The following is a 123,592-nucleotide window of genomic DNA, read 5'->3' on the forward strand; positions in this document are numbered from 1 at the left end:
CGATAAAGGGGCCACCAGCTGTGCGCCCAAAATTTGTTCCTCCATGGTACTGCATCAGATTCAGAACACGCAAATGTGGTCACCACAGCTACAACTACATTCACTGCAACGGCAGTACTGGTGTGACCAGCATGCCTTCCGAAATTCTTACCATGTAGTAGTTCACGAAGGACCCTCCCTTTTGAATGAACCGTGCCACAGCAAAGGCAAGGTCCTCCACAGGCCTGTGAGGCACTGCACCTCCAAACTTTGTAAACCTTTGACATGGTGAAATTGTAAATTTAGACATGCTTTCACAGGATCGAAGTGACTCAGTAATGAATCGGGTGAATTGGATGAAGGGAAGTACCATCCAGTCCACGCCTCGGTCCACATGGTCGGCTTGTACTTCTTGTTCGGGGTGAAGTAGTCACAATAGAAGCCATTGCAAGTATTAATCTGTCATGATCAATTCACACAAAGTAAGAATTGAAACAGCCAGGCTACATAGCAAATTCAGTTATTTGACACCAGATACACTGCCATTCAAGGTGCAGCAGTGGTGTGCAATGTAATGTACCACAGGGTCAGGGGCATCATCCTGCTTGCACATCACCCATGGCACACCGGTGTTGGTCCCAACCGCCATCTTGGCTGCCCAGTTTGCATAAGGCTTGGCGCCGCTGCCAACAACGGACTCCATCGGCCCGAACTCGTTCTCTACCTGCACAGTCGACGAAAAAGCTTCTCGGTTGAACTCCAAGTTCAGTTCCATTGCAAAGTTTACTCAAGGGAACCGAGAATTCATTCATTCACCTGAGCCATGATAATTGGGCCTCCCTGCCACTCGAATAGCCCCTCGGACTTCATCATCGACACTATCTTCTCGACGAACTTCTGCATTGCGGTCTGCAGTACACAAAAGGAATCAGACGCATCCATGGGTCCTGGCCCCAATCGGTGAATAATCAAAGACAGTAGTTTACTTCAGTGTCACAAAAAAAAACATGAAAGTAGTAGACTACATACCTTGAAGGGCCCATTGTCCGTCCTGAACTTGATGCCAGGCACATACTTGAGCCAAACAGGAAAGCCACTGAAAAGAGCAGACGACATCGATTGAATGAATGCCACCGCCGTTCTAAACAGAATCTAATTCAGAAAACTTGGAATTACAGGACCAAGAACAAGCCATGGGGGCGTTGTACCCGAAGTTCCATTCGGCGCAGACGTAGGGGCCGATGCGGAGGTGGGCGTAGAGGCCGGCCTGCTTGACGAGCTTGAGGAAGCGGACGATGTCGTAGCGGTCGGCGAAGTGGTACTGCCCCTGCGCCGGCTCGTGGCCGTTCCAGAAGACGTAGGTCTGGACGACGTCGAGGCCGCCGTCCTTGGCCTTCTGGATCAGCCCGGGCCACATCTGCGTTCGATTATTCGATTGCTCAGAGCTTCTGGTGAGCAGAGCGGAGCGCCGCCGGCGGCCGGAGCAAGCAGCATTTGGGCGCGGGGGGCGGGCAGGTATACCTCGGGCGTGCTCCGCGGGTAGTGGATGGAGCCGGAGATGAGGATGCGGCGGCGGCCATTGATGACGAGGGAGCGGTGGTCGTACGAGACGGCCGCATTGGCCGCGGAGGCCAGGAGGGAGGCCGCCAGGAAAGCGGCGAGCAGGACGCGCCCGCCGCCGGCGACAGGAGGAGGCGGCGCCGCGGCCATGGTGTTGGTGTGGCCGCCGCCCACCTCACCGACCTCCCCCACTCCTCCAAGAAGGAAAGCTAAGCTCCCTAGCTTTTCTCGAGCGCGACGAGCGGTTGCTTGGCTTCCTGGCCGAGCGGAGTGGCAACGGCAAGGGCGTGAGCCGGTGGGGAGTGAGGTGGCGTTTTTATCGACAGGGGCGGCGGCAATGGCGAGTGAGTGCGCGAGCTTTATGCTGCTGCCTTTGTTTGTTTTTAGTTACCCTCCCTTTGTTTGGTCTCTCCTTTCGCCGCCGCTTTTGGGTGGTTTACCGCCGGTGAGCCGCCGGCCGAGCTCCGAGCTCGGACTGTGGAGTGTGTGCGTGCACGGGACTCCGTGTCCGTGGTGGAGTGTAGACCTGGGCATCCTCCGGGCCGGGTCGGGTTCGGGTCGGGCCAAAAAAAGCCCGGTGTTTTTTCTAGCGGCCCGTGCCCGACCCGACCCGGTGGCCGGGCCGTAAAATTGAGCCCGCACCCGACCCGACAGCCAGTCGGGTCGGGTCGGGTTCGGGTCGGGTCGGGCCGGGCCTATGTAAAATGTCGGGTTCCTTCGGGTTTTTCGGGTTTCGGGTCAAAATTTTTAGCCCGTGCCCGGCCCGTTAGTCATACCGGGTCAAAAATTTTGATCCGAGCCCGCCCATCAAACTCTTCGGGTCGGGTCGGGTCGGACTATTTTCGGGCGGGTTGGGTCGGGTCCGTCGGGTCGGGCAGCCCATGCCCAGGTCTAGTGGAGTGGGTGGTGTGCCAGAGAGGGAGGCTTTTATGGATGCTGCCAAACTTGCCAAGTTGCTGAGCAGAGTGAAGGCCGCGAGTGATCGAAAAAAAAATGAAGGCCGCGACGAGGTGAGTGGGCCCTGTTTAGTTTAAATTTTTTTTACAATACCCGTCACATCAGATCTGTTGATATATGTATGGAACATTAAATGCAGTTAGAAAAAATAACTAATTACACAGTCTAACTGATTACCACGAGATGAATCTTTTAAACTTAATTAGTCAATAATTAGATATTATTTGTCAAATAACGACGAAATGTCACGGGAACAGGGTTCCCTGACTTGCCTTCAGAAGGCAAGTCAGGGAATCCCGATTGGAGTTTGTGTGTAAGCAAAAGCATGTGTTCATGTTTGCTTGTTTGTTCTTTCAAAAAAAAAGTTTGCTTGTTTGATGCCAATGGGATCAATGTAGTCCTCTCTAGTATTTCCCTGCTACTACTCTATAGGCGATAGCATTTTACAACCTTGCCTGAACCGTACTCCAACTTTGTATTTCTTCCAGGCTTGGCCTTGACTGCTTTGGGCTGTATGTAATCGAAAACTTTAAAGATCTTCAGAGTCAACCAAAGGCGCCACATTGTGCGTGGATGGTCCACGGGTAAAAGAAGACTTTTCCTTTTAAACTATACCACCTGCTATTAAAAGAGCAAATTATGTTCTACCTCTTTCAAAAAAAAAAGTGCTACTTTAGCTTTGACTCGAGTCAAAATATCTTAAGTTTGATTAAATTTATAAAAATATCAATATTTATGATACTAAAATATATCTACTATGAAATGTCTTGCATACAAAATCTTTTTTTAAGAACAGGTAGGAGCACTGCCAAATCATTTAAGAAGAAGAAGCAGAGTTTAACAGTTACTTAAGTCGATGTTACATAAAACAAGGAGCACTCATACTCATCAGTGAACAAAATTAACATAAAGAACTACGTGGCACTCAGCTCTCTCAAAGCTGCTTGCCGCAGACCCATTTCTTCCAACTTGCATACAAAATCTAACGATACTTACTGGTACCATAAGTATTTTTTGCATTTATTACTCCGACGCGTTCGCATCATGGCTTCCCTGAAAAAATTCTTATGTGATTTTCTCTCCAAACACTTAGTCAAACATAATATGGTTCGAATTAGAACAAACCTAAAAGAGCACTGTTTAGAGGGGGGTATGCTACTTGCTATCTTTATGAGTATCTATATTGCATAAAATAAAACGTATTTTATCTTCCATAACATATCAAATGTTTTTTTAAAGTATGTCGCTATGGTTTTAGTAGCTCCTTGAAAACATATTGATCCTAAAAACACATGGAAAAGCAACCGATAAGATGAACTGGGGAATCAATAATATATCCCTATATGAGGTCTACACCTTTTTTTTTTTAAAAAAAAGAGAAACTCGCTATCAATGGATATATACTTCTTTTTCGGATTTAACAAAATAGCTGAAAAGGACATCCGCCAGGGAACTCTGACACGGGGGTGCGCTTTCGGAGGCACGAAGCGCGTGCCAACCCTTTTCCCCGTGGACGCGACCATGGCTGTGTTTAGTTCCCACGAAATACACTGTAGCGCTGGGGTGAAAAGCACTGTAGCAGATTCGTCTCGCAACGTACATCAAAACTATGCAATTAGTTTTTTTATTTACCTACATTTAGTACTCCATGCATGAGTCATTTGCTACATTTAATGTTTCGATGTGATGGAGATGCGATGGAAAGCGATGTTTTTGTGGGGGGTTTTTGGTGGAACTAAACACACCCCATGGCATGTTTGTGCTCTCCCAGACAAGCAGATGATCCAAACCTGAAAAGAAACACGGACAGTGAGCTGAGCCATGGTGCTGCAAGCCTGCACGCTGCGGGTGGGCTCCGGCCAAACATGTCTAACAATCCTAGCTAGCTAATCCATACAGCATTTTTTAGGAACTAATTAAACTTAATAGCATGGCACATTTTGAAAACTAGCTACACACACATGCATGCATGCATTATTATAAAATATTTTCCTTTTGGATTTCCCTAAAACGATCTTGACTCTACTCGATCACCCTGTGTGTACTCTCCACGTAGCGCACAATTATTCACTCTATTATGATGGCAACTATTTTTCTCTCACATTAAATAAGCACCAGCTACCAGTCAGCCAACTCACAACAAATTAGCACTCGTCACCAGCCACAGCCAGCTGAACAGAGTGATTATTAGGACGCATGCATCCTAATAAGGATGGACATATATATACTGTATGTGTTGTCCCGTACCAAGAAGACAGTCGTACTCGTGAGCAAGTATTTAACGATTTTCCAAATTCCACCCGAGATAAGGCGAAATCGGCAATGCTGTAGTATGTATCATGTGTGTCCGATCCAGATCCGGTTTTGGCACGTGCTAATCATCAGAAGCGTCAGGTTTTGGCACACGCTAATCATCAGACGCGTCACATGCTAACCATGCACGTGATGTCGATCGTACAATTTTATCATCATTTATTTTTTCATATAAAGAAAGAGGCATCAAAGATGGATGAATGAATATCAAAGCTATTTTATCATTTCAGTATTTCACCCACTTTTTATTATCTGCCATGTGAACAAAGCATCCAAGATGGATGAACCAATATCAAAGCTATGGGTGAACGAATATCCAAGTGTGCTGTGGATAAATTTCCCTAGACTTTATTTCTATCACACCGTGGATTGGAGCTGCATGGTCGATTATCAGACCAGGAATTCAGGAAAGACATCAAGCAAGCCTGCAGATAACCTTTACTTGCGGCACGTGCCATGGTCGATTATCCCTGGCCTGCCTGGGTATTCATCACATCACAAGACACACTAGCTAGGTGCCTAGCTCTGATCGATCAGCTCTCACCATGCCACGAGTCCATGACACTAGCCAGGCCAGCAGATCTGCTGCGGCCTGCAGGTACGTACGGACGACGCAACAGGTCCTTCCATTTCTTTTTTCTTTAACGAGATCTGTCGCTGTAGGATGCAATTAGATATATGTTAGGTGCTTGGATTCATCTAGAAGATTGATAAAATGAGTTAGAATGATATTGTGCCTAAATAATTTAGGAGGAGAAATAAACTAGAGTGTCATAGTACCGTAATTCTTGCACCCTCAGTCGCCGGTCACTCGCTCCAAAGAAAAAAAAGATTGGGTGCATGAGCGCGTGGTGAAAGTGAAACACCAAGGAAGAAAATTAATTAAAGGGAAAAGTCCAATTTTCACCCTCGAACTATCGCAAAAGTCTGATTTTCAACCTTCAACTACAAAACCAGACAACATAGGCCATCCAACTGTCAAAACCAGGCAAATTTGGCCCTTGGGGTGATTTTGAAGATGGTTTTGAATTTTCTAAAAAAAATAAATCTAATTAGATTTAGAAAATCAAAACTAATTCACTTTAAATCAGAAAAATATGAAACTAGTACCAATTTTTTTCTAAAAATGTAACCTATCTAATATTGCTCCATCTGAATCTTAGTTATTAAAAATAATAGGCATAACTGCAAGTAGACAAATATTATGAACATAAAAAAATTAGTCACAAGTCATGTGACAATAGATAGGTTATATTTTTAGAAAACTTTTGATACCAATTTCATAATTTTTGATTTAAAATGAATTACTTATAAATTTTTAGTGTAAAATTGAATATTTTTAATTCTCACAAAATGGAAAACCACCTTCAAAACCACCCAGGGGCCAAATTTGTCCTGTTTTGACAGTTGGATGGCCTATTTTGTCTGGTTTCGTAGTTGAAGGTTGAAAATCGGATTTTTGCGATAGTTGGAGGGTGTAAACCGGACTTTTCCCTTAATTAAATTAAGCACACCCTTGAATCTTGATTGCTCATTGCTCCATGCATTTACCAAAAAGAAAAAGATTGCTCCATGCATGCGTCCTGCCACGTACATGATTGGTTGGTGTGTGTGTGTGTGTATGTACGTGCTGGTACCATTGACAAAAAGGAAGCGACGGCAATTCGCAACAACCAGTGCACGGCGAGTGATTACAGTTTGGTTTGCTTAATAATCAGGGGCCACTTGGATTGGCTCCAGGCAGATTAATTAGCATGGCGTGTTAAGACGGCCATTGATGGAGCTCGATGAGTACACTGTACATCGTCCGGCATAGATGATCATAACACCAGCCGGCCGCCGGCAATGCAGATGGACGGGGCAAGGATCGATCAAGCTAGGTCTCACGAGTTCATAAATTCTTAGGCGGGGCCGTTTGAATTGGTCGGTGATATCACGGCGGCCAATCAAATCCCCCCTTTTCCCGGGCATCTTTGTATTTCTTTTTTATAAATAAATCCGCATTAAATGTTCGAGTTTTTTTTTTCTCCCGCGACAAATTAAATCAAAGGAGTGGACATTGGACACCATCCAATTCGGAGATATTTTTAGCCCTAATTAGGTTGTTTTGTAGTACTAAACTTTTTTTTTGCTAAAAGTAGTACAGATGTAGACACGTGAAGGAGAGTATTACGAAAAAAAAACAATACATAAGACTTTAACAGAAAGGTAAAGAAGAGGGGTTAAAGATGCGTTGTCCTCCTAAAGAAACGACAATCAGCGGTTTAGACATCAACCATGGTCTCTCGTTGCGTCCTCTACAAATTTCATCCCGGGCTACACACATGTAGAGGTAACATGCACGCTAGGATATTTTCAACGCTTTCACGTGCAGTTTGTTTTGTGGATGGCCGTTGCTCGTATTGGGGTTCCCAGCACAGTACGTACCTTCCTGTTGCCGCGATAGACAAAAATGGTCCAGGCCGGACAAACAAGACCAGCGCAGACCGTAGAGCAAATGCGAGAGGAAGATACCAGCACGTACCTGCCGTATGACACACGGGTGCCAGCTTTGGGCTTGTACTTTTAAGCAGGTTACTGTATCCACAAGGGATGTATGCCTCCTACACACACAAAAAAAGAAAGAGAGTGAAATCCTCTAAAAGAAGAGTGAAAAGAGAAAAGAGAGTTGATGGCTCTAACGTGACAGGCTTAATTCGAAGCAGATATTCTCAATGTTCTTACGTGTCAAATTTAACAGTCACATCACATGATCAGATGCAACCGCAGCCAGCGAGACCAGCATATACATGCTCTAAAACTGGCTATGGTATTCTTGTGTTCCAAATAAACAAGCTCTAAGATTTTGATCCGACAAGTAAACTGGCTCGCTACACACTATATGAACACTAGATAGTAAACCGTTTTTTCGATGCCAAGTAACAACCTCTGTCTCCCTAAGCCTAATCTTAATTTGTTGTGTCTAGAGGTCTAATAAGAGCACTAGCTCTCAACCATCTGCCCCAAAGTTGGACAATTGAACCAAAAGCATGCTCGGCTAAAGAGAACGCTTGAAGCACAAGCAGGTCACTGTCAGGGGACCATGTAAAAGTACTGCCCCGAGGAAAGATATTGTCCCTATGAATGTTCAGTGTTATCACCGTCATGCTTTTGTTCGCTAGATCAATGAGCACAAAAGGATTGTAGAGCTTTTGAGGAATCGACAGGTCCAGGGGCATATATATCTAAAGGACTCCGAAAACACGAGAAAAGATCAACTATAGAGCGGCAATCCTCAAAAGGGGAAAAAAATACAGGTGCCATCACTTGACCTCTAAGCTTGCTAAGGATTGGGAATAACGGAATCGTCAGCTGCCCAGCTCACGCTAAATCTCCAGGATGCATAACTTAGTCAAACAAAAGAAAGGCTTTACGGTATTCTCTATCCAACAATTAAGGATATGAGTCTCGGAGGATTTGAGTAAACGATAAAAAAATGTGGAACAAAATGAACATCTTTATATAAAAAAGCCCAACACTAAATTAAATTGCTGCTATTCATTGCATTTTTTTAGATAAGGTACTATTCTATTCATTGCATAGAATAAAAAGAGAACATTTCATATGATGAACAAAGTTGTCAAAGCTATTACCTTTCGTTCTTGGTATAAATCATCAAACATATTCTACACCCTCTAGTTAAAGTTAGTAGAGTTTATTAGACCTCGAACACAAACATTTATGCTCACATTGCTGCCCCCATGTTACTCTACTGCGAAGTACCAATGACACGTGAGTACTTCTGACCACGAAAATGCCCTTTCTTGTTGTTTAACCTCGCCTTGGGTATAGCACAGTCCCTTCCTGGACTCTAGCTGTTTGGTGGCCTTGATAGCAGTGTAGGAAAACTAGCACATACTGTACCTAACAAAAGCGTTACTGTACCAACTCCCAATCTTGCTCTGTTATTATCCATATATTTCTAACCAGCTAGATATCTTTGATGTAATCAACTGATCCTAAACTTTTACTTTTCGTATTCAAGCCATTGTTTTATGTTGGTGTCTCTTTCAAGCACAACCGTAGCTGACTGTCTTCTCTAAAGTCTGAATTTTGGAGCACCTTTTCACTGGAGCAATATAGAACTCCAGGAAAGCAAGATTGGTCTTCAATAAAACTAACTATTTTCAAGCACTTCATGTTTGAGTCCCCAGCCCTCACGAGTCAGGACACTACAAAACCCAAAAAGAATCATGCACCTCAAAGTGTCTCTCGATTCAATCCAAAACCAACTACAGATTGACAGATGTTCATCTATTCCTCCATGTGCCCTTTCTGCCTAACTCTCTAGCTTGCACAGAACACTATACATGCTCTTATGATTTCCTATCAGATAAGCCATATCATACATATATTTTGTTCATACTGACGGAATTCCGTTGAACCAGTATAGACAAGATACCAGGAAACATAGGCCAAAGAATACGTACCGGCATAGGTCCTGGACAAGGCAACTAGCCCCACATAATTTCCATTTCCTTTTGTGAAATCATTTATGAACATGCAAGTAGGCATCCACTTCACAGTTCCAGAAGCCACATCTTTCATAAGGTATTGACCCAAAAGTTTTAACCTAGCTTGCCTGTACAGAAACTGGGATTGCCAGATAGGAATCTGAAATCTGAACATCCACTGAGTTTTAGTGATTTGACTTCCAGTTCAGACCAGCACGGTAACAGTCATGCATAGATGTCAACACATTTGCCAAAGATTCAGCGCCAGCACCCAATGCACAGGTATGCAGTTGCCATAGCTGACAGTTTGTACCATGGTTCATCTCACAAGGCCCCCATCAGACACCCTAATGCAAACAATTCAAAGCTTTGAGCTCAAAAGCAAGCCGGTATGCCAGCCCTTCATTCGTACTAGCACATATAGCCAATAAGCCAGCATCTGATGAATCCAGAAAATGCCAAATATAGCATGTCCATGCTCAAGCTGCTCATCCTTACGATCCAAGGATTTACTTTTGCCCTTTCCTGCTTTCCAACTGCATACTTACCTTTCTCAGAGGCTGGTCCGTACCCTTACATATCTTCCAGTGAGACACACACCAACTGTAAGTCAGTAGAAACAACAAAATCAGCTCCTATAAGAATGTATAATATGCCATACAGCACATTTTATCTGGAAAACTTCATCATCTAACCCACAGCAGTTATTACAGAGCATCCAACAAAGAAAATATCTGACGAAGTGGCATGTAAGTATTTGCTAGTTGGGTAAGTGCTGACTGTAGATCACTGGGACCACCTTACCTTAATGGAGAACAGCATAGATAGCACAGAAGCTTTTCCTCAGTTATCATAACAACCCTGACAATGACTTGCCATATACTGATCCTGCCTGCAAAAAGTATCATGCAACAGTGCACTCCCACTGCAAATCTAAAGCATTCTCTGTAGTGTGCAACAAGCACTGAGCTGTCCTGAAATCAGATCACTCTGGATAACATGTCTGGTAAATGCAACCAACACTTTATCTTTGCTTTGCTTGAATACTGTTGTATGTGAAAGAAACTCTCAGCATAAAGCAAGAGAATATTGATGGATGGGATGACACTAAGGCTTGCTGCCAGATGCCAGGACCAGAACAAGGCCAGTAGCAACAAATCTATTTCAGTAACTCAGGACCCGGGAACAGGGAAGATGACAGAACTGAATGTAAATAAGCTTTGTTGTCATCTGTTACTTATGACCATTTTTCCATGCACGAGCCCAGTACATGGGGAAGACCAAATCAGAGACATTTAAGAGCATCCTCTATTCATCCCGCTCTTGTAACAATGCATACACAAGCACAGTCAGAAAACATAAATTTTGAAGACAACTGTAAAACCTTATTCACACATAAAGTTTGCCCCAGAAACCATAAGTTGGATGGAAAACATGGCACTGGCAGGTTGGGGTGGTCTGTGGTTACACTTGTGCCCACCCTGTAAGCTGAAACACTCACGTGGAAGTGGTAAAACTGTATTGTAACTTGTAAGGCAGTCAGCATGTGCATACTTGACTAAACAAAAGTTGCAGCTTCAATGTGGCATTGCTGCACAAAATTACGTCAAAAGTATACATGGCTGTATGCTTTCTGTAATGCACTAAACTACAGTATGGTAATGGAACGCAGAAGAAGTGCTTCTTAATGATGATCATTTTCCTTGATAAATATATAGTTACAGTATATATTTCTTATTTTGCACACAACAAATTTACAGACTAATCCGCATGCAAACAGGTTTTCTGTAAAAAAAAATCTCATCATGCAACAAGCTTCAGAAATTTCAGTATTGACCTATTATTCTTTTCATCCAAGACCTGAATATGGATATATTAATATTTCAAAAGCTGCATGCAGAAAAGCTCTACTCAAATATTCATCAAAACAATCAAACTGATCCAGATAAGTGATGCAAGAGTTGTAAAACATATAAGAACAGAAGGTGCATACAAGAACTACATACATCAATTTTGAACCAATTCTTATAGACAGTAACAAAATTTAAAAAGGAGATAAAATAAAAAAAGAACCTCCAAAGTTTGTTCTTTTCTATTTTGATCCCTGTCTCTAGGGGGTTAGTATGATTCAGTGCTCTGTGGAAGAGAATGGCGTGTGAACAATACTCTTCATAGTGCCTACATTGATAACCAGGTTGAAAGTGCCAACAATATACCCATTGTTCCCAGACCATACAGCACAACAGTGTCAGTATTCTTGCCCTCCAGCTGTTCAAGCAGAACTTCTGTCCATCCATGGGGTATTATTTGTGCCTCCTACATGTTGTAACTTGTAAAGTATTAGCTTCTAAAAAAATATCCAAAGCAGGCACGACCCCATTTCCATTATCATGATAATGGAAACCCAATAGTAAATTGGCAGAACTAGAGAAAGTAGAACCAGATAGCATAAGAGAACAAGGACTCTAGGCTACTCGAATTGATTGAAGCAAATAACCTAGATGCCATCTCAAAACTTTCTCAAGCTAATATTCACCTTTTCTTTGTTTGATCTTCTTGCTCTAGCCTCATTCTTTGACATGAAATGATCATGTTGGTTATCTCTGATGGACATGGGAGTTTCATCGTCATGTGCAGACAAGAAACCTGTGTAGGCTGAATCTGTATGGAGAGTCTTCATGACTGATCCAAAGAAATTTGTCACAGGCACCTGGTCAATGAAAGAAAATAAAGAGAAAAGGATATTGTGTGAACAATCAAATGGTGAATTACAATCCAGAAATATATATTATTTCATAAATACCTCATTTAAGGGCCGCTCATAAAGATCCATTCGATAATATGCAGTAGACATCAGCATGGAACGATCATATGAGTTGAAAAGACTGTAACGTAACAAAAATGAACATTATTGAAATACAATATGAACACAAGTGCATTATTATGTGGAGTTACTCGGCTACACTATTTTTGACATGTGAAGTGAATATAGTTCAATGTTATCCCAGAAAGTTTTAGTATAGTATGACACAACATATTCCCAAAGGTCAGTAAAGTCAACCAAAACAATGTTTGAGAATGGTAATAGCAGTAATTTGTTTGGCAGATTACTATGGCTTCTTTCAGTAGATATTCAATATAGTAGTGCATCCTCTTTGATCTCTAGTGCCATTTTCATCTTTGCCATGCTTGTTGTAAAAAAATAGATGCTATTCTTATGTCCCACAATATAGGCCCCAATACGACCACAGAATAGCAGATATGATAAAAGAGTTTGCCAATTGCCATCAGTGAATTTCAATTTCTTATATGGTACCAAAGAAAGTGTGCCGATATAGCCCTTCTACATTATTTTATCACTTGAAAACCATCAAATGGAACAATAGATTCAAGCGCATGTTATATTTAACGAGCCAAGTTTTTTTTATTCAATTAACATCATTGTAGGCCCTAGAACCAGAACAACACATTCTATATGGAAAAGTTTACCATATCGAAAACTTATTAGAACATCAGTACGCATAACATAAGCAAGAGTATTTAAGCTTGTGTTGCACTTTTACCTGTTCAATGAGGCATTGCTATACATGTTCAGTTTCTCAAAGAAAGCAAGTGTATAATAGGTAAACCTATCAACAACAGAAACACCAATCTGCCAAAAAAAAATCGATGATCAGATTGATAAGCTTCATGAAAATAGAAAGGCAAAATACATTCGCAAAGAATATCTGCCAACATTGAAAATGGAAAGCATTTACTCACATCTGAATCAAGATGGTGAGAATAAGAGTTTTCACCCTTCATGCTGCTACCGATCGCCAAAACACCAGGTGAATGAAGCTGCAGTTATAAAATATATATCAGGTATGGCTATGGAGATATAGTATAAAATTTATAGTAATGCGAAATAAGTTGCCATGGCCCAAGTGTATATTGCAAGAGGTATTTCTACCAGTGAAACAAACCTGTGAAAAGAGAGTAGCAGCTTGGCAAGTATCTACCATTATCAGCAGCTCTTTAAATCTAAAAGACGGACAAAAGAGAAGAGGTCAGAACCAACTATTCTAACCCGAAGAGGGTAAGGCAGCATCTGATTGTTGAAATTCCTTGATTTGTACCTATTGGAGTTTTCTACATTAAAATGAAAACTATAATATAATAAATTGATGAAGAATAAACCACCTATGTTTCTCCTTCATCTGCTTCACTGCATCTGCTAAGTCATGGCTCTGAAGCTCTTCAGAATCTTGGAACTTCAAAAACTCATCACCTCCATGCCCAGTCATGTACAGAAGAATATGGCTTCCTTCATCACTTAGGAGACGCTTTGATCTTGGTACCGCACTTTCATGTCTGCCAGTCAAAACTCTCAAAAAGTTTTCCACTGTGACCTCGTACCCTCGATAATCAACCTGTCATGAAAAATGAAGAAATGGATAAAATGAAAGTATTTCATTTTCTATATTTTTTTATCATCTACAGACAAGCATAGGCACTGTGATGTTCAGTAACAATGTTTTCAGAGTGCCGAGGTTCACCTCAACATTGTCACCATAAAGATTTAGCTGGTGGTTCTCATTGTTGAAAACTTGGGCAGGATAACTGTTCCTAGGATTGCAAGCCATATCATCCGCCAACATAAGTATGATTCGCTCATCAGGTATTCCTAATCTCTTAACAGTCCTGAAAGGAACCAAAAAAAGAAAAGAAAAGATACAATAAGGAATAATATGTAGACAGGACAACCCCACATGAATCTAGTTCAACATGGTACCTGTACAAAGACAGAGTATTCGCCATATGTCGATAATTAAACCTGGGGAAATCAACAATAGTTGGTAAGAATTATGTGCGGATAGTGCCAAAACATCAGGAACCTAGCTGAATGCTATTGCCATATTACATTATAAAGCTTAACAAGGATAAATCACCCTATAATTGAACAGACATGCAAAACTATTGGCATCTAGAGCAGAACTTTCTGTGGGAATGAATATGAAATTTGTAGGGCAGTGAGTAGACTTGCAACAACATAGTTGAAGCATTTGAACTCCGCCCGAACAGAACCAACGGATGATCGAAACAAGCAGCCCCCATCACTGCTCGAATGCACCGACACTGATCCGGTAGTAGCTAGTAACAGGGACGCACAATTCCAAATACAAAATCCAGTAAAGCTAGGACGAATCAACCGGCGCGATCCGGTTCCAGTCGAGTCGGAAACTCGCGTCAAGCGCGCCACTCGCGACGCTCGCCCGAGAGCACGCGCACGCGCCCCGCGGACCGATCCAGCGCAGCGCGGGGGGGGGGGGGGGTGCGGATCCCCCAGCCCAGCCGGGCAGGTAGTGGCCGACGAGACGAGGCACCGGAAGCGGAGGAGGAGGGGATAGGGAGGGGGCGCTCACCAGAACCGGGAGGTGCATACGAGCACGGCCCAGTTGTTGTTGTGCATCGCGGCGGCGGCGGCGGGGGAGGGGGAGGAGGAGGCGAGGAGGAGCGCGGGCAGCAGCAGCAGCGGCGCGAGGTGGGTGGGCGCGCGAGGGGGCCGCGGGGGCTCCGGGCCCCGGGCGCCGGACGCCATGGCCGGCAACGGGCGAGGGGTCGTGCGGGGCAGCTGCTGCAGGTCGGGGATCAGCAGGGAAGAGGAGCTCCGCCGTGGCCGCCGCCCGCGACGCGACGCCGAGTTGCCGAACACTGCTCGTTGGGGAGGGCGGCGGCAGGCCGGCTGAGAGATGGGATGGGCCAAAGAGGGCCTTGAGCGGGCCGTGTTGAGGAGGAAGAGCGGTCGGCTGGCGGGCTGGGCCTTTGGCTCGATGGCTGGGCTGCTGGCCTTTTTTATTTTTATATTTAAAAAAATTAAAATTTCAAAAATATATTACCGTTCCAAGAAATTTCAAAAATGGATCTCTGTCTATCAAATTTCAAAAATGGGTCTCTGTCGCCCAGATAGGGGGCGAGTGGTCTTTTTTGTAAAAAAAAATTTACAAATCGGTCCTCGGTCAGCGCGGCGCGAGGACTCGACGGCCGGGGGGTCCCCCCAACGGGCGACAGCCTGTCGCACCCCCTCGGGCGATAGGGTCCCCCCTCTATATAAGCCCTCCATCCTCATTCCCTCCAAATTTGAGCTCAAAAATTCCACCAAAAATCCAGAAAAAAAAAAGAGAGGGGTGAACACAAGGAAAGCGGCGAAGCCCTGCCGGATTCCGCACTTGTGATCTGCAGATATTTATATTTAACTTATGTATTTTCCCATTGATATTGTAGAGTAATTAAATTTAATTAGTGCTATAGTAGAACCAATTTAAGTAGGAGTTTAAGGATACACGTTTATTATTAGTTTAGGAAATTAAGACTACGCGTTTATTATTATTATAATTGTAGTACTATTATAGACGTGTTTATAAATTAATTACGATTTAGAATAGAATTTCGCATATGCAGTATAGAATTTGAGTGTCATCACGTAGTTATGAATACTTAAATGTTGTAGTTGAAATTCATATTTAGTTTTTACGGATTATTAAATAAGGTAGTGAAGTAAAGAGTATAACTCGATAAGTATTCTGTGATATACAGATATGTCGAGCAAGATGCAGTTTGAAATATTTTTTGGTGACTACAATGTTTTGTATGGGCCAAATAGAGTAGACCTTTCTGCCTTTAAGTGCACATCTAGCGCCATAGATAAACCTCTGTAGAGGAGTTTTGGTTCCATATATAAGTGGCTGCAGCGTGGGTTCCGTGTTGATCCGGAGACACATGTGATGACCGTCCATTCTCTTGTTAATTGGGAAGTAGAAAGTGATTTATGGGAATTGATGATGATACACAGCACTGATGACTGGAAGAAGTACATGCAAGCAGCTATAGAGCGTGGGTGGCATCTGGCCATTCTTGTTCAAACTCGGGAGAAGACACAAAATGAAATCCAACATGGTGTAGATCAAGCAACTCCGAGTATTCGAAGAGAGACCAACTATATTAAGCAAGATGAGTCAGAAGAGATAGAGAACCAAAACATCGGACCACAGGGCCTTGCTGATGAGGGAGAGATGATACATAGCATCATGGACGAGATGGAGGCAGAAGACCAAGCCGCAATAGAGATGGAAGAATATGAGGGCTCATCTGATGACGAGCAGTACTCATTGCCAAAAGAGTGGAAGGAACATGGTTTTGGCAATCATGTCGTAGAAGACGTACGAAATCAGGAGTGGGAGTACAGAGGGAATGCGGTAGTGTAAGGTGCAACATATCCAAACATTGAAGCCGTAAAAGATGCTGTGAAAGTATAGGCAATATCATTGAAGCGAGAATTTAGAGTCGTGAAGTCTGTCAGTAAAGAATATGAGGTGAAGTGTGTGAATGATAGATGTCCATGGCGAGTACATGCATTCAAGGGAAAATGGAAGTCGAACTGGAAATGTTCCATTGTGACAGAGCACACTTGTTTGCTGTCAGAAGTTCAGCCCTCGCATCGCAATATATCATGCGACTTTGTTGCAAAGCAAATATATGGGTTGATTATGGACAACCTAAATTATGAGCCAAAAATAATTGTTCGACACATTGAGCAGACTTACCAGTACACCATTAGTTATTTCAAGGCATGGCGGGCTAAACAAAAGGTGTTCGAGATGCGGTTCGGCACATACGAGGCATCATATGATAACCTACCTCGTATGTTATCCCAGGTTGCTGCTAGAAATCCTGGAAGCTTTTATGACACATATCTCGTACCAGCCGTGACTAGGGGCAAAGCATTCTGCAACGAGTTTTCTTTTGCCTAGGTGCCTGTGTTAGGGCATTTCAGTGTTGTCTTCCGGTGATCTGCATTAATGGCACATTTCTGACTGGAAGGTATAAAGGTCAGATACTCACCGCAATCGGGGTAGATTGCAACAACCAAATAGTTCCGCTTGCATTTGCATTTATTGAGAATGAGAACTTAGACAGTTGGTATTGGTTCCTTGAATGAGTGAAGGTTCATGTTGTTGCTGCACGTCCAGATGTGTGCCTTATTAGTGATAAGCATGCAGGTCTGCTACAATCAATAATGAAATTGCAATGAGGAACTGCGACAACGCCTCCATTATGGCCCGATGTCCACAACAAGTGGTGCATTAGGCATATGGGTGTAAACTTCTATGACCACTTCAAGAACAAGGATCTTAAGAACATGTTTAAGAGGTTGTGCATCCAAAATCAACAGAGAAAATTCAATGCTTTATGGCAGATGCTTGATCAGTTGACTGCAGAGCAAGTGAAGGTAAGGGCATCAGGAACCAGCACGAGTCAGGCTGCAGAGGCTAGGAATTCAATTGAGAAGCCATTTTCACACTGTATTCGAGGTGCACCTAAGGAGAAATGGTTATTTCTTTATGATACTAACGAAATGCGGTATGGTATTCAGACAACGAACCATGCAGAGTGTTTCAATATGGTTATGCGGCGTTGTCGTGCCTTTTCTCTTGTGGGAATTGTTGAGTTCATCATGTATGGGTGCATGAAGTATTTCAGAGAGCGTTACATGGCTGCAAGCATAAACATCAGTAACCCCAAATTCAGTTTTGCACAAGAGTTACACAATATATGCAACAGAAGATAGAAAAAGCCAAACTACACCGCGTCATATCGACAGGTACAATGGAGCATAGATTTGAGGTTCTATGCAAGGATAGAACTGGTCGTGGTATCCGTAGAGATAGGGTGGTACAGGAGAGTTTGATTACAGTAGATGGCAAAGTCTTCTGCTCCTGCATGAAGCCTAAGTTATTGCATTTGCCATGCTCGCATCTCATTACGGCATGTGCAGAGTCTGGGTTGCAGCTAGAAGTATTTGTTTCACCTTACTTCAGCAAGGAAACAGCTGTATCCACCTGGGGACATGAGGTATACGGGATTGGAATAGTGGGACCTTTCATTCAGGATAATGAGGTTAAGATGTTTATTCCTGATCTAGCCACTAAGAAAGGCAAATGCCGCCGTCAGACACGTCGTATTCAGAATGGTATGGACGAGTCCGAGGCAAGCAAGGCACAAAAGCATTGCAGCCAATGTGGAGCATTGGGTCACAACTACAAAAAGTGTCCTCAGAATGCACTTCACGATGCTGCTGATGCCGGTCCTTCCGGAAATCCCAGAGATGGAGCACCTCCTATGTTCAGACGACCATCGGCGAGAATTGCTCGTGGAAGGCACTCGGTGTCATGATCCACCAGTGTGCAGTTTGTACCTATATACTAATCGTGCGTGGAGTTTGTATCGAACCTATCTGTAATATATAGTAATCGTGCGTCCAGTTTGTATGAAACATATATGTACCTATGTATCAATCATGCGTACAGTTTGTATGGAACATATATATACCTATGTATCAATCATGCGTCCAGTTTGTATCGAAGCTATCTATAATGTATAAATATCGTGTGTCCAGTTTGTGTGGAACATATATGTACCTATGTGTTCTCATATATTTTTGAATGTAGGTATGGAGATGGACTCCTTGCTAAACCCAGTTATCGACTCGAGCCACAGGTCTTTCTTTGCAGCAGTTGAGCACCGAGCCTTAGAGGTGCTACGTCCTCGTCCACCTAGAGAGAAGATCTCTATACACCACGATTGGGTTAACAGGAATGTAATGAAATATTATTGTTTATCACTTATGTATTCGTTGTTATTCCTTTGTTTCGACAATTTTGTTTATTGCAGGTTACGTGAGTCCGGTCTACTGACTTTGGGCCGTCTTGTCGAGGGTGGACTTGTTCAGCTCGACCGATCCCTGCTGATGGCGCTCGTTGACAGATGGAGGCCGGAGACACACACGTTCCACCTCCCGTGTGGGGAGATGACTCCTACGTTGCAGGACGTGGCCTACCTCCTGAAAGGCGCTTGTTTGGTTTTGGTAATTGAGTGACAACTTAAGTGGACTAATAAGTGTTTATGTTGAGATACACAGGAGATTAGTCCACACAAAGACACTAGTATGAGCAACATCTGCCATGGAGGAGAAATGGCTAAAGGGTTGATGCTATGCTCATATAGTGTGATCGAGGAGCTCGTTGCATATGAGACATGACATGGAGTTATGTGACCAAAATGGAGAAGATCAAGACAAGGCTTGGCTTGATGGACCGGTTGCAATGGAGAAGGACAAGTCAAGACTTTGAAGCGAGGGACCGCGAGGCGGTGAAGCTTGGGCAAGATTTGGCGCTGATGGACCGAGGCAACGGTGAAGAGCGAGCAAGGTCAAGATCGATGGACCAAAGAGGTCATGTGATGATATGGAGTGGTTCATATCATTCAAGGAAGATCAAACCAAGTGTTGACTCATGAAGATGATCAAAAGGCTTGATGGAGTTTGGTGCTTGTGTGGCATCAATATTTGGGAAGATGAAATGAAATGCGCAAGGCAAAGGTATGACTTGTAGGGCATTTCATTTCACCAGTCAAAGGTTGTGTAGAGAAGTGCTTGACCGGATTTAGGATAGATGGCCGTACTATCAAGAGGGGCAAACTTGTTTGCATATCGGTCATCTAGTGCCACTTGAGCGATCTAACATTTCGATGTTGCTAGGATCGAGTGGCGTGGTGAGATCAAGTGAAAATCCTTTGAAAATGATTGTGAAATGCTAACACACATGCACATGGTGTTGTTCACGTGGTGATGTTGGCACATTTGTAAAGGAGAAAGAGTTGGAGTTGATGTTGATCAACTTTGGGAAGCAAGAAAGGTTTTTCGGTTTTCTCCGGAAATTAGGTGGTCTCTTGGAGTGGAATACTGCTTTGATCCATTGTGTCTTGGATCAAGTATTCAGTTGGGTTGTGTATCCCTCTGAATTAGCTTTCCATAGAGTCCAAGATCACCTAATTTGGACTTTGGAGCTAAGAGTTATGGCCGTTTTACCGAGATGCATTTCTGCTGGAAATATACCTGCAGACGGTCCGCCGTTATCTCGGATGAGCTCGAACAGAACCGTTTTTGGCTCTGTTGGTGGTCCAAAATGAACTGCGGACCGTCCGGTCCATGGGGGTGGACGGTCCGCCTTTAAAAGCTGAAACGGGCGCAGAAACTTGGTAGTTCTGTCTTGGGTGTCCATAATGAACTGCGGACCGTCCGGTCCTTGGGGGCGGACGGTCCACCTCCTACTGAAAATTCTGGACAGAAACACTGCGGTTTCTGTGTGTGCTCACGTTTTGAACGGCGGACAGTCCGCCCCTGGGGAGCGGACAGTCCTCCGGTCACTTCCAGATTTAGTCAGAGACGTTTGCAAATTGGTTGGTTCGAAGTTTTGAACCGCGGACAGTCCGCCCCAGGGGCGCGAACAGTCCGCCCGGGGCTCTAACGGTCGACTCTGACACATAATCATTGCAGTTCTAGCCGTTGGTTTTGAATGGCGGACGGTCCGGTCTCTGTGAGGCGGACAGTCCGCGAAAACTCTATTTTCACGGGATTTGAGTGAGGCGGACAGTCCGCGAAAACTCTATTTTCACGGGATTTGAGTGTAACGGCTAGTTTGGGGCCATCCTCTATAAATAGAGGGTGTGGCCGGCCATTTGAGATTGTGAGCACCTTGGGGACTTGGTGTCCATGTGTGAGAGTGCTTGAGAGCCCTCTACTCACTCTAACTTGATAGTAATCATCCGATCGAGTGAGAGAGCGATTCTAGTGCGATTGCTTTAAGAGATTGCATCGAGTGGCACTAGGTGATTGTGTTGCAAGCCGGTGTGCTTGTTACTCTTGGAGGTTGCCACCTCCTAGACGGCTTGGTGGCAAGAGGCTCCGTTGAAGCCCGCAAGAAAATTGTGCGGTGCTCCGGAGAAGAGATTGTGGGGGATATTGTGCTCACCCCGCGGGAGCCGCGAAGAGCAACTCTAGTTGAGCGAGACGTGAAGAGCAACAAGTGGTCCGGCCGGATCATGTGCTAGAGCTCGGTGTGAGCACTCCATGTGGGAGAGTGTGACTTGAGAGTCACCACTAGCAAGAGGATCGGCGGCAACCTTGGAGCTTGTCTCAACGGGGATTAGCTTGGTGGCAACCAAGTGAACCTCGGGATAAAAATCACCATATCAATTTTGTCTACTCTTCTCGGTGGTTTGCTTTCTCCAAACCACAAGCCTTGTATTTACATTCATCTATATTTTGTGCTTGTGTAGTTGCTCTCTAGTGTAACTAGTTAGCTTGTGTAGCTTAATTAGTTGCTCTTGCTTAGATTGTGTAGCTAAGCAAGTTAAGCTCTTGGATTTGGATTGTGTATCCTTGTCCTTGAGCATCTAGTGAGCTTAGGTTTGGTTTTGTGCTTTTGCTCATTAGAATTGTGTAGGAGCTCCCCCGGTTTGTGAAGTACTAGTGCTTAGACTTGTGTGGCTTGGCATTAGAATTATTAGGAGAGCTCTTGATAGCTTGGCACTCCATTTGCTCTGTGTAGGATCTTTTTGGAGGTGCCTTAGAGTCATAATTAGAGGGGTGAAGTCTTGGCTAAGCAAATAGTTTCAATTCCGCATAAGTTTCGGTTAGCCGGCGCAATTAGTTTTAGAAAGGACTATTCACCCCCCTCTAGTCCGCCATCTCGACCCTACACCTCCTCGGCCTCCCTATCGTCGAGGAGGCTGTAGGTCCGCGTGTGGTGGCGGCCTCGTGGAAGAATGACCTGGAGACCCGTTTTGCCCTGGTTCACCACGTGGAAGATGCAGATCCGATCAACCCGCACCCGCGAGCAGCAGGTCCTTCGAAGATCTGGTTCCTACAGTTTACAGTACGTATTCATTGCATATTTAAGTTTAATTGTTACAATTCACATGTTGCATTATCAGTTGAAACCATTAATCTTAATTGTTTATGTAGCCTACCCTGTTGCCTGCGGATGCCGACGAGTACAGTATGACCAGATCGCTGGAGGCGTACCTGCTTTGGTTGTTTGGTTACATCATGTTCAACAACACTCATGGCAACTCGGTCGATAGGATTCTCCTTCCGTATGCACGGGAGATTGCGGATGGGGACGATGACGTACCGCCCTACAGCTGGGGTGAAGCAGTACTTGCAGTCACTTGCCGTGGACTCTGCGACGGCTGCACGAAGACACATGGGAACGCTATCCTAGCGGGGTGCCCACTACTGCTGCAACTTTGATCGTACGAGAGGCTAGCCGTTGGTCGACCCATCGTCAGCCACGAGCCTTACCATGAGGCCATGTGCGGCGACGAGGAGAACGACAGGCCCACTATGGGAATTCTCTGGAACTGGCGTCAGGAACGCCTGGGCGACAGGGGGTTGTCGTCCTCCCCATGGGCGACAAGGGCCTATTTTTGAAATTTATTGGAACGACCATATATTTTTGAAATTTTATTTTTTTAAAATATAAAAATGAATAAAGGCGGGCTGCTGGCTCTTGCTTCTTCATTCCCCCGCGGAAACACCCGCGGAAATGAACAAGTGGACAACGGATCGGGGGGCTTTGCTTTTCGGTTTTCCAACGGGGCTGTGTTCACTTCTCCAAACTCCTCCAAACTTTCCATCATATTGAAATCACATCGAAACATTAAATATAGCAAATGACCCATGCATGGAGTACTAAATGTAGGTAAATAAAAAAACTATTTGCATAGTTTTGATGTACGTTGCAAAACGAATCTTTTGAGCCTAATTAGCCTATAATAAAACAATATTTACCACAAACAAATAAAAAGTGCTACAGTATGCTACAGTGTCCGATGTGACTTTTCCTACCAGCTTTTCGCGGATCTAAACACACCCCCCGCGGGTGGCCACTAGCTCGTGTCGAGAGCTGGAGCTCGCCATGTGCCTGGCTGGCTTGACGCAGGTCGCTCCGAGATCCATGGTGCGTGCCCCCGCTCCGTGTCGCCGGATCCTTCGCGCCCGCCACGCCGGCGAAAGGCGACGGAGCCTTCCACTCTCTCGCGGCCTTTACGCGACGAGAAACACTGTTCGCTTCATCTCCGTTACATCTAGCCAACAGTATTTCTCACACACACAAAATCGGCACCAGCCACCAGCACCAGCCAGTCAGCAATATTTTTCTCTTATAAAAAATCAGTACTACTACCAACATCAGCCAACCGAACACGCTCAAAGAAAGCGGCAGAAGGAAAGGCAAAGCACGGTGCCAGCGCGGCTGCGCCAGTTCCAGAGAAAAGAAGGCATGGCACGGACGGAAGCGCACAGCGCCGGCGATCCCCGGCATCCATCCATCTGGTAGCTTCTTAGGGGAGGCAACAAAAAGTCCTGTGCCCTTCGCGCTCTTTGTTTTAGGGCGCGTTTAGTTCTCAAAAATTTTCACCTCGAAATTTATGCCTCTCCTTTTGGGCACGTGTATGGAGTACTAAATATACTTAAACAACAAAACTAATTGCATAGTTTGGATGTACACGGCGAGATGAATCTTTTGAGGCTAATTAGTGCATGATTAGCCATAAGTGCTACAATAACCCCCCTTGTGCTAATGATGCGGTGAAAGGCCTCAAAAAATTCGTCTCGCGGTTTCCAGATGAGTTCTGAAATTAGTTTTTTAATTAGTGTCCGAAAAATTCTCTCAACATCTAATTAAACTGTTGATTTGACAACCAAAAATTTTTTATTTGGAAACTAAACGCGTCAGTCCCTCTCCTCGAACCTCAGCTCGTCTCGCAATCTCGTTTTCCCGGCCCTGCTGACTAACCGGTCAAAGTTTGACTGGAACCAGTACAAAAAGCTCTGACCTCTCGTCTTTTAGCTCCGAACAGGAACAGCACGGACAGCTGAAACGTAACGCGCGCTCGCTCGAGCATGGCCATGCATCACAAGGGAACGCCACACAAAGAAAGCAAGCTGCTCACCTGCGCGCCCGTGCGAACGCGTCATCTGTTACCTCTGCGTTCACACGTGTGGCATGCCGCGTACTCCACACGGCGACGGTTTGGGCGGTTCTAGTACGAGCGAACTGACCGGTGCCTATCGAATCCCACGCCACGCGCACGCCACGCGCAGTGGGCCACCCCGAACGAACCCTCCCCCGGCCCCACACGTCAGTCTCCCATCGAAACCCCCGCCACCTTTCTTTCCCCCAAAGCCCATCCGGCCAATCCGGGCATCGCCACTCGCCAGCCACCGCCACACCACCCCACCCCTGCACTCCACCACCACCGCCGCCGCCCAAACCGCCGCCGCCGCACTCCCGCCGCGCGCCATGGCGGTGAGCAACAACATCACGGCGTGCGTGACGCTGCTGGCGCTGATCTGCGCGGGGCCGGTGATCGCGTCGGGGGTCTGGTTCGCCTCCGCGCAGGGGGACGAGTGCGCGCGCCTGGCGCGCTGGCCCGTCGCCATCCTCGGCGGGCTGCTCCTCCTCTCCGCCCTGGCGGGCTTCGTCGGCGCCTACTGGAACCGCCGCGGCCTCCTCGCCTTCTACCTCTTCGCCATGGCCGCGCTCATCGTGCTCCTCATCGCGCTCCTCGTCTTCGCCTTCGCCGTCACCCGGGGCTCCGGCGCCTACCCCGTCCTCGGCCGCGCCTACGACGACTACCGCCTCGACGGATTCTCCATGTGGCTCCGCGGATACGTCTCCGACGACCCCGCCCGGTGGGAGAAGATCAAGGCCTGCCTCGCCGTCTCCGACACCTGCAAGAAGCTCCAGCGCCAGGCCGCTTTCGTCAACGCCGAGCAGTTCTACCAGTCACGCCTCTCCCCGCTCCAGGTGACGATTCATCAGCTCACTGCCTCACTACTCCTGTCATCCTGATTCCTGCGCGCGCACACATTATTTTTTCACCTCCTCATCAGACATCAATCACTGTTGATTGAGCTCATCATGAGATTTCATTACCGCAATATTTTTTCTTAACATAACTCTTTTTAAAATGTAGTAAAAGGTTACACAAAGCTGTGATTGTGAACTAGTAGTAGTAATAGGATGGCTCAAATGCAAAAAAAAAAATGTCAGCATTTGATGGAGTTGCTACTTTGAGCATGCACATTGGTAGGTACAGTAGCTTGGCCCATTGGTAGGCCTAAGAAAAAAAGAAAGGAATGATTTCTATGCTTCAGGATCCATCAATCAATCTGGACCCATCTAGAGATGCTAGATGGTAGCACTACTAGAACCTGATGATAGGAGGAATCAGATGACAAGCTTTGTGACGGGGCTTAGGAAAAGGATGCGGTTAATCATCGGCATCTTTACAGTGGCTGCGGCGTGGGCCTGCTCACCTTTCGCCAGCGCGCTAATGCCAAATGGTCTAAAGGGGCATCCATGTGTAGGTCCAAATAATTAAGCCTTTTTCTGGAACGAATCGGAAACTGATGTAGACCGGGAACATAATTTCGTGGGCAGCGATTACTTGGTCGGGAAAAAGAACTCTTTTGTGCAATTGACAGCACAGGGTTTTTTGAAACTATACTAGCTTTAATCAGTTTTTTTTTAAAAAAAAGTACATTAACATCTGCAGTACCATATTTCATGATATTAAACTGGCTGCTATAAATGTTTGATCTTTCTATAATCTTCATCAGAGTTAGAAATGTTTGATTTGTGACAAAGCTAGCTAGAGTGAAACTGTACTACTTTAGAGCGGAGGTGAGTACTAGAGTATTCTCCGAGATGCGTACAAGTGTAACTCTGATAGTGTAATAATAGGAACATGGTCAGAGACAAGGGTCATGGGACGGTGCCTGGGGGACTGAGATTTATACTCTTCTTGATTGCGGATCTCCGTGCTGGTGATAGCAATTTCTACTAGTGTGTGTTTCCATCGGCATCACCTCGTTCTGGGGCCAAGAACACTTGACACCCTGTTGGTTCTTGGATTGGAGCGAGTGTAGCCTACGCTAATGCCTCTGGGCGGGTACAATGATAGTATTCATCTCGATCGGTGTCCGCATCCGCGCAGAGTTATGTCTGTCCTCCGCGTGCCCGCGCATTCCGGGGGGGGGGGGGGGGGGGGGGGTGGTGGTCTCGTTCACCCATCTCCAGGAACCACCTGCTTGGCTCGATCTCTGAACACTGATGCAACCAAGAAGAAACTGAAAGGAGAAAATCGAGATGATCTGATCTAAAAATGACCAAAGGTTTCCAGCTGCCATTTTTTCTTACAATACTCGAGTAATGGTTTAGCTGACTGGTGACCAAGGTCGTAGCTTCAGTCATCTGTCCTGACGCTGCATGTGCAGTTTTCAGAGTGGACGATGTTCAGAGTACATGTGTTAGCTGATGAAACAATCAGATGTTCACTGATTGTTTTTTTTTCCTTTCCTTGCAATACCTGACGCTGCTGCTTGATGTGCAGTCGGGCTGCTGCAAGCCGCCGTCGGTGTGCGGGTACACGTACGTGAGCCCGACGGAGTGGACGAGCCCGGCGCGGCCGGCGGCGGACCCGGACTGCGCGCTGTGGAGCAACCACCCCGGCGAGCTCTGCTACGAGTGCGAGTCCTGCAAGGCCGGCCTCCTGGAGGCGCTCCGCGACCAGTGGCACAAGGCCAACATCGCGCTCGTCGTCGCCACCGTCTGCCTCGTCTTCCTCTACCTCATCGGGTGCAGCGCCTACAAGAACGCCCAGGCCGCCGCCTTCTTCCGCCACTACAAGTAATAACTGATCAGTCCGTGACGACGACGATGAGCTGGCTGGCCGGCCGCAGCGGCGGGATGCCGGTCGCCGGCGTGGCGTCGCCGTCAGGTTGGTTCAGCAAGCTACGTGTGGGCTGTGTTGTGGACAAGTAGTTGTGATTGATGTGCTTTCTTCAGACTCTTCTTGCTTTGTGGTGTTTGGTAGCAGTAGACGTGTAAGATGTGTAACAATGTAAGGTAGTGGAGATGTAAGATTGATGAGAGTCGATGTTTTTTAGTTTTCTGCCATCGATTATCAGCAATGGTGCTAGATCAGTGACCAAGTGAGATGTACTATATGGATCATGGGATGGCTGGTCGGTTCAGATTCGTCGCTTCTGGCGTGCTGTCGGGTCGGGGCAGTCAGATTTGCTGTTATGTTAGGCTCAAGTCAGATTTTGTTTCCCCGGTTGTGAAAGAGGATAGCCAGCGAATCAGCGAGACCTGTCGGCACGTTCCTCCATTTCATCTTTGTTTTTTCCCCCTTCCAGCTAAGCGCACTGTTCTTGGCCTCTTGCGCCATCGGATGCCACTCTGCGCTAGCGTCCCGACATCGACAAGGCCTCTGCTAGCGTCCAGATCCTCGAGATCAACCGAAGAAATACATTCTGTTCGGGTGGACGTGGCCGGTGGCCGATGTCGATTTTGTTCCGAGAAAAAAATACTACTGATTGATTGTGGCTGATGCTAGTTTGGTGTGTGAGAAAAATATTATTAGTTTACTATATGTCATCAGCTATTTTCTTCCATGTTACTTTTATCTGCATAAGAATCGAGCGACATGCATGGCCAATCAGTCCATCGCATCTTCAGGTTATTGGCTTATTGCAAAGCAGCAGCATAGACAATGACTTGTATAGTATTACTGACTCTCATACTCTATCGATTGCTTCAGTAGAACAGCACAGCACAGATTGCTGCATCCAGCAGTGCCTCAGGCAATCAAATCATCAGCATCATCAACACCACCAGCCTGCCTAGCTACTTCCCTTGCTCCGGCGCGTGCTTGGGCTCAAACTCGGAGCCGTCGGCGGCGGAGACGACGCCTGGGGGATGGCACTTGCTGAAGACCCGGTAGGCGGAGGCGAGGGAGAGCGCGACGAAGCAGGCGAGCGCGGCGGCGTGCAGCGCGAGGGACACGGTGGCCCTGCCGCAGAACCGGCCGAAGTAGGAGCACGCCTCGCCCCACGACACGTCCCGGTCGCCGCGGCGAGCCAGCTGCAGCACCTCCGCCGCCGCCGCGGCCGACGTCACCAGCAGGTACGCCGACGCCTGCATGCATGTCCCGGCCGGGCAACGTCGTCAGCGCCGAGTCTTTTCTTCTTCTTTTTTGAAAATAAAAATCGGCAACGGTTTGGAGGAGCAAGAATAACGTCGTGTGATTCTCTCAACGGATGATAATTTCACAGCAAAAAAAGGATCAATTGTGTGTTGCTTGTGTCCATCGGAAAACACTTGTGGTATGGTACCTGTTCTGAACTTTTTTCAGTTTTCAACTTTGCTCTGTTCTGTACTCGCATGACCCTATATATCCTATTCCTAATTCCTATCTGCCGCCGCTGCTGCTACTACTCCTGACCAGTTTCTCGATGATCCATTGTCACCTCACGAACGGACTGAACAGCAACTACATAAGATTGCACGCGAAGTAGCCAATCTAAAATCGGAAAATACAGAGAATTCAGATGCTTAGTCAGACTCGGACCTGATCCAGGACGAGAATCAGCCAGTCATGCCGCGGGAAGGACTTGAAGGGCGACAGCAAGATGGAGGCCACCGCGTAGGTAGCCGTGACGGCGTTGATGCCAACCAAATAGCTGAGAAAAAGAACTGAATTTTGTTAGCATCAAGACCGTGATTGATGAATAATCCTAATTTTGGTCAGAAACTCCAAATGGTATCGCTGCAGAACAGTGAAGGAAAATCAAACGAGGGGGGACGGATTGTAACACGATTAAGTAAAGAGCCCAGCTAAGAACTCAATTCACTGACGAAAGTTGATCTTTTGGTGCTAATAAGCTCTCATACATACTCGCTGATTCAGCCAAATTCTACCCAAACCTAACATGTACGCCGAAGAGAATCGAACGAATTTTAATTTGCAGGCAGCATCGAGAAACTTACGTGAAGCCGGAGAGGTCGGAGAAGCTGACCTCCCCGTAGGTGTCGTCGGCCTGCCGGTTGGTGGCCATCTCCCAGAGCGAGGCCACGGCTAGCGGCACCGCGCACAGCCGCAGAGCCAGCTCGGGGAGTCCCATGGCCGCCATGGCCTTTCCTCTCCTCGCTCGCCCTGCTGCTTCACTTCAGTTCAGCGCTTGGCTGAGTGAGTGTCTGAGTGGAGGAGCTAGGACCCTCACCGCCACCGCCTAATACTTTTTTTTCCTTTTTCTTAATTGGTGCGCGCGTGAAGCAAGGGGACGAACGGCGAAGACGACGCCGTGGACTCCGGCGAGCTAGCGGCCAAGGCGTGGAGAGCGAGCTGGGGCGCTGTTTGGTTTAGGTTAGTACAAGTAGCATAAAAATTTTGACCAATAATTAAGGGTAATAAATAAAGTTAATTTACAAAACTAACTCCACAGTCGTGTTCTACTTCGCGAGACGAATCTAATGAGGTCTTTGACCGCACGATTCGAGGATGGTCACTGTAGCATCACTGTAGACAATCATCGATTAATTACTATCATTAGATTCGTCGTGAAAAATTACACCCATCCGTGAAAAGGTTTTACAAATAAACTTTATTTAGTACTCCATGTATTGAAGATTCTTTTCTCGGGAAATGTGTGCTAGTAGTACTAGCAGTAAACCAAACAGGGCGTGGCTATATAGCAACATCGCCGTGTGTGTGTAGCGTGTTGTGGGGTGGTTGGCGAGATATAAGAATAATAAAGATAATAAAAAGGCAGTTTTGGTTTCGGCCCATTTCGGTAGCGGGGGAGCCCGGCTGCCTTTTTCTTTTTCTTGCTGCGAGGAGTGCGAGCTATGATGAGGAGAGGACGGCGAGGACGCCGGCCGCGGCGTGCGCGTGAACGGGGCGGTGGAGCTGCGAGCTGTCGAGTGTCGAGGGATGGGGTTGCCACGTGGCGGCAGCTGCGGCGAGCACGCGCGTGCTCACTCACCCGCCGCCGAGCCGCCCGCTCCAAGTGCCGCCGTGGACATGTGAAAGCTTGCACACCGGGCGGCCGGAAAAGGGACGGCGCCGTCCTCCCGCCGCACGCGGGATGCACGAGCATGGCCGCGCCGTCGTGGGAAGTGGAAATCGGCACCACGACCGGCAGCCACCGTGTAACATCCTAGAATAATTAGGTTTATTATAATATCATACACATCATCAAATAATTTCAAAAAAGAGTTATCCGATTAAATTCGGAGTTTTCGGATTTATACTCGGAGTTTCCGGGTTTAGCAGGACATGTGCGTGTCAAAAGCGCAGAATTTGAACACCATGTACCCCACTTGGGCCCACGCGAACACAACAACAGTTATGAATGAACATGCAAAACCAAGTAGGGAATGTTCTCTCTCTAGTCAATCTGTCCCATCAATAAACATTACAAGGGATATTTATAGGTGGCGTTACGCCTCCAGTGTACAATTATCCTTTTACACCCTTACAACGGTCATATTCTCGGAATATTCCTAGACGCACACATAATTTGCCCGTTACAATATAAGTGCGCTATAGCTCAGCAGCGGGCCCGCAACCCTAGGCAGTCCTCTTCGTCCTGAGCGACAAAGATCATGGGTCCGCTGCTTACTCCTCACCACGGTACTGTGTCGCCCGGTCCTCGCCCGTCTTCGCCTTCCGACACGAAGACGGGCGAAGATGGGCATCTTCTCCACTCGCTCCCTTTCGTTGACTTCAGTGTTCCTGACGTCTTGTCTTCGCGCACCTTCAGCGACCGGACCGAATGTTGTGTCTCCAACAGTAGCCCCTCGGAGCCTCGGTCCGATCTTCGAGAGGTGCGTGGCTTCGAGTCCGTGGGCGCCCTCGGCGTCCCGAAGCGCCACCCTTCGGGTTGGGCGCCGCGATGGTAGCCAGCGAAGCACAGTCCGTGCCCACCTGCAAAAAAGTTGTACTCCCGTCGAGGAAGCAAAAATTTTCATATTTAAACCGTTAGTTCGCGCCCAAATTATCAGATTCACCTTTTGGCAGGAATTCTTGCGCTGGTTCGAAGACTTGAAAGGACAAAGTTACCCCTCGGTCTCTTAATGTTAGACGTGTAGCGCGGGGCGCGGGTGTCTTTCCACCTCGCGGCGCCGACGGTGTTGGGTTTCTCGCGGTCGCCACTCTTTAAATAGCGGCACCACGAGCTGTGTGCATTACCTCTCGTCGCATTTTGCTTTGCAGCCTCCTTGCTTCTCCTTTCGCGAATATTCTTTCTAGGCTCGCTCTTCTTCAAACTCCTTTTGTGCAACACTTCAAGAGTGGCGACTTCGGAATAGTCTGCATCTTCGGAGATGGCTCCGAAGAAGGATTCATTGAAGGGGCCGACGACAACTGAACTTGGCATGTCGAGGATGACGCCGTCCCTCCTCGACGACCTGGCTCGCCGAGGCTTCGTCTCTACGGACGATGTCCGCCCACCTCCGACGGGTGAGACCATCGCTCATCCCCGCACCGATGAGGTGGTCATTTTCCGCGATTTGTTCACCGTTGGCCTTCGGATGCCCCTCGACCCCGTGGTGGTGGACATCTTTCGCTTATTCAAGGTGTACTTGCATCAAATGACTCCTACCTCGATTGTGCGACTGAATCTGTACATGTGGTTGGCGAAGACCTGCCGCTTGTCTCCGAGCGCCGAAGGCTTTGCTCGTGTATTCAGAGTACATTACCAACCGAAGAAGATTTCTGTACAATCGACGGGAGGTGCGGAGATATCGGCCATTCCTCAGTATGGCTGCTATACCTTCGCCTTCCACAAGAACTTGCCATGTCCGATCACTGCAAGCAAGAACAATTGGGCCAATGATTGGTCGTCCCACTGGTTCTATCACAAAATGGCATTGGATCCAGAGACGAAGACCCATCCCCTTGTCATCGACCACATCCCCGCTCTTGGCGAAGTGCCGAAGGTCACTTCCCACGCCCGAGCCGAAGACGAGGCTCGGTACGCACTGCTCCGGAAGCTGTCAAAGACCTTCAGCACCCGGGATCTCATCGAGGAGTTTGTCGCGTGCAGCTGCTACCCTGTCAGGGCCGGCTGGACGATCTCCAGCTGGTTGACTGAAGACCGCTGGATAGAGGGTATTCCAGTACCTGATTTTGTGTCCATCTTCAGCCTTCGGGCCGATCGTGAGTTTTCGTTCCTCGTTTGCTTTTCTGCAGAAGTTAACGCCCCTTTTGTTGCTTACGTCTTGTGCTTCTTCGACCTTGCAGGAGTTGACCCTGTTGTGATTGAGAGCCGGGCCGACGAAATGGTCGGACCGGTCTTGAAGGACGAGTACAAAGCTTTGGTGAGTCACTTCAGCGGAGTTCGACAGAACCGGGTGTTCCACGCTTTGGGCCTCTCCGCACCTCGGCGGGCGGCCAAGGTGAAGCTCGCCGAAGGCCAGGGCGCCGTCCCCATGAGTGCCTTGGAGAAGGCGAAGAGGAAGCGGGCGTCTTCGACGGCGGCACCAAAGAAGAAAAGTTGGATCCTGGATGAGATCTTGCAACAGTCTCCTCTGCGGAGCAAGGGTGACTCCGAAGATGGCCTGAGCGGAGACAGTAACCATCCCTCCACCGAAGCGCCTCCCTTCGCTGCGGAGAAGGTGTCACCACTGAAGGCGGTCCCCCAAGCCCGGACCTTGAATTCAGGACTGCCCAGGAGAGTGACGACGATGGGGGCGGCGACAAAGTGCAAGTTGAGGTCGTCTCCCCGCACAGCTCTCCCGCCGCTCGCGAAGCTGATGCGCTTGGCCATGATACCAAAGCGCCATCCCAGCACGACACATCCTCCTCTGGTTACGGGAACGAAGGCAATAGCGGCGACGGCAGTAGTAGCTCTTCGGATAGCAGCAGTTACTTCGTCCGTAACGCTGATCCGGAGGCCGTGGCTACTGAGCTGGGTGCACAGCCTACGGCTGTGCATCTCAGTGGCAACGTCGTCAAGTCTCTTCGCTTCAAGAGCAGGGACCGCAAGCGTACTTTGCTGGCTGCGGCAGGGGAGTCATTTTGCTTTCCGCTGATGGAGAGGGACCTGATGGAAACCGGGCTTAAGAACATGCTTGAGAACGCCCAGGACCTATCTCTCAAGGCCTTCGTGGCGGCACATTGTGCGGCTCGGCAGCTGAAGGCCGAAAGCAGCTCGAAGTCTGCTATCGCAGACCTCGAGGTGAAGGTGGCCGCCCTCGAACAGGAGAAAGCTGCCCTGCAACAGCGCCTTGAGAAATCTGCTGTGGAGAGGGATACCCTCGCCACAGAGCTGTTGGCGACGGCCGAGCGAGCGGTAAAATCCGAAGAAGCTGCGAAAGCTACGAAGAAGCTGGCCGAGGACGCAGAATCCTGTTGTGAGGTGATGCGTACCCGGCTTCGGACCTTCAAGGAAGCCATAAAGATCGGGTTGGAGAAGCTGCAGGAGGAGCTCCCGGACCTCCTTGCCAAGTATGGGCTCGTGGCTCCAGACATCTTTCCGGAGGGCATTGATACTGTTGGCCTAGGATCATTCTTCCAGTGGCTTCGCGCCTACGTCGCCATGGTCGAGACCGGGGTGCGCTTCCACAAAGACATCAGTGACGAAGCCCCAGCTCCGCTCTCTCCGCGCCGCAAGTTGCCGCTAGCCAGGCGAGGAGGCCGTTCGCCCAGAGACGCTGCCAGCCTTGGCCTAGAATATCCCAAGAACTTCATGGATCACTTATTTAAGGGAGAAGGCCATGCTATTGTGCAGTGCGAGGTCGAGCGTATGAAGCCCCAGGTGAGACGTTGTAAGCATCTAGGCCCTCAAGGTATGTTTCGGTGATTAATGACAACCATTATTGTGACTAATGAGTTTGTGCAGCTTAATAGATCATTATCGCTCATTTGGTCATATGTCAAAAGAGGCCCCTCAATTTCATTATTCAAAAAGGCGATCTCGGTATTCAACTCAATTTTATGTCAAGACTAAGGATCTTTCTAGTCCTAAGTGTCATAAGGTTGAGAAGGACACTTAGGTTAGTATAGGTTTTATAGTTTTGTAGTGATCGCACTATTAAGAGGGGTTAAGGCTAAGTAACTTGAGCATGGACATGATCATTTGAAAATGGATGCACACTATGGTCACTCAGGTTTCTAGAAGTTCAAATAAGTGGTTCTCAAACTATATCTCAAGAATATTTGGATTTCATTCAAGACTCAAATCAGAAAAGACAAAATCAGAAAAAGTCTATACACCGGTTTAACCGACGCTCTCAATTTTCTATACGTCGGTTAAACGAAGTCAGCAGAGTCTGGACAAATTCAATACACCGGTTAAACCGACGTGTTTGAATTTAACGTCGGTGCATTGGTCCAGAGTTGGTTTTTTCCAGGGAAATTCAAGTTCTATTCACCGGATTAACCGACGATGTTTGAAACTAGACGTCGGTGCAATTGACCAGTGAGATGGTTTTTCAGAGGATTTTAAAAGTTGTACTCACCGGTTAAACCGACGATAGGTTTGAGTTAACGTCGGTGCAGTTGTCCAGAGACTTGGTTTTTCAGTGGTTCAGTGGACAACTACACTCACCGGTTAAACCGATGCTACGTCGGTTAATCTGCCCCAGTTGTAACGGCTAGTTTTCAGAAGAGGCAGTTTACATTCACCGGTTAAACCGACGATGACAATGGGGGGTACGTCGGATTAACCGGCGCTACGCAGTTTTCTGGCAGCTTTTCTCCAACGGCTCTATTTGTGTGAGCTGCCTATATATACCCCTCCAATGGGTCATTTCGCCTACTCTTGACACCAGGCAACATCCAAACACTCATACCATAGTCAAGAGCCACCTTGAGCTTCATCATTCACATACTTGTGCATTCAATCAATCAAGAAGCAAGATTAAGGACTTGAGTAGAGAGAAGCTAGTGTGCATCCGTTCTTGGTGATCGGTTCTTGCTCAAGTGAAGGCCTTAGCTTGTTACTCTTGGTGATTGGCATCACCTAGGCGATCTTGGTGATCGAGGTGTTTCTCGCGGAGCTTGCCAAGGATTGTGGGAGCCCGGAGAAGAAGATTGTACGTGGCTTGATCTCCACCACGCCGGGATGGTGAACGGAGACTCTTAGTGAGCGCCCTCGTCTCGGTGACTTGGGAGGTGACAATACTCTTTGTGAGTGTCACAACGTGGATTAGGGGTGTGTGCCAACACATCGATACCACGGGAAAAAAATCCGATTGTCTCTTGTTCATTCCTTTTATTCAAGCATTTTCTTTCATGCAATTTACTCATGTGCTTGACTTAGAGATCATAACTTAGCTCTACCTTGCTAGGCTTTACTTTGTTTTAGCTCTCTTAGCTTGTGTTAGAAGCTTAGTTATCCGGTTGGTGAATTGGTGCCCTACTAGCATTGCATAGGTTAAGGTTGCTTTACTTTGTTTTAGAATTTGAAAAAGGCCCAATTCACCCCCCTCTTGGTCCATCGATCCTTACAATTGGTATCAGAGCCTCGTTGCTCATTTGGATCATTAGGCTTCACCGCCTAGAGCTATGGCCAAGATGGGTGGTTCGCCGCCTCACTTCGAGGGCAAGAACTTTGCCTATTGGAAAGTTCGCATGGCCGCATACCTTGATGCGATTGCCCCCGAAGTATGGTTGGCGACTAAGACCGGGTTCACCGGAACTCCCACCACCGAACAATTAAAATGGAATGCTAAGGCTAGAAATGCAATTTTCGAAGCCATTAGTGAGGAAGTCTTTGCTAGAGTTAATGGCATGGACTTAGCAAGTGATATATGGAAAGAACTAATTGAAATTCATGAAGGCTCCACAAAAGTCCGTGAACAAAAATATCACTTGTTTAGAGCTAAGTATGATTCTTTTAAAATGCTAGCTCATGAAAATTGCAATGATATGTACTCTCGCTTGAATGTCATTGTCAAGGACATTAATGCACTTGAAATATCCAAAATTGACAGTGCCTCCATCAATCGCAAGATTCTCATGCTCCTCCCGAAGCCCAAGTATAACATCATCAATGCTATGCTTCAAAAGGAGAATCTTGACACAATGGAAGTAGGAGAACTTGTGGGCGAAATTCGCGCTCATGAGATGAGTATCCTTGGTATGTCCGAAGAGCCAACTTCAAGCAAATCAATTGCTCTAAAGACCAAGGCAAACAAAGCCCGCAAGCTCAAGATGATCAAGCAAGATTCTAGCTCAAGCAATGAAGAAGATGATCATCATGAAAGCTCATCCGATGTTGAAGATGATGGAGAGCTTGCTCTTATGATGAGAAAGTTCACCCGCTTGAATGACAAGATCAACAAGAAGGGGTTCAACTTTGACTCTAAGAAGGGAATGTTCCGGCCAATGGATGTCAAGAACAAAATTTGCTACAATTGTGGAGAAAAAGGTCACATCCGTCCAAATTGCCCCAAGCCGGACAAAAGAAACAAGGATCACAAGAGCAAGCATCGCCATGATTCAAGCGATGATGATGAAGAAGAAAGGAAGAACAAAAACAAGAGACTTGGGAAGAAAAAGAGCCATGACAAGAAGACCAAGCTCTTCCCAAAGAAGAAAGGGCACACCAAGAGAAGCTTCTTGGTGGAAAAACAAGAGTGGGTGACCGATGTCTCATCAAGCGAAGATTCAAGTGATGAAGAAGACATAGTCACCATCGCCCTCACAAATGAAGAACCATCACTACCTCCACCTCCAATGTGCCTCATGGCCAAAGGTAACTCTAAGGTATGTGAGAGTGAAGATGATAGTGATGATGAGCTTGACCCTAATGAGTTTGCTAACCTCATTAATGAGTATACATCCGTCATCAAGAGGGAAAAGGGCAAAGTCAAGATTCTTGAGAGCACTCGTGCAAAGTTAGAGCTTGCCCACTCCGATTTGCTTGGCAAGTACAATGACTTGCTCAAAAAGCACAATGAGTCACTTGTACTTGCTAAGCAAGTTGAAGAGAGCCACAAAAAGCTTAAACAAGAGCATAGGGAGTTGGCTCACAAGTATCAAGAACTTGAATTTGCCTATGAAGCAATTGACCCAAGTCTTGAAAACTTTGCTCATGAAACTATTGAGAAGGTCAATGCTTCTACTTCATGTGATGACCTACTCATTAATGCAAATGCTACTAATGCTTTGCCCAAACTTGCACCTTCTAGGGAAAAGGAATTGATGGATCAAGTTGCAAGCCTCAAGAGTAGTGTGGAGAAGCTCTCAAGAGGAGAATACATCCACAAGGAAATTCTCTTCAACAATGCACGTGACTATGGCAAGAGAGGTCTTGGTTCATTTCCGGAGCCAAATCAAGGCACTACTCCTTCTCCGGAGATCAAGATAAGCTTCATCAAGGAAGTTGGTTCATATTGCCAACATTGCCAAGTCACCGGGCACCACACTAGGGAGTGCACTTTACCATCACGTCCTCTTCCTAAATTACCCAAGAATTATTCTTCAATGTTTCAAAATAACCATTTTCTCTTGAGTAAAGTGAAGGGCAAGGTGAAGGCCAAATTCATTGGCAAACTCACTAAGGAGTCAAAGAAGAAGCTCCCCAAGCAACTTTGGGTCCCAAAAGCTCTTGTCACACATGTGCAAGGCCCAAAGCTTGTTTGGGTTCCTAAAACTCAAAAGTGAATTCTCATGTGTGTAGGTGAACTACAAAGCCGGTGGAAAACATTGGGTACTTGATAGCGGTTGCTCTCAACACATGACCGGTAATGATAGCATGTTCACCTCCCTTGAAGACCCCGGCGATCATGAACACATCACCTATGGTGATAACTCAAGGGGAAAAGTTTTAGGTTTGGGTAGAATAGCAATTTCTAAAGATTTATCTATTTCTAATGTTTTGTTTGTAGAAGCACTTAGTTTTAATCTTATTTCAATTGCTCAATTGTGTGATCTTGGACTAACGTGTGCCTTTGACAAGAATGGTGTTGTAGTAACTCATGAAAAAGACAAGTCATTGGTATTCACGGGGTTTAGACATGGCAACATTTACTTGGTGGATTTCTCTTCAAAGCAAACAAGTACCATGACATGCCTCTTCACCAAGTCTTCTCTTGGGTGGCTTTGGCATAGAAGAATTGCTCATATTGGCATGAGCAACCTCAAGAAAGCCCACAAGAGAGGGATGATCACCGGCTTGAAGGATGTCACGTTTGACAAAAACAAACTATGTAAAGCATGTCAAGCCGGGAAGCAAGTTGCAACACATCATCCCATCAAGACGATGTTGTCTACCTCCAAGCCGCTCGAGCTACTTCACATGGATCTCTTTGGTCCAACTACATACAAGAGCATTGGTGGTAACCTCTATTGCCTAGTAATTGTTGATGATTTTTCACGTTACACTTGGGTTATGTTTCTAGGCGATAAGGGTGAAACTCCGGAACTCTTCAAGACATTTGCAAGAAGAGCTCAAAGGGAGTACAACTCCCCAATTGTGAAGATCCGGAGTGACAATGGCACCGAGTTCAAGAACATGAAGATTGAAGAATGGTGCGATGAAGAGGGCATCAAGCATGAGTTTTCCGCCACCTACACGCCTCAACAAAATGGAGTGGTGGAAAGAAAGAACAAGACACTCATCACCCTAGCTAGAGCAATGTTGGATGATTATGGCACGTCCGAGAAGTTTTGGGCGGAAGCAATCAACACGGCGTGTCATGCATCCAACCGAGTATATCCTCACCGACTCCTCAAGAAAACTCCATATGAGCTCATCACCGGGAAGAAACCAAATATATCATACTTTCGAGTCTTTGGTTGCAAATGCTTCATCTATAAGAAGAAAAGGCTCGGTAAGTTTGAAAGTAGATGTGATGAAGGTTTCTTTCTTGGTTATGCATCAAACTCCAAAGCATATAGAGTATTCAATCAAACCTCCGGGTTAGTTGAAGAAACATGTGATGTGGAGTTTGATGAATCTAATGGCTCCCAAGAGGAGGTTGTTGGCTATGAGAATGTAGGTGATGAGGAGATTGATGAAGCTTTGAAGAATATGTCCATTGGGGATATCAAGCCGGAAGAGATGCATGAAGACAATGATCAAGGGGGAGGACCTTCCTCATCTACACCAAGCACCTCCACGGCGCCCCAAGTGGATGAAGATCAAGAAAAAGATGATACACAACCTCAAGAAGATGTGCCAACGCCAACACCCCAAGTTCAAGAACAAGAAGAGCAAAGTGTTCCACCACAAGCACAAGTCACTCATGATCCACCCCAACAAGCATCAACGCAAGTACCGCTAGTGAAGCATGGTCGCATCTCCAAGGATCATCCAATTGGCCAAATCATTGGTAGTCCTTCCAAGGGAGTAAGAACTCGCTCTAAACATGCTTCATTTTGCGAATATCACTCGTTTGTTTCTTGTATTGAACCCACTAGCATAGAGGAAGCGTTTGAGGACTCGGATTGGGTGATGGCCATGCAAGATGAGTTGAACAACTTCACCCGCAATGAAGTTTGGGTCCTCGAAGCTCCTCCGAAAGACAAGAACATCATCGGCACCAAGTGGGTCTTTCGAAACAAGCAAGATGAACATGGGGTGGTGATACGCAACAAAGCAAGACTTGTGGCAAAAGGGTTTTCTCAAGTCGAAGGTTTGGATTTTGGTGAAACTTTTGCTCCGGTCGCAAGACTTGAAGCTATCCGTATCCTTCTTGCTTACTCTTCACATCATAACATTAAGTTGTATCAAATGGATGTGAAAAGTGCATTCTTAAATGGCGTTATTAACGAACTTGTTTATGTTGAGCAACCTCCCGGGTTTGAAGATCCGAGGAATCCTAACCATGTTTATAGGTTGCACAAGGCACTCTATGGGCTCAAACAAGCTCCAAGGGCTTGGTATGAGAGGCTTCGTGACTTCCTAATCATGCAAGGCTTCAAGATCGGGAGGGTGGACACCACGTTGTTCACAAAAGACGTCAACGGGGATCTTTTCATTTGTCAAATTTATGTTGACGATATTATCTTTGGCTCAACTAATGATTTACTAAGCCATGAGTTTGCTACCATGATGTCTAGGGAATTCGAGATGTCCATGATTGGCGAATTGACCTTCTTCCTTGGTTTTCAAGTCAAACAAATGAAGGAAGGGACATTCATCCATCAAGAAAAGTATACTAAAGATATCTTGAAGAAGTTCAAGATGGATGAGTGCAAGCCAATCAAGACACCCATGGCAACCAATGGGCATCTCAACTTGGATGTGGACGGTAAACCGGTTGATCAATCCCTCTATCGTTCTATGATAGGGTCTTTGCTTTACCTTACCGCATCTAGGCCCGATATAATGTTTAGTGTGTGCTTGTGTGCCCGCTTTCAAGCTAACCCAAAGGAGTCACACCTTTCGGCTGTGAATAGGATCCTTCGGTATCTCAAGCACACCCCTAGCATAGGCTTGTGGTACCCCAAAGGCGCTAGTTTAGATCTCTTGGGATACTCGGATTCGGATTTTGCCGGAAGCCGTGTGGATCGCAAGAGTACCTCCGGGGGTTGCCACTTGCTTGGGCGTTCTCTAGTTTCTTGGTCAAGTAAGAAGCAAAATTCCGTGGCTTTGTCCACCGCGGAAGCGGAATATATAATGGCCGGTGCATGTTGTGCCCAAATCCTATATATGAAGCAAACCCTTTTGGACTTTGGTGTGAAACTAGATAGGATCCCACTCCTTTGTGACAATGAAAGTGCCGTAAAAATTGCCAAGAATCCAGTTCAACACTCTCGCACAAAGCACATTGATATTCGCCATCACTTCTTGCGTGATCACGAAGCCAAGGGGGACATTTCCCTTCAAGGTGTGAGATCCGAGGAGCAATTGGCGGATATATTCACAAAACCTTTAGACGAGAGTACCTTTGTTAGGCTAAGGAATGAGCTTAATGTGTTAGATGCGGCAAACGTCATGTAAGTTGCCATGTCATATAGAAAAATGCATACATATAGGACACTTGTCTAACCATGGTAAGATAGTGATGAGCAAGGGTTTAGCTAGAGGTGGTGGTCCACTTGTTTTCCTCTAGGCTTGTAGAAAGACTCATCATGAAGAAGCTTCCCGTGGGTTCAAACTTGACAAGTAGATCTTAATTTCTTGTTATGCATTTCTTGTCATATAGATGTGCACTTCATGTTTACTATACTTTCGCATGTGGTTGTAGCTTGCATTATCATTGCATGCGTAAGGGTCACAAAGGAGATCACTTGATGAAAATGAGACTTGTTTTCATATACAAGATCTTAATTCATGAAAAGTGAAAAGAGCAAAGTGTTAGGTGCGTTATTGCCTAGTGAGCAATGTCATGATGAGTTTGAAGCTTTCTATCTTCAATATTCCTATGACATGGCTCATACATTTTATTTGGCGTTTTGTCTCTCTTGCGGCTTTTCCTTGTGTTTAAAAAGAAATTTATTTAAGCAAGTGTGCTATCCTATTTATTTTGAGGGGTAAAGTCGCCTATGCAAGTCCATTAACTTGAGTTCTTTTGAGTTTTATAAGTTTATTGGACTTAGCATAGAAGAGTGAGCTGAGTGTGGGGTTTTTGGCTTCACCGGTTAAACCGACGTTCAAAGGATCTATACCCATCGGATTAACCGGCGTTACTAAAGTTTGTCTCAGCTCAGTCAAGCTTCAGGCGTTCAACCGGCGTATACAAAAGTCAGAGCATCGGATCAACCGGTGATAATAAATGCAAATCAGACCTAGCAATCAACCGGTGTTTTGATCAATCAACCGACGAGTACACTTTTGGCATCATCGGTTCAACCGGCGTTCAGTTTCAGATCTGCAGAAGCCTCGGGTGAACTACACCGACGCAATCAACCGGTGCTCAAAACCTAGGCGTCGGATCGACCGGCGTTAAGAAAAATCGTGGGCCCGCCTGTCATATATGTCTCTTGCCCGCGCTGCCGGCCCCTGTTTCTCTTCTCTCTTCACGCCGCCGCCGCCCGACTCGTTCCCCTCACGCCGCCGCCGCCCGACTCAAGCCTCCACGCGCCGCCGTCCCACTGCGCCGCCACCTGCGCACCGCCTCAACCGCCACATCTCGCCACCGCACAGCAGCCCTTCTCCTCTGCGCCGCCCGCGCAACAGCTCTGCGCCGCCGCCTGCACGCGTAGCCGCCGCCGCCGCCGCACCACGCCCTCACCGCCGCACGAGTCTCCCTCGCCAAGCGCTGCCGTACTCCACGCCATCCTCGTGCTCAGAGCCGCAGCCCCGCGCCGCAGCCACATCCGCAGCACCTTTTCACCCAGTGCTCGCCAGGTGCTCGACGTTTTGCCTGAGCCGCTTCTTTCGCGCCGCGTTCGTGTTCCGCACTCCGTCAGTCGAGATGGGTCGCGAGAAGAGAAAGGGGAAGGAAGTCGTGGTCGAGAAGCCCGCTCGCAAGCGGACTCGCGCAGAAAAGGAGGCCGAGAGGGCCGAGATGGTGGCCAAGGCCGCCGAGGAGCAGGCATCAGGCCGTGCTCGTCCGTTCCAGATCAGGGAGGACCCCAGAGGCAGAGGCAGAGGCAGAGGCAGGGGCATGGGCAGAGTGAGAGGTGCCAGGGCCACCAGAGCCGCGACAGCAGCAGCAGCAGAGTCAGATCTGTCAGATATAGCTGCAGATTCAGATTCAGAGGCAGAGCAGTCCGAGCAGTCTCAGGGGCAGAGCACACAGGAGTCACCGACTCTACGACGGTCTGGCCGCACTCGGCAGACATCCCCAGCAGCAAAGACTTCACCGGCGACCGAGCGTCGCACTGGACCGAGGACGCGAGGAGGTCACCAGCCACAGGAGCCTCGCAGGTCCACAGCTGCAGCAGCAGCAGCTCGTAGAGCCGAGGCCCTAGAGGCCGAGCGCGCAGTGTTCCGTATGGACACTGTTGTGCGTCTGGAGCCAGGTGTGCTGCTCCAGAACTTGACCAAGGCCAATGCGGCGAAGGTCAAGAGGCTCAGGTGGAGTGTTCAGGAGGAGGACTGGTTCCCCGTGACCCGTGACAGCCGAGTCGACCGTAGGTTCTGGACGCTTCTTCAGGCCAGTTTCTACGAGACCTACCAGAGGCGGGGTCACAGGATCTTCCCGCACAGAGTGCTTGACTGGGTGTCTCTGAGGACAGCCGCAGGGGGAGCAGATGTCAGAGAGCACTTCGCTCACTTCAGGGGCCTGCCCAGGTTACTCCAGATTGAGCAGAACAGATATATTGAGGACTGGGTCAGAGTCTTCTATGCCACGGCCTGGATTGCTCCCGAGCGTCGAGCAGTACACTTTGTTTATGGAGGCCAGGTTTTTGGTTTGTCGAGAGCGACGATAGCAGGGATTCTCGGAGTTGACTTAGTTGACGTCTCCCTGCACGAGATGGTTTACGGAGATGCAGATCCACCGCGCAGAGCGATGATTAGCGGGATTGCACCCTCTCATGAGGCGATCTCTCAGTGTTTCCGCCAGCCGTTCCCTGCCTCCTACGCCAGAGTTCCCAGCCTGCTGACCCCAGAGGCATACGCAGTACACATGGCACTCCGGAGGACTTTGCTACCGAGGAGTGGCTACCCAGAGGGGTTTACAGGACTGCAGCAGCTCCTGCTTCTACACATCCTCACTCACGAGCCGTTTGACATAGTTGACTTTATTCTGGCTGAGATAGAGGATGTGATCACAGACGGGATGGGTGTGGTGCGACAGTTTCCCTTTGCACACTGGATCAGCTATATATGTTCTATGATTGTGCCAGCAGAGTCACCCATCAGCGCTCCCTACCGTCACGACGAGGCTCCCCGGTTCCCAGTTTACCGACCGACAGCTCCACAGGACCGGAGGAGGGGCAGACAGGCAGAGAGAGCTGCCATGGCACAGTTGTCACCAGAGGCACAGGCCCGTGTAGCACAGGAGGACGAGGCACTGCTTACCGCCGAGGCACAGCTTCCCGGAGGAGAGGATGAGATACACTGGTCTGAGCTTGAGTCAGACTCCTCCGAGGACGTAGAGTACTTCCCTGCAGCAGCCCCAGCTAGTCACGACCACGAGGCAGGGGGGTCTAGAGAGCCAGCTCCAGAGTCACCAGCAGCTGCTACAGTCTCTGAGTCTCAGGTGACTCAGCCGTCCGAGCTCACTTCACTACTAAAGCAGCTCGTGACCCAGCAGAGGGAGGACAGACTTGCTCAGGAGGAGGCCAGGCGAGCCCATGAGGCTCAGATTGCTGCTATTCAGAGAGAGGCAGCCCGAGAGCGTGCAGCGACAGAGGAGCGTTTTGTCGGCCTCATTGACAGAGTTTCACAGAGGACAGACGCTCAGTTCCAGCAGATGCAGCAGGGCATGATGGTGATGTTCGGGATGATCTCCCAGCTTTACTCTCACACCGGACTCGCCCCACAGCAGCAGCAGCCCGGACTTCAGGGTGTAGGAGCACCTCAGCTTGCCGTCACACCAGCTCCTCCTCCTCCAGCCCCTACTGCAGCCCCAGCTACTTCAGCGACACCGGAGACCACGTTCTCGATGTCAGCACTCTTTGGGTCTGCCGGTCGTCCGCTCTTTTCACCACTGCCGGCGACCACACTCTTTCAGGACTCACCGTCAGCAGCTCAGTCGGTCGCCCTCCCTTCCTCACTTCAGGCAGCACCTTCAGGGGGGGAGCAGTAGAGGAGTCCCTGCTTCCACAGTCGACGCAGCCGGCAGCCTCAGCAGTCACCTCTTCAGATATTGATACTTCTTCTGCTGACCCGGTTACGACTTCTACGGATCCTCTACCAGGCAGTGCCAGCACGAGAGCCTCCACGACAGTTACTCCCCCAGTGAGCTCAGACCCAGACCAGCAGCTTCCGTCTGTCACCGAGGGTGAGAGTTCTCCGTCCGACGACGACGACCCGGACCGCTTCGTCGCCGTACCACGACAGCACGACCCGTAGCTCGCCTTTTGGTGCTTTGATGCCAAAGGGGGAGAGGTGTTAGGGGGAGCACCAGAGTTAGGGGGAGGGTAGAGCTAGAGAGAGCTCGTAGTTATCAGGACTTTGATTCTTTGTATCACATTTGGTGTTAGTTCATGGATATGTACTTTTGTCGCTTGAGTATGCCGTGCTTTGAGACATATCTATGAATTTCGTTAGTTCATGGATATGTACTTTTGTCGCTTGAGTATGCCGTGCTTTGAGACATATCTATGAATTTCGTTTGAGCCGCTGAGCTCTTTGGTCCTTCTTTTCGAGTTCGCTTGTGTTTATCCTGCTTTATCTTTCTCGCTCTCTCGTCATTTATGTTTGTGTTGTCATCAATCACCAAAAAGGGGGAGATTGTAAGCATCTAGGCCCTCAAGGTATGTTTCGGTGATTAATGACAACCATTATTGTGACTAATGAGTTTGTGCAGCTTAATAGATCATTATCGCTCATTTGGTCATATGTCAAAAGAGGCCCCTCAATTTCATTATTCAAAAAGGCGATCTCGGTATTCAACTCAATTTTATGTCAAGACTAAGGATCTTTCTAGTCCTAAGTGTCATAAGGTTGAGAAGGACACTTAGGTTAGTATAGGTTTTATAGTTTTGTAGTGATCGCACTATTAAGAGGGGTTAAGGCTAAGTAACTTGAGCATGGACATGATCATTTGAAAATGGATGCACACTATGGTCACTCAGGTTTCTAGAAGTTCAAATAAGTGGTTCTCAAACTATATCTCAAGAATATTTGGATTTCATTCAAGACTCAAATCAGAAAAGACAAAATCAGAAAAAGTCTATACACCGGTTTAACCGACGCTCTCAATTTTCTATACGTCGGTTAAACGAAGTCAGCAGAGTCTGGACAAATTCAATACACCGGTTAAACCGACGTGTTTGAATTTAACGTCGGTGCATTGGTCCAGAGTTGGTTTTTTCCAGGGAAATTCAAGTTCTATTCACCGGATTAACCGACGATGTTTGAAACTAGACGTCGGTGCAATTGACCAGTGAGATGGTTTTTCAGAGGATTTTAAAAGTTGTACTCACCGGTTAAACCGACGATAGGTTTGAGTTAACGTCGGTGCAGTTGTCCAGAGACTTGGTTTTTCAGTGGTTCAGTGGACAACTACACTCACCGGTTAAACCGATGCTACGTCGGTTAATCTGCCCCAGTTGTAACGGCTAGTTTTCAGAAGAGGCAGTTTACATTCACCGGTTAAACCGACGATGACAATGGGGGGTACGTCGGATTAACCGGCGCTACGCAGTTTTCTGGCAGCTTTTCTCCAACGGCTCTATTTGTGTGAGCTGCCTATATATACCCCTCCAATGGGTCATTTCGCCTACTCTTGACACCAGGCAACATCCAAACACTCATACCATAGTCAAGAGCCACCTTGAGCTTCATCATTCACATACTTGTGCATTCAATCAATCAAGAAGCAAGATTAAGGACTTGAGTAGAGAGAAGCTAGTGTGCATCCGTTCTTGGTGATCGGTTCTTGCTCAAGTGAAGGCCTTAGCTTGTTACTCTTGGTGATTGGCATCACCTAGGCGATCTTGGTGATCGAGGTGTTTCTCGCGGAGCTTGCCAAGGATTGTGGGAGCCCGGAGAAGAAGATTGTACGTGGCTTGATCTCCACCACGCCGGGATGGTGAATGGAGACTCTTAGTGAGCGCCCTCGTCTCGGTGACTTGGGAGGTGACAATACTCTTTGTGAGTGTCACAACGTGGATTAGGGGTGTGTGCCAACACATCGATACCACGGGAAAAAAATCCGGTTGTCTCTTGTTCATTCCTTTTATTCAAGCATTTTCTTTCATGCAATTTACTCATGTGCTTGACTTAGAGATCATAACTTAGCTCTACCTTGCTAGGCTTTACTTTGTTTTAGCTCTCTTAGCTTGTGTTAGAAGCTTAGTTATCCGGTTGGTGAATTGGTGCCCTACTAGCATTGCATAGGTTAAGGTTGCTTTACTTTGTTTTAGAATTTGAAAAAGGCCCAATTCACCCCCCCTCTTGGTCCATCGATCCTTACAGACGTTCGTTTCCCCTTTTGTGTTGGCCCTTCGGTTTGTAGGGTGCTTACTCACCGAAGTTGTTGTTCAGCTGCAAGCCAAAGCCGATGCTATCGCGGAGCCCATCCTCAAAGAAGTTACGGCAACTGCGGCTGCCGAGGATGGTCCTGGTGGCGAAGGTGCAAATGCCGAAGGCGGGCGTGAGGCTGCCGACGGAGCCCCGGTGCCCGAAGATCCGATCACAGGCACTTCCCCGTCCCGCGCAGCTGGCGAGGTGTGAGGGCAGCAATTGTGCTATATCAACTTTTGCGTTATAATATAAATTTTGTAACTAACACCTTCGGTATCTGCGCAGGACCCTGCATTGGCCCCTGCGCAGGTTACCGAAGGGATTCTTCCTCGAGTTCTAAAACGAGGAGATTTTTTTTGTTGCTGGTGCGTCTTGGGCGAAGTTCCATTCTCGTTACCCTTCGCTTTCATTTGAAGAGTTTTGGGCGGATAGGGTGCGTGTTTACGAGCTTTGGAACACTGATACGAAGCGTTTTTTTGTCGAGTTTCAGCGCGATCTAGAGAAACACGCGAAGATTCTTGCGGACCGTGCGCTTCATTGCAAAATAAAATGGATCCTCGATACTGATAGGCCGTATAGCGCTCCCGCCGGTCTCCTTGAACCGAAACTGGAGCCGGTGGACGAGGAGCCCCTTTTGCCGCATGAATTTATGTATCGTCGCAAAGGCATCTTCGACGAGAGCTCTGGTTAATGATGCGTTGCCCTCGATTTCAGGGGACGATTTCGAAGCATTTCTTCGTCGAAAAGCCAAAGAAATAATAGATGTTGTGGTCCGCGATGTCATATCTGAGGTAGACCGCATGGTCTTCGAGGAAGAAATCTCAGATGTAACGGTTTAACTTACTTGTCTTCTCGCTTTTTTGCGAGGTGTATGTTCTTATTATAACAAAAACAGATGTAATTTTATTTGTACCGGATGTGTGCTGCTTATTCGTTTGTCCTTCGACTGTGCACGGATGTATTGTTGCGAAGCACCACCCCCCTTTGCGCGGGCGAGGGGACAAATGCGTTTTGGTTCGTTCATCGACACTGGCGTCGCGCGAATTTGTTTTGCGAAGCGCCACCCCCCCCCTTCGCTCGACTGGCGGGGATGATGAGCTTCTCTTGCGGCTTTTAGCCCCTTCAGCTTCGGGCATGCTGAGAGTTCTGGTTTTGAGCTTTGCTCGTAAGAATTTTCATAGTGGCCTTCGGCTCTTTAGTCGGAGAAGGTCGCGCATGGCCTTCGGCTTTCGCACGACAGGACTTTCTGCCTTAGGCTTTCGCACGTAAGGACTTCGTTAGGGGACCTTCGGCTCTTTAGCCGGAGAGGTTCGCACCTAGCCTTCGGCTTTTGCGCGACAAAACTTTCCGCCTTAGGCTTTCGCATGTAAGGACTTTGTTTGGGGACCTTCGGCTCTTTAGCCGGAGATATTCACACCTAACCTTCGGCTTTCGCGCGACAGGACTTTCCGCCTTAGGCTTTCGCACATAAGGATTTTGTTAGGGGACCTTCGGCTTTCTAGCCGGAGATATTCACGCCTAGCCTTCGGCTTTCGTGCGACAGGACTTTCCGCCTTAGGCTTTCGCACATAAGGACTTTGTTACGGAACCTTCAGCTCTTTAGCCGGAGATATTCACGCCTAGCCTTCGGTTTTCGCGCGACAGGACTTTCCGCCTTAGGCTTTCGCACGTAAGGACTTTGTTTGGGGACCTTCGGCCCTTTAGCCGGAGAGGTTCGCACCTAGCCTTCGGCTTTCACGCGACATGACTTTCCACCCTTCGCTCTTCATGCGAAGGGATTTCTGCTAATTTCTTTTGGAAGTGAAGCTTAAGTGGAGCGGAGCCCCTAATCGGAGTTGCGCCTCGTGCTTACTTCTTTCAAGCGCTATTGTTTGCATTTCGCACCGATGACTCCCCTCTTCGCTTTGACGAAGAGTGATAGACGCTTCGGCGCCTTCTCAGCATACCTGTTTCTTTGAGATTCTTTTGTGGGGGCCTTGTTTATATTTCACAAGGGGTTACATAGGGTTCCGCCTCGTTAAAAACCACACACCTTCAGCGCCTGTTTGGACGCGCGAAAGCTTCCCCTGTGAGGAAAAGAGTACGGGCCCTTCGGTACAAAGTGCGAATTTACACAAGAGAGAGAGAGAGATTGCAAAAAAGAGAAAATTGCTCTATGAGCCCCTTCGGTTATTTCCCTCCAGTGGCTCTTACACAGTTTCTACACGTAGTACTTTTGTAGCATGTCCTTGTTTCATGACTATGGGTCTTCGGTGCCTTCCAGTGTGCGGAGCCTACAGGCCTCTGGCCTTGTCATAGATGCGACGATGAATGGGTCTTCCCACTTGCTGTGCATCTTGCCTTTCTGCTTGGCCTTCAGGATTCTTCGAAGCACCAGATCCCCTTTTTTGATGTCTCTGGGCCTCACTTTCTTGTTCTTCCATCTTCGCGTTTCTTCTTGATATTTTCCCAAGTTAATTGCTGCATGTATCTTTCCTGCTTCAATCGTGTCAATCGAAGGCTTCATGTCTTCTTCGATGTTGTCTGCCCCTTCGGCTGTCCTGCACGATTTGAGTTTGATTTCCTCTGGTGTTACCGCTTCTTCGCCATACAAAAGCTTGAATGGGGTAAACTTCGTGGTCCTGGACTCTGTTGTATAATGAGACCAAATGACCCTCGGTAATTTATCCACCCATTTTTCTTTCGGCAGCTTAGTGATATTTTTCTTGATGCCTGCGAAGATGATGTCGTTGGCCCTTTCCACCGCGCCGTTTGACTACGGGTGGTAGACCGAAGTGAAACATAAGTTGGTGCCCAACTGAATGGTGAACTCCCTGAAAGTTGCACAGTCGAACTTCTTGCCGTTGTCCACTGTAACCTCCTTCGGAACCCCGAAGCGGCAGACAATGTTCTGCTAGAAGAATTTTTGTAGGGCTCCGGCCGTGATATCCCTGAGTGCCTTGGCTTCGACCCATTTGGAGAAGTACTCAACCGCCACAGCGGCGTACTTGTAGTTTCCTGGAGCTGTGGGTAGTGGCCCCACGATGTCGACGCCCCATCGTGCGAGGGGCCATACCGGAGGTAGTAGCTGCACCTCGTCGGGTGGGAACTTGCTGTATGGGGCGTGTTTTTAACAATTTGGGCATGTGTGAACCACATCGTGTGCGTCCGCCACAACCGAAGGCCAATAAAATCCTTCGCGGAAAGCTTTGCCTACTAGGGCCCTTGTCGCGATGTGCGAAGAGCACATCCCCGCATGTATCTCCTCGACTAGTTGTTTGCCTTCTTCTCGTGAAATGCACTTTAGGAGTGGTGCGCAGACCCTCCCCCCTCGATACAGCTCTTCGCCCATGATTCTGTAATTCTGGGCACGAAGCGCCATTCTCTTTTCTTCCTTTGCATCCTCAGGGACGAAGTGTCCTCGGAGGTAGGCCATGATAGCGGCCCTCCAGTCTTCGCTGGCTATGGCGTTGACGAATTTGGCAGGTTCTTCGGCGCAATTAACGGAGGCCTGCTTTAAAGTTTCGAAGAACACATCTGGCGGTAAAGGATCGAACTATGCTGCTGCCTTTGCCAGTTGATCGGCTTGCTTGTTTTTCGTTCTGAAGAAACTGCGGATACTGAACCCGAGGAAATATTTCTCCATGCTTCGCACCGCTGCCAAGTACTTCGCCAATTCTGGCTTGAGAGCTTGTTTGACTTGTTTATTTGGCCTGTGATCAATTCAGAATCAGACCTGATAGTCCATCTTCGAGCACCCAGCGCCCTTGCTTTGCGAAGACCCAAGAGAAGGCCTTCGTACTCTGCAACGTTGTTGGTGCACCCCTTGAAATCAAGTCTTACTGCATACTTCAGCTGTGTGCCCAAGGTGCTGTCAATACCGCCGAAGCTCCTGCTCCGTCTCTCTGGTAAGCCACATCACACTCGAGTTGCCATATTGTTTCTATCTTCAGCTATTCTTGCGTAGGTGTAGCCAGAGTCCAGCCTACGATGAAGTCTGCCAAGACCTGTGACTTGATTGCTGATCTGGAGACGAAGTCGATAGTGTGTTCGGCTAACTGCGTAGCCCATTTGCCTATTCTACTGGAGGCTTCTCTATTTTCAAACATGTCTCGAAGTGGGAAAGAGGCTGGGACCTTGATTTTGTGGCTCTGGAAGTAGTAACGAAGTTTCCGTGCTGCCATGACCACCGCATATGCCATCTTCTCCATTTCTGAATACAACAATTTTGACCCATTTACGGCTTCAAAAACGAAGTATATGGGCACCTGTGTCAATGCCCCTTGGATCGTGCGCTCTTCGACGAGGGCAGCGCTAACAGCTGCGCCCAATGTGGAGATGTACAATAAAAGCTCTGCCTTCTCCAAAGGACTGGACATTACTGCCAACTTCTCAATGTACTGCTTGAGGTCTTCGAAAGCTTTCGCCTTCTCTTCGCCCCATTCCATGTTGCCTGAGCCTTTCAGCGCCTTAAAGAATGGAAGGCACTTCTCTGCTGACTTCGATATGAACCGGTTGAGCGAAGCCAATCTGCCTGTTAACATCTGCACCCCTTTTCTTGTGGTTGGCGGTTTCATCCGCCTTATAGCTTCGATCTTCTCTGGATTTGCCTCAAATCCCCTTTCGGTGATCATGTAGCCCAACAACTTTCCTCTTCGAACGCCGGAGACGCATTTCTCTGGGTTCAACTTTAGGCCATGGCGACGAAGGTTTGCGAATGTTTTGCGAAGGTCTTGAATATGATCCTCCTTCTTCCTGCTTCGGACAACCACATCGTCGACACATGCGGAGATATTTCTCCCTAGTTGATCTCCCAGTACCTTCTTGATCATTCTGTTGAAAGTGCACCCGGCATTGCGAAGGCCCTCTGGCATTCTCACGTAGCAATATGTCCCGAAGGGGGTAGTGAAACTGGTCTTTTCTTCGTCTGCCTTCTTCATGAAGATCTGGTGATAACCGGAGAAACAATCCAACATGCTGAGCATCTCCAAGCAAGCTGCCGCATCAAACAAGGCATCAATACGTGGTAGTGGGTATTCGTCTTTTGGGCACGCCTTGTTCAGGATTGTGAAGTCGATGCACATTCATCACTTCCCGTTCTTCTTCGGCACCATGACAACATTTGCCAGCCATTCCAGATAATGGACTTCGCGGATGACTCTCGTGTCTAGCAATTTTTGCACTTCAGCCTGAGCCGCTTTCTGCCTTTCTTCGGACATTGTCCTTTGGCCCTGCTTTACTGGCTTCGCCTTCGGGTTCACCCTGAGTTCATGCTCGATGACTTCTCGACTGACTCCTCGCAAGTCCGAAGAGGACCAAGCGAAGACATCCTGATTGTTGCGGAGGAACTGTATGAGTCTGGCCTCTTCGGATCCTTCGAGCCCCTTCCCGATGATTACCATTATGTCGGGCACATCTTCGCATAATGACACCTTCTTTGTGTGTTCCGCCGGGGATACTCCTCCTGACTCCTCTGGCTCTTCACTGATTGCAGCCTCCTTGTCCTCTTCTGGTGTCTCAATAACATGGAAATTCTTGTTTGCAGTCGACGCATTGTCATCGCATCTTCTTGCTTCTTCTTGGTTGCCGAAGACTGTGATAATCCCTCCTGCCGAAGGCAGCTTCATACACAAATACGACTGGTGAATTACTGCTGCGAATTTTACCAAGGTGTTGCGGCCGAAGATGGCGTTGTAGGGGTAGTTGATGTCGACCACATCGAAGGTTATTGCTTTGGTTCTCTGTGCTGCACCTTTGCCAAATGTGATATTGAGCTCTATCTTGCCCAGGGCTTCGATTCTTTTGCCTCCAAAGCCAATGAGTGGGTATTGTGACTTCTGCAAGGCTTTTTCTGTGAAGCCCATTTTCACGAAGCACTGCCATACGAGAATGTCTGCAGAGCTCCCATTGTCCACCAAGATTCTTCCTACATCATTTCCTGCGAAGTGGACAGAGTTCTTGCCGATGTTCGCCCTGATGACGAGGGGGTCATTGTGTGGGTAGTGTTGGAGCCGAAGGTCTGCCTGTGTGAATGATATCGGGACATGCGACCAAGTTGTGCGGAAACATCTTCCTTCGCTCACATGAGAGACAGTTCGGAAGTACTCTTTGCACTGCCTCTTCGTCTCAAGTACTGGTTCGTTGGATCCTCTAGAGATGGCATTGATGATGTTGACCCTGCTGCCCGAAGGTGCATCGATTGCTCGCTCTGGAATCTGCCCCGGCTCAAGTTTCGGGGGTGGAGGTAGATTTGTTGTGTCGCAAGACAGTGGTGTGGAGCTTCTCGACCATGTCTGACTGTACTGCGGAGGTGGTAGCATTGGTACTATTTGTTGCGGAGGTGGTGCATACGGTAGCGGGTTGTAATTGAAAACCAGGTATGACACCGGCCAATTTGGCATTGGAGCCCAAGTGGTTGCCGTTGCCGAAGACTGTGGTGGCAACTGCGAGGTATAATTAACTAGCTTCGCTGGCTGGGAATTCTGCCGATCAAACTCTTCTTTTCTTTCAATGGCGAAGGGGCATTCATTTGTCCAATGGCCTTTGTCCTTGCCATGGAAAAAATAGAATGGAATTTTCTCTCTTCGACTGCGCTGTCTCTTCGGCCTTTGTTGTGTCATTCTTCGCGATGGTGGCGATCATCACGATTGGACCTTTCTTTGTGGCGGTCCCTCTCGCCTTTCCCCCGGTGATGGTGTCTGGACTCTCGGGGTTCTTCTTCAGAAACGTTGTTCATTGTTCTTTTATGCTTCGGTTCGTCAGAGTGCCACGGTTTTGAATGGGACCTCTCACTGCTTTGTGACTTCTTTTGCTCGTTCTTCTCCTCGAGCCTTCTCCTCTTCGCACGGTCGGATATGCAATACTCTTGCATTATCTTGAATAGCTTCATCACTGTCTTCGGCTTGTGCCAGGATATGTATTCTCCTCATGGTCCTAGGTTGATCCCCTTCACCACCGAATCGATGATGCTCTGGTCGGCGACATTTGGTGCTCTTGCGCGAAGCTTCATGATACTCTGAAGATATTCTTGCAAGGTCATGCTTCCTTGCCTCAGGTCGTGAAAATCACAAGATGTGACTTCATCGGGCCTCACGGCACGAAAACTTGCACATAGTTCGAAGCGAAGCTGCTTCCATGATAGAATGGTCCCTGGTGGAATGTTTGCATACCAACGTTGTGCCAAGCCCTTTAATGCGAGGACGAGCGCCTTCGCCTTACACGTGGTGCCTCCTCCTGATGCTTCTATGGTGGCTTCATATTTGAGGAGGAACTCTTCGGGATCTGACTCCCCATCGAACTGTGGCAGTATTGCTGGGTTGAGGCGATCAGGCCACTGTAACTGCTCCAGTTCTTCGGATAATGGTGATATTCATTGATGCCTTCTTCGGTAGTGCTCTTCGCCGTCTGACTCGGAATGGTCTGAGATCTCTTCGATCGATATGAGTCTTGGGAGGACCCTTGGTGGTTCGTGTTGCCCCGGGTTGACCGCACCCATCTCCTTCTGCGGTGGTGGTGGTGGTGGCTGCAATTTCTCGAGCTGTAGCTGTTGTGCGCGGAGCTTCTCCTGCAGCGCCTTGCAGCGAAGCTCCTCCTCCCTCAACTTGTTGTACTGCTCTTGACGCTCTGCTTCGGTGAGCATGGTCTCCTTCCCCTTCGCTCTTGTTATCATTTGTCGCTCTGAAGGCTCTGCTTCTAAGGCTGTGTCTTCGGCTGAGACGCCGATGTCCAGAAGGTTGATTTCAAGCTGGCTATCTGCAACGGCGTCAACGGAGACGCCATCGCTGCTGGTCCCGTTCGCCTGTGTTGCCGCCGCTTTGCCCTTCGAAGGTGTTGTCGTTGTCGTCGTCGTCGTGTCCTCCGAAGTGGCTCTGGTGGTTCCCTTCTTCTTCGTCGCCGCCATGTGGTGTATCGAACCGACGGGTGGCCGCCAAACTGTTGGTGGAGAGTGTCTCCGGAACGGACAAACGCCACAACAGTAATGAATGAACACACAAAACCAAGTAGGGAATGTTCTCTCTCTAGTCAATCTATCCCATCAATGAACATTACAAGGGGTATTTATAGGTGGCGTTACGCCTTCAGTGTACAATTACTCTTTTACACCCTTACAACGGTCATATCCTCTGAATATTCCTAGACGCGCACGTAATTTGCCCGTTACAATATAAGTGTGCTACAGCTCAACAGCGGGCCCGCAACCCCAGGCAGTCCTCTTCGTCCTGAGCGACAAAGATCATGGGGTCCGCTGCTTACTCCTCATCACGAGACTGTGTCGCCCGGTCCTCGCCCATCTTCACCTTCCGACACGAAGACGGGTGAAGACGGGCATCTTCTCCGCTCACTCCCTTTCGTTGACTTCAGTGTTCCTGACGTCTTGTCTTCGCGCACCTTCGGCGACCGGACCGAAGGTGGTGTCCCCAACAATGTCTAGCCTCTTTTAGCATAGTTTTGCAATGTTAACGCAAACTTTCTCATATCATTTGCATATCATTGCAATAATTCATGGCATAGTTATTTATCAAGCATCATTGCACTTGTGTAGAGACCATGACGACGGAGCAAGAGGAGGGTGAGCCGGAGATCGTGGGAGATGACACTTCAGTTGTGAATCAAGGCAGGCACCTATGCATCTCTTACACCCTATTTTGGATCAATGAAGTATATGTGTCTTGTTTGTGCACGAGTTACTATATGTATCCTTATTTGCTTAGAACCTAATTGATGCATTACCAACCTTGCTTAGGATATCCCCTCATAGTTGAGTATGTTTTCTAGGTGTCACGAATTATATGCTTAGCCATGCTTAGCTTCGGTACAAGACGAGGGGTGGCAAGTGCACCACCACTCGCGAGCTATAGGATGTATGTTTAATTTTACATGATTAGTCAAGAATGGATAAAAGATGAGCAACTATGAAGAATGATTTGGACTTGGGCGAGTATTGTAGGACCATGTTGGGATGAAGCTCAAATGGTTAGACTTGCTTGAGTTGGTTAAGGACTGTCTCTTTGGTTGCCGGTCTCTTGAGCACTTTTTCGTACAAACCACATGCTTAATGATGGAATGGTAAGCTAATTAGCATGAGTCACACCTTGCCTTGATCGGATTCGGTGTGAGTTGTGATGGAGTGTGATCGGCGGTTCCGGTGCACTTGTCCTTCCCGACCGTTCGCTCATAGCCGGTTGTGTTTGTGTGAGGTTGAGGCATGAATCAACACTTATCCTTGCCCGTGGGTATGGTTGTTGGTCTTGTTCTCGTGTGAGAAAGGTTGTACACCCCTACAGGGTTATTAATCTATTGCAATGCCGCGCTCTCGGTCCTGAGCACGCTTTCTGAGATTCGCACCAATGTAGAGTTTGTGAAGGAGTTCATGGAAGATTGAGCTTGTGATTTATGAACACTTTACTTATGCAATTGTTTGATGCATGCTTTAGAGATCATAGAGGCTATGTCTTTTGCTTATTACAACTTGATCAAAGTTAGATGCTTTTATGAAAAAGTTAAATACCATGCCCTATCCTTGCTACAAACCAAATGCATTCTCCTTTAGGTCGGGCTAGTATATACCCATATTGGATAAGACCTGCGGGTACCTTTTGTATTCATGGTGCTCTCGTTAAAGTTGTTGTAGGTGAGACGCAGCCGGAGGTCGTCTTTGGGTACTTCTACCTCGCGGACGGAGGTGCGGGTGAGGAGTAGATAGCCGGTGGCTATAAGAAGGGCACTATCGACATATAGTGTTAACCTTCTATTTTGAGTTATGTATGGAATGAGCGCGATGTAGAACTTTCCGCTGCAAAACTCTAAGACTTGATGTTCTTGTACTTGAACATCTTTTATGTAATCTAAACTCTATGTACGGTTGTGCTTGTGTGATGATGTCAAAATATTGTGCGAGTGGAGTGTGTTTAAATCCTGGGGGGTGCTCATGACACATTCCAAGGACTACCGGGGTTGGTCCTTTTTAATCTTGTTGATCAATGGACGATGACTTGATTAAACGGGATCAACTTGGGCTGGTTCCTCACACACCGGCAACTTTTTTTTCTTTTTCTTTGAGAGGCAGTGGTAGTGGCACCACAGCTGACGACGACGCTCGCCCGTCTGGACGTTACTCGAGTCGCCAGCACGGCTGGCCGGGGCTTCCTATCCATCTTGTTGAAGATAGTTTTTTTTTGAGAAAACCGGGGATATTTTCATTAATTTTTCCAGTGATTTACAACCCACTTACAAAGACACTCTTGAAGGAAATAAAAATTACACACAGGTCCTTGCAAGCCTTTCCCGGTGATATTCACCGCCGGCAGTCGGAGCAGTCGCTGAAGCCGACATCCTGCCCGATGAAGACACTTCACAAGTTTTGAATGGCACCATGAACAGCATGCCCACATCACGAACATGCATTGAAATCGCTGAACGCACATGCCAGGCAAAATGGCTAGCAGCCATCGCTTCACCGGACACCAGGGAGTCAGGCTCCTCGCCGACACCGCCAACGCACCGGCGAATAGAAGACCCCGGAGGGGGAGGAAACCACCAGAGAAGGTGGTAGTGAGAGCCCAACCCGATTTCCCAAGTTGGTAGACATACCTCTCAAAGATGTCGCCGGTGTCGACGAAATCTAGAGAGGGACCGTAGGGGAACACGCCAGGAACCAGAGCACCCATCAGGCCTCCGGATCCAACGAGAACCCACTTTATTCTCCATAGGTCGCCGCGGGAAGAAGAAGCTCTAGTTTCTCCAGCCCCTCCACCGGATCCACCATAGCCGCCCTCTCCGACGCCGGTCCAAAGGAGCAAAAGAGCCGGCAGCCAACCAAGCACCGCCAGGAAACCTAACCCTAACCTAAGTAAACAGATATTACTAGGAAATGGTATGTACACCGGACATCGATCCCCCGTCTCCCCTCCACCTTCGACGCTGGACCGGCCGCCGGAGACGAAAGGGAGCCGAGAAAATCGACGCCGGGATGCAAATCGCCCCGCTTTCGCCCTGGTGAACTGTAGATGGGAAAGAAGGGTTGAGAAGAGTCCCTCAGCAAAGCAGATTGCTAATAACTAGTCCCCCTCTTGTAGAAGATAGTTAGTCTACGCATCTTTAATCCATCAACGGCCCAATATATGTATCAGTTTACGACCTATATGCAGTCTTCAGAGTTTTCTTATTTTTCTTCAGCCCGTGCCCCACCCAATTGGTTAGCAACACACACAGAACCATGTGAAGTGCCCTGTCACCCTTTGCCGTGGACAAAGTAGCATTTTTATTATTACGTTTTTTTTTCTTGCTTGGGTCGTACTTAAACATGGTGGCTTTTAAATTTCCTTTTTCAACAATAGAAAATGAATAAATGATGAGCTAGTATATATTATTTCAACATTTGAAAATAAAGGATTCAACATAATTTCAAATCTGGTTCAACATTTTATATAGTTATGTTAAAATAGTATACCTGAAATGTTGAGCTAATATATCTAGAATGTTGAAACTAAAAAAATATATAATCATATGGGATCTCAAATTGTTAGAAAAATTCCAAACGAGATGAGGATTCAAACGGAATCCAAATTGAGTGCACCATTAGAGAGAAAATTTAGTTTGAAGTTTGGAAATCAAATCTCCCACGAGCCTGTCCAATCCTGCTAGTCCCCAGCACATGCGAGCACTCATGGTCCCCCGCCTCCCTCCCGCGGCCACGCCTGCGTAAAACTCCAGATAGAATTAAATGATTAAATCTCACATCCAGACTATAAGCTTAAATATATACACGCATTTTAAAGTGGAAGATGGATAAGAAACTTTCTTTCAGAAGCTATATAGAAATCACGCGGCTGGCCTGCTCGTCGGGCCTGGGCCGGTTTATATTTGATGGACGGCCGGATTCTTCTGGGCCGGGCCCACGTTGCCCTCGTCAATACCTGGGCTCGAAAGCGGGCAACCCGCGTCTCACCTTCGCGGGCCTCTTTTCTTTTTTTTCTTTCTTGAGGACAAATAATTATCTCAAAAAAATAATTTCGCGGGCCTCTTTTGAAAAGATAAAACAATCTGGTTGCAGGTCGCGCATCCAACTGTCCAAGTGGCGGCATGAATAAATTGGTGGTACGAGTTCCAGGTAGGGTGGTAAAGGCCCAAGATTTTGAACTAGAAAATTTAAGGGCCGGGCTCCAATCTTATACAATTTTGAACTAAATAATTTAAGAGCTTTATTGGACTGTGAAGAGACCACTAGAGCTATGGCCCATTACCACCCCTAGTTCCACGCCAGCGAATTATCTGCTTTGAAAAACTTTGGATAGTTCAATTATTTTGTTGATGTGATGCCCAATTAAAATCTACGAGTTATTACAACGTCAAAGTTTAGTTGTCATCAAAGAACAAAAAAAACTTTTAAAATTCAAAATACAAGCAAAATGCTGCAAGTCAAAGGTACAGCTCAAAATAATAGTAAGAAAATTAAGTTGAACAAAAAAAACTAAATAAACCGTGGATATAAGTCCTGAAACTTAGAAGCATTTGCCTAAAATCTTGCCGGCACTTAATTAGCTGTGTGCCCATTTTGGATCACAAAATGCAGCAATGGTGCACCTTGCTGGTGCGTCAATGAAAATAAGGGGAGGGTGAGAGAGAAGAAGAGGTGCAGAAAATAAGAAGAAGAAAAAAAGAGATAGTGAAAGAAGAAACCAGTCCCCCTCAATCCTGTTCTGCATCCCCACTGTGTGAGGTGTTCCTCGTTTGTTGGGCTCCTGTGGTGTTGCCTCCGACTATATTTAACGAAAAGACTCAATGAGGTTGAGTTCCAGTACCATTGTTAAAAAATAGGACACGCACGTACAGAATGTCAAAACTTAAACAAAAAAAGAACCCCCTAAAACATGGGATTGGAGGAAGGAAAATGCTTTGCTAAGCATACAAAATAATTGCAAACAAAATGCTCTACAACCGTTGACCCAAACATGTACTTCCATTAGGCCGGGCATCAAGGTCGTCTGAGCTCGTGCATGAACCATCAGGTAACTTGGCCTTTGTTTTCCGGCCTCGCGGCTTCTTTAAAGGGCAGAGAACAGTGAGGTGTCCACCACTAAACCCATGGATATCATTGAGGCAGTTGACCAATCTTCAGATTTGATTTGGTCTGAAAAAACATAAACCCCTCGACATTCATGCATCCTCGCAGTCGCAGCCTGCCAATCTTGTATTGTTTCAGTTTTGTTTATACACTAATCCTGCCGTCGGAAGGATATAATAGTTTTCTTTACACCCGTCAGTTTAAATTTGTGATCTGACTGCACGCGAACTCGCGATTAAAATACTGTCGAGTTTCAGAAGAACTGATCTGACTGCACACAAACTCGCGATTAAAATACTGTCGAGTTTCAGAAGAAGCGCTTGCATCCCTGTCACTCCATAGAGTATTTCCTGCCGGACATCAACCAACCGGAATGTCAATGGAGGTGTAGGGTCGTGAAGAGTTCATGCATGCCGTGCTAGAAACCGAGCGTGAATTTCCAGTTTACCTACCTGCATCATTGGCTGCTCGTCAGGTTTGCTGTCATGTGGACAAAATCTCCTGCCGTCAGTTGATCACCACAGTCACATGCTTCTTCAGATGCTGAGATTCTCTTCCCAGTGGACTTAACTGTTGCGATTCTCTTCCCAGGGTAAGGACTAAAATTATTTTGGTCAAATACTGACAGAACTGTAACTGTTTTGACATACATCATAAAAACACTACAACTATTTTGACACTTGATATTGTAGAACACTCTTCACATAAACAGTTATGGTTCTATGATATCTAGTTCAGAAAACAAAAAAAAATCCACAATATATGTTAAAAAGTAGCAGTTACGTGGGTATCAGGTCAACAACTCAACATAACGAAGTACTGTGACAACTGCTTAAATGAATGTGACATGTTGGTGAACGGGAACAGCTTACATTTGTTTGACTTAGTTTACTTATTGAAAGCTTACATATGGCCACCATGTTCGTAATTAATTTGTATATTTCTCAGCCTGCAAGGCAGAAGAAAAATCGCTCTCAGCCTGCAAAGCAGAAGAAAATTTGCTCTGAGTCTCTGCCCATTCTTGACCTCAAGAAAGGTGACGATAGAAAGAAATAGTGCTCTGACCAATAATCATTAAGATACTTCCACAAGTCAACATCTTAAAACCAGGAGATGGAGCCTATTATAAACTAATTTGTTTTCCTTGTCATGCTTCAGGTACCACACCTTCTCAGTTTGCCAAAAGTCAATCAGTTTCAGAATATTCAGAACAATTTCAATAGTCGGGAAGCACTGCTGCACCTCCATTTGTCAACGTTTGCAAGGCCAAATGGTATCCTATAAATACCAGGGATGTTCTAGACCACAAGGAGACACAAGCAATCTCTCCTTTTTATAGTTTCTATCCCATCCAAAAGGCAGCCAGGTCACATCCAATTGCGTACTTGCAGCAAGAGAAGCCAGCAAGAGAAGCCATGGCAAGAACTCGTTTTGTGGCACTGATCGCTCTCGTCACCAGCTTCCTCTCCGTCGTCGCTGGCCAGCTCCGGCCATTGCCTGCCGCTGGCCTCCCGGGCGACCTTTTCAGCCTGGGCATCGCGTCGCGGCTCCGCGCCGACCGCAACGCGACGGCGAAGGCGTCGACGGACTTCGGCCAGATGGTCAGGGCCGCGCCGGAGGCCGTGTTCCATCCACGCGCGCCCGCCGACATCGCCGAGCTCATCCGGTTCTCCGCCTCCTCGCCGGCGCCGTTCCCCGTGTCGCCGCGCGGGCAGGGCCACTCCTGGCGCGGCCAGTCGCTCGCCCCCGGCGGCGTTGTCGTGGACATGCGTTCCATGGGGCGCGGCGCCCGCATCAACGTGTCCGCGGCGGCCGGCGCGGAGCCGGCGTACGTCGACGCCGGCGGCGAGCAGCTGTGGGCCGACGTCCTCCGCGCGGCGCTGCGCCACGGCCTCGCGCCGCGCGTGTGGACGGACTACCTCCGGCTCACCGTAGGCGGCACGCTCTCCAATGCCGGCATCGGCGGCCAGGCGTTCCGGCACGGCCCGCAGATCGCCAACGTGCACGAACTCGACGTGATCACAGGTATCATCGATCACAGCGTTCGGGCATGATCAATGATCATTAGGATCAACGATCATTAGTGATTCTTGCTAATGATCTGTCAAGCAACTAACCAGGAGCATTTTTACACCCAATGCAGGAACGGGGGAAATGGTGACATGCTCCAGGGACAAGAACTCGGACCTGTTCTTCGCGGCCTTGGGTGGATTGGGGCAGTTCGGGGTGATAACCCGGGCGAGGATTCGGCTCGAGCCGGCTCCAAAGCGGGTGCGGTGGGTCCGGCTCGCCTACTCGGATGTAGCCATGTTCACCAAGGATCAGGAGTTTCTCATATCAAATCAAGAGAGCCAAGTAGGGTTCAACTATGTTGAAGGCCAAGTCCAGCTCAACCGGTCCTTCATTGAAGGTCCCAAGTCAACACCATTCTTCTCCACTGCCAACCTCAGTAGGCTGGCCAGCCTCGCTTCGAGGACCGGCGCCGCTGCGATCTACTACATCGAAGGCGCCATGTACTACAACGAGGATACCACCATATCTGTGGATCAGGTACTAGCTCCGGAAAAAAAAATCAAATTTCATCATTATGCTTAAACCGACCGCTTTGAATGAACAAAAATTGATTTGGTTTTGATTTTCTTATAGAAAATGGAGGCAGTCTTGGATCAGCTGAACTTCGAGCCGGGGTTTGTGTTCACCAAGGACGTGACATATGTTCAGTTCCTTGATCGCGTGGGAGAGGAGGAGAGGGCGCTCCGGTCAGCCGGTGTGTGGGAAGTGCCGCACCCATGGCTAAACCTCTTCATCCCCCTGTCTCGCATACTTGACTTTGACACCGGTGTATTCAAAGGGCTCCTTAGGGACGCCAACCCAGCTGGGGTAATCCTTATGTATCCCATGAACAAGGATAGGTGGGATGATCGGATGACGGCGATGACCCCAACCGCCGATGAGGAAGTTTTCTACGCCGTGAGTCTGCTTTGGTCGGCATTGTCAGCAGACGATGTGGAGCAGCTCGAGAAGGTGAACGAGTCAGTGCTGGATTTATGCGCTAAGACAGGCATGGAATGCAAACAGTACTTACCTCACCACACATCTCAAGAGGGGTGGCAGCAACATTTTGGGGCCAAGTGGGGCAAAATTGCTGAGCTGAAGGCCAAGTATGATCCTCAAACGATATTGTCACGAGGTCACAAGATTTTCCCTTCACGAGCTGCGGCTGCTGGCGTTGCGACTGCCTAATTGGACTTGGGCATGTAGAATGTATGTGATAGCCTGATAGGTGGTTTGTAGCTAGGGATCAATTTGCACATAAGTTTTTGAGTTTGTCAATTAGGAGGGTAGTAAAAGCCAAACCAGCATTTGCTGGCTACAATAGGAAGGAGGGGCAACTGTAGCTTGCCTTGATTCTTGTATATTTTTTCTGTCATTTAGATCACAGCTACAGGAAACTTTTGTACATGATTTCCAGTTCAAAGAGGACTAGTTGCCATTTTCTTCGCTTCCATAGCACCTCCATGGTCCTTTCTTCGCTAGCTCATCTTTTTCAGCGAAGCCTCTGCATAGACAGAAACAGAGCAAGAGTCTCTTCGCGCCATCCAACTGACCACGAAGGTATGAGCTATATTGTTTTATATGTATGGATAATCCATTAATCCTCATGTCCACGATTTTACTGTAAAAGCAGCTTTGTGCTTTGTAAAAAAATTTATTTGAATGTCAGGTTTCACAAAGAGGCAATTTGTGCCCATGCACACAAACATAACGCTGAAAAGCCTGAAACAGTGTCAACTTATGACTTTCTATAAAAAAACGGGTTCATTTTTCATCCAAACAGCCAGTTGTATGGATGGTCGATCCAACATTCCAACCAATATACTGCAGTTGACAGTTTACAAAACCTAAACAAACATGAGACGAGGAAAAGGAATCTTTTTTCACTAGGCAAAATGCACTGCAACCACTGATTGCTTGCGCTGGTCGAACAAGGCTGGGAAAGACATCGATCTGGGGAATCATGGTGTGGTCTTGTGCATGCATGAAATGAACCACCAGCCGGTAAGTGGGCCTCTGTTTCGGCCTAGGGATTGATTTTTTTTTTAATAGTGAAGGATTGATTCTTTAAACTTTAAAGGGCTCACAACGCTGAGGTGTCCACCATTAACCTGTGAAGACTGTTTCAGCGGTTGACATGTTTGCATCTTTGATATGGTCAGATAAACATAGCCCCTCGACATTCATGCATCCCTGCACTCTGCTATCTTGCTTTGTTTTTTTCCCTTGACATCCAGTTTAAACTTTTTTAGCTGAAAAAAAGAATTCACATACGTTTCCATTACTACAAAAACTATTCGTGCTGGAAATTGAGGAACCGGAATGTCAACGGAGTTTAGCATCATGAAAAGAAAAAGGGCAAGTCATGCTGTGTTAGAAATTGAGAGTCAATTCCTTGTTTACCTGCCTGTATGTTTGGTTGTTAGCTAGTCAGGGTTGTTATCATGTGGACAACATCTCCGAACGTCAGTTGATCTCTACAGATACAGTCACATGCTTCTTGTGATATTCGCTTTGAATGGACCTAATTTTGCATTCTGTTTCATTAATGCTCGCCTGATTTTACCAAGCTCAATTTTTTTTATGGTATGGTAACGAATGGGAATCAACAATTTTTTGAAAGGAACACAAAGCGATCAAATTAAGAAAAAAAACTATTTTTATAAGTGAAGGCTTACAGTGTGGCCACTAGGCTATATAGTATGTCTTTCTCCGCCCCCAGAATGGTAGAAGTAATATTGATAATCTCTGATCAAACATGTTTCAGAAACTAATAAAAGAAATCATTCTGAAAAATAATCGTTTACATCTCTCTACAAGTCAAAAACTAAAAACCAGCAATGTAAACATATAGTATAGGTTTTCCCTAGTCACGCTTCAGTTGCATTTCTAAAAAGTCAACCAGTTCCCATAATATTCAGGGGAAAAAAGGAGACACAGCTCTGCTGCACCTCCATATGCCAATACTTGCAAGGCAGATATGCAGAATGAGCGAAAGGTTGGGCGGCCGAGTTGGCTAGCCCAGCCAGTAGCATCGCGCCTCAATAGGTCTTGAGTTTGATTCTCATTAGAAGCGAATTTCCGACTGTTGGGGTAAAAAAAACTCTCACTGTGCTCGTCGCGAGGCTTGACTCTCCCGGGCATGGGCCAATGTTCGAAAGGTTTCTCTACCGGGTAAGCTGGTAGGCTTCCTCTTAATGAAAAATGGTGGGATCCGTTTCACACCCCCTCCAGTAGAGTTCTTTTTAGAAATGCAGAATGATATCTCCTACTATCCTATAAATACATTGGGAGTTATTGACCTGAAGAACACGAAAAAATGTCTCCTTTTCTAGTCTCTTATCAGCAAAGCAGCCAAGCCTCTCAAGTCAAATGCAAAACCTCAAAGTTTTTATGCTATGGCGCCGAATGGGAATTGACATTTCCTAAAAGAAAGACAAAGTGATCAAATTGAGAAACATTTCCTTTTATTGACTAATGCTGAAACTTACAGTTTGCCCACTATGTTTTAATTTTTGTATTTCTCAGCCAGCAAGGCAGAAGAGATATTGATCTTAGTGTCTGACCAAGCATGATCTTCAGAAATGGAAAAGGCAATGATAGAAAGGAATTGCTCTGACCAATAATCATTAAGATACTCTACACAAGTCAAAACCTCAAAACAAGCAGATGAAACCTATTAACATAATTTTTCCCAGGTCACGCTTCAGGGGCATTGCGCGGTTTCTTTTTTTTTCGAAAGTCAATCAGTCCCAAGATATTCAAAAAGATGTTACAGAACTCTTCTGAAATATTTTTCACATACAATCACGTGTACCTTCATTACCATCTCACCTACAATTGCCAAAATATTTTTCTGATATTTCAGGGTGTTCCCATTAGAGCCACAACCCATAGGGTCATTTGAAATACTGCATTCTCCTCATTTGTGATAGCTATAGCTGTTAGTTGCAGGCTTCCAGCACCAGAAGCTAGCAACCGATCCAGACCATTGACCGCCGGTAACTGTTTATCGTCCGGCAATGGCCGTAATTCCCTAGGATTCGTTCAAAAAAAAATTCCCTAGCTCGTTGCGTCAGGTATTGCCGTGAACTCAGTTCAGAACATGGGCAGTAGCTACCATCGGTGTCTGTTACATGTACACATAGATGTCATCAATCAACAGTTACTAATTCGGTTCAACATTGAAATAGAAAAATGGGGGTACTAAGAAAACACTTGTAGGGATGGGCACGCCATCACCATAGGGTGTATAAAGCCCAAAAAGAAAACCTACAAAAGGTTGTGACTAACCTAGACACTCAAGCTGAGATAAGAAATCTATCTCAAGGGGAGAGAGACCAGTTGGAGACTGCTCGTGATGACCTAATAAAACTTCTAAGGGAAGAAGAACTTAGGTTTTATTAACGAGTCAAAGCAACTGATGTTCTTCTGGGGGATAACAATACTAGATACTTCCAGATGATTGCTAATGGCAAACATCGAAAGAAGCGCATCTTCTCCCTAGAACATGAGAGAGGGGGGATAGAGGGTCAACAAAACCTCAAAGAGTATATCACCAAGTTCTATAAAGACCTGTTTGGATCACTGGAGGACAACCACTTCAATCTGAATAATAGGATGGATGATATCCCTCAAGTCAGTCAACCAGAAAACGAGTTTCTCATGGCTCCGTTCACTGAAAAGGAGATTCGGGAAGCGATTTTTAACATGGAACACAACAAAGCACCAGGCCCGGATGGCTTCCCTGCTGAGTTCTACCAGCATTTTTGGGAAGTCATCAAAGGTGACCTGATGAACATGTTCCATAATCTGCACTCTGGTGACCTGCCTTTATTCACTCTCAATTTTGGTGTCATAACCTTATTGCCTAAAACCCCAGAAGCAAATAAAATCCAACAATACAGACCTATCTGCCTGCTGAAAGTCAGCTTTAAGATCTTCAAAAAAGTGGCCACAAGCCGTATTAATTCAGTGGCAGACCACCTTATCAGCCCTACACAAACAGCTTTTATGCGTGGCCGGAACATTTTAGAGGGAGCCGTAGTTCTACACGAAACCATACATGAGTTACATCGAAAGAATCTAAGTAGGGTTATCTTCAAAATAGATTTCGAAAAGACCTACGATAAAGTAAAGTGGAACTTCTTATTGCAAATGCTTCGGTTGAAAGGCTTTTCACCCAAATGGATTGAGTGGATTAAGTCGTTCATCTCAGGCGGCAGCGTGGCGATTAAGGTCAATGATGAGATTGGTCCTTACTTTCAAACAAAGAAAGGGCTGAGACAGACAGGGAGATCCACTTTCACCCATCCTATTCAATATAGTAGCAGATATACTCACACTCCTCGTCAATAGAGCCAAAGCCAATGATTAGGTAAATGGAGTGGTGCCACACCTAATCGATGGTGGGCTTTCTATCCTACAGTACGCTGATGACACAATACTATTTATGGACCATAATTTGGAACAAGCTCAAAACATGAAGAACATCCTTTGCGCTTTTGAGCAGTTATCTGGTCTTAAAATCAATTTTCACAAAAGTGAAATTTTCTGCTTTGGCAAAGCTAAGAACTATCAAAACCATTATATGGAACTATTTGGTTGCAACTCAAACAACTTCCCAATCAGATATTTAGGCATTCTGATCCACTATAGGAAGCTGTCTAATAATGCTTGGATTAGGATCCAAGAACGATTTGAGCAACGTCTCAGTAGTTGGAAAGAGAAAAACCTTTCAACAGGAGGCAGATTGACACTCATCAATTCGGTCCTTAGCAGTCTTCCCATGTACATGATGTCCTTCTTTGAAATTCCAAAAGGGGTTCGTAAAAAGTTAGATTACTTTCAGTCTAGATTCTTCTGGCAAAGTGATGAACACAAAAGAAAATACCGTTTGGCAAAGTGGAGTATTCTGTGCCAACCTAAGGATCAGGGTGGACTAGGAATACATAACCTAGAGCTTAAAAATATTGCTCTGCTCAGTAAGTGGCTATACTATCTTCTAACGACAGACGGTACATGGCAGCAAATCCTACGCAATAAGTACTTAGGGAATAAACCTTTAGTACAAGTTCAATAGAAGAGTGGGGATTCACATTTCTGGGCAAGCCTAATGAAGGTCAAAGCAAACTTCTTAAAATTCGGCACCTTCATCATTAAGGATGGGTCTCAGATAAGATTTTGGGAAGATGCATGGTTAGGTAATAGATTCCTTCGTGAACAATACCCACAACTTTATAACATAGTTCACAAAAAACAGGATACGGTGGCTGAGGTACTGAGTTCAGGTACCCCCAATCTATCTTGGCGAAGAGATCTAATTGGCAGCAAATTAGTAATGTGGAATATCCTTGCTGCACGCCTAACTAACATTACACTTAACCACGAACGAGATGATTTCAAATAGAATCTAGACCAGGCAGGTGTTTTTACAGTAAAATCACATTACCTCGGACTAATACATCAGAATATCCCAAATACAAACAAAAAGTTTTGGAAACTTAAAATACCACTCAAGATCAAGATCTTTCTATGGTACCTAAAACGAGGAGTTATACTTACAAAAGACAACCTGGCAAGACGTAATTGGCAAGGGAGCCAACAATGCTGTTTTTGTCATGAAGATGAGACAATATAACATCTTTTCTTTGATTGCCGCGTTACACGGTTGGTATGGGCCTCGGTCTACGCGGTTTGGGATTTGCCTAAACCAAATAGTGTATCTAATATGTTTGGAAACTGGTTGAATGGTATACCAAAAGATTACAAACCACTTGTCCTTGTAGGTGCTGCAGCCCTTTGCTGGTCTGTTTGGCGCTGCAGAAATGCACTGGTATTTGATAACAAAAAACATTCTTTCTTGCAGGTGATCTTCGCGACTACACGTTGGTTACGAACATGAGCTATCCTACAACGGCCCTCTTCGCAGGACACCCTTGTGGCGGCGTCGCATTTTTTGGCCCAGGTGGCCAAGGACTTTTTTATCCGGGTGCATGGGTGGCAGTCTAGTTTTTGGATTGACAGCTATTAATGTGCTTGGCTTCTATCAAAAATATTTTTGTAGGGTTGTGTGTCATTAGGGCAGAGACTGGGAACATTTCAAGGCGATGTATTCCCTTGATGTATCAAACTTGAAGTTAATAAAGTTTTTTTAAAAAAAAGAACTCTGAGCTGTTCTTCGTGGTGCTGGGTGGGCTGACCTGGGCAAGAATTGGGCTCGAGCCAGCTCCAAAGCGGGTGGTACGTTGGGTCCGGCTAGCCTAGTCGAGCGTGGTCAGTTTAACGAAGGACCAAGAGGTGCTCATCTCAAAAAAAAAAAAGAGGTGCTCATCTCAAATCAGGCAAAGCGAATCTGGATTGTGGATTTCCTATCCATCTTCCTCAAGATTTGAGTCTAGCTTCTTCCGGTATTAATTTGAGATTCGTGCAATACCATATCAACCAGCAAAAAGCAGGCGGATCGCACTTGCAGGTGGAGCAACATGCAGCGCAAGGAGCGGAGCACGCTGGGTACCAGTGCACAGCAGACACGTGTCACAACATGAGAGGTGGAAGGTGGATGTGATGCTAAAGAATTTCAAACTTGAGACAGTATTTTAAATCAACATTAATATACTAAATCAACATTTTGGACATAATGATTCAACATTTCTACGTAAAATGTTGATCTAGTTCATCTAAATTGTTGAACCAAAACTAATGAAATGTTGCTAGTATTTGAAAATGATGAGTATAATAGACGAGAAGTCCTTAGCATAAATAAATAAAATTTGACGAAAAAAGTAGCTCCATTACCCTAGCTACTCCGCCTGATAACAGACTGCTACCCAAACTAGTCAGTGATAGCTGTCGATGCTGCTTGTTCGCAATCCCAGCCCATGAGGAGCATGTAAAAGGAGCGAATCTTCCTAACTAGTTCTCTTTCCACCAGTGCGCGGAGGTAGGATTAAGCTTAGAAAAGGCTCTCCTCCTTTTCTTCCTCCCCCAACCTCCCCTTCCCTTCTTCTTTCGCAAATTGGGCCGGGGGAGGGGGGTGGCATAGGGAGGCTCCAATGAGATTTTCAGCGGTGTCTAGACCCACCGCTGGATCCACATCTGCTTTTCATTGTTGTCTGCTTTGTTTAATTTGTCAATAGCACAATCGCACCATAAAGCCCTTAAAAACCTAATCGAAACACAGACATCGAGGTGCGACAGCCGCAAAATCTTTGAAACCATGGCAGGACCGGAACCACAACGATCACATGCTACCAACAGAATCCACGTCACCCCCACAACAGAGAAGCGCTTAAAATAGCCAGGCCAAGAAACTACCACAACAGCTAGCTAGTAGCTAGCTGCCTGCCTACGGAGAAAGCATCGACGGACAAGTACAGTACAATGGCTCTGATCGAATCCGACCAAAGTGTCCTTGCATTGGGCAGGCACATACTACATATACACAGATACAGATACAGCGGAGAGGAGGCATCGATCGATCCACAAGTTTTGTGCATAGACTAGGCTGCCACGTCTAGTAGCTAGTACAAGTGAGATCGCTGTCCCAGCGTACGCCTTGTGCAACACCGATTAGCACTCCAACTGTGTGCACTGCTCCAACTTCTTCTCTCGTAGGCATGGACCATCAATGCATATGCATGTGTAGCCCAACTTTCCTAATAACCAACGTGTGGCATCCATGCTCATTGGTACAAATGTACAATGCAAGAATTACCACTTTTAAAATTCACGAAGAACCACAACCACTATGTTCTGCTGGCAACCAGCAACAATATTTTTTTCTCACAGCAAATCAGCACCAGTCATTGGAATCTTACAAATGTCACAATTTTAATTATATGCATAAAGGATATTACTTCAAGAGGAGAACTACCAACTCTCCACAGTTCAGAGCTTAATTAGGGATCCAATTTTCTAGGATTTTGATACAACTCTATCAAATTTGTGCATATATACTAAACGATACCGTACTGGGATTTAACCTGAGCTGTTCTGATAATAATAATAAAAAGTTTCTTTCAAGGTAGGGTGCTCGGTGTGTGTATATATTTTTTCGCGACCGTGCCTGAGCACGTTTTTCATTAAGAGGAGAGGTGTGTGTATATATGCAGCATTCGTCGTCGATCGATCCGCTGAGCCATTTTTCCCAACTTCTTTATATTGAGTTATATTTACCGTTCAAAAGCAAAGAAAAGGAAGTCTCTTTTAGGTCCCTAGCTAACTTCTGAATTAACCATCGAGATGCCCTTGCAAAGAGGGCAAGAAGCCAAGAACACCATCGACACATCCTGCAGCCAAAGTGACAATCTGGCACTGCGCTTTTTCGCGGCACCACGTCGCCCCTTATCCTTTAATTTGTTGCTTAGTTCATGCATGCATGGGCGCAGTTTATACCTCTCTCTCTGAAATGTTGCATTCGTCGCTACAGTACGCTACCCTGAACAGTGAAAATAATGAGCTATTTCGTGCAAAAAGAGATGGTGGGTCTATCTTCTTGTTAGCTAGTGCAATAATAATTTTCAAAAAAAAGGCTGGTGCAATAATTTGCTACTGAAGTAGTTGTGATTAAAGTGCTTTTCATGTCACATCGATCCATGGGTATTTCCTTGTAGTTCTTCCAATTAACTTAGGAATGTGCGGCGGCCCTCGGTAAACTTAATCTGCAGATCCTTTTAGCATTTAGAGCATTTAACATGTTTTTTACCCAAAAATACGCGTAGCGCAACTCGGGAAACTATATACTCCAATCCCTTTGACATATTTGACACAAGAAATCTTTGAGCGTAAATTACGACATTTAGTTTTCTTACAAGTAACATTTTCAATGCTAAATTAACTATGTCTTAAGATCCCTTTGAATATGATCCTACCAATACAATCCTTTTACATTAAACATGTGTATAATTTAACTTATTTTCAAAGTTTGATTTTTTTTAAAAAACAAAATATGCCCTAGGGGAAGTATACTTGCGCTCTAAGAATAGCTAAGCAACTTGCTGTAGGAAAGAAGAAGAAAAAAATATACTTGGGCAACTGCTTTTTAATGTAATCATCGTCAATGTCATTTTCATTAAATCCTGAGTAATTCTCCCTCTAGGGATGTTGTTGTCTGGGTCAGATTAACCACTGATCACTGCGTCACCATTTTTACAAAGGCTACATAGAAAACGCCAGGCCGGTCCTGAGTCTACTCTCTCCTGACACTTTATTTGCGTTGGGTCAGCTTTGTACGTCTGAGTCCTGACCGGCTAACTTTTACTACTTGTAGTTGTAGTAGTGTAGTACTCATGGGAGGTCACATGTTCAGCCCAGTCCTGCACTTGTCAGTATATGTACAGTAATAGGGAAAACAGTAAAACACAGCTGCAAAAATGCAAGCTCTCTTCATGTGGAAGATGATAATTAACACAATGGAATCTGCAACGACATGAAACAATATGCATCTATCAAAGACCTAAAACTACCATGAATAGCTACCATAGTGATAAATCATGCATAACTAAAAAAATTGACAAAAAAATCTGCATGATAATAATACATACAATTGTGTGGTTACCTTTAAAAAAAAATTGTGTTGCTTGTCAAGGGAAGGCAAAATAAGGTGCCACTATATGGTATTTTTCTTGTATACTCCTATATACTAGACACCTTCACATCAGAATGGACAAATGATTGTCGTAGAATCTGCAACATGTGGGAACGTGTGGAAGGAAAACGAGTAGAAAAGGTCACGCATTCTAGCGTTCATATTCAAAGCGATCGGCAAGCCTTGTCCGGCCACTCAAGTGCGAGAAAGACGCTGTCGTCCTGTGAAAGCCTGCGTCTGGTTGAACCAGACACTAGATTTTTGTTGCATTGCCTGTTGTATTCAGCTTGACTGTGTGTACGTGTTGCTGCCCCGGTAAAATGAAAGACGTACGGCGACGGAGGCTCTTGATCCTAAAAACAAAAAGGTAATAATCAGTTACCATCAAGTGAGGTAATTAGCAATTCCTCTTAATTAGGAAGTTTATCTCTCTAGAGCGTCTTGGAATGCCAGAGAGTATACATCAAGTTCCTACTTGGCCCCAAGGGGCACGAACGACTTTGTATTAATCTCTCGTTTACCAACTTATTAACTGTGTAGAGCTCCTTAAATACCACGCTGATCCATTATTGTGGGGTCATGAAATGCAACATATATGTTTGCATGGGATTTATATTACTAAGTGATAAGGGAATCTTGCTAACTAATCAATACTCCCTTTGCTATGAAATATAAGGTATTTTGGTTTGTCCTAAATCATACTATTCGATCTAAGTTTGATCAAATTTGTAGAGAGGAGTAGTAATATTTTAAATGTCAAATAAGAATAATTAGATCCATCATAAAATATATTTTCAGAATTTATTTCTTGTGTTAGATGTGTTAATATTCTTTCTTATAAATTTGATCAAACTTAGACTACTTAAAACAAACCAAAATGATTTATATTTCAGGACGGATGGAGTATGACACAAAAAAGAGGTTTTTCTAAATGCCCCAAATGATGGGTTGTCAAAAACGAAAAGAAAAGAGGGGAGGGGTTTCATCTTTTTTAATTACCTGATAAAAGTAGAGGAAAATTCAGTTCTAGGCAGCCAAGTTTTGAATCTTGTTTATATGTAGCTCCAAGATCCAGATTGTCATCATGACGTACGTTGGATGTTATTTTCAGGCCATTCCACACAACTTTTTAGTATTGACATTTCTGCATTTTATATGTAGCCGGCTGATATTTGTACTAAAAGTTAGCATGAAAACCCCATAAATCCAACACCCTGATTTTGTTATCAAGACAGACAATAGCTAGCTTCTTGTGGTGGGCTAATAGTTGTACTTGTTCTTGCCAATAACCAGCTTTGGGTACCGAAGGTTATATGAAGTGACACTATTTAGCAGAATATACCTTCTATTTGGATGGAGAGCCATTTGGCATCAATCAAGGAATTTTACCCCGAATTAAGGGGCTAGTTACAGTTATCTATTTATTTACCAAAAGATTAAAACATCTGGTGCAAGTTTAAATTATACTTGAATGTTCCTTGTGTAAGCCTCATTGGATGCGATTTTTAACGTAGGATTGTAAAAACACAACAGTATTCAGGGTGCAGCATGATCTTAATTAATCAGTGATATGTAATAACGTAATCAAGTGGAAAAGTGTCTTCATCAATTATTCCATGTAAACCATTTAATTTGGGCGAAACAATCATTGCCCAACATCGATCTGCACTAGATTTGTTGGGCATCATATATATGATGGAGTTGCATCAGATTTATCAGGTGTGCTCCATATGGGAATGAATGTTTTGCACTGCACAGTGCGTGATGTCTTTGTTCCACTGTTGCCCCTTGGTTCCTCATCCCTTTCCTGTGCCAAAATGCCTGCCTATGGCCAACTTCTTACTCTAGTAAAGGGATCACACATAACATCTCTCTAAATCCCCCTAGGGCCCTAGCTAGAGAGAGACTGATAGCAGCTCTTGTCTCCTCCTGCCTCTCTTTATAAAAAGGACAGGCCCGTCTCTACACTGTCCATGATCACCCTGGGCCCTTGTAAATTGCCCCTCCAACTGCAGATAGATCTTCTCTCTCCAACTCCCTGCAGCTTATATGCATCTTATATCTATCCCTGATCTCTTCCTTCCTTCTTCCCCCCCCCCCCCCCCCCCCAGTGCCTTTGCTGCCTCCCTGGTTAGCTAGCTAGATCTCTCTCTAGTTCTCTCTTCTCACATGTCGACCATCTACATGAGCCACATGTCTACTCTCCCTCTAATGGAGGGAGAGCAGGATCAGGGGCTCTTTCCGGCCTTCCATGTCACGAAGGACCCACCTATCTTGTTCCCGTTCATGATCAGCAACCCCGTGGATCAGCTCCAAGGGCAAAGTAGCTATGGAGATCAGCGCTTGAGCCATCAAGTTTTGGCTGAATCTACTACTCATCAACAGGTTAGGGGATCACAATTTTGGTATGGATGCATGTGTAACATCAAAGGAAACCTAGCATACTTCTTTTAATTAGTCTTACGGCTCCATGCCATGTTTAATTAATTAGTCTTTCCTTCTCTCTTGCATATATGCAGTTCACTGATCGCATGATGATGATGAGCGGATCAGACGTCTTCCCTAGGCCATCACCGTTCCGGCCGACCATTCAAAGCATCGATGGTGACATGATCCAACGGTCCGCGTATGATCCATACGATATCGAGAACACGCCGCGTGCCGATGGATCGATCAGTGGCTGGGCAGCGGCGGCGGCACTGCCAGTGAAGATGAAGATCATGAGGAAGGCGACGAGCAGTGAGTATCCCGAGGGAGGGGCAGCGAGAAAGCCAAGGAGAAGAGCACAAGCACACCAGGATGAGAGCCAGCAGCTGCAGCAGCAGGCTATGGGTGTCGTCGTTAGAGTGTGCTCCGACTGCAACACCACCAAGACCCCCTTGTGGAGGAGTGGTCCTTGTGGCCCCAAGGTGAATTATATTACCAATTGGGCAAAGACCTGCATCTGTGTGCTTTTTTGAGCTTCACACCAAGTTATTGTTACACTTGCAACCTAGTACCACACAGTACACATTAATTTATGAGCGTGTCTCCTCTTGTTGATGTGTCTTGTGCCTTCTTTGCATATGGTGCAGTCTCTTTGCAACGCATGCGGCATAAGGCAAAGGAAGGCGCGCCGGGCAGCGGCGGGGGCGGCCGCCGCTGCCGCCAGTGCCAGCAACGGAGGAGCTCCACAGGTGGCCAGTGTCGCCGCGCAGGCAAAGCCGGCCAAGAAGGAGAAGATCAGGGCGGATGCCGATCAGTCGCTGCCGTTCAAGAAACGGTGCAAGATGGTCGCCGTAGATCACGCTGTCACGGCTGCCAAGGCGGCGGCGCCGACGACAGTCGCTGCTCCGACCAAGCAGGATCAGGATCACGTCTCCGGTGACAAGGTTGCTGCTGCAGCAACGGAGGTGAGTATGCAGAGCAAGGTCGCCGCCGCTCCTGATCCGCCTGCCATGTCGTCGTTCCACGCCTTCGCCGCCGACGAGATCACCGACGCCGCCATGCTGCTCATGACACTGTCCTGTGGGCTCGTCCGCAGCTAGCTAGCGAGCTATATATATAGCTAGCTTCTACTAGCAGATGAGAGATCACTAGTAGCTACTGATGAGTTCGACCCGATTTGCAACAAACTAAGTACTCAACCCCTATATATCATATTGCTTGCATTGTGTTTCCTTGTTTGATTTTGTGCTGAAGGAGAGGAAGAAGATCACCAGGAGATATATAGAGTGATCACATGGCCAAGGCAAAATAATAATAAGCGTAAAACTCTGGCTAGCCAGTAATTAGTACCAGGATTTGCTATAAGAGTGAGTTTTTTAATTTATTTACCTTTTTTCCCAGCTGTGGCTAATTATTCAATCCACAATAAGCTATGCAACTTTGTTCATTTGTATTAGTTATGTTTTGGATCATCTGAGTTAATTATATATATATATATATATATATATATATATATATATATATATATATATATATATATATATATATATATATATATATATATATATATATATATATGGACGACAAATGGTCGAGGAAAAACACTGGCTTAAACCTACAATAATACTGTTGGTTGCTTGTCTGTGGTTCATGCATGGCATTCTTCTCCCTGTTACATATGTGTGTATGTCAGCTGCTACTTGCTCGGGTAGGATCTCAAGCTACTTCTTGTCAGGTATCCAACATATCTACCCTCACTTTTTTGTGACAAACATTCCCTTTTATCATTAGGGATGAAAACGGACGGGAACGGGCGGAAAAACCCCTCAACCATTTCCGTTTCCATTTTTTATTACGGAAAACGGGAGCGGGTGCGGAATACCTGGGTACGGGAGCGGAAACGGAATATAACGGTTACGGAAACGGACGGGAACCGAAAAATTTACCGGAATGCATTATTATTTAATCACCTCTCATTTTGCATGAATATAACACTAGACACTCCTATACACAAGCTATTTTTCAAAAATATGATCAATATTTCTTGTTTTCTGCGTGAAATATATATATTGATGTTGAGGAACATGTATTGATGTTGAGAGACATGAGAGGATATATGGTGTGTCTATTTATTTTTCCCGGATTTTATAGATACGGGAAAAATATGGGATTATCCCGGCTAAAAACGGGATCCCGCAAATACGAGCGGGATACACCTCCTCCCGCTTCCGTCCCATTTCCGTATTTTTCCGTAAATACAGAAACGGGCGGGATAAATATAGAAATACGGATGGGACGGGATTTTTCCGTCCATTTTCATCCTTATTTATCATGCATGCAGGAGTGGGGCAACTACTGGTGCATGCATGCCTTGGTATTTGGAAACGATTGTCCGGTATATATATGCACCACTAGTTACTACATCATATTGTTCAATGCCAAAGAAGATAATGCAAAACGATCCCATGCAATTATGTAATTCAATTTAAATTTGTAGCGTGCAAGCATCTCCTTGATTGCAATTATGCACTTCAATTATACAATAAATGTAACCTCATTTTTGAAAAACGAGAAAAAAAATACTAACTTAGATTTTCCTAGTTGCCCAGAACAAATTAAGAAAAAAATATAAATGGCTAAAAAAAGATTTGAGCCCCTTAAGTCTGCATGCAAATATCTTCTAATCTTAATTCACAAAATGCAACTGCAGGCTGGTGATGGACTCTACCACAATCAATAGACAGCATATACACCATACAAGGGAATTTAAACAATAATATTTCAGTGCTTTTTTGGAGTGTAACTTGCTATTAACTATAATTACCGCTAGATAAATCTAAAGGTATTAGCTAGTGTAATTTCTACATTTCACAGGTTTTGCTGCTTGTAACCAAGCAATTTACCTTGAAAACAAATGATCTTTCAGGCCATATCAAATGGCTAGCATTGCAAACAAAATCACACCATTGCAAAGCTGAACAAGAAAAATGGACTTTTGCGATGCTTGACTAGGGTACAACAACTAAATACCTACATAACTTAAACTTTTGTAGCTTGCAGGTACAGGGGTACATGGAAGTATAGGTCGCCATGTGCTTATATGGCTTATAATCAGAATATCATTCTCTTCTGGGTAATGTGCATACCTAGATGCATTCCTGCATGAGCCACTCCTATACTAATTATTAGTAATTTAGTATCATAATTAAGTTATATATATACATATCTTTACTTAGGTCACAAACTTTTGTTTGTTAAGTCTAGTGTGTACTTTTTCCCTGCAACTATTTGCCGCCGGCAGGTGGTTGGTCGTGTAATTTTCCAGGTCCATGTATGTTTCAGGTGCAAGCTGCATAATCTAGACGCCATTCTATAGGTTCCTACTGATGAAGACACCCTCATAAAGATGTTTGAGCCTTTTAAGGAACAGTCTATTATAAATTACACCATTCCCAGATAAGAAAGCCAGTCTATCAGCAATTATTGTACGTCTAGTAGGTCACTTGGTACCATGACATGGTCACATCTAGGGTTAGATATCTAACTAACTCTCACATGCCATCGATGTTCTCCTAGCTCTCTCTTGCAATTAGGGACATGCACGTTGCCGTACCGAGGTATAAACGACAGATCAGTTGAACAAAAGCTGGAGTGCTTCAGAGTGGTCGGAGTCCTGTGCAGGATCTGAGTGATTTCAGCAGCTGGATCATCGATAGGTCTCACTGAGGCCAAACACACCCTCCGAATCCCCTCTCTCCCCTCTCTATGAGACAATTCCTGCGCCTTGGGGCCCATGCAAGCATGCCTTTTGGATTTAGTGACAGCAGCAAACAGCCAAACAGAATGGAGTACTAGCTTTGCCTCTACCATAGTCCACAGCTAAATCAAGCTAGCATTGGCCTGTTATTATTAGGAGAGAGTGCATCTTTCAAAAAAAATTATTAGGAGAGAGTGAGCTAGAGCAAGTACCTTGTGGCACTATCAAAGTTTCACTGAAATCAGGATCGAGCAGGCGCTCTGTTGGCAGGGTGTATTGAGTGCCCACACCGTTTCTTAAGTGAACGCGTCAGAGCTCCTGAGATTATCTGAAAGAAAAACCTCACTTTGATCAACAAGTGTTTTCTGCGCTGGCACAAACATCAAACCAGGTATCGTGATAGTTGTGCATTACGAATGCAAAAAAATATTCTCCTAATTCTACGGATCATGCTAGCCATGGCCATACGCGTATATGTGCCAAAACCTCTCCATGACTTTGAAACAGGACATAGTACACTTGCTTGCCGATCTACATCTCTCTGACCATTCAACCAACAGCTTACCCTTTCATCATTCAAAGAGGGCAAAGCTCATTAGCTATAACGACATCGCAGCATCTCCCTAACATGCAAGAAAATGGCCATACCTGCCTCTTGATAATCTCACAATCACATATGGGCAGGAGAGAAGCAGAAACTGCTTAAACCCTGAAAGTGACGGCTCTTCCCACATGACAAGCACACAACCTTCCATGGGTGTGCGGCCAAAATCTGGGCAACTTGTTCCTCCACACTCTCGTGATCCCCATTGAGGACAAACAGCAGCGTGGGGACAAACAGGCTAGCTAATGGTGCAGATTTGAGCAAGAGGGGCAGGCAGGCAGGCAGGCTGCGCGCAGCAAGGCCGTGCCCACTGATCACTTCTGTATGTACGTGCACCACGCTCTCATGGTCAGATGAATTGTATAGATCATCACAGCAATAGATGCCATACCTACAAAAGAATAGAGAAATTGACAGGGCTGCCCGATCAACCGATCAGCCTCCAACGCGATCCAATGCAGACAATCAGAGATCAGCAGGCAAGTGGTAGAGTGGAGATCTGCAATTCAATTTCCGGCACATTAATATCAGAGAACTATATACCTGCAGTGAGCTTTGGAAGAAGTAGGTGCAGAGGGATCCATGGTGGGTGCCAAATCTCAGCTGGGCCGCATGTAGTTTTATTTGGGGAGGAGCATAAGGTTTCAACATACTCACGAGCACACCTCTCCACTCACCTTTCCACCTTGCTCTGCACAAGATTTATCAGGCATAGTTCCAAAGTTCTGAATCATCTGAATTTCAGACGGAATGCAGAGGTTGTCTTTTGGACATTGGATCCAGCGCCATCCAGAGATTACACAGAGGATGCGTGCAAGGAGAACGCATGCATCCATTAGCTATGGATTAGCTCAGTAATTTGATCAGTTTGGTAATGCAGTATATTATCTACAAACAAGCACTTTAATGGACTATTAGCATAATGTCAGATCAAAAGGTGAGCAAAATGATGCTCCGATGCAGCAATTAGTACTTGTCCTTGCTTCTTCATTCATTGATGAGCAACCTGGACAGGCATCAGAACTTCACTTAGAGAACTTGGGCAATTAGGACGAGAATGATCCTAATGAAACATATTTAACTTACTACAAGTTAGCTTATTCTATGAAACCTACCGCAACCTCAGAGTAATGTCTAAACTTTCAAACATGTATAGACAACACACTAACTGTAGTAGTTTCACATGGTATTGTACAAGACATGCATGCTAGATCCTCTTGACTTAGTGGAATTGACAGGTACAGGATAAATCTGTTAGAAAATGACTCCTAATATGTGAAATTTCACTGGACTCCATAGATTATTTTCATCTCACTTGCAATGTGCAAGAAAAATGCCACAGAATCAGAGTTAGATATAGTATGTAAGCCAAATAACAGCTTTTTGCTAATCTGTCAATTGAGATAGGCCATGCTAGATGTTCACACAGAAGTACATAGATGAAAATTTCAGACTGCGCTCAAACTACCATTCGTACAGATGGATAATGTTTGCGCAAACACAGCCAGATTCTGGCTGTATGATGGTTAAGGTGTATACGTATATAGTTTTGAATCACTCCTGGAGAGAGAGCGAGTGTGTGACAGTAATTCATTTACTGTCACAAGATGTAAGGCACCCAGCTCAATGATAGACTTGTGCCCAACAAAAATGTAGCTTTCAGAAGGCTCTGCAAATCCAATGGGATCATGGCTTTGTGCAAAAAGACACTGTGCTCCATGCCTACATGGACCCTCGTGTGTGTGTTTATGTGGGTGAGGGGATCATGTGAGATGTATATATGTATAATAAACATTACAGTACAAACATAATAGGCCAGTACAGAAAAAGTAAATAGCATAAGCATGATGCAATGTCAAACAGTAAGCGTTTAGTTTTGAAGGCCTGCTGTCACAATCCAACAATTTATCAAGAATAAAACCAGAAGATGTACTGTTTCCTAACATGCTAGATCAACTCTCTCTAAAGATTCAAGCAACAAATAACATCTGCTAGTTCTGAATTTATGACCTCAAAAACTTATTTAAACATAAAGGTAAAAAAGAGAAATACAAAATCCAAAAAACACGTATAGTTGAGACCAAAATAAACTAAATAGTTATGAATGAAGAACATCAAGTGCAGGCTGAAGTATGATAATCATGCCAATCGCTTCTAACAAAAGCAGAAATTTACTTGCATAGTCAGGATAGTGCACTGAGCTTCTCAATGGCACTCAGTTAGATGAAAGTAATAGAAAGATCTAAACTATCACTTCCTTTTTCCACTCTTGCACCTTTCCCTAATTTAATAGGAAAAATATAGGCCATGACATTTGAGAAAATAAAATACCTCTGGGGTCTTCTGTTGTGAAAATAGAGTTAAAAGATGATCAAGACAGATATCAAATTTTACAATCAAATGAGAAAAGTCCTATGGTAACACTGGCATGAATAATTGAAAAAAGGTCAAAATGCAGAACACATCCCCAAAAAGACTATAATGGAAAATTTTATTTTCAGAGGCACCATCTTATTTAGGTTTTACTTGGATAATATCGTAAGATGAGTATGTGATCACCAAAACATGCAATAAGTGGATGCAAGTAGCACACGTCCGCATCAACAGGATGCTTTAAAAGAGACAACAAAAGGACAGACGGAAACAGCGAATACACTAACTGTGAGCTAGTGGATAAGGTAACCTAGGGGTAGGATGAAGGGTTGAGCCACAGCCACTTATTTGGGGGCTAAATGCCATACCACAAGATTTCAAGATTATGTTAGGCGTGAATGACAGATCAGGTGAAGTCAGAAACTAATAATATTAATATATTATGGGAAAGGGAAACAAGCATAAATCTAGGAGTCGTGGGTGTGGGAGTGGAAAGTTTAGAACAGTATGAACTTCTCTATAAGTTTCTCAACTACAGTTGCCATGGCTCTATATATAGATGTTTAATTTTACACCTTCAAAATTCAAAGCTGCAAATAAAAAAAATCACGAACAGCAAATATGAAATGCACTACTGCTCTGCAGAAAGTTATGCCGTTAAGACTTCTCACGAGAACATTCTTCACATGCCACATGATTCTTTACCATCAGCACATTTTGATTTATTTGGGAAAGAAAGAAGCATCACAATACGAGGATACATCGCATACAACTCTTTCCTGTCAGATTTTGCGAATAATTCGAAAGACCCAAAAAAATGAAAATATTATAGAACAAGCAAAACTAATATTTGAATCTACACAAAAGTTCTGAAACTTTTAGAGGCACTCATATAATAGATCTAGTCAAGTAACATTTGTGCCAGGTGTAAACCGAGAAGGGAGCAGTTTGCTGAGAAGAAACATGATGCTGACAAGTCCAGCTAATGGATAGGATGAGGAGAATTGTCAGAATTATGTTTTTCTAGCATATGAATATAATAATAGGAATTGAATTTGAATAATTCTTTTTGCTGGTAGGTCAGTACCATCCTATAAACTGTTCTGTTTTGGTATTCTACCATTTGTATTTTTCTTAAAAGAGAATCTGGACCCTACCACCCCGTAACAAAGATAGGCATTATTGGGCATTCTGCTCAATATGATGTAGCTTTGAACTAATAACTACCTCAGCTTAAGAAAAGTAGCTCATCTAGATTTTCATAATAAGTTACCGAAAATAAATTTCACCGTATCCTCAATTGTGAAAATGCATGCCTGCTAGGAACAAAGAGGAGCAGAAAAACATGTGGGCATTAGTTGCAATATATTTAGGCTTACTATCGTTGCATATTTCACTGGGCAGAGCATACATATAAAATGAATATGACCTAAATAACATTCTTTATTTCTTTCTAGCACATTAAGCAAACAATGAAATTGATCCTGAGGTTTGAATGTGCTTAAGCTAGCGATAACAAAACTTACAAATAACTCTGGTACTCCCTCCAGCCATAATAATGGTATCCAGAATGCATGAAATCAACATTTTTTTTTAACTTCCTCCAGTGATGACTTCTGCATATTGAGATTGATTAATGGAACATGTGAAAAAGATCTCAGCAGATTTATCCTGAAATGTGCTTGAAAATATTGTTTATTTCACATATATATTAAAATATGAATTAATGCTCCATTTCGTGTATAAGAGTCGCTTCCATGTCCAATACGACACGTATTGTGTTTCCAGGGAGCACTACTTACCCCAAGTCCAAGCTATAAAACTGAACTCTGAATACCTCTTTCAACCAAAGAAAACAAAACAGACATATCTCTGTCCAGAAGTAGAAAACCTGCCACCTATCCTAACTCAAATAAGCACCCTTAGCGATTCAGCAATAATACACATCACGGAGAAAAAATAAAACATAACTTCTATCACGTAATGGAATGGAGATGTTCTGTATATACCTACCACTAGTTCAAGATGTTGGAGATAAGGTTGACAAGACACCAGTAGCTTCGTTGGTAAAACAGGCAGATAACTCAAGGTTGCCAGATTTGCAGGAGCAAGTTGGAATCACAGAGAAGTCATCTTCTCCAAATCTCCACAAACCACACAGCTTAAAAAAAATGTACTTAGATTTCATAAAAGAAAATATGTACGAGTGTATGATGTGTACATACGTGCAGCGCTACAATATTCATGCTCCACATCCTTACGCGTCACTAGCAGGCATCTATGAGGCACAAAAACAGCTTACCACATAAAACTAACGGAAATTACCACCCGTGTTTTCCCAATTTATCACTCCTCTATGCGAAAAAAAAAAAGCCCACACCAAAATAACCATCGCGAAGATCATCCGAAGAATCCTACTCGTGCCACACTAGAAATCTGCGGAACCTCAAAGCTTCCTGGGCGCATTTCGTCGAACACGTGGTGAACGGCACACGACTCCCGCTTGCCTCGGTCAGTCTAACCAACTCATTCACAGCAGGTTACGCGGCGATGCACAACCACAAGCGCGGGGCAGCGGGGATCCCCTCGCCACCGTCCGCCGGCTTCCACGTAGACATGCGCCTTCGCATCCGCCACCGCCGCCGCCGCGCGGCGCCGAGAAGGGCCCGGCGCGGAGGGGGAAACGGCGGCGACTTGACTAATAAACTAGCGGAATACTTCCATTTCATTTTAGGCCCATTACTAAACCCAGCCCATATTCACTGGTCTTGCCAAGCGAGTCTTTAATGGGCCCATTCTTGAGTCGAAGTCGGGCTTCCCGGCCCAAAAAGCCCTGATGGGCCTTGCTCGACGCCGTAGCCCGGATTAATGCGAGCCGTGCGATCAGTTTCTCGGCTTCGAGATCCAACGGCCGAGATCGCGCGCGTGCAGCCCTAGCCCCTAGGCACACTTGATCCCCAGAATCGCTAGGGTTTCTGGCTGCTCCAGTGCTCCCGCTCCGGCTCTGCTTTCCCCTGCTGCGCTACTGCTCGCCCGATCTCGCGCTTCCGGCAGCGGTAACTTAAGATCCACGACTCAACGAGAAAATTCGTGCCGTTTTCGCTATTGTCCGTGCGTCTTTAGGATTTTTTTTCGTGTTACTGAATTTTTACTGCTGATTTTATCGGTGTTGTGCAGATCTGGGAGCGAGCGAAGCTAGCGGCCAGTGGAGATGGCGCTTGTAAGTGTGTCTACATTTTAGCTTCTTGTGCACTAATTGGTGCCTCCCGGTGCTTTGATTTGATATGTTAGATGCGTTTGATTAGTGAGATTGTGCACTAATTGGTGCCTCCCGGCTTGTAATTTGGATTTGGTGTGGTGTGGAAAGTTATTTTCTGATAAGCTGATTGAGTTCATGGCCTTGTGTGGCTTCCGGCTGTACAGTCTACTGCGAAGATATCTTTTCTATCTTTCTCGCGTTTTGATAAAATTTGGGTCCTACTTTGCATGCTTTCCTTCTAACAGAGGAAGGAGTATGCTCCTATTTGATGTTAGAGACTGAATTGATTTGCATCCTTGCTCAGTTTGGAAAATGATGGTTTCCTGTATAATGGCCAGTCCTATACAAACCATGCATGAGCTTATTTACATGGGTTCTTAGCCATCTTTCATTACGTTCTTAATCAGATGGTATGGTAAGAATGAAGTTCTGAGGTAGCAAACACACCACCCAGTAGTTCTTTCCTGTACTAAATTTGTGTACTGCCTAGCTATTAGGTGGAGAAATGTTGTCGATCCTTTCCCGGTTAGTTTTGGGATTCCGCACTTTGCATCAACTTGTTTGAGATTGATAACCATATATGTAGTTGTGCAGTTATAATTTCACACTTAATCAATTTACACCAATCGTCTTATACTGTTAGTAGCATGTCTGTATTCGAATCAGCTGCCGTTGTATATAATTTTTCTGATTGTCTAGTTTGATTCTACAACTTTGTGTTTGTTGTTTTACTTTCATCTTCCCGCTTGTTCTCATGTTTGGGTGTGTTGTATATAACCTACCTTTTGTGTGTGTAGGTACTGCATGCTGGCAGTGGTAACAAAAATGCATTCAAGGCTCTTATTGCCGCGGAGTACAGTGGTATCAAGGTTGAGTTGGTGAAGGACTTTCAAATGGGTGTCTCCAACAAAACCCCTGAGTTTCTCAAGATGAACCCCATTGGGAAGGTATGAATATTTGTACCTCAACAAGCTTTCTACAATAGTCCAGAATGTAATTTGAGCACTGCTTTGCAGGTTCCTGTCCTCGAGACTCCTGATGGTCCTGTTTTTGAGAGCAATGCAATTGCACGATATGGTGAGCCAAATGTAGCAATGTTTGATGTTAAATCTGTTGTTTGAACTTATTTTGATTTAGCACTGAATTTTGTCATCTTCATGAAGTTACTCGCTTGAAGGCTGACAACCCACTTTACGGATCTTCACTGATTGATTATGTGAGTGATGTTTATATCAATTTGAGATCATTTGTTGTTTTGTTTTTTAACTGTGTTTTGATTTTTTTTTTTTGTTTCAGGCCCACATTGAACAGTGGATGGACTTTGCTGCAACAGAGGTCGACGCTAACATTGGGAAGTGGCTGTACCCACGTATGGGGTTTTATCCCTATGCTGCTGTGGTATGTATGGCCATGTGGCTAACACTCTTTGTATTTTTCAAAAGCTTGATTGTAGTCTTATATTTCCATTTGCACAACAGAGTGAGGAAACAGCCATTGCGGCTTTGAAGAGAGCATTGGGTTCCCTCAACACCCACCTTGCATCAAACACATTTCTTGTTGGGCATTCGGTGACTCTTGCGGATATCGTGCTGACATGCAACCTCTACTTGGGCTTTATTCGGATCTTGACCAAGAGTTTCACCACAGAGTTCCCTCATGTTGAGAGGTACTTCTGGACCATGGTCAATCAGCCAAACTTCAAGAAAGTCATAGGTGATGTGAAGCAGGCGGAAACTGTGCCACCTGTTCAAAAGAAGGCTGCACCAGCGAAGGAGCAGAAGCCTAAGGAAGCCAAAAAGGAGGCCCCAAAAGAGGCCCTGAAGCCTAAGGCAGATGAGAAACCAGCGGAGGAAGAACCAAAGCCTAAGCCAAAGAATCCTCTTGATTTGCTCCCTCCAAGCAAGATGATCCTCGATGATTGGAAGAGGCTGTACTCCAACACAAAAACCAACTTCCGCGAGGTTGCTATTAAAGGTATATTTTCCTTCCAAATTCCTATTAAAATATTACAGCATTAATTGATGTTAACTGATTGTACAATGTTGATGTGTACACAAGATTTTATAGTAACTTTTGAGTAACATGAAGTTAACTTGTAGCTATTAGTTTAGTTGAAATTAAAGGCACGAAGTTTTAGCAGGTATCAAAATTTTGTACATTTTTGTCGTGTGTGTTTTACACAGTTTCCAGATCTTGGTACTCAATTTTGTGTTAGATCAACTAAGTACAATCTGCCAATCAGCTGAACTTAACCCCCATATATTTTCAGGTTTCTGGGATATGTATGACCCAGAGGGCTACTCCCTGTGGTTCTGTGACTACAAGTACAATGATGAGAACACCGTGTCTTTTGTAACCATGAACAAGGTTGGTGGGTTCCTGCAGCGGATGGACCTGTGCCGCAAATATGCTTTTGGAAAAATGCTTGTGGTTGGATCTGAGCCACCTTTCAAGGTCAAGGGGCTCTGGCTCTTCCGTGGCTCAGAGATCCCAAAGTTTGTCATGGATGAGGTCTACGACATGGAGCTCTATGAGTGGACCAAGGTTGACCTCTCCGATGAGGCCCAGAAGGAGCGTGTCAATGCCATGATTGAGGACCAAGAGCCCTTCGAAGGCGAGGCTTTGCTGGATGCGAAATGCTTCAAGTGAGCCCCATTTATTTGCGATGGAACTGTGAAAGTTGTTGGTTTGGGGGTCCCGTTCCAAAATAGTCTATGTTTCTCGTGCTCATGAATGTTAGTTTTGATACTGGTTGTGCTGGTTATTTTCTGTGCTATGTTAAAAGATTTTGGCTGCGTTAACAAGTGGTTGCACTCGCGTGCAACGTCTGGATTATGTGCAACATTGCAATCATTCATGTGTATCCTGTACCCTTCTGGTAAACCTGTCTCCACATTCATCCGCCAATTAACTACATCTGTGTAGGCATGAATAATTCAGCCTGGATACCTGGATGCATGATGCATGCAAAATTTATGGTAGCAACACCACGTATTGGCGTTAAATTGACCTTTTGCACCTGCAGGGAACGTGTATATTTTGTAGGAAATATGGTAACCTGCAAGGAACGTGTATATTTTGTAGGAAATATTGTGAATATGGGCCTAGCTAGTGGTAAAAAGTGTTCTTTTGGTGCACTGGCCGCAGGCTAACTCAACCTAAGCGTTTATTCTCGAGTATTTGGATGCAAAGTGTACACATTGGTAGCGATGGAAAATGAAGATAACCCTCAAACGATAGCCAAAAGTATTAAATGCACATTCACAAAAAAGCAAGGTAGCATCTGTATACATGATATACATTTGCATGTGGTCAACATCGGGCTGCAACTTTTTGCAGGCACCAGAAATTTTGACATCTTTTTTCATCTTTTGTAAGACGTGGTGAAAAACTTCAAGATCCTATCTTTGTGGTGAATTCTGATTCTCAGAATCACCAGTTCAAAATCCAGAACTGAACAATTATTTACCATGGCACAGAGCACTTCGTGTCGCACCACTTTTCTTCATTTGAGACTACACACTACGCTTTCTCCAACAGCACCTTTGCGCCGCTTCAGAGACTCACATTTTCACAAGGTGATGTGTAGAACCTTTGCCCATACACATCTACACTGCAGAGATTCTGAATATATCTCCACGAGCTTCAACATGAAAATTTTAGCCCTGTGGTAGAGCTTAAATACTTGAATATCTGTGTCCTGAGATTTGTCTCAGGAAAGGTATGTCAGCAGCTTCCTGTAACAACTAAACGTTGCAATTGCTTTAGAGGTGACAAGAGCTGGGAAAATGACGGCCTTTTGCTCGGATCACTGCACAAAACCATCAGTGGGGTGAGTAGCTGGAGGGGATGAAGACAATTGTAGAAGTAGGATGTCACAGTTGGGGGAGTTAGTTTAGTCTTACTTATCCCAGCATGAAGATATTATGCTGGCCACCTGCGGGTCCACTTCCTTGGGGATGTCTAGTCGTCTGTTCTGGAACCCAACTGCTCCTACAACTTGCATTGGATTCAACCCACTCCATGGTACACGCATGGTTGCTAGTTCCCATAGGATTACTCCAAAACTGTAAACATCACACCTGAAGCAAGCAGGAAATGTTCATTACATAAGGTGCTGAAAAGAGCAACATGTACATGCAACTCAAATACTCACTTCTCATTTGATGGTTCATTCCGTAGTACCTCAGGTGCCATCCACTCTGGCTGCAGGCCAATGGGAAATATAATCGTAAAGATGTAATGACAGATAATTTGCAGAAAATCACGGAAATGATGTCTAGATTAAGTTTTAACTGAGTTGCACTTGTGTTAGTCTTTCCTGCCTTATGTTAACTCCAATTTAGTGGTGAATCGGTATGAGGATTCAGTGATCTAGCTTGCAGTATGTTCTGTCTGTAGCATATCAAATACCAAACAATCAATATGAACAAAAAAAAATTAAAAAGGATGAGAGGTATTACTGTTCCAGCAGTTGACTTAGAGGAAAGAAAAGTATGATGTTTCAACCTTGACATGCCAAAATCAGACACCTGCAAGGAAAAGGTACACATGCATATTCTGTTGACATCCACAATGAAGTTTAAGTGATGCAAGTGTAAAACAAATGCATAATAAACATTGATTTGCCAAAGTAACAACTTTGCAGAGCTGCAACTAAAGAATAATAAGGTAAATAAACAGCAACGATGGACAATGCATCTCTTGTTCTAAGCTGGATAAAGAACACTATCATACATATTGGAGGCAACTCTAACCAGCTATATAGCCCCAAATCTTAATGAACATGGAACCCACTATATACTTACCAAAGTAAATCATAATTTATAGGTCCAGGATTCAGTCTCATTAAAATTAAAATTGGGTAAACTGTGCACCACATAAGCTGATCAATGACACTGACTGTTAGCAGCAGGTCTATTGAACAGTGCGGGAAGGAATGAATCTAGCAGTTCCATGCACAGAAGCAAAAACAAGTTGAGTGCACTCTTCAAAGAAAACATTCTATCACAATATTTCTATCTTGGTATGAGAGGGTGATGAAAACTAATCGGCCTCTCCAATACGAAGCACCGTAGCACAGCAAAAAGAAAACAAGTGTGTGTTTTGCATTGAAAGAGATGGCACAGAGGGAAGAAGAGTCACCTTAACAACCCAATTCTTATCCACTAAAAGATTTGGGGATTTCAGATCACGGTGAACAATGGTAGGATGGCTGGAGTGCAGGTAGTTCATCCCTTTTGCCTGAAAGAATTCAATATTAATTGCTGCATAGAACAACCCACAACATATGTATGAAACTAAAATAACTTGCCCAAGCTTACCACATCTAGTGCCATTTTTAACCTCCGTACTTCATCGACTTGACTATTTGGCCGATGCAACAGGCGATATAGACTCCCCCTGAAAAAAAAACAAGTTTGTTGTATTTGCTGCAATTACTCTTTGTAATTCATCAGCCAAGAAAGACTGAAATTATCATGTACTCCCTCTGTTCCAAAATCTATGTCGTTTTGGCTTTGCTAGATTCATAGTGTTTGCTATGCACCTAGATATATCGTAAGTCTAGGTGCATAGCAAAGCTATGAACCTTGAAAAGTCAAAACAACCTACACTTTGGAACGGAGGGAGTAGCATTTTGGCTAGAAATAGAGGAACTTGTACAAACCTTGGGAGGTACTCAGTTAATATAGAGAGATTTGGCGGCTGTGTCACATATCCCAAGAAAAGAACAACGTTGGGATGCCTTAATCTCGACATGATTCTCACCTGAAAGGTACAATAAATACTTAGCTGAGGAAAAAGAAACCAATAAGCATTCGTGCTGGGAGAGATATTCATGTGTTAAAATTTAACTTACTTCACATTTAAATTGCTCGAGTGAAACACCTGATAAATCCTGGTCAAGAAATTTCTTCACTGCAACCTCCTGAAATCACAAGGAAAAGGCATCAAGAGAATGGAAACTCTCAAAGAACAGATTCAGCAATCAAAGGAAGACTGCATATATTCCTCCACAGAATTGGTGAGCTGCATACGTATTCTTGGAGATAAGCAAAACCTTTCAAATGCTCAGTCTGAATGTTCCTGTGTGTATGTTAAAGCATATGGACACAGGTTGATGCTGACAGAGTGACAGCTAAATTTGATGTGCGTGGAACATATTCATTATTATTGACTATTAGGAATAAAACCTGACACGCAATGCTTGTTTGTTGTCGATCAAAGCTTATCCATGCAATATAAAGATGGTAACAGGTTATTAGACCTTAGAATTACATGAACTGATCAATTAATAACGTCATTGCATAATTGCCCAATCAACTTAATTTTGTGTACTCATGATTTGCCATAGATGGCACATGGTTAATTCATTAAACGAACTAGAACTAAAGCATATAGAGAAAACTAGTGCACAAAGGGGAAAAAACATCACTTTATCGGCATAAGAGCAACAAAATCATTTCTTGTCATGTGAGCTTATGATTCATTAAATTTATAGTACACACTACGCTAAAATACCTAGCAAAATGTCAAGAAAGGGTTTGCTACTAGAATATTTACTAACCGTGCCATTCCAATCCGCATGATAAACTTCCCCATATGAACCTGCATTGATATAAATCGTAAGTTTAAGGCACTGAATAGCCATAGCCAAGAAACGACTAGTACAACAAATGAACAGACCAATAATCTCCAAAAATGTAGGGGAATTCTAATCCATACCAACACTTGAGTGCCACTTTTCATCTATACCAGGAAGCTAATCAATGTTATGAAGGGTCTGGTCATGTAATTGACACATGCTGATGGTACAGATCAAAAGAGCACCTCAAGTGGTGGTACAAATAAAAAGATTCCATAAAGTAACACAACATACGCTTACTTTAACAATACCAGAAGTAAATCCCAATATATTTTTTTAAAGTATATCCTTAACAATTCTTTTTCCCTTAATCATTTCATGGCCCCACAGATAAAGTTTGAAAATTAATAGTTGCTAAAATTTTAATAACAATGATTATAGGAAAAAAATATTGCAAAGAAAGAAGCATCTTTATTGTGTCATTTAGGTATCTTTGTGCTTTCAAGAAAAAAACTGGCATCTTTGTATGGTTGCCAAACATACAAAATTTCGATATACATATTTTAAAACTACATTAACCTAGGAGTGGAGGAGATAATCAGATTTAGTATGGTATTGAAATGGAGGATAGTACCGAAGGTGGGTACCATAAATTAAGAAATTTGGTGTAAAACAAACCTAAGAAAAAATGTTTATAAAGATGTACATATGTGTGAAATCAGAGAGCAAAGCTTCAAGAGAGAAGGTAGATGGCAAAGGTTGCCATCACAATGTATCAACAATATAAAATAATGAGAAATGGAGAAGTCATACGAAATGGTTCCCCATGAAAAGGAGAGGAAAAGAAGCCAAGAAGGGAAAACAGACAATCAATTTTGTTGAAATCAGATTCTGGAAACATCAAAATGTTATAATTTATAAAGCTTAGAGTTGCAATTAAATAGAAAATCTACTTCTCTCCACACTGGTTGAGAGCAAATTTCTATTTGCTTCATATATTTTGCTGCAAGTTTATTTTCATTTCAAAAACATCAATGAATCATTTCAATATTGAGAAGCTTATTACTAACTAGTAATTTACTGCCTTACTGGTATAGGGCTAGGAACCAGGCACATACCTAAACCAATACGTTCTCCAATATCAAGATCTTCCCATGGCATTTCATATTCAGCAACATCATCTATAACTGAGCTGATTGTTTTTGTACTAGACCAGCTTAAATTGTCCAAATTTCCATTGCTACTTCCCGACATGTTCACCAAAGAATCTTCAGCAACCCTTTGATCCTCAATGGAAATAGCACTACTGGTATGATCATGCAAATCCAAATCTCTGATGATTTCTTCTGTATTTTCCGCATGGTGTTGTGTATTTTCATAAGGTGATGAAGAATCTTTAGCTACAAAACTATTTGGATAATCTTTCCCTGTTTGAGCAACAAGTAACCATCCTCCACTTTCATTATCATGTATTTTGTGACTATTTTGATCAGGTATTAAATCAGCGGGTAGCAATGCACCACTCTCCAGAAGTAGGTCATGCAAATTTTGTGCAAACTGCGGGTCCACTACTTCAGGCACAACATATTTGGAAACATCATTGACTTTAATAGGCTCAGAAATTTCCCCTTCGAGATCTTCCTCAGCGATAACATTTTGTTTGAGTTCTGCCTGAGAAAAATCTGCCAGATTTGAAGTGAGCGCTAAAATAGAACTGTGATCAGATGAACTTCCTCCAATGTCATTTCTGTTCTCATATCCACCATTAATCTGCTCAAGAGCTAAGCACAATTCTGCGACACTCTCTTCAATGGCATCACTGCCCAGTTGGCTATTGTTGGAATCCTGAAACTGACTGCCAGAAATATCTGAAGGGATTAAGGTGCCTGGAGCTCCCATCAGATCAATAATATATTCAGTGCTGCAACAGTTCAGTACATAAGATTAATACTTGTAGTCAAACTTAAAATATTTTTTCTCGAACGCAGTCAAACTTAAAATATCAAAGATCAATTATTTGAATGATGGTAAAGATACACATGCAGATACCTGTCAAAATCAACTCTGACCAAATTAACAGCCCCTTCATCTGTTCCAGTGTAACATATTCCTTTCACAAGCTTACATGGAAGATTGACTCGGTCAGCGAGTACCTGAAAACAATTTGGTTAGCTGTCTTTCTACATAGTCCTACCGCAATCCCTACTTTTAAGCAATTGAACACATCTCTTTTAGAGAATCCTTTGATTGTGTATCTGGTGCCACAAATACACAATAAACTGGTGCGTATTTTTACAAACATAGACTGAATAATGGAGTTCACTACAATATAGTAAATTATTTCAGCTGGCATACGTTAGTGTTACACCGTTCTTAGCAGTAACAATTCATAATTAGACATGCCTTTCTAGGAATGCAAGGTAAACACGGAAAACATGATAATTTAAAACCTTCTACAAGCAACATTAGTCCTGCACAACCATCGTTGTTCTCTAATCCATTCTTATTCCTCTTTCGCATTCTCAAACTTCTTTCCCATATTCTCCCGTACATTTTCCTGAGCTCATGTTAAATCCAAAATGCTAATGTTGACAGTGCTGATGATTTAGCATAGCCACCACTGACCGAGAGCAGTCAGCAGCCATCCACCACTCAAAGGCTGGCTGAATCCTCAAGACTGCAATAAACTCTTGAGCAGCTGCAGCTTGCAGTTACCAACCCCGAGTGTAACCTTGGTTTTTAAAATGCTTTTCAAATCCCACTATTTAAATTCTCAAAATTTAAGTTTGAATGTCCAGGGGTGTTGCAATGGCAGGTGAAAAGATTAGATTCAAATTGTTTTAGAATGATGTATTAAAAAAACAGCTCCACAAAGGGCTAATTGTAGGTTCTCAGAAACCAAACCGATGGGAATTTTTTGAATTCGGAGTTAAAAATTTTATTATTCTTTCTTGAACCTTCCATGGGTAAACTAACATTCAAATTGAAAGATTGTTAGGAATGAATGAACAGGAATGATAAGTGGAGGCAATAGTTGAACTCCATAATAGAAAAATGCCTGCTAGATTGGGAGCTACTGATGTTCATGTATTAGAAGCACCGAACTATTGTGCAATATCTTAATGATCCAGACATGACAAGATGGGAATTATTAGCATCCTTCCCTATACTCTTTTACTGTCTAATATATCACAAAATTAACTATAAGACTAACTATAACTACATAAGGACGGTGCAGGGTACTGAGTTGCTAACCTTAAATAGTAGCGATCTGTGCCGTGACAGCCCAACCCGAAGCGAACCAAGAGGAAGAACAATACTGTTCAGCTGGAGCGAGAGCCCCCGGCTCTTGATGCCCCATTCCCTGTTCATCCCATCAGCATCCTCCACCAGACCGCCCATCGCATTAACAACCAGACCCGCAATCCTCTGCGCAAGCTCCGCCGAAGCAGCACCACCATGCTGCGCCCTCGTCTGCACCGCAACCACCGCAGCCCTATCCTCCAGGCGTTTTAGGGCAGGATCGCGCTCCCGGTCCACGAGGACGGCCAGGAAGGCGACGTCGCGGCCCGGCGGGACCGCCCTGAGGTAGCCGAGGGAGGGGAACTTGGCCTGGAAGCCGGGATGCAGCTGCGCGCCGCAGACGTCGTAGAAGCCGTCGGGGAGGTGCTCGTCGTAGTTGACGACGCTGTGGTTCCAGTAGCGCGCGGAGAGCGCCTCCGCGGGGCTCCGGTCGTGGCCGGCGGCCCCCGCGGCGGCGCCGCCGAGGCTGATGAGCTCGGCCGCGCGGATCTGGACCGAGTCCGCGTCGACGAGCCCCGCGTGGTCCGAGGCCGAGATCGCGAGCGCGAGGCGCACCTGGTAGTCCTCCTCCAGCCGCGTCGTGGCGGCCTCCGCCCCGAGGCCCCTCGGCTCCCCAGCCGCGGGGGCCACCGCCACCGCCACGGCCGCGGCGGGCGTGGCTCCCGCCGGCTCCGGCGGCTCCGGCGCCCCCGCCGCCGCGACGACGAGCGGCGGCGACGGAGGGGCGGTCGCCGTCGGGTGCCCCGAGCGCCGGTGCCGCGGGCGGTGGTGGTCGGGCGCCGCGCCCGCTCCCCCGGCGGGGGCGCCCCCCGCGAGGTGGAGCTTGCGCAGCAGGTGCTTCATGCGGGACATGGGCTGTGCCGGCGCCGCGGCATGCGAGGCCGACCCCCACACGCCTCCTCCGGCGCCGATCCGATCCGATTCGGTCCCAACCGCGCGGGGAAATTGCCGGCTCGCGCGCTCCAGCCGCGTCGATCGACAGACCCACCGCCCCCGACCGATCGATCTATCCTCTATCCGTTCCTGACCTGTGCTGCCGCCGTAGTCTAATCTATTGGCACGCCGTCGCGGATGCTTCGCGCCCGGGCTCGACGCGGCTGGAGACGCCTGGAAGGAGAAGAAGAAACAGCACGGGCACCAATACCTTGCCCGCTCCGTGCTGCGGCATGTGTTTTTATTTTTCTTTTTTTCTTTTTAGTATTAATAATTAATCCCTGCTACTCCTACTTGCCGTTTGATCAAGGTTTTAAATAACCGGGTATAGCTGCCGCTATAGTCGGATTTAGCCTTTTGGGAGCATAAACGCTAGGAGAAGGTCCATTTGGCGCTAAGCAGGATAGCCCGCTAATAACCCGCTATAGCCAGCTAAATCAGCTAAATTACCATCTCTTAGCCCGCTAAATTTCAGTTTGTTTGTGTGAAACTGTGAACTCATTTCTTCGTCGCTAAATTGATGATGTACTGAATATTCTGAAACTGTGAACTTGATTTGCAAAACAGCTAAATGGGTTAGCTAAGACTATAACTGGATATAGATTTTTCTTAGCTTTTAAAAAGATAACCGCTAAGGACCTCAAAAGGTAACCGGACCTTACAGATATTTAAAACCTTGCGTTTGATGCGCCCCGGCGTGTCCGCGCTCCAACTACAAGTGGTAATAAATAAAAAATAATTGAAATTGTTTAGTTAAAAAAAATTGTTTGACGGGCGCGGGCGTGACGGCCAACGTGGGGGGGAAGCGGAGGGAGGGACGGGGGGTGGATAAGCGCGCTGACGTGGCGGGCGCCGATCGTGGGGCTGGGCCTTCGCTTTGCCCGCTGGTCAAGCCTCAAGCGTGGGAGTTCAGATTGGAAGATTCTGAAGAGAGAGCTCTACTCAGCCTGGTAAACGGCTTTTTCTTAAACCATCCTGCACGTCGGGAAAATGGCGTTGGAGAATGGAGCGAATGAACACGGGACGTGTAGCGTATGGCATAATAAGAAGAGCAGCCGGCGATCATACAACCATTTGGATCTTTCCATGCGCCGTACAAAATGATTCGAATAGAACTTGTTGATCCCCGTTACTAAACTTTAGTTCCCATCACATTGGATAATTAGAAGATACCAATTAGAAGTATTAAGTATAGACTAGTTATGCAACCAAATGCATAAATAAAGACTAATTCGCGAGACCTGATTAGTCTATTATTTGACTGTGCCGTGCTATAGTAAATATGAGCTAATGATGATTAACTAGAGTTAATAGATTCGTCTTGCGAATTAGCATTCATCTATGCAATTAGGCTAATCCCAGTGCAAAGTTTCAATACACGATTACCAAGATTGACACATTATCAAAAGACTTTTAAAACTATGAATGAAATGGGGCCTCCCAATGCATAGTTTCATTTCACGATTTCATAAAGCGAGTCATTGCATTCAATTACTATGAACGTGATCGGGTGAAATTAGATGAGATGAAACCTCAATGCTAGTTTCATCAAGTTTCTTAGTCTTGAAAACAGTGTAACCAAGTTTCATCTAGATGAAACCCATTTCTTCTATCTCTTTATAAATGTCTTGTCATGTCATCATTTTTGCCTATATGGCACCTTATTTAATGTGCATGAAGCCTTTTATGAAACTTGCACTGAGATTAGCCTTAGTTTTGTAATTAGTCTAGATTTAATACCTTTAATTGCTATCCAGTTATCCAGTGTGATAAAGATTAAAGTTCAATGATATGGATCCAGACACGCTAGCCTATAAAACATCAGGGGAGTGTGGTAGGCCCCACGTGGCAAATTGCTTGCCCAGCAGGCACCGATTGCCATCGAATATACTCCCTCCTTCCCCGTTTATAAGGCATGGTGGAACATGACACGGTCTTCTAAACAACACTTTGACCATTTATTTATCATATATTATATCACTTTTGATTATAAACTTATAATCATTGTAAAATATATTTGATTACGAATCCAATCATATGAAATTTGCATTATAAAAATAAAAATTTAATAGTCAAATTATTGGTCAAAGATGACAAAGTTTGAATCTTGATATACGTGTATGCCTTATAAACAGGGAAGGAGGGAGTATGTGCAGAAGAAAACGCGCCTACTCGGCACATTTTAGGCCAGACCAGCGCTTGATTTCGTGCTCCTCCTCATGCAGCATGAAAGATCTTATCTTAACTCCAATTATCTTAACTCCAACTATGTTAGGTTTAAGCTTAGGGGAGACGGAAGCTTTGGCCGAAATGTAGTGAGAGGTCAGTTGGCAGTGGTGACGGCTCACAGACAAGAGTGTCATAGGGTATGTTACCGAATAAAGACCGCTAAAAGTAGAGTTAGGCGGTGTTTAGTTTGTGAAAAAAGTTTGAATTTTGATACTGTAGCACATTTTCGTTATTATTTGATAATTAATGTCTAATTATGAACTAATTAGACTTAAACAATTCATCTTGTATGAAACAGTTATACAGTGTAATTAGAGCAAGACTAGCAACGCAGCCCACCCGTCGGCTGCCTGTGGCGAGCATGCGCCTGCTCTGCGCCCGCTGCAGGCTGGCAGCCGGCGTTTGCCTTCGTGAGGGCCCACGTTTCAGCCGGCGGGGAGTGAAGCACCCATTTTTTCTCTCTTTCTTCTCTTCTCTCTATTCCATGTAAGATTTAGCCCACTTGTAGCCTACTATAATATTTGCTCTTAGTTATTTTTTCAACTGCATTTAGTGCTCCATGCATGTGTCCAAAGATTCGATGTAACGAATACTGTAGAAATTTTTTTAGAAACTATACGGAACCTTAGAGCGAGATAGTGAGTGTGGCAACAATGAGAAATAAGAACAGTATTTTTGAACCTTAGTGATCACGATTCACGACTACCTCCATTTCGGGCTCGAAATCGCCCTCAAAGTATTAATTAGCCATTACCAAAAGGAAAACTAAGCTAGAGAACCTAATACTATCTCCGTTTCAAATTATAATTCGTTTGATTTTTTTACTCTAAGTTTAACCAATCATTTTATTAAAAAAATTGTGCAAACATCGTCAAATTTAAGTCATTCTTGAAGATCTTATATTGATAAAGCAACCCGCAACAAAAAAATGATATTATGCACAAATTTTTTAACAAGACGAGTGGTCAAGTTTGCTGTCAAAAAAGTCAAACGACTTATAATTTAAAACGGAGAGAGAATGACATAATATAATAACCAATAAATAAAAGTCACCGTCGAACTCGATGTCGCCACTTTTGGCACACGCGTGGCAACGCCAAAAATCAACTTGTGCCCGGTTCCACCTGCGGAGGACGGCCTCTATTATCACAGCGCAGCAGACGAAACAAATTTTGAAACGAGAGACGCTAGCAACCAAGAGCAAAGAGCTGTGCGACGAGTGGTGACTCACCTCAAAGAAGGAGAGAGAAGAAAATGATCCGCGGACTTGCTAGCTAGCACACGTGGCATGCAGTGGACACGTAGAGCTGGCTTGTCCGTCTATCTCCGATCTCGCCATCGACGACGACGACGACGACCTTGGCTCCGGAGCCGTCACCACCATCTACCCAGCTGAAGCGCAGTGCGGCAGCCGATGACGTTTGACTTCGCCGGGGACGGGGGGATCGAACCGGCTGCGATTCCAGTGATGAACGCGGCCACGCAACGAAACCGTACGCCCACAGCAGCAGTAGAGCACAGGGACCCCTGCTTGGCTGCCTCTTTGCTGTTCGGATCCTTCCTGCGTGCATGCGCACGCTCGGGTAGAGCTGGGACTTGGGCCGTGCCGTGCCGGCCCGGTCCGGCCCTCTCGTGCCTCGTGTCGTATCAGATTTAGATTTTTAGACACGATCGGCACGATTGCCGTGCTGGCACGATAAATCTATTATCAAGCCCAAGCACGGTCCATGGCACGCCGGCACGCCTTCGTGCCGTGCCGGCCCAAGCACGGCACTTTGAATACTTGCAATTAGATTTATATGCATCGATACAGAAATATTATTATTGCAATTAGAAAGTACATAAACTATCCATAGTATGAAAATTACATGATTTTCTTGAATGCATAATATTTTCTTTCATGATTATTGTTAATTAGAAAGGAAGATTAACTGTCATAATAGAACAAGGGGCTACGTAATGGCCGATGGGATGTTTTCGTGCCGTGCCGGCCCAAGCACGGCCCAAAATACGGGTCGTGCCATATAACCCGTCGTGCTGAAATTCTAGACACGGCACGACCCTCGTGTTCGTGTCGTGCCAGCACGGTCCAAAATATTTCGTGCCGTGCTTTAGGTCATACCAAATAATCGTGCCGCGGCCCACCCAAAAATGTCACGGCGCAAGTCCCAGCTCTACGCTCGGGTGGTCGGATCCTCCTCCCCGTGCGCCGAGCCGGGGTCCGCGCCATGGCCGGCCAAGCTCGTGATTGGCGCCGGACCGAGAACTGCACGGAAGCTGCCGGCACCCAAGTTGGGTTAAATGTGCTGTGCCGGTGCGATCGCGCACATGCAGTTGCAAGTGGACGCACGGATTGGGGGCACCACCAGGGATGTCAACGGGTGCCCGAAATCCGAAATCCGATGAGTTTTTACTCCATTAGGGTATGGGTATAGACTAAATTCTATACACGTGGGTTTTTAATGGGATAAACTTCGTACCCGTCGGGTTTGCGGGTGCGGTTTTGTTCTTCAAGTACCCAAACCCGCAAACCCGTGGGTACTATAAATCCGACAACATATAACCTAAAATACTAATGTCACAAGATCTTGTATCAAAATAAGGTCCAATCACATGCTAAGAGAGACTTAGACTCATGTACTTCCATTCCCATCGATGATTACCTATTCATAAACTCATTTGGCTATAATGCATTGTGTATTTGTTTATGTTTTCTATTAAATTTTGTTGCTTTTTCTATCGGGTACGGGAAACCCGCGGGTAAAAAAAACCGCACGGGTACGAGTACGGGTATGAAATCATACCCGCGACGGGTATGAGTTTTTTAACGAATACGATTTTATCCTGGCGGGTACGGGTTTGGGTTAGTGATACCCGACGGGTTTGTACCCGTTGCCCTAGGCACCACCCTACCCTCACATGTGCGGGCGCAACCAACCCAATTGGTCTCCAATAAAAAGAGCGAGGGAGAGGTCGCGGTTTCATCCGCTGACCGACCGACCCAGCATCAAAAGATACTCCTACATTCCGTACGAGCCGATTGCAGAAATTAAAAAAAAATGGATTATACGAGCAAGTGCGCAACACAGTTTTGAATGTTGAAAGGTCTCTTGTACTTGGAACATGATGAAATGGGCCTTCTTTTGTTGCGGGCCGCCTCCGACACGTTCCTCGGTCTGCAGCGGCGGCGGCTGCAAACCAGCAAGAGTCTGTCCAAGAGAGTCGAGACTCGCCGTTACACGGCAGCGGCAACCTCTCGCGAGTCGCGGCTCCCACCCACGGGCCCACCAGGCCACCAGCATCAGCGGCGGGGGGTCTTCTACTTCGCGCGGCGGATGGCGTCGGCGTCGGGTTCGGGGGCTCCAGCGGCGGCGGAGGCGCTCCGCCGCCGCCGCATCCTCTCCAGCCGGCTCTACCTCGACGACGTCCCGAGCTCCAGCTCCAAGGTCGGCACACCCGTCTCCGATCCCTTCCTCCCCAACCTCGATTCGCTGCCCGTGGGTCTTAAACAACCGCGCGCGCGCCGTTCGCGCAGGCACCCGTGGTCTACTCGCCGGCGTACGGCATCTCGTTCAACGGGATGGAGAAGCAGTGAGCCATCCGCCTTACACGCGCTTTATCCGCACCGCATCGCGGCGCTGTATGTCTCACGAACTCGTGCAGGCACCCGTTCGATTCGTCGAAATGGGGCCACGTGCGCAGCTTCCTTGAGGACGCGGGGCTCCTCCAGAGCGACCGGATCGTCGAGCCGCTGGAAGCCTCGGAGGAGGATCTGCTCGTGGTGCGCAATAGGCAGCTCAGCTGCTATCCACTTGTTCTGCAGCTAGTTATCTGTGCACTGTGCTGTACGATGCAGTGTGAATTTATGGTCTGTGGCTTACCCAATCAGGTGCACTCGGAGTCATACTTGAACAGCCTTAAGAGCAGCGAGAAGGTTGCCCGCATTGTAGAGGTACTGCTACATTCAGAATCGCGTATCTGACAACTGTGATCTTTTGCATGCTATAACCTGCTAAAAGTGCCCTCGAAGTTGTCTACCGCGCCATGGAAATCATGATTGTTTCTGAAGCACTTGACCGTCTGCATACTTTTCCATTACAAAGTAGGCTGCTTGGTAGTTCATTTTGCCGAAATTGTATGAAATTACTGTGTGTGGAATGTAATCAAGTATTTCCTGGTTTATACTAGGTTCCAGCAGTGGCGCTGCTCCCTAACTTGCTTGTTCAGCAAAAACTTCTTTATCCGTTCCGGAAGCAGGTAAAATGTTCTGTTGTCTTGCGGTGCTCCATTGACCCTTGGCTCTTAATTTTGGATGTTCAGGAAGCATGCTGAAGTGAGCTTTTGCCTTTTAGGTGGGTGGCTCTGTTTTATCAGCCAAACTCGCACTAGAAAAGGGATGGGCTATAAACATTGGCTGAGGCTTCCATCACTGTTCGGCACATGAAGGGGGTGGTTTTTGTGCATATGCTGATATTTCCCTGTGCATCCATTTTGCTTTCATCCGTTTAAATATCTCAAGGTAGGATAGCTATTCATCTGCAGCATATCTTCTGAAAACTATATGCACTGATAACTAATAAGTAGGCCGACCTATTATTATATTTCCTTTTTTTTCGTAACGCAAACAGGCAGTTTCCTTAGCATTATAATCTAACATTGCTCTGCTAAAAGCACTGTAACAATAAGGAATTATAGAAACTATTGGTATGTGACTTCAGACTACAGGATAGCTATTTTCGTTCCATGAGTCACTTGTCTCATTTTCAGAGTAATGATCATCGATTTAGATGCTCACCAAGGTAATGGTCATGAAAAAGACTTCGGCAGTGATGGTGAGAGGCTTAGTGCTGTATTATTTTGTTGTGCATATTTTTGTTCTTGCTACTATTTCATAGCTCGTTATCACTTATTCTTCCCTTCCAGGAAGGGTTTACACTTTGGACATGTACAATTCTGGAATATATCCTTTTGTAAGTACTTAAACCCGAAATGTTTCCTACATCTCTCAACCATGATACCTCCTTCTTGATGCTGCTCATTAACTTCTTATAAAGTATAAATAACAAATATCTACTGCTGTTTCATATTTAGCTAATCTGTGCCTCCCTTCCCCTTCTTGTTTTTGTCCATGCTGATAGTGCATATACTTCATTCCGAGAGATATAAATGATTATGATGGGCTTTTGCGTCACACATATGGCATATCTGGTCCTGCATCGTGCACGGCACTGGAACTTAATGCTTGTTCCACATAAGAACAGCCCAGCTAGCTTATTCTGTGTGGATGATGTTGATAGTTCTGTGTCTTCAAGTCAGTCTTCTGCATTGCAGTTTACTGCCAACCGAAGTTAAATGTTCATTTGTAGTAAACAGAAAAAGGCTATATTAATTCCCTGTACTTTTACAGTGCATTTGCTCACGACCTGAGCTAAAAAATCGAGAATTGTACTTCATAGTTCGTACACCCGAAACTTTCCCCTATTCTGTGGCTGGAAATGGCCCTTTACTTACGCGGACTATGTGGTGCCTTCGATTCAGTAATAAATTAAAAGAATGTCTCTACCACATGTCTCTATTTTATTTTCTGGGGTAGGGTTTACCCACTGCTGGGGTTTATTTGCATCGCTATTGGAAGTTCTGGGTGCAATATACCCAGTTTTGTTTCTCGGGTGGTTCAGCAGATGCACTATTAAACTTCAGAGGGCAATGAAGGCCTTTTTCCTCATATTTTTTCCTTTGAAATCCTTATACATAAAAAATGTGCCCTACCCAGTTTTGTTTCTCGTGTGGTTCAGCAGATGCACTATTAAACTTCAGAGGGCAATGAAGGCCTTTTTCCTCATAGTTTTTCCTTTGAAATCCTTATACATAAAAAATGTGCCTGGTACATTTTATTTTTTAGTATAATGGACATTATTTTGTTGCAGGATCATGTGGCTAAGAAGTACATTGATCAAAAGGTCGAGTTAGATGTGAGTTCCACGTTTTATCCTGCTCTCTGCCTGTTGTATTTTTTCTGTATCGGTTTGGAATTGAAGTTGTAAGTTACACTACACCTGTTTGCATTTTAGAGTGGGACAGAAACAGAAGATTATTTGGAGAATCTTGTTAAGGCTCTCAAGGTAACTTGTACAGATAGTATCTTAACCTCTATTGGTTCATTTATAATATCAGTTTATCAGTGGTTATATATTTTTTGCTTTAACCGAAGTCATCATATATTTGTGAGCGTACAGAACACCAGGAATTATGAAAAAGTTTTTTTCTCGAACACGCAGGAGAGCTGCGCATCTTTGTATTAAGAGAGAAAGAGAGGCCCAATTACAAGAAAAACATTCCTCACCTTGGACCAGAGTGAGGAACATGCAGTTCTAGGAATTATGAAAAAAAAAATCAGCAGTGATCCAGTCATAGATCGAGTTAACAATGTAGTGTGAAGAATCACCCCGTAGTGTGAAGAATCACCAAAATTTTGTTTAATCTATGGAACTTTTAAACCATGATGATTCAATTCCACTGTTAAATACAATTCTAGATCTAAAATGTGTGTATTTCTACCTTCTGTTAAGAAGATGGATTAATAGCTACGTACAGCTGGATAGGAGGAACAAACTGAAGGAGCTCTTGTGGTGTTATTCTGCTAGATTGAAGTAATCTTACTGTAGAGTATGTGATTCAGACACTTATGTATGATGCGTCATGCTATATCTAGTAATTGCAGTTGCATAAGCTTTTCTTACAGCAACCAGTTGCTACCTCACTCGGTTCTTATGATTCTCAAGAGAGTTTCTAGATGCAAACTTTGTCATGTCTAGGCAGCTTTGCCATGGCCTGACCTGTTGCAACGTGCAAGATCCTCTAATTTTTTCTTTTGACATGATTGGTTTACTTAATAGCCCCGATTGGTTTTTGAGACAAAGAACATTGTGGCAATACAGGAATACTTGTTCCGTACTGTTGGTGTATATGTGAGCCCATGTATAGAGGCCCATCTAGAGGCCCATGTATAGGATCTATATATCCCACCCTTCTAGGGTTTGGAGGAATACAAGCCATTATTCTCTCCTACATGGTATCAGCTAGCTCCTCCTCTCTACCTCTCTTCCTCTAGCCGCCGCCGCCGCCGGCACCATGGCCGGCCGGCCGCCTGCGCCGACCCTCCCGGCGCCGCCCTCCCTTCCCTCTCCTCCTTCCCTCCCCTTTCTTCCTTTCCCGGCGGCAAATCCCCTGCCTCTGCGTGGATCCCGGCCACCGACTGCTCCTCTGTTCTGGGCGCCCCCTCCTTTGCTCTGGGAGCCCCGTGGGCGCTCTACGTCGCCGTCGCGCTGGCTCCAGCCGCGGGCGGGCTCCCTCCCGGCGCGGGTCCCGCCTCCTCTGCTCCAGCCTGGGATCAGGGCGCCGCCACCCCCTACGCTGCCGGCGCAGGCTCTGTGCGGCTGCCCTACGCCGTTGCGCTAGCCGCCGCCGCCGGCGCGGGTCCGGCGGGCGCGGCCGGCGCAGGCGCGCTCGCGTCCCCTGCGCCCCCCGCGATCTTCGCAGCCACCGCCCCTGCGACTCCCACGGGCACGGCCGGCGCAGCCCCCGCGGCCCCTGCGCCCCACGCGACCTTCGCGGGGGTGTCCTGCGCGGGCGCGGGCGCAACCGGCGCGGCCTGCCCCGCGGCCTTCGCGGCACCCGCACCTGCACCTCCCGCGGGCGCCCCCGTGGCCCCTGCGCCCGCGGGTCCTGCGCCTCCCGCGGTCCTGGCGGCCCCCGCGTCGCATCCCGCGACCGCCCCCGTGGCCCCTGCGGCTGCTGCCACTGCCGCTGCTGCCCATGCGCGCGCGGCTGGCGCAGGTGGCCCTCCTCCCTGGCGCGGCGTGCCCCCTGCGACACCCGCGGCCGGCGCGGGTGTTGCCGCCGCTACTGCTGCCGCTGCCGCTGCTGTCCATGCGCGCGCGGCTGGCACAGGTGGCCCTCCCAGGCGCGGACTGGGTATGCCCCCCGCGGACGCGCCGTTCGCCGCCGCCGCCCTCCGCAGAAAGGTGGCCCTCCTCGCTGCCAAGTACGAGGCTGCGGCGGCCCAGGAGCGGGTCCGCGCGGCTGCCCTTGCTTGGGAGCGCGAGCGCTCCGCGGCCGACACTCACTCGTCGGGTCGCCGAGGCGGTTGTCCCGCCCGTCGTCCCCTTCACCGAGCACGCGCACCTCAAGGCCTACGAGCGCGCGCAGGAGGTGCTGCGGGACCTCGAGGCCAAGCTCGTCTAGCCCGCGCGGGCGCACGCCGCGCAGGCCGCACGGGCCGCCGCCTCCCTCGCCGCCGCGCACGCTGTCGCGCCCTCCGCGCCCTCCGCACGGGACGCCGCCTCCCTCGTCGCCGCGCACGCCGCGCAGGCCGTTGCGCCCAGGGACCCCGCGCGGGCCGCTGCCTCTGCTGTGCCGCCCCTTCCTGCGCCCGCGACGGCCGCGCTGGCCATGGCGCGCGTGCCCGCGCCCGCGCCCGCGCCCGCGTGGCCTGTGTTCGATATGCCCCCTGTGGTCGCGCCGTTCTGGACCCCGCCCGCTCAGCCCAGCCAGCAGCCGACCTGGCCTGGGGGGTGGGACCAGGCCGCACTGGCGCAGTCCTTCAGCGCCATGGGGCGGACGCCGACGGTCAGCACCGAGTGGATCACCGACTCGGGTGCCTCCTTCCACACCACCCCAGATACCGGTATCCTCTCTTCTGTCCGACCACCACACCCCTCTTGTCCTTCTTCCATCATGGTTGGTGATGGGTCTTGCCTTCCTGTCACCGCCGTGGGTTCTGCTCCTGCCTTTTTTCGTTTTCCCAATGTCCTTGTTGCTCATCAGATGATTCATAACCTTTTTTCCATTCGTCAGTTTACAGTTGACAATTCTTGTTCCATCGAGTTTGATTCTTCTGGCCTCACTGTAAAGGATTCGGCCTCCCGGCGTCCGCTACTCCGGTGTGACAGCACGGGGCTCCTTTACACCCTTCGCCTTCCTTCCGCTGCACCACTCTCGCCTTCTTCTTCGCCCTGGCCGTCTTGGTCTGCCGCTTTTGCCGCGACGCCGTCTTCCACCACCTGGCACCGCCGTCTTGGTCACCCTGGCCGCGACGTTCTGGCACAGCTCAGTCGTAGTACCGATGTTCCTGGTACTAGGGCTCCTGCTGAGCCCCTCTGCCATGCGTGCCAGCTCGGTCGTCATGTTCGGCTCCCTTTTTCTTCTTTTTCTTCGCATGCGACGCATGCATTTGATTTTGTTCACTGTGACCCGTGGACCTCTCCTGTTCTTAGCCTTTCTGGCTATAAGTACTATCTAGTGGTGGTCGATGATTTCTCGCACTACTCTTGGACGTTTCCTTTGTGTGCCAAGTCTGAGACCTTCCCCACCCTCCTCCACTTCTTTGCCTGGGTGTCCACTCAGTTCGGCCTCACCGTTAAGGCCGTCCAGTGTGACAACGGGCGGGAGTTCGACAACTCCACCTCCCGTTCTTTCTTCCTCTCTCGGGGTGTTCAGCTGCGTATGTCTTGTCCGTATACCTCTCATCAGAAGGCAAGGCTGAGCGGATGATTCGCACGACTAACGACGTCGTGCGCACCCTTCTGATCCAGGCCTGTCTGTGTAACACCCCGGGTGTTTACACAGTATTTTAATTTGGTGCCTGCACAGTAATGGTGTAGGTTTGCTATGCATCATGTGCTTGAATTACTTAAAAAGGATCTTTTTGTAATTATGAAAGGTTATATGTGTAATTATGATTTTATGCAAGGTCCTTTATATAGTTAATTGTGTTTATAGCTTTTATGGAGGGTGTTTGCGCAAAATTTCAGTGCATTTATTGCATGGCAACCAATTTTGCTTATAAGTCTATGTTTGTAGTGAATTTACGTTGAAAAAGACAAATTTCCTAGATTTCAAAATCCCTTCAATGATTTTAATTTTAGCTCTTGAATCTTTGGTCAAATAAATTTTTGCACAACATCAAAGTTGTAGATCTTGAAAAGTTGAACAACTTTCATGTTGGGCACTTTTTCATTTGAGCTTTAGTTCAAAAGTTATTGCTTGTTTACAGAAAGGTCCCTGGAACTTTTGGAAATTGCAAAATCGTCCTTATGACCATCTCCCCTCCCTGCTCTGCTTCTCGCCGCCGGCCACCGACAGCGCCGCCCGCCGACGATTTCCCGGCCTTCCCGGCCATCAATTCGCCGTGCGCTGGCGCCCACGCGTCGCGGACGAGCTCCTCCCCCGCCTGTTGCCTCGCGCTGGCGCCTCCACCCCTCGCCACGCCGCCCCGCCGCGCCCAGAACCTCCCCGCCGGCTGCCACCTCGCCGCCGCCGTGGAGAGCCCAAACCAGAGGCCCAGCTCTCGATCTTTCGCGCGCCTGAGCACTACCAGAAGCCCCGCGCTCTATTCCCCTCCTCGTTTCGCCAGTTCCCTAACCCCACGCCCCAGAACGCCGCCGCCGCTCACCCCGAACGCCGGCGAGCTCCACTCCACCGCGGAGCCGCCAACCCAGACCCGCTCCACCCCTACATCCCCCACCTTTAGCGCCGCCTCGACCTCGCGCAGCTCCCAGGCCACTTCCCCTCGCCTGAACCTCACCGGAGCACCCTCGCCGTCGCTTGCCTCCGCCGCCGACCCGCCCTGCTCCGCCGAGCCGCCGCTTCCGAGCCCCTCCGCGCAACCCTAGGCCACCCAGAGGTGCGCCTTGCACCCGTGAAGCTCACGCACCCCTCCACTCTCGCCGCCGGTGAGCCCCTCGCCGGGAAACGGCCGGTCAACCGCCGCCTCCCCTCTCTGACCCGGCCCAGGGACCTCGGGTTGAAAGGAAAGAAAACCCAGGGGGTTATTTGCATAGGCATAGACTCAGATGAATAGTGCCAGTAGGGGCTGCTTTGTAATATTTTCAGTGAACTTTGAAATTCTAGATCAATTCGTAGAAAATTCGTAAAATAGCAAATCTTGATGTTTTGGAATCCTCTTGAAGAGCTCTATGCAGTAGAACCAGAATATGTTAGGCCTTAGTTGCAAGTTTTTGCTGTAGATGTTGTTTTGTGTTACTAGGTGTATAACTACTTGTTCTTTAATCTTTTTCTTATCTGATGCTTGAAAGCTTGTATTGCTTTGAAATTTTGGTGGTAGTTTACTCATGTTACACTAGCTTTGCTATAAAAATTTCATGATCAGTTCTTTATTGTAGCTATTTATTTGATTTAATCTTTGTTTAATAGACTTTATTCATGGTAAATAGTTTCTGTTCTTAATAAATCATGAAATTATTCATGAGTGTTCTTCTGGAGTATGTTAGCTTGTCCAGGAAGTTTGAGCTTTAGTTCATGTCTAGAACAGGAGCAAAAATTAAGTCTTGCTAAACTGATGTCTGTTTAGTTTAATTTATCTGAATTAATTCCGTGCAGATAAAATCATGAAAAATTCACAGTAGCTAGATCATCCCTGTTCAGATCTCATGTTAAATTTTGAGCTTCTGATCTTCTTTAGTTTGACCTGTGTAATTCTTGCTTGTTCTAGATGTTATCTGAGTAAATGATTTATTGTGATTAAATGATTACATGTCTTGACATGATTTTTGTAGGGTAGATTACTTTATTCATGTTCTGTTTAGAGTAATTTTGGTAGATTTTATTGCTGTTTGTACTTTGATTTGTTGATTTATTTACAAACCATGACTTATTTGTATAGGAAATCGCCACCACTCTTTTTATGAAGTTAGTTAACTTCTTTTGTGCTTTTGATCATGATGCCTTGTGTAGTTAAATTTGTTATTTAACTACTCTATAAACGATTGCCCATGTTTGTTTATAATGTTGTTCTTGCATTACATATAGATACGACTACTTTGTCAGACGGGACGTACGAGTTGATTCCGGAGTCTGACGGAGGTGATCTCGAAGCTCAAGTGAACACTGCGGAACTAACTGAAGTCCCGAACCAAAGTTCGGAAGAGCCTAGCGCTGAAATAGTTAGCAATTACCGAGAAGGCAAGCCCCGGACATAACCTATATTTCAAATTATTATCATTTACTGTTATTACTTACTTGTGCATTTACAGTTCTTAGGATTTGAATTGAAACCCTAGATGCATGATCCTAGGAACCTATGTACTGAACACTAGATCTGAGTTCGACTATTTGCTAAGCTTATAGGAACGGTAAAAGTCGAGTGATTGCCTGTCACTCGCGAGCTTTATAGGAATTGCTTGTTTACTTTCTGTTAACAATATAAGGACGACGGACGGGGTTGTGTTCGATATCATGTCCTATGTGAGACCCCGTCTGTGTTGATGAACTTGCTAAGGTCGCGGTGTGTGGTAGTGCTGGTTAAGTTTTTGAAAGTACTAGTCACATGCCGTAAATATGGTACGCGGCAAGCCTAGTAGCCGATTGGACCGGGGAGTGGATATACCTCCCACTCTCTCAGTAGGGATATGTTTTATTTTATGTTGCGCAACACTACGACTTCTAGGGACAAGGTTCGGCCTTGGAGCCCTGTAGTCGGGGAGAGTGGCACTATCCACAAGCCGGAAAGAAAGGTTAACGGTTGTTTGGGAATGACCCGACGGTATTCCAGACGTGTGTGCTAGGTTACCCTTGCAAGGTTGAATTTCGATTCAGAATCGTCCGCCTCTCACGATGAAATGAGACTGCTTGATCTCTTTGCCACACAGAGTAATAAGAGCAACAATATTCTTATTAATCTTGATGTTTGCTTAGAAGTTTCACCATGAATGGTTAGTAGATGCTTACATAGAATGGTTAATCAACTAGAATCTTGCAGCTAAAACTTGAAAGTAAGGACCTACTCTTTATTGCTTTTCAGCAAAGGAAAAACCAGAGCCTTACAAAGACTTGTATAGTCTAGCTAAGGTGGGCTACTTATACCCGTTGTCAGTTAAGACTTGCTGAGTATTAGAATACTCAGCCTTGCTGTTGAAACCCTTTTTCAGGTATGACTTTTGAGGATCAGGTCGCTAGCTTGACCTATCCTTGCTCGTTGCCTCCTGGCTGGTCCGTAGAATGGGATACGTCTTCGGCTGGCAATGACTATGACGAGTGATACCCGGCTTGGGGCTAGCTTGGTATACTTTTGGCGACGTGTTGTAGAGATCGGGTTTCATCTTCCGCTGTTTAGACTCTGAAATTATATTCATGGCTTGTATAACTGTTTTACTTAAGTTGGTTTTGTAATAATGGTTTGAACTATTTTGTAATCACTACTGAACTTGCCTGTGTTGTAAATTTTGTGGTTGTAATATCTCTGGACTCGCCTTCGTGCGAGGTATGCTTGTTCGATCCAAGAATCGGTGGTTGTATCGGGACGTTACCCGACAGACCAAAAATTGTTCCGTTTGAAGTGCGTTTAAGCTAATGTTGCCTTTATGGTGATGGTTTACGCACTTGAGCCGGGATAATTTAGGCGGTTCTGCCACAGTCTGCCCCCGCGCTTCTGGGCTGAGAGGCTCCACACCGCCACCTACTTGCTCAATCGTCTTCCGTCCACTGCTTCTCCTGCTCCCACTCCACACCACGTTCTTTTCGGTACCCCTCCTCGCTACGATCACCTTCGGGTCTTTGAGTGTGCGTGTTACCCTAACACCTCCGCCACTGCTCCTCACAAGCTGGGGCCCCGCTCGACTCGTGTGTTCCTTGGTTACTCTCCTGACCACAAGGGGTACCGATGCTTTGACCTCACCTCTCGCTGCGTCATGATCTCCCGATACGTCGTGTTTGACGAGTCGGATTTCACTTACTCTACCTCCACACCTTCTCCTGACCCCGAGCTAGAGTCTCTGTTTTCGACTGACCCGGTGGTTCAGCCACCTTTTCCTGTCTGTCCTTTTCCTGCAGGTTTTCCCGGTACACCGGCACCGTTTCTGGTGATCCCGGCTGCGCCGAGCGCGGCCCCAGTGCCCGCAGTCGCGCCACGCGCGGCCCCCGGACCTCCTATCGTGCCGCGCGCGGACCCGGAGTCTCCTGCTGCGCCGCGCGCGGCCCCAGTGTCTTCCCCTGCACCTGCGCGGTACGCTGAGCCGATGTAGGTGTACCGACGTCGTTCGGCGCCTACACCGGCGCCGCTACGGTACGCTGAGCCGGTGCAGGTGTACCGACGTCGTTCGGTGCCGACACCGGCACCGCCTCCTGCTCCGGAGGCTCCTGCGACGCTTCCACCAGAGCCGTCGCCGCCTCCGCCTCCACCGGCTCCCTCTCGAGCCGAGCCGACGGTGTACCACCCGCCCGTCGTCCATCGGGATCCTCGGCATATCCATCCCATGGTGACTCGGCGGATGGCGTCTCAAGCCGCGACTCTCCGCCACCGAGGGAGAGCCGCGGGTCTCTTCGGTACCCTCCTCTGTCCGCGACGCCTTGGCGGATCCTCACTGGTGTCGCGCGATGGAAGAGGAGTACGCGGCTCTTCTTGCCAACCAGACGTGGGACCTCGTGCCGCGTCCGTCTGGTTGCAATGTGGTGACGGGCAAGTGGATCTGGACGCATAAGCGTCGGGCTGATGGCACACTGGAGCGCTACAAGGATCGCTGGGTTCTCCGGGGGTTCACTCAGCGACCTGGTGTGGACTATGATGAGACCTTCAGCCCAGTGGTGAAGTCTACTACTGTGCGCACGGTCCTCTCGCTTGCGCTCTCGCGCTCCTGGCCTGTGCACCAGCTGGACGTGAAGAATGCGTTTCTTCACGGCACTCTGTCAGAGACTGTCTACTGCTCTCAGCCAGCGGGATTTGTGGACTCGAGTCGTCCGGATATGGTCTGCCGACTCAACAAATCTCTCTATAGTCTGAAGCAGGCTCCTCAAGCTCGGTTCGCCACGTTCTTGCTGACATTGGGGTTCACCAAGGCCAAGTCTGACACGTCTCTCTTCATCTACCGCCGTGGGGATGAGACTGCATATCTGCTGCTCTATGTCGATGACATTGTGCTCACAGCTTCCAGTCAGCAGTTGCTTCAGAGTGTCATCTCCTCTATGCAGCAGGAGTTTGCTATGAAGGATTTGGGTCAGCTCCACCACTTCTTGGGCGTCACGGCCGTGCTCGTCTGGTCTTCTCCTTCACCAGCGGCAGTACGCACTTGATATTCTGGAGCGGGTTGGGATGACTGATTGCAAGCCCTACTCCACTCCTGTCGACACTCAAGCGAAGCTGTCTGCTGATCTGGGTGATCCGGTGGCTGATCCTACTGCCTACCGGAGTCTGGCTGGCGCTTTGCAGTACCTCACCTTCACCAGGCCGGACCTCACCTACGCTGTTCAGCAGGTCTGTCTCCATATGCATGATCCCCGGGAGTCACACCTTGCTGCGCTGAAGCGTCTCCTCCGCTATGTCCGTGGCACTGTGGACTTCGGCCTGGTGCTTCACCGCTCGTCCTCTGCTGAGCTGGTGGTCTACACCGACACTGATTGGGCTGGCTGCCCGGACACTCGTCGCTCCACTTCCGGCTACGCCGTCTTCCTGGGCAACAACCTGGTCTCCTGGTCGTCCAAGCGGCAGCCGGTTGTCTCCCGCTCCAGTGCTGAGGCGGAGTATCGGGCTGTCGCTAACGGCGTGGCGGAGGCGTCCTGGCTACGACAGCTCTTGGCGGAGCTCCACAGCCCACTCGCCAAGAGCACGCTCGTCTACTGCGACAACGTCAGCGCCGTGTATCTCTCCACCAACCCCGTCCAGCATCAGCGGACGAAGCATGTGGAGATCGACCTACACTTCGTGCGCGACAGAGTCGCCATCGGTGATGTTCGGGTACTCCATGCCCCGACTACCTCCCAGTTTGCTGACATCTTCACCAAGGGACTGCCCTCCTCGACCTTCTCGGAGTTTCGCTCCAGCCTCAACGTAGCCGGTGGCTAGTTGTGGCTGCGGGGGGGGGGGGGGGGGGGGGGGTATTTGCCCTTTGTACTCTCTTCTTGTCCAGTCTTGAACACCGCTGCGCCGGTAGTTCAGACTGCGGGGGGTGTTGGCTTTCTTGTTGTCCAGTCTTGAACACCGCTGCGCCGGTTGTTCAGACTACGGGAGGGTGCTTGTGTATATGTGAGCCCATGTATAGGATCTATATATCCCACCCTTCTAGGGTTTGGAGGAATACAAGCCATTATTCTCTCCTACACGTACGTTTGATTTTCAGCAGTTAATCCTCTATTTGGTTAATCTCCCTAAGCAGTGTGGGTCTGGGTTATGCATGTAAGACATCATGCTAAGTTTTTAGGTTCAATAATATTTGTGTTGTGAACTTATGCATGGAGGATAAAATATACATCCACGGCCCTTTTCTTAGGCAACAAAAGTGTAGTTTAATTCTACATGAGCTTGTGACTGGCATTCATTTGTTCATTTGGTCTAGTATCAATAAAACAAGAACATGGAGCTATTCTATTCCGTACTCATTTACCAACTAAACAAAACTGGCATAACTTGTTTGCGCCAATCTCATTCCCTTCATGTTGGTTAGAAAGATTGTTTGTAGGACTGTTCAAAACAGCTTTGCCAGTTTGCAAAAAGAAATGTATAAATACAAATATCCGGCATATATTGGCAGCAAGATCAAATATTACTATTCTGTTACTCTGCTTTAAACTTGGAAACCCACTCAATCAGTCCATGACAGCCGTAATTGTTTGCAGGTAGCAGAAAGTAGATTTCAGCCCCAGTTGATTGTGTATAATGCTGGAACTGACATCCTAGATGGTGATCCTTTAGGCAGACTGAAGGTATGTCCTTTTATGTGAACCACACATGTTCTCACAGCATTCATGTAACATAAAGATGCACATATTTGCAATGGCTTGATGCTTGTAGTTTGTACAAAGCTGCTTGACAATGCATTAGCTGGTTCCATTATGATCGTATCATGTTTCCACAATTTCCAGGTTAGTCCAGAGGGTGTGGCTATTAGAGACGAAAAGGTTTTTAGATTTGCAAAGGATCAGAATATTCCTCTCCTCATGCTGACATCAGGTGGGAGCTTTTGCTCATAATTTTTTAAGCTCATCTGTTCTCGAAGACCTACTAATGATGCATCTCTCCTGTCTTTGAATCTCTATCCCTCAGGAGGCTATATGAAGTCAAGTGCTCGAGTTATAGCAGATTCAATTATCAACCTATCAAAGAAAAACCTGATAGATATAGGTACCCGCTGTATTGAAGTTGAATAATGGTGATAACTATGTACTTGCCTGATGGACGCACGCCGTGTATGGGAAATGTAACGCTGATTCTGTACTTGCACATGTCAACCTGATAAAATGGAAATTGTTTGATGTTAATGCTTTAACCCATTGACTTATTGTGGGAACCATTATCAACCGTGCAATGTTCATGTTATGTCTCTTATTTGTCAGCAAGACAGCAACCCTGTTTATGTGGAAGACTGACCCAATGACATTTCTTCATTTACATGTGAAAGCTCATGCTATTAGACTAATCATCTGTGAGTAATTGTCAATCTTCTATATGTTTATACATTGCTGTCTACTCACTCTACTGCTTAGGTCCAGTGAATCTATTTGTCTTGAAGTTATTTCAGGAGAAAAGTCCCCATGAATTGTGGCTGAGAGCTACCCAGGTCTGGTCTATGTCATGTAGCTCTTGCCCTCTCCTATCTGGCACCTTGACCCAGGAAGAAAGGTACACATTTGTCCCTACTGAACCATTGTTGACTGGTTACATACTTACCGTACATGATTTTCAGTTCCTTTTCAGCTTTTGCTAGCTTTGCAAATCTCCAACTTCTTGACGTCAACCCTCCATGAGCAAGGTCAGTAGTCCAAGATAATGGCAGATATGCTTCTGAGTAGGGAGCACAGTGGTGACATTGGGTTGTCACAATCTGTCATTTTCATTTGACATGGTTTTGCCTCTCTCGTGCCCTGGGACAGTTCTTTCTTTCTGTTACCTTCTCCTATGAAAATTTAAAACTGCAGGACTTCCAGGAATGTTCAGTGTTGGGATTTGGGAAGCTTCTGGGGTTCTTGGTTGACCTTTATGATGTAATTGTGAGTTCATCTACATCAAGTGCGTGCAGACATCTTTATTTGTCATTTGACCGGAATGTTATGCATATACATGGTCCTTGTCAGTGTTTGGCCTTCTCCTTGTATTCTCCACTGCTTTATTTTCTTCCCATGCTTTATATCATCAGCTAGGCTTTGGGAATGCTGTCGAATATCATCTGCTTGGTTTCTTTCAGATAGAGACCTGAATCCAGCAATGTCATGGGTACCACTCCAGGCTTGTTTGGCAGTTGTTTTTTTTTTGTTGCCTCGTGTTCGGCAGGTTCTACTAAGGCAGCCAAAATGTGCCGATCCTAAAAAAAAAATGTCACATCACCACCAATGCTTTGTTTCCTCTTGCTGCATTGTTTGCATGGATCAACTAGGGTGCGCTAACTATTTAAAGAAGTAGAAACAATTTCTTTCCTTCTCGCTGCCAACAACTCTAGTGTTGTCCACCATCTTTAAATGGTACACATGTGAAAGCTCGTGCTGTCCTTGACATTATCAACTGTTCAGTTGCTGTCAAACTCTGTCTAATATGCATGCAGCTGGCTCCTGGTAATACCTTGAAGCAATAATTCCTGGTGGAAATCAAAGTCTCCATTGTTAATTTGTGGTACCTGTCTCTGATCTTTGGCGTAGCCAGGAGGCAAACAAGGTATGGATTTCACTTGTCCCTGTTATAAGCAGTTGCAGTGTTGCTGACTGGTTACTGCATACGATTTTCAGTTGTTTCCAGTATATATTATTGGTCGTCACTACTGTTGGACTGAGGATAAAAGCCCCCACCCCTCCCACTATAACACCTGGGTTTTATGGTCGGGTTGGCTAGGTGGGGCGCTCTAACTTGGTACCAGAGCCGAGGTCCTGGGTTCGATCCCTCCCGGCCACGCAATTTCCGCTGCGCGATTCCCCCTGCGTCTCTCGTGTGCTGAGACCTGCTGCGGGCTACGCCGGGCACTAGAACCTGCTGCGGGCTACGCCAGGCTCGCACGCCGTAGGGGGAATGTTGGACTGAGGATAAAAGCCCCCACCCCTCCCACTATAACACCTGGGTTTTATGGTCGGGTTGGCTAGGTGGGGCGCTCTAACTACTACTAAGATTTCGTGACGTGCAAATCACATCAGAATCCTCTTTGGTCTTAACCTGATGTTGGCGACCTTCCTGATGCTTTCCTTCTGTACAGACTCCGACTCGGTAGTGCAGGTATTTGTAATACAAAGCCGTGTCAACTTATGTCATTTTCTTTGAGACTACTAATCTTGCAACTTGCGTGTCTCATGTTCATTCTCGGTATGAACGTATGATATGAAATCTTGCAAGCTTTGATGATAATGATACATACCTAGATGGCTCTACTATACCCTCACACGGTGACAACCTTTACTTGTCTAGTGCCAGTCGTTGTCCACATCCTTGGTTGTTTTCCATGAGTTTTTTAATGGATGGGTCTGCCTCCCATGCGACCTAGGACAATTCTTTCCTTTATTATTGTTGGCATTTCCAGCGAAAGCTGCGAGGATTTCCAGGTAAATTCTTCATAGGATTGGATTTTGGGAAGCTTCTCTAGCCTGCTCGCGGTATGAGCTTTTTGTTACTGGCAGCTTTTGACAAAATCACATTAGTCAATGGTATGAACATGATCACATGAGAATAAAATGTCGGGGCTCCGATCCACCATGCATGTTCAATCAGTGTCGTCAAAACATTCTAGTGTTGTGCTAGTAGAATAAATGGAACCTTCTAGTTCATTAAGCAGAATAAGCGCTATTGGTTAGATATGCTAATCCATTAAAGCCTGCACGAGCTAGTGATTTTAATGGCATAAGTATTTGAAATTTCTGAATAAATTTTTGGTCACAACTTACAGTGCATGGTTAGAATCCCATGTATTTCAGAGCGTAGTATATAGATAGTTTCTTATCTTTATCTAATTGCAGTGGAATTCAATACCTATTACTCTATAAATTATAGTTTTTTCCAATTCTACTTTCCCTTTTCCATCTTACATACATGTACCTTTAACATGTATTTACTATTTATAGTTAAAACCTCAACTTGAGCTTTGTGTTTGACACATCACCTATTTGCATACATGTATACGTGGTCTGCATAGTGGCACATTCATACATCTATACCTTAGGTTAGTTTTTTCTATAATAAATAATAATGACAGAAGAAGGTAATTTAGAATCACATAGTATAACTGTAGTTTAGCATATTTCTTAATGGATGACAAACATATTGGTAACTTAGATGCAAATTTTTTGGGTTACTTAAGATTATTTTCAATAATACCAGAGGTGGGAAACATCGTTACAATTTTAGATGGTTACTGTAGGTTAATTTTAATAACAGAATGGTAACATGGATGCAGAATTAGAGGTTATGTTTGTAATAGCACTGGTAGTAATTTAGATAAGATGACAGAGTTACTTTATATTCTTTTTATAATAGCGAAGGTCAGTAATTTAGATGAAGATTAGAGAATTACTTTAGATTATTTTATATAGTTTCTAATTTATACATTGATTTAGGGTATTACATTACACTACTTTTATAATGCCAGATGTGGATAACCTTTTCAAAATTAAGATAGATTCGTTGGCTATTATTATGACCCATTATCGTCTACCAAATGATGGCCGGGTATTGATGTCAAGCAAAATTATAGCAAAACTACATATTTTTTCAGAAGTTTATCACAACTATACAGATTTAATGAGCCATAGTTTTGGTTGCCCGGAAGCGCATGCGCATGCACACATCTTTTCTTTTTCGTGCTGATTTTCGAGACAGAAATATTATGCATATACAGACATGATGGTCCCTTATGGCCATGTCTGTTAGTGTTTGGCATTCTTTCACATTCTTTACTCCTTTATTTTGTTCTCACGCTTTATGCTATTTCCAGACAAATTCTACGTGCTCCGGTTTCCAGGAAAATTCAAGATAACGATGGGCAGAGGTTTGGTGATCTTGATAATCTTGAATAGAATGCTGCGTGTTAATTAATCAGCTGGTGCCACCTGCTCAACATAATATATAGCTTGCTGCAGATTGATAATAAGCCCCCCCCCCCCTGTAATGTTCTTATGATAATATGACATCTACGATTACTCTGACTTGTTCTACTGAATTCAGTGCTTAGTCCACTTGCAGGTGAGTAGGTGACGAATGATGCTGCGGGCAAAAGGAGAGCGACATAGACTGTACAGCTTTTCATGAATAAAAGTTTGCACTGTATGAATATGAAAAAAAAATAATTCGCCGATGAAAGATAGATTTTGCTTTGGGCATGTCACGTCAAATGGTTTAAACGCATGCGCACTGCAAATAGTGCATGTTTACGTTTTTATAATTCTGACCAACATCTAGGCCAGGCCAAGGAACGGTCTAGATGGAAGGACATCTAGACAGAATAATCAAGAAACGTAGAGGTATCGTTACAAACCCTGTTGACCGGGATTTGACATCGGAAAACGACCTTGAGCGGCTCACGAGGTTCAAACTTAAAGGGATGAAAATTCAAAAAAAAAACTTAAAGGGTTGAAGGAGGCGGCGGTAGGGTTCAAACTAGAGGGATGAACGAAAGAGATGGCCATGGCCTAGTGGTGGGGTGGGGAGAGGAGGGGCGCTAATGACCGGGATTTTTTTGTTCTCACATTTTCCACCCCGGTGACACTGACTAATCCCCATCTATACGCACACTAACGTCGATCAATGAAAGAAACCGAACTCATTTTGAAATAATTCATTCATTCCATTTTCATTTACATTCAAAATTTACAACTATGAGAGTTTGTTGGACTCACCGTACCACATGTAAACTGGTGTGCCTACAGCATATAATTTACTCCAAATGGTAGACCTCCTTGTAGTAAAGAGCGAGCCTCGCCAAACTTGAAAAATTAGATGCTTAAAGTTCCTAAACTATGAGCCTACCCAAATAAAGAAATATGTATCATTGGAGCACTGAAACATAGAAATGTTTATGTTGGATCTGGAATCAGGAAAACTCCACTTCGGACTAGCTAGCTCGAGTGGATCTCAGTCAACCAATCAACCAGCTGATCCAACGGAAGAACCGACTCATACTTGCTTGTACTTTTTTCCTTTTGGTCATCGGCTTTTCGCTGCATAAAAAATGAAATCAACTGCTTATTTTTTAAAAGTCGTCAACCCATTGCTTCCTCAAACTGGATCTCTACTTTTCTTCACCCAATTAAATATATATGTGTACGCTGTCAAGCATCAAGATGTGTATGAGCACGCAAGCTTATTCTAGTGGAGTAGGAGGACCCCCAGTTCGGCAGGATCTTAACATTGAATAATATCAATTAGCAGTTGTCACTTTTAGTGACAACATAGTAAATGTTTGATCATTCTTGCCTCTGCTTAATCGAAGTGTGCAGAAAGATCACCAAATTTGACTTCACCACTGAAACCTCACTTGTTGAAAGGCTATGAAGTATAATCTTTTGAGATCAGGTAATGATCATTTTTTTTGCCATTCCACAAATGACAGAACAGTGAAAGATTACATAATCTTGCTCTGTAATTTGTCATTTGGTTTTTCTTCTTCTTCTGCAACAAGCATAGACTGTACAAAGATTGTACACGTATTCAGTTATATATACAAATGTTGACATGTACACGTACACCATGTTCTCGTAACACCGAGAGATTGTGCCAACTGATCACGAACTGAAGACAGCAGATCCACCTTCGTAAAAATTACTCGAAAAATGTTGAAAAAAACTAAGCACGTACAGCCATAGCTGCTGCATCCGCTTGCATGCAGATCGCACGGTATCGTTGTATACGGACATACGGTACACCAAAGAAACTGCCCGGCCGGGGATGCAACAATCACTACTAGAGAAAGTTTGATTAGTACGACGATTTTTCAGGTGAAATTTGCACGCGTGCGGTTGATGAAATTTGAGCTCGAAACGAAACTCTTGCTTTGCACTTATATTTCTTACCATCTCATCTACACATTACAGTTCTAAGAGAATTATTATCGTCTCACCTACACATTACAGTTCCAAGAGAAACGCTGACTTTGTGTCGTTTCGGGGTCAAGCGTGTATGCCGTCGGATCCGTCGACCATGCAGTACATGCATGCACATGCGGTACGTTTCATCTGGTTTAAAGAAAGGGGCAATTGTGTTCTTGTCCCTATTTTGAACTCCAATTGTGATTTTGCCCTTACTTTCTTTCACTCATTTTTACCTTTACTGTTTGGAAACGAAGTCTCACTCTACCCCTACTATGTTAACAGCACATAACAGTGTTAAAGAAGACAATTTTGCCCTTGCGAATATACCCCTACTTTTTAAGAACTTTGTGAATATACCCTTGTTTGCTATTATATTTCAGCAGCATTTCAATAAGAATATGAACAAGAATATGACATAATTTTGACAACATCACGACACACGAAAGTAAATTCAAACCAAATGCATATATATAGGGGAAAATTGGTCTGATAGCAACAAAAGATGTATACATCCGGAAAATATCACTAAAATTTTGTTTTCCTGTACAATAGCATTAAAAGATTGAACAGTCAATTGGAAATAGCATTCCGTGTGATTAAAAGCTTGGCCTCAGGTGCCCATCAATTTGAGGCGGTGGATTTAATGCTTGTCTGTGTGAGAAATTGAAGCAGGCAAGAGAGATGCATTCTGTTTGCTTGCTCTGTTCAGAGATGCCGGATCTGAGCAGGTGCAGCCACTTTGCTTGCCGATTTGAGGAGAGCAACATAGAGGGATTGAACGGAGAGATTGGCACTTGGATTGGAAATGGAGGTCTTTCTTTAGTGGCGAGAGAGAACAAATGAGAGATACCGCGTGGGAGCAAATCGCGACAGAGGACTCTGTCTTGCACGTGGCCTCCCCAATCCCTTGGCCTGCGCCGGCCTACACAATCACCGCCCCCGCCCTCTAGCCCGCGCCGCGCCGACCGCCGTGGGCTCGCGCGTGCCTGCACGCTTGCCACCCCCGCCGCCGCTCCTACGCGCCGCGAGCAGGCCGCTCTCCTGCCTGCGCGCGCTGGCCGCGCTCCAGCCAGCAGCTAACGGAATACAAGAGGATGAGGAAAGGGTATTGAAGAGATAAGGGGTACTTCTGTCTTTTCACCATTTTACAAAAGTGTTTTCATTTTTTTTAAACTAGCAATCCTTGCTGCAGCTAACGGAGTGAAGAACAGGGGTAAACGGAGGGTTCACATCCAAACAGTAAGGGTAAAAATGTAAAGTGAAAGAAAGTTGGGGTAAAATTACAATTGGGTTCAAAACAGGGGTAAGAACGCAATTGTCCCTTAAACAAATTGGACTGCGACGGAATTAGTTGATCGCATCAAACCACTAATACTAATTAAAATCAAGGTGCAGAGGCGCCTTATTAGCCTTTGACCAGTACGAAATTAATCTGGGATGAACACGTACGTGGCTACGTGCTGTGCTGTGCTGTGCCAAGCAGGAGACGTTAGCCTCCTGGCGGGGCCCCGGGGGTGCTGGCCGGTAGACCAAATCCCATTTTAGTTAGCAGCGGAAAAAGGCAGTGGACCTCTGGGCCCCCCGGGGGGTGGGATTAAGGCGGAAATTAAAAGTAGGAGGGGAGGAATCGTATGGCGCTTTTGCCTGGAGGGAAACGGAACCGCATGCAGATGCAGCAGCCCTGTTCATCTCAAATTCTGAACTGACACATTCAGATCGATCCAGCCAGCCATCTATCGATCAACTGATTTGACTGCACTTTGTGCGTTCAGCAGCACAAGATCAGAAAATAAAGGAGCCGTTTGGCAGCTCTCACTAGCTAGCTACTCCAGTCTCCAGGAAGACCGTACGGTATCGTGGTATACGGACATACAGTACACCGAAGAAACTGCCCGGGCCGGCGATGCAACAATCACTACTAGAGAAAGTTTGATTACTACTGCGATTTTTCAGACAAAATAATATGCACTCGTGCGATGAAATTTGAGTGTGGAATCTTTTGTTTTGCACGTATCTTTCTTACCATCTCGCCTAATCAATTGACAGTTCTAAACAAACAAACACGGTCGAATTATTACACCACACGTCCACGCAAACTTTTGTCACGCCCACCGGGTAATGCATCATGTAATGTTAAAATGACGTACGTGGACGGACCAGGTCGTTTCAGGGTCAACATGTACGCCGTCGGATCCGTCGACCAGTAGCACCATGCACACATACAAGTACATGCATGCATGCATGCATGCATGCGGTGCGTTTCATCTCGTATATTTGGACTGCAATGGAATTAGTTGATCGCATCAACCACTCTAATACTAATTAAAATCAAGGTGCACAGGAGCCTTATTAGCCTTTGACCAGTATGAAATTGATCTGGGATGAAAACGTATGTGCTGTGCTGTGCTGTGCCAAGCAG

At 46.0% G+C, this 123,592-nt stretch overlaps 8 protein-coding genes, 2 long non-coding RNA genes and 1 pseudogene across 20 annotated transcripts in view; 6 read left to right on the plus strand and 5 right to left on the minus strand.

Moving 5' to 3' along the window:
* LOC120692739 (beta-galactosidase 4-like) overlaps positions 1-2,054 on the minus strand; it is a 4,535-nt gene extending 2,481 nt beyond the window's left edge. The window contains exons 1-8 of the mRNA XM_039976152.1: positions 1,501-2,054; positions 1,188-1,396; positions 1,009-1,075; positions 796-888; positions 560-703; positions 350-438; positions 152-257; positions 1-49 (exon numbers count right to left, since the gene is read on the minus strand). The exon at positions 1-49 is cut by the window's left edge and continues 39 nt beyond it. Of these exons, the coding sequence (XP_039832086.1) occupies positions 1-49; positions 152-257; positions 350-438; positions 560-703; positions 796-888; positions 1,009-1,075; positions 1,188-1,396; positions 1,501-1,689 (946 nt within the window). The 5' untranslated portion in view covers positions 1,690-2,054. The remainder of the gene's footprint in view (positions 50-151; positions 258-349; positions 439-559; positions 704-795; positions 889-1,008; positions 1,076-1,187; positions 1,397-1,500) is intronic.
* Positions 2,055-11,197: 9,143 nt separating this feature from the next.
* Positions 11,198-15,034, minus strand: LOC120692828 (putative GPI-anchor transamidase). The gene is made up of 10 exons (XM_039976256.1): positions 14,708-15,034; positions 14,077-14,118; positions 13,841-13,985; positions 13,485-13,714; positions 13,268-13,325; positions 13,065-13,142; positions 12,866-12,954; positions 12,106-12,187; positions 11,839-12,012; positions 11,198-11,618 (listed from the first exon to the last, which is right to left on the minus strand). Exons 1-10 carry the CDS (start codon positions 14,881-14,883, stop codon positions 11,481-11,483), a joined length of 1,212 nt encoding a protein of 403 aa, XP_039832190.1. The 5' UTR covers positions 14,884-15,034; the 3' UTR covers positions 11,198-11,480.
* Positions 15,035-24,391: 9,357 nt separating this feature from the next.
* Positions 24,392-27,302, plus strand: LOC120692918 (tetraspanin-2-like). The gene is made up of 2 exons (XM_039976337.1): positions 24,392-24,994; positions 26,583-27,302. The coding sequence occupies exons 1-2, from the start codon at positions 24,488-24,490 to the stop codon at positions 26,880-26,882; spliced, it is 807 nt and encodes a 268-aa protein (XP_039832271.1). The 5' UTR covers positions 24,392-24,487; the 3' UTR covers positions 26,883-27,302.
* Positions 27,303-27,626: 324 nt separating this feature from the next.
* On the minus strand, positions 27,627-29,367 carry LOC120693003 (CASP-like protein 2D1). Its single transcript, XM_039976437.1, has 3 exons — positions 29,024-29,367; positions 28,605-28,716; positions 27,627-28,171 (listed from the first exon to the last, which is right to left on the minus strand). Exons 1-3 carry the CDS (start codon positions 29,164-29,166, stop codon positions 27,881-27,883), a joined length of 546 nt encoding a protein of 181 aa, XP_039832371.1. The 5' UTR covers positions 29,167-29,367; the 3' UTR covers positions 27,627-27,880.
* A 32,106-nt stretch (positions 29,368-61,473) lies between these two features.
* Positions 61,474-63,346, plus strand: LOC120651285 (cytokinin dehydrogenase 7-like). The gene is made up of 3 exons (XM_039928744.1): positions 61,474-62,083; positions 62,202-62,608; positions 62,705-63,346. Exons 1-3 carry the CDS (start codon positions 61,474-61,476, stop codon positions 63,299-63,301), a joined length of 1,614 nt encoding a protein of 537 aa, XP_039784678.1. The 3' UTR covers positions 63,302-63,346.
* Positions 63,347-74,674: 11,328 nt separating this feature from the next.
* LOC120693324 (protein CYTOKININ-RESPONSIVE GATA TRANSCRIPTION FACTOR 1-like) lies at positions 74,675-76,600 on the plus strand. The gene is made up of 3 exons (XM_039976771.1): positions 74,675-75,086; positions 75,221-75,610; positions 75,776-76,600. The coding sequence occupies exons 1-3, from the start codon at positions 74,871-74,873 to the stop codon at positions 76,226-76,228; spliced, it is 1,059 nt and encodes a 352-aa protein (XP_039832705.1). The 5' UTR covers positions 74,675-74,870; the 3' UTR covers positions 76,229-76,600.
* Positions 76,601-78,531: 1,931 nt separating this feature from the next.
* On the minus strand, positions 78,532-84,560 carry LOC120693418. Of its 8 annotated transcripts, none has more exons than XR_005683021.1 (3): positions 80,033-84,560; positions 79,098-79,213; positions 78,532-79,017 (listed from the first exon to the last, which is right to left on the minus strand). It is a non-coding gene; the product is annotated as an uncharacterized LOC120693418 (long non-coding RNA). The 8 variants fall into 8 exon arrangements; XR_005683069.1 differs by having other exon boundaries at positions 78,532-79,028; XR_005683009.1 differs by adding an exon at positions 79,881-79,929 and having other exon boundaries at positions 78,532-79,213.
* A 210-nt stretch (positions 84,561-84,770) lies between these two features.
* LOC120693237 (elongation factor 1-gamma 2) lies at positions 84,771-88,004 on the plus strand. Its single transcript, XM_039976677.1, has 8 exons — positions 84,771-84,918; positions 85,040-85,082; positions 85,919-86,068; positions 86,138-86,198; positions 86,285-86,337; positions 86,418-86,519; positions 86,600-87,095; positions 87,391-88,004. Exons 2-8 carry the CDS (start codon positions 85,074-85,076, stop codon positions 87,768-87,770), a joined length of 1,251 nt encoding a protein of 416 aa, XP_039832611.1. The 5' UTR covers positions 84,771-84,918; positions 85,040-85,073; the 3' UTR covers positions 87,771-88,004.
* A 348-nt stretch (positions 88,005-88,352) lies between these two features.
* On the minus strand, positions 88,353-96,154 carry LOC120693091 (probable serine/threonine-protein kinase SIS8). Of its 3 annotated transcripts, none has more exons than XR_005682888.1 (12): positions 94,963-96,154; positions 93,757-93,860; positions 92,826-93,628; positions 91,690-91,730; positions 90,982-91,050; positions 90,790-90,890; positions 90,446-90,524; positions 90,267-90,365; positions 89,447-89,653; positions 89,278-89,327; positions 89,027-89,203; positions 88,353-88,932 (listed from the first exon to the last, which is right to left on the minus strand). XR_005682888.1 is itself a non-coding variant. In XM_039976529.1 (12 exons), exons 1-12 carry the CDS (start codon positions 95,860-95,862, stop codon positions 88,848-88,850), a joined length of 2,577 nt encoding a protein of 858 aa, XP_039832463.1. In that variant the 5' UTR covers positions 95,863-96,152; the 3' UTR covers positions 88,353-88,847. The 3 variants fall into 3 exon arrangements, 1 of the variants encoding a protein (XP_039832463.1); XM_039976529.1 differs by having other exon boundaries at positions 89,585-89,653; positions 94,963-96,152; XR_005682922.1 differs by lacking the exon at positions 88,353-88,932 and having other exon boundaries at positions 89,108-89,203; positions 89,418-89,653.
* Positions 96,155-101,283: 5,129 nt separating this feature from the next.
* LOC120693769 lies at positions 101,284-115,602 on the plus strand (annotated as a pseudogene).
* A 1,661-nt stretch (positions 115,603-117,263) lies between these two features.
* Positions 117,264-119,471, plus strand: LOC120693892. Of its 2 annotated transcripts, none has more exons than XR_005683261.1 (2): positions 117,264-117,373; positions 117,563-119,471. It is a non-coding gene; the product is annotated as an uncharacterized LOC120693892 (long non-coding RNA). The 2 variants fall into 2 exon arrangements; XR_005683225.1 differs by having other exon boundaries at positions 119,082-119,471.
* Positions 119,472-123,592: the final 4,121 nt, after the last annotated feature.

The sequence above is a fragment of the Panicum virgatum genome, chromosome 1K (genome assembly GCF_016808335.1).
Source record: "Panicum virgatum strain AP13 chromosome 1K, P.virgatum_v5, whole genome shotgun sequence".
Taxonomy (NCBI): Eukaryota; Viridiplantae; Streptophyta; class Magnoliopsida; order Poales; family Poaceae; genus Panicum; species Panicum virgatum.

Bases quoted from the DNA above. Each gene is read 5' to 3' on its own strand.
- LOC120692828 (XM_039976256.1), bottom strand. From the start codon at position 14,883: ATGGCGTCCGGCGCCCGGGGCCCGGAGCCCCCGCGGCCCCCTCGCGCG. The intron at 13,326-13,484 runs GTGGTTTATTCT...TCCGTCTTTTAG, and splicing joins CAGATGAAGGAGAAACATAG to ATTTAAAGAGCTGCTGATAA. The intron at 11,619-11,838 runs GTGAATATTAGC...TACAACATGTAG, and splicing joins GAAGATCAAACAAAGAAAAG to GAGGCACAAATAATACCCCA.
- LOC120692918 (XM_039976337.1), top strand. From the start codon at position 24,488: ATGGCGGTGAGCAACAACATCACGGCGTGCGTGACGCTGCTGGCGCTG. The intron at 24,995-26,582 runs GTGACGATTCAT...CTTGATGTGCAG, and splicing joins CACGCCTCTCCCCGCTCCAG to TCGGGCTGCTGCAAGCCGCC.
- LOC120693003 (XM_039976437.1), bottom strand. From the start codon at position 29,166: ATGGCGGCCATGGGACTCCCCGAGCTGGCTCTGCGGCTGTGCGCGGTG. The intron at 28,717-29,023 runs GTAAGTTTCTCG...TCTTTTTCTCAG, and splicing joins TCCGACCTCTCCGGCTTCAC to CTATTTGGTTGGCATCAACG. The intron at 28,172-28,604 runs GTCCGAGTCTGA...ACATGCATGCAG, and splicing joins TGATTCTCGTCCTGGATCAG to GCGTCGGCGTACCTGCTGGT.
- LOC120651285 (XM_039928744.1), top strand. From the start codon at position 61,474: ATGGCAAGAACTCGTTTTGTGGCACTGATCGCTCTCGTCACCAGCTTC. The intron at 62,084-62,201 runs GTATCATCGATC...CACCCAATGCAG, and splicing joins CGAACTCGACGTGATCACAG to GAACGGGGGAAATGGTGACA. The intron at 62,609-62,704 runs GTACTAGCTCCG...ATTTTCTTATAG, and splicing joins CCACCATATCTGTGGATCAG to AAAATGGAGGCAGTCTTGGA.
- LOC120693324 (XM_039976771.1), top strand. From the start codon at position 74,871: ATGTCGACCATCTACATGAGCCACATGTCTACTCTCCCTCTAATGGAG. The intron at 75,087-75,220 runs GTTAGGGGATCA...GCATATATGCAG, and splicing joins AATCTACTACTCATCAACAG to TTCACTGATCGCATGATGAT. The intron at 75,611-75,775 runs GTGAATTATATT...CATATGGTGCAG, and splicing joins GTGGTCCTTGTGGCCCCAAG to TCTCTTTGCAACGCATGCGG.
- LOC120693237 (XM_039976677.1), top strand. The intron at 86,199-86,284 runs GTGAGCCAAATG...ATCTTCATGAAG, and splicing joins CAATGCAATTGCACGATATG to TTACTCGCTTGAAGGCTGAC. The intron at 87,096-87,390 runs GTATATTTTCCT...ATATATTTTCAG, and splicing joins CCGCGAGGTTGCTATTAAAG to GTTTCTGGGATATGTATGAC.
- LOC120693091 (XM_039976529.1), bottom strand. From the start codon at position 95,862: ATGTCCCGCATGAAGCACCTGCTGCGCAAGCTCCACCTCGCGGGGGGC. The intron at 89,654-90,266 runs GTGACTCTTCTT...TTTTCCTTGCAG, and splicing joins ATAAGAATTGGGTTGTTAAG to GTGTCTGATTTTGGCATGTC. The intron at 89,204-89,277 runs GTGAGTATTTGA...TGCTTGCTTCAG, and splicing joins AATGAACCATCAAATGAGAA to GTGTGATGTTTACAGTTTTG.